The 138644-nt window shown below is 45.8% G+C and overlaps 52 non-coding genes and 4 pseudogenes across 52 annotated transcripts; all 56 read left to right on the plus strand.

Annotated features, from left to right (window-relative positions):
• Positions 1–1664: 1664 nt before the first annotated feature.
• LOC130332419 (U2 spliceosomal RNA) lies at positions 1665–1855 on the plus strand. Its single transcript, XR_008875113.1, has one exon. It is a non-coding gene; the product is annotated as a U2 spliceosomal RNA (small nuclear RNA).
• A 2079-nt stretch (positions 1856–3934) lies between these two features.
• On the plus strand, positions 3935–4152 carry LOC130332406 (U2 spliceosomal RNA; annotated as a pseudogene).
• Positions 4153–9541: 5389 nt separating this feature from the next.
• Positions 9542–9727, plus strand: LOC130332395 (U2 spliceosomal RNA). Its single transcript, XR_008875094.1, has one exon. It is a non-coding gene; the product is annotated as a U2 spliceosomal RNA (small nuclear RNA).
• A 2083-nt stretch (positions 9728–11810) lies between these two features.
• LOC130332420 (U2 spliceosomal RNA) lies at positions 11811–12001 on the plus strand. Its single transcript, XR_008875114.1, has one exon. It is a non-coding gene; the product is annotated as a U2 spliceosomal RNA (small nuclear RNA).
• Positions 12002–14089: 2088 nt separating this feature from the next.
• Positions 14090–14280, plus strand: LOC130332421 (U2 spliceosomal RNA). The gene has a single exon (XR_008875115.1). It is a non-coding gene; the product is annotated as a U2 spliceosomal RNA (small nuclear RNA).
• A 2086-nt stretch (positions 14281–16366) lies between these two features.
• Positions 16367–16557, plus strand: LOC130332423 (U2 spliceosomal RNA). The gene has a single exon (XR_008875117.1). It is a non-coding gene; the product is annotated as a U2 spliceosomal RNA (small nuclear RNA).
• Positions 16558–18652: 2095 nt separating this feature from the next.
• On the plus strand, positions 18653–18843 carry LOC130332424 (U2 spliceosomal RNA). The gene has a single exon (XR_008875118.1). It is a non-coding gene; the product is annotated as a U2 spliceosomal RNA (small nuclear RNA).
• Positions 18844–20931: 2088 nt separating this feature from the next.
• Positions 20932–21122, plus strand: LOC130332426 (U2 spliceosomal RNA). The gene has a single exon (XR_008875119.1). It is a non-coding gene; the product is annotated as a U2 spliceosomal RNA (small nuclear RNA).
• Positions 21123–23212: 2090 nt separating this feature from the next.
• LOC130332402 (U2 spliceosomal RNA) lies at positions 23213–23372 on the plus strand (annotated as a pseudogene).
• Positions 23373–24065: 693 nt separating this feature from the next.
• Positions 24066–24255, plus strand: LOC130332401 (U2 spliceosomal RNA). The gene has a single exon (XR_008875100.1). It is a non-coding gene; the product is annotated as a U2 spliceosomal RNA (small nuclear RNA).
• A 2086-nt stretch (positions 24256–26341) lies between these two features.
• On the plus strand, positions 26342–26532 carry LOC130332427 (U2 spliceosomal RNA). The gene has a single exon (XR_008875120.1). It is a non-coding gene; the product is annotated as a U2 spliceosomal RNA (small nuclear RNA).
• Positions 26533–28616: 2084 nt separating this feature from the next.
• Positions 28617–28807, plus strand: LOC130332428 (U2 spliceosomal RNA). The gene has a single exon (XR_008875121.1). It is a non-coding gene; the product is annotated as a U2 spliceosomal RNA (small nuclear RNA).
• A 2088-nt stretch (positions 28808–30895) lies between these two features.
• LOC130332429 (U2 spliceosomal RNA) lies at positions 30896–31086 on the plus strand. Its single transcript, XR_008875122.1, has one exon. It is a non-coding gene; the product is annotated as a U2 spliceosomal RNA (small nuclear RNA).
• Positions 31087–33167: 2081 nt separating this feature from the next.
• LOC130332430 (U2 spliceosomal RNA) lies at positions 33168–33358 on the plus strand. The gene has a single exon (XR_008875123.1). It is a non-coding gene; the product is annotated as a U2 spliceosomal RNA (small nuclear RNA).
• A 2084-nt stretch (positions 33359–35442) lies between these two features.
• On the plus strand, positions 35443–35633 carry LOC130332431 (U2 spliceosomal RNA). Its single transcript, XR_008875124.1, has one exon. It is a non-coding gene; the product is annotated as a U2 spliceosomal RNA (small nuclear RNA).
• A 2084-nt stretch (positions 35634–37717) lies between these two features.
• LOC130332432 (U2 spliceosomal RNA) lies at positions 37718–37908 on the plus strand. The gene has a single exon (XR_008875125.1). It is a non-coding gene; the product is annotated as a U2 spliceosomal RNA (small nuclear RNA).
• Positions 37909–39996: 2088 nt separating this feature from the next.
• LOC130332433 (U2 spliceosomal RNA) lies at positions 39997–40187 on the plus strand. The gene has a single exon (XR_008875126.1). It is a non-coding gene; the product is annotated as a U2 spliceosomal RNA (small nuclear RNA).
• Positions 40188–42283: 2096 nt separating this feature from the next.
• Positions 42284–42474, plus strand: LOC130332410 (U2 spliceosomal RNA). The gene has a single exon (XR_008875105.1). It is a non-coding gene; the product is annotated as a U2 spliceosomal RNA (small nuclear RNA).
• Positions 42475–44554: 2080 nt separating this feature from the next.
• LOC130332405 (U2 spliceosomal RNA) lies at positions 44555–44772 on the plus strand (annotated as a pseudogene).
• Positions 44773–50163: 5391 nt separating this feature from the next.
• Positions 50164–50349, plus strand: LOC130332399 (U2 spliceosomal RNA). Its single transcript, XR_008875098.1, has one exon. It is a non-coding gene; the product is annotated as a U2 spliceosomal RNA (small nuclear RNA).
• Positions 50350–52439: 2090 nt separating this feature from the next.
• On the plus strand, positions 52440–52630 carry LOC130332435 (U2 spliceosomal RNA). Its single transcript, XR_008875128.1, has one exon. It is a non-coding gene; the product is annotated as a U2 spliceosomal RNA (small nuclear RNA).
• Positions 52631–54727: 2097 nt separating this feature from the next.
• LOC130332437 (U2 spliceosomal RNA) lies at positions 54728–54918 on the plus strand. Its single transcript, XR_008875129.1, has one exon. It is a non-coding gene; the product is annotated as a U2 spliceosomal RNA (small nuclear RNA).
• A 2081-nt stretch (positions 54919–56999) lies between these two features.
• LOC130332438 (U2 spliceosomal RNA) lies at positions 57000–57190 on the plus strand. The gene has a single exon (XR_008875130.1). It is a non-coding gene; the product is annotated as a U2 spliceosomal RNA (small nuclear RNA).
• Positions 57191–65217: 8027 nt separating this feature from the next.
• On the plus strand, positions 65218–65401 carry LOC130332400 (U2 spliceosomal RNA). Its single transcript, XR_008875099.1, has one exon. It is a non-coding gene; the product is annotated as a U2 spliceosomal RNA (small nuclear RNA).
• A 2091-nt stretch (positions 65402–67492) lies between these two features.
• Positions 67493–67683, plus strand: LOC130332439 (U2 spliceosomal RNA). The gene has a single exon (XR_008875131.1). It is a non-coding gene; the product is annotated as a U2 spliceosomal RNA (small nuclear RNA).
• A 2084-nt stretch (positions 67684–69767) lies between these two features.
• LOC130332440 (U2 spliceosomal RNA) lies at positions 69768–69958 on the plus strand. Its single transcript, XR_008875132.1, has one exon. It is a non-coding gene; the product is annotated as a U2 spliceosomal RNA (small nuclear RNA).
• Positions 69959–72045: 2087 nt separating this feature from the next.
• Positions 72046–72236, plus strand: LOC130332441 (U2 spliceosomal RNA). Its single transcript, XR_008875133.1, has one exon. It is a non-coding gene; the product is annotated as a U2 spliceosomal RNA (small nuclear RNA).
• A 2085-nt stretch (positions 72237–74321) lies between these two features.
• LOC130332442 (U2 spliceosomal RNA) lies at positions 74322–74512 on the plus strand. The gene has a single exon (XR_008875134.1). It is a non-coding gene; the product is annotated as a U2 spliceosomal RNA (small nuclear RNA).
• A 2099-nt stretch (positions 74513–76611) lies between these two features.
• On the plus strand, positions 76612–76802 carry LOC130332443 (U2 spliceosomal RNA). Its single transcript, XR_008875135.1, has one exon. It is a non-coding gene; the product is annotated as a U2 spliceosomal RNA (small nuclear RNA).
• Positions 76803–78889: 2087 nt separating this feature from the next.
• Positions 78890–79080, plus strand: LOC130332444 (U2 spliceosomal RNA). The gene has a single exon (XR_008875136.1). It is a non-coding gene; the product is annotated as a U2 spliceosomal RNA (small nuclear RNA).
• A 2104-nt stretch (positions 79081–81184) lies between these two features.
• Positions 81185–81375, plus strand: LOC130332445 (U2 spliceosomal RNA). Its single transcript, XR_008875137.1, has one exon. It is a non-coding gene; the product is annotated as a U2 spliceosomal RNA (small nuclear RNA).
• A 2084-nt stretch (positions 81376–83459) lies between these two features.
• On the plus strand, positions 83460–83650 carry LOC130332448 (U2 spliceosomal RNA). The gene has a single exon (XR_008875139.1). It is a non-coding gene; the product is annotated as a U2 spliceosomal RNA (small nuclear RNA).
• Positions 83651–85743: 2093 nt separating this feature from the next.
• LOC130332449 (U2 spliceosomal RNA) lies at positions 85744–85934 on the plus strand. The gene has a single exon (XR_008875140.1). It is a non-coding gene; the product is annotated as a U2 spliceosomal RNA (small nuclear RNA).
• A 2086-nt stretch (positions 85935–88020) lies between these two features.
• On the plus strand, positions 88021–88211 carry LOC130332450 (U2 spliceosomal RNA). Its single transcript, XR_008875141.1, has one exon. It is a non-coding gene; the product is annotated as a U2 spliceosomal RNA (small nuclear RNA).
• Positions 88212–90301: 2090 nt separating this feature from the next.
• Positions 90302–90492, plus strand: LOC130332451 (U2 spliceosomal RNA). The gene has a single exon (XR_008875142.1). It is a non-coding gene; the product is annotated as a U2 spliceosomal RNA (small nuclear RNA).
• Positions 90493–92578: 2086 nt separating this feature from the next.
• Positions 92579–92769, plus strand: LOC130332452 (U2 spliceosomal RNA). The gene has a single exon (XR_008875143.1). It is a non-coding gene; the product is annotated as a U2 spliceosomal RNA (small nuclear RNA).
• A 2089-nt stretch (positions 92770–94858) lies between these two features.
• On the plus strand, positions 94859–95049 carry LOC130332324 (U2 spliceosomal RNA). Its single transcript, XR_008875032.1, has one exon. It is a non-coding gene; the product is annotated as a U2 spliceosomal RNA (small nuclear RNA).
• Positions 95050–97135: 2086 nt separating this feature from the next.
• LOC130332326 (U2 spliceosomal RNA) lies at positions 97136–97326 on the plus strand. Its single transcript, XR_008875033.1, has one exon. It is a non-coding gene; the product is annotated as a U2 spliceosomal RNA (small nuclear RNA).
• A 2088-nt stretch (positions 97327–99414) lies between these two features.
• LOC130332327 (U2 spliceosomal RNA) lies at positions 99415–99605 on the plus strand. The gene has a single exon (XR_008875034.1). It is a non-coding gene; the product is annotated as a U2 spliceosomal RNA (small nuclear RNA).
• Positions 99606–101694: 2089 nt separating this feature from the next.
• LOC130332328 (U2 spliceosomal RNA) lies at positions 101695–101885 on the plus strand. The gene has a single exon (XR_008875035.1). It is a non-coding gene; the product is annotated as a U2 spliceosomal RNA (small nuclear RNA).
• A 2078-nt stretch (positions 101886–103963) lies between these two features.
• On the plus strand, positions 103964–104154 carry LOC130332329 (U2 spliceosomal RNA). The gene has a single exon (XR_008875036.1). It is a non-coding gene; the product is annotated as a U2 spliceosomal RNA (small nuclear RNA).
• Positions 104155–106233: 2079 nt separating this feature from the next.
• On the plus strand, positions 106234–106403 carry LOC130332393 (U2 spliceosomal RNA; annotated as a pseudogene).
• A 2074-nt stretch (positions 106404–108477) lies between these two features.
• LOC130332331 (U2 spliceosomal RNA) lies at positions 108478–108668 on the plus strand. Its single transcript, XR_008875038.1, has one exon. It is a non-coding gene; the product is annotated as a U2 spliceosomal RNA (small nuclear RNA).
• Positions 108669–110750: 2082 nt separating this feature from the next.
• Positions 110751–110941, plus strand: LOC130332332 (U2 spliceosomal RNA). Its single transcript, XR_008875039.1, has one exon. It is a non-coding gene; the product is annotated as a U2 spliceosomal RNA (small nuclear RNA).
• Positions 110942–113024: 2083 nt separating this feature from the next.
• LOC130332333 (U2 spliceosomal RNA) lies at positions 113025–113215 on the plus strand. The gene has a single exon (XR_008875040.1). It is a non-coding gene; the product is annotated as a U2 spliceosomal RNA (small nuclear RNA).
• Positions 113216–115299: 2084 nt separating this feature from the next.
• Positions 115300–115490, plus strand: LOC130332334 (U2 spliceosomal RNA). The gene has a single exon (XR_008875041.1). It is a non-coding gene; the product is annotated as a U2 spliceosomal RNA (small nuclear RNA).
• A 2109-nt stretch (positions 115491–117599) lies between these two features.
• LOC130332335 (U2 spliceosomal RNA) lies at positions 117600–117790 on the plus strand. Its single transcript, XR_008875042.1, has one exon. It is a non-coding gene; the product is annotated as a U2 spliceosomal RNA (small nuclear RNA).
• A 2084-nt stretch (positions 117791–119874) lies between these two features.
• LOC130332388 (U2 spliceosomal RNA) lies at positions 119875–120065 on the plus strand. The gene has a single exon (XR_008875089.1). It is a non-coding gene; the product is annotated as a U2 spliceosomal RNA (small nuclear RNA).
• A 2088-nt stretch (positions 120066–122153) lies between these two features.
• LOC130332337 (U2 spliceosomal RNA) lies at positions 122154–122344 on the plus strand. The gene has a single exon (XR_008875043.1). It is a non-coding gene; the product is annotated as a U2 spliceosomal RNA (small nuclear RNA).
• A 2078-nt stretch (positions 122345–124422) lies between these two features.
• On the plus strand, positions 124423–124613 carry LOC130332338 (U2 spliceosomal RNA). The gene has a single exon (XR_008875044.1). It is a non-coding gene; the product is annotated as a U2 spliceosomal RNA (small nuclear RNA).
• Positions 124614–126700: 2087 nt separating this feature from the next.
• On the plus strand, positions 126701–126891 carry LOC130332339 (U2 spliceosomal RNA). The gene has a single exon (XR_008875045.1). It is a non-coding gene; the product is annotated as a U2 spliceosomal RNA (small nuclear RNA).
• A 2083-nt stretch (positions 126892–128974) lies between these two features.
• On the plus strand, positions 128975–129165 carry LOC130332340 (U2 spliceosomal RNA). The gene has a single exon (XR_008875046.1). It is a non-coding gene; the product is annotated as a U2 spliceosomal RNA (small nuclear RNA).
• Positions 129166–131247: 2082 nt separating this feature from the next.
• On the plus strand, positions 131248–131438 carry LOC130332341 (U2 spliceosomal RNA). Its single transcript, XR_008875047.1, has one exon. It is a non-coding gene; the product is annotated as a U2 spliceosomal RNA (small nuclear RNA).
• A 2084-nt stretch (positions 131439–133522) lies between these two features.
• On the plus strand, positions 133523–133713 carry LOC130332344 (U2 spliceosomal RNA). The gene has a single exon (XR_008875049.1). It is a non-coding gene; the product is annotated as a U2 spliceosomal RNA (small nuclear RNA).
• A 2081-nt stretch (positions 133714–135794) lies between these two features.
• On the plus strand, positions 135795–135985 carry LOC130332345 (U2 spliceosomal RNA). Its single transcript, XR_008875050.1, has one exon. It is a non-coding gene; the product is annotated as a U2 spliceosomal RNA (small nuclear RNA).
• Positions 135986–138071: 2086 nt separating this feature from the next.
• LOC130332346 (U2 spliceosomal RNA) lies at positions 138072–138262 on the plus strand. The gene has a single exon (XR_008875051.1). It is a non-coding gene; the product is annotated as a U2 spliceosomal RNA (small nuclear RNA).
• Positions 138263–138644: the final 382 nt, after the last annotated feature.

Genomic DNA, 138644 nt, shown 5'->3' on the forward strand with positions numbered 1-138644 from the left:
CATATGTCTTTTTTCGACCGTACTAACTATGTAACTATGTAACATAACATGGGGGGGTCTCCTGGCTGTTCACACAGGTGTGTCATTGCTGTACATTGACCATGCATTGCTTCTGTGGTATTGCAAAGGCAAAGACAAATGCTTCCAGCCATCCATTGCACTAATGGATTGGTCATCAGCTGGCTGTCTATGTCCCGCATCAATATAGACCAAAGTACAGAGGGTTAGGCTATGCTATTGTGCACCTACCTGATGCATCAGAAGGTGCGAGGCCCTTGCTAAATTCTGTGCACAGACTTTGAGATCTATGCTTTAGACTGTATCTAAACCTGCTCCAACATGGACTGACATTCTGGCCTACTTTCAGCCGATGCGACTTGTCTGTCGCTGAACAGTCGCTTTTTATGTATTCAGCACCTATGTATAATGTTGTAAAAATGCTCTAGAAGCTAAAGTCGCAGAAATGTCACACATATTTGGCCTGCAACTTTCTGTGCGACAAATTCAGACAGGAAAAATCAGTATAAATCCTTAGAAAATTATCCCCCAGTGTCTCCATCTGCTGGCGGTATTGAATAAGCATTGCTGCACTGATGGGGTATGCATTAGACGAAAAAAAAGAAGAAAAAGAAGAATAATACGCCCAGAAAAGAGGCGAAAAGGAGAAAAACGTAAAAAAACGTGAAAAAAAAGTAAGAGGAAGAGAAGGGAAAAAAAGGTGGAAATGGGTTTAAAAGTGATTTCGGCGGAGAAATATATATATATATATATATATATATATATATATATATACGCGCACACACACACATATATATAAACGTATTCTCCGTTGAGATATTGCAGCCGCTGCTGTGTCCAGGCCCAGGAGCCTTAGCACTGTGCTGTGATGTCACTCAATACCACTGACATCACTAGGTGTAAACAACATCTCTCCTTTGCTGTGTATGTGACTATGGAGCTGTTTGGTGATGTCGTCTATTATGGCCTTCATAGAAGCAACAGGAGATTGTTGCATCCATCTAGAACCCTCAGAACTACAGTGCTATGATGTCACTCACTTCCACAGGCCTTGCAGAGTGTAAACAACAACAACCCAGCTTTGTTGTGTATGTAACCATAGGGATTGTGATGTCACCTAGAACCTTCACAGCAGCGACAGCTTTATGAGGAGCATCAGCACTGCTCTGCCTGAGCAGAACCATCACCGCCATAGGTTGTCAAATAACCCGGATTTAACCCACACAGGTAAGTCCAATGGGGTGCAGGCATGTCCTCTATGCTTACAGCTTCCCGTGGGTGTTGGTTTGATACCGTTTGGGGACAGCCAAGGAGGCATCTGCAGGCAACAAAGGTAGGTGTGTGCTTGTGTGTGTGTTTCCTATGCAGATCCTAAGCCCAGTGTCACATGCAAGTAGGAGGAGTAAGAAGGGTTCCTGGCAAATCCGGGTTATGGATTGCATTTAAAAAGGCCCCGTGGGAGTGCAATGGGCCCCTGTCTTGCTGCTTAGCAATAATGGTATGGGTTTAGGTTCTGCTGTGTGTACTGGTGGTTGACTGCCCCCCAGCCCAGAGTGTGCATGGAAAATTGTCTGGCAGCCTCCCTGACAGCAAGCAGTGATAGTGCCCATGAAGGGGACCTTGTTGGGCCCGCCCCTTTCACGGTTATCGCTTCTCGGCCTTTTGGCTAAGATCAAGTGTAGTATCTGTTCTTATCAGTTTAATATCTGATACGTCCCCTATCTGGGGACCATATATTAAATGGATTTTTGAGAACGGGGGCCGATTTCGAAGCTTGCTTCCGTCGCCCTATGCATTGACCCGATATGGCAGTATCTTCGGGTACAGTGCACCACCCCCTTACAGGGTTAAAAAGAAAGATTCCTACTTTCATTGCTACCTGCTTGCTGGCTAGCCAGCTAGCCAGCCCTGTGGGCCTTGCTGCTGCTGCTGCTGCAGCCAAAAAACAAAAGGTGGTGCTGCTGCTGCTTCTGCTGCTTCTGCTTGTGTCTGGCCGCTGTTGGAGCGTCCAGGCACAGGACTTCTGCTGCTGCTGACTAAATGGCCTCCTTAATTGGATCATTTGAGTAGCCAGCACACCTGTGCAGGTAGGGCATGACATGATAGGCAGCTGCCTTGATAGCGGGTGGGTGCTGAATGTTCCTAATTGACAAAATAAGATTAATGCTTATGAAGAAATATAAAATCTCATCCCTTCCCCAATATCGCGCCACACCCCTACCCCTTAATTCCCTGGTTGAACTTGATGGACATATGTCTTTTTTCGACCGTACTAACTATGTAACTATGTAACATAACATGGGGGGGTCTCCTGGCTGTTCACACAGGTGTGTCATTGCTGTACATTGACCATGCATTGCTTCTGTGGTATTGCAAAGGCAAAGACAAATGCTTCCAGCCATCCATTGCACTAATGGATTGGTCATCAGCTGGCTGTCTATGTCCCGCATCAATATAGACCAAAGTACAGAGGGTTAGGCTATGCTATAGTGCACCTACCTGATGCATCAGAAGGTGCGAGGCCCTTGCTAAATTCTGTGCACAGACTTTGAGATCTATGCTTTAGACTGTATCTAAACCTGCTCCAACATGGACTGACATTCTGGCCTACTTTCAGCCGATGCGACTTGTCTGTCGCTGAACAGTCGCTTTTTATGTATTCAGCACCTATGTATAATGTTGTAAAAATGCTCTAGAAGCTAAAGTCGCAGAAATGTCACACATATTTGGCCTGCAACTTTCTGTGCGACAAATTCAGACAGGAAAAATCAGTATAAATCCTTAGAAAATTATCCCCCAGTGTCTCCATCTGCTGGCGGTATTGAATAAGCATTGCTGCACTGATGGGGTATGCATTAGACGAAAAAAAAGAAGAAAAAGAAGAATAATACGCCCAGAAAAGAGGCGAAAAGGAGAAAAACGTAAAAAAACGTGGAAAAAAAGTAAGAGGAAGAGAAGGGAAAAAAAGGTGGAAATGGGTTTAAAAGTGATTTCGGCGGAGAAATATATATATATATATATATATATATATATATATATATATACGCGCACACACACACATATATATAAACGTATTCTCCGTTGAGATATTGCAGCCGCTGCTGTGTCCAGGCCCAGGAGCCTTAGCACTGTGCTGTGATGTCACTCAATACCACTGACATCACTAGGTGTAAACAACATCTCTCCTTTGCTGTGTATGTGACTATGGAGCTGTTTGGTGATGTCGTCTATTACGGCCTTCATAGAAGCAACAGGAGATTGTTGCATCCATCTAGAACCCTCAGAACTACAGTGCTATGATGTCACTCACTTCCACAGGCCTTGCAGAGTGTAAACAACAACAACCCAGCTTTGTTGTGTATGTAACCATAGGGATTGTGATGTCACCTAGAACCTTCACAGCAGCGACAGCTTTATGAGGAGCATCAGCACTGCTCTGCCTGAGCAGAACCATCACCGCCATAGGTTGTCAAATAACCCGGATTTAACCCACACAGGTAAGTCCAATGGGGTGCAGGCATGTCCTCTATGCTTACAGCTTCCCGTGGGTGTTGGTTTGATACCGTTTGGGGACAGCCAAGGAGGCATCTGCAGGCAACAAAGGTAGGTGTGTGCTTGTGTGTGTGTTTCCTATGCAGATCCTAAGCCCAGTGTCACATGCAAGTAGGAGGAGTAAGAAGGGTTCCTGGCAAATCTGGGTTATGGATTGCATTTAAAAAGGCCCCGTGGGAGTGCAATGGGCCCCTGTCTTGCTGCTTAGCAATAATGGTATGGGTTTAGGTTCTGCTGTGTGTACTGGTGGTTGACTGCCCCCCAGCCCAGAGTGTGCATGGAAAATTGTCTGGCAGCCTCCCTGACAGCAAGCAGTGATAGTGCCCATGAAGGGGACCTTGTTGGGCCCGCCCCTTTCACGGTTATCGCTTCTCGGCCTTTTGGCTAAGATCAAGTGTAGTATCTGCATTTGGTCTGGTCGGAAGGTGTCTGTGGTACCCCGCTTCTCGGCCTTGGGGGATTGTCTCTCCTTACGGAGGGACTTCACCCCCTTGCTGCTATTGGGGAGCGGGCTTAGTCCACGGACAACGGGTTGCGATCCCCCTGTCTCTGGGACCTTGTGTCTCAGAAGGCATTTTCGGTACGTTGAGCGTTACCTGTAGCTTCGGAAGCACCTAGGGTACCCCCGACCTCTGCCTTGGGTAAGGGTTCCGCTTTTATAGCGGGATTCCGAGCCCCTGCTGCTATTGGGGAAGGGGCTTAGTCCCTGGGTGTGGAAGATGCCGTTCTCCTGGGCTTTCCCCTCTGGGGAAATGTCGATGCGAAATACCATCCGCATAGAGGTGTCGGAGAGCCATCGTCAGTTGAAGAACCTCCGCTTCATTGCGGAGGTGATTCTTCTTGACTACTTCCGCCTCAATAGGGAGGACATCCTGTGTCTAAATGACCAGGAAAGCCGTGGCCTGTATACCGTCACCTTCACGGCCACGGCGTGTTGCGATAACATCTATGCAACCTTGTCTGGTGCGGACCAGAGGGACGATCGACTCGACGGTCTTTCGTTCCAGTTCCTCTATGGTGAGGAACATATACCGTTGGTGGTGGCTATGCACAGCCCTCATGTGACCACGGAGGATATAGCCACTTTTCTTCGGCGATACTGCGAAGAGGTGCGATTCGCAAACAAAATCTTGAACTCTGTGCGGTTCTGGAACGGCAAGAGGAAGTTCTGGGTCAAGCTCCGTAAGGATCCCGGTGGTATTGGGGGTCTTTGCCATCCGCCCCCAAATTTTGCCATCGGGAGAGTTCGGGGCTTCCTGTTCTATCCTCAAATGCCTATGTATTGCCGAAATTGCTTGAGGTTTGGCCACACCCAGGAGACCTGCGGCGCGGAGCGTGTGATTCGCTGCAATAGGTGTGGCCAAGAAGGTCACATAGCCTCAAGATGTAGCCATACGATAAGGTGCAACCTCTGCGGAGAGGAAAATCACGATTTTAATTCCTGTCCCCATAAAGCAAAAACTACGATGGGTGGGTCAAGGCTGGGCCCACCCAAAGAGGGGACAGGACAAAAGACGTCCTTTTTTAAGATGCCCAAACCCCAGATGGCAGGTACTGATGGGTCCAGGCCCAAGACCTCTGGTGCTCCATCGGGGGGCCCACCGGTGGTAGTGCTAGGGGGAGGCCATGGGGATTCCACGAAGCCCGGGCGGGTGATCGAGTTTACTGCCCGGGAAATTGAAAGACGTCGATCGACTTCCTACCTGGCTCAAGAGCCCGCCGAAACTTCTGAAGGGGGCTCACCTGTGGCGGGTGGCAGCCGACGGGCCTCGGTGGGGGCAAAAGTGGACCCAAAATTGCAGCATAAGCCAGGTACTGGCTTGGCCCAGGGTCGCCCTGCTCCGGACGAAGAGGCCCCGGTGAAAGCTCGCCGGAAGGGGAGCCAGGTGGCCAGGTCTGAGCCCGGTCCTGTTACTCCGCCTATACAGGACAGGGCCAAGAAGACAAGTGGCGCCAAACCAGGGTTTGCTGCCCCGCCAGCAGTGGACCCGGTGGGTAAAACTGGCCATCGTCGATCGATGGGGAAGTTGGAGCAACAGTCCTCAGCAACGCTTGCTGGGGAACAAGCGATGAAAACTTCCCAAGGTAGCGGCAAAGGTTCCGGAAAAGAGGCCTCACAGGCCCCTGTGCAGCAGTTCCAGTCGTCAAATGATGAAAGAAGACGCAGATCCATCAGCCGGGGGCCAGAGATTACATCGAGTGAGAGCAACACAGAGGATATGGACAGCAGTGTGACATTTAAAAGACAAAGAGAAGAAGAAGAGGAAGACATTCAAAGGAAAGCGGCGTGCCGTAGTTCGGACGAGAGCGAGCTCAGGGTCGGGGCATCATCGATCTCAAGCTCCGACCCTCAGAACATCAAGGAGCTGATGACCCCGCAGGCGGGGGATGACGGTACGCAGCTTATTATTGACTTTGATTCTCCAAGCACAGACTCTCCATAAACTATGCCTATCCCTGTAAAAATTGCCTCACTCAATGTGAGGTCCTTAAAGAGCCCTGATCGCAGGGCTGCTTTATTTTCTTATCTAGAGACATGTGACTTTGACCTTTGCCTGCTACAAGAATGTGGAATCCCTAGTAAAATGGACTATAAAGACTTAAAAGAAGACTGGAAGCTGGGCCCATCCATATGGTCCGGTGCAAATGACTGTCGTTCTGTGGGTGTTGGGCTGCTCTGCCGAGGCCAGTCCTTTTCTATTCATACAGTAACTGAGATTGTGCCTGGCAGAGCTCTTTTAATTCATCTATATTTTAATGGACTTTTAATTCGTGTTTTAAATGTGTATGCCCCTCCTGATAAACAGGAGCGGGCAGAACTATTTGAAATTTTACCACTGTTTTGTGTTGGGTCTTCCCCCCTGCTGGTGGGAGGTGATTTTAACTGCATACGTGATGGGGAACACCGGCAGGGTGGGGATATTAATCGTAAAGACCGCACTTCTTACCTGCTTAAAAATTTTATTGATGATTTTAATTTGAAAGATTGCTGGAAGGATCTCTTGCCGGAGGACCCAGGCGCCACATGGTCCAATGGAAGAGTGAGCTCCAGAATCGATTTTATTTTTTCCTCTAGAGCTTTTAAACCCCTGAAATGCACGCTCGAGCAGAATATCTTCTCTGATCATAAGCTCCTCTTGGTGGGCCTGGAGCTAGAGGGGGAGCAAAAAGCAAAAAGGGGCCTCTGGAGATTAAACACCACACTCCTAGAGGACCCTGAGATAAAAGAGGAGTTTGTGCGGACCTACCAATGCTGGCAATCACAAAGAAAACCCCACGAGCCTATGCTGCACTGGTGGGAGGGCACCAAATCTAAAATCAGATTTTTTTTTATCAAAGCAGGTAAGAAGAAGGCAAAAATGGAAAAACAGTGGTTTTATGTTCTTAACATGCGTTTAAATGTACTTTTTAAATTGAAAGAAGCTGGTATGGATGTAGAAAATGATATTTTAAACCTTAAAACTGAAATAAAACATGCCATAGAAAAGAAAGGGAAACAAATCATTTTTAACTCACATGTGCAGCACCTGGAGGAGGGCGAGAAATGTTCCCGTTTCTTTTTTAAAAAAGTGATGAATAGGAGGGATATCATCCAAAACCTTGAGGGTGAATCCACTCCAAAAGGCATGTTAGATGCAGTTTTTAACTTCTACCAGCTTCTTTTTAATAAGAAAGATCTTAATCCATCCTTTTTAGAACATGTTCTTAATTCCCTTGATTTTAAGCTAGATGTTTTAGACCAGGAGGTTTTATCCCGTGATCTTAACTTAGATGAACTTTTATTTGTTTTTAAAAGTTTTTCTAGTGGGAAGGCCCCTGGGGAAGATGGTTTACCCATCGAATTTTATTTAGCTTTTTGGGATATTTTAAAGGATGATATGGTTTTATTGTATAAAGAAACTTTTATTGTTAATGAACTTCCCCCTTCCTGGAGGAGGGGGATTGTATCATTACTTTTTAAAAAGGGTGAAAAGGATATGCTAAAAAATTGGCGCCCCATCACACTTTTAAATGTCGATTATAAAGTTTTAGCCAAGTTATTAGCTGTCCGTTTTAAACCTTTTATTCATAAATTAATTCACCCAAATCAGGTTTGTGGGGTACCTGGAAGGTCTATAGCTGAATCCCTAAATATTTTAAGAGATGTTTTATGGTATTTTAAGGATAGAAATCAAACTGTAGCAATTTTATCCTTAGACTTTGAAAAAGCCTTTGATAGGGTCTCCCATGAATACCTGTTTTTAGTTCTTAAAAAGATGGCAGTGCCTGAAACGATTTTAAGCCGAATCATGCTTTTATACCGATCCTGTTTTAGTCAAGTCTCTGTTAATGGCTTTTTAACCAGCGGTGTTCCTCTTTTATCAGGTGTCAAACAGGGCTGCCCCCTGTCCCCACTCCTTTTTATTTGCGCAATCGAACCACTGATGGCCCTCCTCAGAAAAGACCGGGTAGTAAGAGGCGTACCGATACCTGGTGGAGGAGGGACCCATCTAAAGGTGTTGGGGTACATGGATGATGTCACCATACTGTGCCCGGACTCTCCATCCATGAGGGGGGCATTGAGGAACACCAGCTATTTCTGCGAGGTCTCTGGTTTTAAGCTAAACACAGATAAATGTGACTGTTTTTATATTGGCTCCTGGGATTCATCCATCACCCCAGGAGTCACAATGCAACAGGATCAAATTAAAGTTTTAGGTATTGTTTTTAACCAGGTCAATGATGGGAGCCCTAACTGGGATTCAGCTATAGCTAAGATGGAGAAGAAGATTTTAATGTGGAATCTTAGAAACCTTACCATGGAGGGGAAGATTTTAATAATAAAGATGGTTTTACTCCCTATTATGCTATACATTGCCATGGTATTTCCTCCATCTATTTTATACATTAAAAAAGTAACTAGAATTGTTTTTTCTTTTTTATGGGGTTCAAAAATGGAGAAATTAAAGCGTGATTTTATGTACAAAAGTAAAGATAATGGCGGGAAAGATGTTCCTAACCTTTTTACTTTCTTTTACATAAAGTATTTCTGTTTCTGTTTTAAAATTATTAAATCCGATGGCATTTTTAGCTGCTTTTTAAGGTACGCTGCGGGCATGGTTTTTAAAAGATGGTTGCGCATCCCTCTGAACGCTCCGGTGCTTCTGTGTCCCCCAAAACATTATGTGGTGTTGGAAAAGACAGTCAGGCTCCTAGGTCTCCAAGATTTGGAGCCTGACATACTGGGGGACCAGAGAAAGGTATCAAAGGTCCTCAGGCGGAGTGAGGTTACCCTGGCAGTGTCCAATTTCACACAGGCAAGATCCAAAAAGGTATGGCGGAACGTGTACGGGAAGTTTCTGGCGAATGTACACAGGGATCTTGCCTGGGCAATCGTCCACCAGTGCCTCCCTACTCGTGAGTTCCAGCACAGGCGAGGACTGGTGGCGAGAGCCAAGTGCCCGAGAGATGGCTGCGGAGTGGACGAAACGGTGCTGCACATATTTTGGAACTGCCCTTTTGCACGGGAGCTTTGGAGGAAGGTAGGCCCACTTTTGAAGTGGGCCTGCGGCCTAAAAGATTTTAATCACGAATGTGTCTTTTACGGTCTTTTTAACTGCCCCAATTTTAAACAGCAGATGATCTGCTGGATGATTATTAATTGTTTTAAAAATGCCATCTGGAAAGTTAGGAACATCTTACTTTTTAAACATGATTTTATTGATGTTAAAAACTGTATAAAGCTGGCCCTGAGTGAGATGTACATCTATTACCTAAGAGACAAGAAACAGTTGGGGGCCAGCGAGGCAGCATCCATGTGGTGTCTGCCTCTATGGAACGAAATAACAGTATAATCAGTTTTTATGACATTTGTATAATGTTTTATCCTGCCATTTTTATTTTTTCTCCTTTTATTACTGGTTTTATTATTTGTATTTTAAAACTTTTGTGAACCTTTTATTATTTTGCATTTTAAATTTTGTATGGTTTCTTATTTATTCAATAAAATTTTGTTGAAACCTTATCTGTTCTTATCAGTTTAATATCTGATACGTCCCCTATCTGGGGACCATATATTAAATGGATTTTTGAGAACGGGGGCCGATTTCGAAGCTTGCTTCCGTCGCCCTATGCATTGACCCGATATGGCAGTATCTTCGGGTACAGTGCACCACCCCCTTACAGGGTTAAAAAGAAAGATTCCTACTTTCATTGCTACCTGCTTGCTGGCTAGCCAGCTAGCCAGCCCTGTGGGCCTTGCTGCTGCTGCTGCTGCAGCCAAAAAACAAAAGGTGGTGCTGCTGCTGCTTCTGCTGCTTCTGCTTGTGTCTGGCCGCTGTTGGAGCGTCCAGGCACAGGACTTCTGCTGCTGCTGACTAAATGGCCTCCTTAATTGGATCATTTGAGTAGCCAGCACACCTGTGCAGGTAGGGCATGACATGATAGGCAGCTGCCTTGATAGCGGGTGGGTGCTGAATGTTCCTAATTGACAAAATAAGATTAATGCTTATGAAGAAATATAAAATCTCATCCCTTCCCCAATATCGCGCCACACCCCTACCCCTTAATTCCCTGGTTGAACTTGATGGACATATGTCTTTTTTCGACCGTACTAACTATGTAACTATGTAACATAACATGGGGGGGTCTCCTGGCTGTTCACACAGGTGTGTCATTGCTGTACATTGACCATGCATTGCTTCTGTGGTATTGCAAAGGCAAAGACAAATGCTTCCAGCCATCCATTGCACTAATGGATTGGTCATCAGCTGGCTGTCTATGTCCCGCATCAATATAGACCAAAGTACAGAGGGTTAGGCTATGCTATAGTGCACCTACCTGATGCATCAGAAGGTGCGAGGCCCTTGCTAAATTCTGTGCACAGACTTTGAGATCTATGCTTTAGACTGTATCTAAACCTGCTCCAACATGGACTGACATTCTGGCCTACTTTCAGCCGATGCGACTTGTCTGTCGCTGAACAGTCGCTTTTTATGTATTCAGCACCTATGTATAATGTTGTAAAAATGCTCTAGAAGCTAAAGTCGCAGAAATGTCACACATATTTGGCCTGCAACTTTCTGTGCGACAAATTCAGACAGGAAAAATCAGTATAAATCCTTAGAAAATTATCCCCCAGTGTCTCCATCTGCTGGCGGTATTGAATAAGCATTGCTGCACTGATGGGGTATGCATTAGACGAAAAAAAAGAAGAAAAAGAAGAATAATACGCCCAGAAAAGAGGCGAAAAGGAGAAAAACGTAAAAAAACGTGAAAAAAAAGTAAGAGGAAGAGAAGGGAAAAAAAGGTGGAAATGGGTTTAAAAGTGATTTCGGCGGAGAAATATATATATATATATATATATATATATATATATATATATATATACGCGCACACACACACATATATATAAACGTATTCTCCGTTGAGATATTGCAGCCGCTGCTGTGTCCAGGCCCAGGAGCCTTAGCACTGTGCTGTGATGTCACTCAATACCACTGACATCACTAGGTGTAAACAACATCTCTCCTTTGCTGTGTATGTGACTATGGAGCTGTTTGGTGATGTCGTCTATTATGGCCTTCATAGAAGCAACAGGAGATTGTTGCATCCATCTAGAACCCTCAGAACTACAGTGCTATGATGTCACTCACTTCCAAAGGCCTTGCAGAGTGTAAACAACAACAACCCAGCTTTGTTGTGTATGTAACCATAGGGATTGTGATGTCACCTAGAACCTTCACAGCAGCGACAGCTTTATGAGGAGCATCAGCACTGCTCTGCCTGAGCAGAACCATCACCGCCATAGGTTGTCAAATAACCCGGATTTAACCCACACAGGTAAGTCCAATGGGGTGCAGGCATGTCCTCTATGCTTACAGCTTCCCGTGGGTGTTGGTTTGATACCGTTTGGGGACAGCCAAGGAGGCATCTGCAGGCAACAAAGGTAGGTGTGTGCTTGTGTGTGTGTTTCCTATGCAGATCCTAAGCCCAGTGTCACATGCAAGTAGGAGGAGTAAGAAGGGTTCCTGGCAAATCCGGGTTATGGATTGCATTTAAAAAGGCCCCGTGGGAGTGCAATGGGCCCCTGTCTTGCTGCTTAGCAATAATGGTATGGGTTTAGGTTCTGCTGTGTGTACTGGTGGTTGACTGCCCCCCAGCCCAGAGTGTGCATGGAAAATTGTCTGGCAGCCTCCCTGACAGCAAGCAGTGATAGTGCCCATGAAGGGGACCTTGTTGGGCCCGCCCCTTTCACGGTTATCGCTTCTCGGCCTTTTGGCTAAGATCAAGTGTAGTATCTGTTCTTATCAGTTTAATATCTGATACGTCCCCTATCTGGGGACCATATATTAAATGGATTTTTGAGAACGGGGGCCGATTTCGAAGCTTGCTTCCGTCGCCCTATGCATTGACCCGATATGGCAGTATCTTCGGGTACAGTGCACCACCCCCTTACAGGGTTAAAAAGAAAGATTCCTACTTTCATTGCTACCTGCTTGCTGGCTAGCCAGCTAGCCAGCCCTGTGGGCCTTGCTGCTGCTGCTGCTGCTGCAGCCAAAAAACAAAAGGTGGTGCTGCTGCTGCTTCTGCTGCTTCTGCTTGTGTCTGGCCGCTGTTGGAGCGTCCAGGCACAGGACTTCTGCTGCTGCTGACTAAATGGCCTCCTTAATTGGATCATTTGAGTAGCCAGCACACCTGTGCAGGTAGGGCATGACATGATAGGCAGCTGCCTTGATAGCGGGTGGGTGCTGAATGTTCCTAATTGACAAAATAAGATTAATGCTTATGAAGAAATATAAAATCTCATCCCTTCCCCAATATCGCGCCACACCCCTACCCCTTAATTCCCTGGTTGAACTTGATGGACATATGTCTTTTTTCGACCGTACTAACTATGTAACTATGTAACATAACATGGGGGGGTCTCCTGGCTGTTCACACAGGTGTGTCATTGCTGTACATTGACCATGCATTGCTTCTGTGGTATTGCAAAGGCAAAGACAAATGCTTCCAGCCATCCATTGCACTAATGGATTGGTCATCAGCTGGCTGTCTATGTCCCGCATCAATATAGACCAAAGTACAGAGGGTTAGGCTATGCTATAGTGCACCTACCTGATGCATCAGAAGGTGCGAGGCCCTTGCTAAATTCTGTGCACAGACTTTGAGATCTATGCTTTAGACTGTATCTAAACCTGCTCCAACATGGACTGACATTCTGGCCTACTTTCAGCCGATGCGACTTGTCTGTCGCTGAACAGTCGCTTTTTATGTATTCAGCACCTATGTATAATGTTGTAAAAATGCTCTAGAAGCTAAAGTCGCAGAAATGTCACACATATTTGGCCTGCAACTTTCTGTGCGACAAATTCAGACAGGAAAAATCAGTATAAATCCTTAGAAAATTATCCCCCAGTGTCTCCATCTGCTGGCGGTATTGAATAAGCATTGCTGCACTGATGGGGTATGCATTAGACGAAAAAAAAGAAGAAAAAGAAGAATAATACGCCCAGAAAAGAGGCGAAAAGGAGAAAAACGTAAAAAAACGTGAAAAAAAAGTAAGAGGAAGAGAAGGGAAAAAAAGGTGGAAATGGGTTTAAAAGTGATTTCGGCGGAGAAATATATATATATATATATATATATATATATATATATATATATATATACGCGCACACACACACATATATATAAACGTATTCTCCGTTGAGATATTGCAGCCGCTGCTGTGTCCAGGCCCAGGAGCCTTAGCACTGTGCTGTGATGTCACTCAATACCACTGACATCACTAGGTGTAAACAACATCTCTCCTTTGCTGTGTATGTGACTATGGAGCTGTTTGGTGATGTCGTCTATTATGGCCTTCATAGAAGCAACAGGAGATTGTTGCATCCATCTAGAACCCTCAGAACTACAGTGCTATGATGTCACTCACTTCCACAGGCCTTGCAGAGTGTAAACAACAACAACCCAGCTTTGTTGTGTATGTAACCATAGGGATTGTGATGTCACCTAGAACCTTCACAGCAGCGACAGCTTTATGAGGAGCATCAGCACTGCTCTGCCTGAGCAGAACCATCACCGCCATAGGTTGTCAAATAACCCGGATTTAACCCACACAGGTAAGTCCAATGGGGTGCAGGCATGTCCTCTATGCTTACAGCTTCCCGTGGGTGTTGGTTTGATACCGTTTGGGGACAGCCAAGGAGGCATCTGCAGGCAACAAAGGTAGGTGTGTGCTTGTGTGTGTGTTTCCTATGCAGATCCTAAGCCCAGTGTCACATGCAAGTAGGAGGAGTAAGAAGGGTTCCTGGCAAATCCGGGTTATGGATTGCATTTAAAAAGGCCCCGTGGGAGTGCAATGGGCCCCTGTCTTGCTGCTTAGCAATAATGGTATGGGTTTAGGTTCTGCTGTGTGTACTGGTGGTTGACTGCCCCCCAGCCCAGAGTGTGCATGGAAAATTGTCTGGCAGCCTCCCTGACAGCAAGCAGTGATAGTGCCCATGAAGGGGACCTTGTTGGGCCCGCCCCTTTCACGGTTATCGCTTCTCGGCCTTTTGGCTAAGATCAAGTGTAGTATCTGTTCTTATCAGTTTAATATCTGATACGTCCCCTATCTGGGGACCATATATTAAATGGATTTTTGAGAACGGGGGCCGATTTCGAAGCTTGCTTCCGTCGCCCTATGCATTGACCCGATATGGCAGTATCTTCGGGTACAGTGCACCACCCCCTTACAGGGTTAAAAAGAAAGATTCCTACTTTCATTGCTACCTGCTTGCTGGCTAGCCAGCTAGCCAGCCCTGTGGGCCTTGCTGCTGCTGCTGCTGCTGCAGCCAAAAAACAAAAGGTGGTGCTGCTGCTGCTTCTGCTGCTTCTGCTTGTGTCTGGCCGCTGTTGGAGCGTCCAGGCACAGGACTTCTGCTGCTGCTGACTAAATGGCCTCCTTAATTGGATCATTTGAGTAGCCAGCACACCTGTGCAGGTAGGGCATGACATGATAGGCAGCTGCCTTGATAGCGGGTGGGTGCTGAATGTTCCTAATTGACAAAATAAGATTAATGCTTATGAAGAAATATAAAATCTCATCCCTTCCCCAATATCGCGCCACACCCCTACCCCTTAATTCCCTGGTTGAACTTGATGGACATATGTCTTTTTTCGACCGTACTAACTATGTAACTATGTAACATAACATGGGGGGGTCTCCTGGCTGTTCACACAGGTGTGTCATTGCTGTACATTGACCATGCATTGCTTCTGTGGTATTGCAAAGGCAAAGACAAATGCTTCCAGCCATCCATTGCACTAATGGATTGGTCATCAGCTGGCTGTCTATGTCCCGCATCAATATAGACCAAAGTACAGAGGGTTAGGCTATGCTATAGTGCACCTACCTGATGCATCAGAAGGTGCGAGGCCCTTGCTAAATTCTGTGCACAGACTTTGAGATCTATGCTTTAGACTGTATCTAAACCTGCTCCAACATGGACTGACATTCTGGCCTACTTTCAGCCGATGCGACTTGTCTGTCGCTGAACAGTCGCTTTTTATGTATTCAGCACCTATGTATAATGTTGTAAAAATGCTCTAGAAGCTAAAGTCGCAGAAATGTCACACATATTTGGCCTGCAACTTTCTGTGCGACAAATTCAGACAGGAAAAATCAGTATAAATCCTTAGAAAATTATCCCCCAGTGTCTCCATCTGCTGGCGGTATTGAATAAGCATTGCTGCACTGATGGGGTATGCATTAGACGAAAAAAAAGAAGAAAAAGAAGAATAATACGCCCAGAAAAGAGGCGAAAAGGAGAAAAACGTAAAAAAACGTGAAAAAAAAGTAAGAGGAAGAGAAGGGAAAAAAAGGTGGAAATGGGTTTAAAAGTGATTTCGGCGGAGAAATATATATATATATATATATATATATATATATATATATATATATACGCGCACACACACACATATATATAAACGTATTCTCCGTTGAGATATTGCAGCCGCTGCTGTGTCCAGGCCCAGGAGCCTTAGCACTGTGCTGTGATGTCACTCAATACCACTGACATCACTAGGTGTAAACAACATCTCTCCTTTGCTGTGTATGTGACTATGGAGCTGTTTGGTGATGTCGTCTATTATGGCCTTCATAGAAGCAACAGGAGATTGTTGCATCCATCTAGAACCCTCAGAACTACAGTGCTATGATGTCACTCACTTCCACAGGCCTTGCAGAGTGTAAACAACAACAACCCAGCTTTGTTGTGTATGTAACCATAGGGATTGTGATGTCACCTAGAACCTTCACAGCAGCGACAGCTTTATGAGGAGCATCAGCACTGCTCTGCCTGAGCAGAACCATCACCGCCATAGGTTGTCAAATAACCCGGATTTAACCCACACAGGTAAGTCCAATGGGGTGCAGGCATGTCCTCTATGCTTACAGCTTCCCGTGGGTGTTGGTTTGATACCGTTTGGGGACAGCCAAGGAGGCATCTGCAGGCAACAAAGGTAGGTGTGTGCTTGTGTGTGTGTTTCCTATGCAGATCCTAAGCCCAGTGTCACATGCAAGTAGGAGGAGTAAGAAGGGTTCCTGGCAAATCCGGGTTATGGATTGCATTTAAAAAGGCCCCGTGGGAGTGCAATGGGCCCCTGTCTTGCTGCTTAGCAATAATGGTATGGGTTTAGGTTCTGCTGTGTGTACTGGTGGTTGACTGCCCCCCAGCCCAGAGTGTGCATGGAAAATTGTCTGGCAGCCTCCCTGACAGCAAGCAGTGATAGTGCCCATGAAGGGGACCTTGTTGGGCCCGCCCCTTTCACGGTTATCGCTTCTCGGCCTTTTGGCTAAGATCAAGTGTAGTATCTGTTCTTATCAGTTTAATATCTGATACGTCCCCTATCTGGGGACCATATATTAAATGGATTTTTGAGAACGGGGGCCGATTTCGAAGCTTGCTTCCGTCGCCCTATGCATTGACCCGATATGGCAGTATCTTCGGGTACAGTGCACCACCCCCTTACAGGGTTAAAAAGAAAGATTCCTACTTTCATTGCTACCTGCTTGCTGGCTAGCCAGCTAGCCAGCCCTGTGGGCCTTGCTGCTGCTGCTGCTGCTGCAGCCAAAAAACAAAAGGTGGTGCTGCTGCTGCTTCTGCTGCTTCTGCTTGTGTCTGGCCGCTGTTGGAGCGTCCAGGCACAGGACTTCTGCTGCTGCTGACTAAATGGCCTCCTTAATTGGATCATTTGAGTAGCCAGCACACCTGTGCAGGTAGGGCATGACATGATAGGCAGCTGCCTTGATAGCGGGTGGGTGCTGAATGTTCCTAATTGACAAAATAAGATTAATGCTTATGAAGAAATATAAAATCTCATCCCTTCCCCAATATCGCGCCACACCCCTACCCCTTAATTCCCTGGTTGAACTTGATGGACATATGTCTTTTTTCGACCGTACTAACTATGTAACTATGTAACATAACATGGGGGGGTCTCCTGGCTGTTCACACAGGTGTGTCATTGCTGTACATTGACCATGCATTGCTTCTGTGGTATTGCAAAGGCAAAGACAAATGCTTCCAGCCATCCATTGCACTAATGGATTGGTCATCAGCTGGCTGTCTATGTCCCGCATCAATATAGACCAAAGTACAGAGGGTTAGGCTATGCTATAGTGCACCTACCTGATGCATCAGAAGGTGCGAGGCCCTTGCTAAATTCTGTGCACAGACTTTGAGATCTATGCTTTAGACTGTATCTAAACCTGCTCCAACATGGACTGACATTCTGGCCTACTTTCAGCCGATGCGACTTGTCTGTCGCTGAACAGTCGCTTTTTATGTATTCAGCACCTATGTATAATGTTGTAAAAATGCTCTAGAAGCTAAAGTCGCAGAAATGTCACACATATTTGGCCTGCAACTTTCTGTGCGACAAATTCAGACAGGAAAAATCAGTATAAATCCTTAGAAAATTATCCCCCAGTGTCTCCATCTGCTGGCGGTATTGAATAAGCATTGCTGCACTGATGGGGTATGCATTAGACGAAAAAAAAGAAGAAAAAGAAGAATAATACGCCCAGAAAAGAGGCGAAAAGGAGAAAAACGTAAAAAAACGTGAAAAAAAGTAAGAGGAAGAGAAGGGAAAAAAAGGTGGAAATGGGTTTAAAAGTGATTTCGGCGGAGAAATATATATATATATATATATATATATATATATATATATATATATATATATATATACGCGCACACACACACATATATATAAACGTATTCTCCGTTGAGATATTGCAGCCGCTGCTGTGTCCAGGCCCAGGAGCCTTAGCACTGTGCTGTGATGTCACTCAATACCACTGACATCACTAGGTGTAAACAACATCTCTCCTTTGCTGTGTATGTGACTATGGAGCTGTTTGGTGATGTCGTCTATTACGGCCTTCATAGAAGCAACAGGAGATTGTTGCATCCATCTAGAACCCTCAGAACTACAGTGCTATGATGTCACTCACTTCCACAGGCCTTGCAGAGTGTAAACAACAACAACCCAGCTTTGTTGTGTATGTAACCATAGGGATTGTGATGTCACCTAGAACCTTCACAGCAGCGACAGCTTTATGAGGAGCATCAGCACTGCTCTGCCTGAGCAGAACCATCACCGCCATAGGTTGTCAAATAACCCGGATTTAACCCACACAGGTAAGTCCAATGGGGTGCAGGCATGTCCTCTATGCTTACAGCTTCCCGTGGGTGTTGGTTTGATACCGTTTGGGGACAGCCAAGGAGGCATCTGCAGGCAACAAAGGTAGGTGTGTGCTTGTGTGTGTGTTTCCTATGCAGATCCTAAGCCCAGTGTCACATGCAAGTAGGAGGAGTAAGAAGGGTTCCTGGCAAATCCGGGTTATGGATTGCATTTAAAAAGGCCCCGTGGGAGTGCAATGGGCCCCTGTCTTGCTGCTTAGCAATAATGGTATGGGTTTAGGTTCTGCTGTGTGTACTGGTGGTTGACTGCCCCCCAGCCCAGAGTGTGCATGGAAAATTGTCTGGCAGCCTCCCTGACAGCAAGCAGTGATAGTGCCCATGAAGGGGACCTTGTTGGGCCCGCCCCTTTCACGGTTATCGCTTCTCGGCCTTTTGGCTAAGATCAAGTGTAGTATCTGTTCTTATCAGTTTAATATCTGATACGTCCCCTATCTGGGGACCATATATTAAATGGATTTTTGAGAACGGGGGCCGATTTCGAAGCTTGCTTCCGTCGCCCTATGCATTGACCCGATATGGCAGTATCTTCGGGTACAGTGCACCACCCCCTTACAGGGTTAAAAAGAAAGATTCCTACTTTCATTGCTACCTGCTTGCTGGCTAGCCAGCTAGCCAGCCCTGTGGGCCTTGCTGCTGCTGCTGCTGCTGCAGCCAAAGAACAAAAGGTGGTGCTGCTGCTGCTTCTGCTGCTTCTGCTTGTGTCTGGCCGCTGTTGGAGCGTCCAGGCACAGGACTTCTGCTGCTGCTTACTAAATGGCCTCCTTAATTGGATCATTTGAGTAGCCAGCACACCTGTGCAGGTAGGGCATGACATGATAGGCAGCTGCCTTGATAGCGGGTGGGTGCTGAATGTTCCTAATTGACAAAATAAGATTAATGCTTATGAAGAAATATAAAATCTCATCCCTTCCCCAATATCGCGCCACACCCCTACCCCTTAATTCCCTGGTTGAACTTGATGGACATATGTCTTTTTTCGACCGTACTAACTATGTAACTATGTAACATAACATGGGGGGGTCTCCTGGCTGTTCACACAGGTGTGTCATTGCTGTACATTGACCATGCATTGCTTCTGTGGTATTGCAAAGGCAAAGACAAATGCTTCCAGCCATCCATTGCACTAATGGATTGGTCATCAGCTGGCTGTCTATGTCCCGCATCAATATAGACCAAAGTACAGAGGGTTAGGCTATGCTATAGTGCACCTACCTGATGCATCAGAAGGTGCGAGGCCCTTGCTAAATTCTGTGCACAGACTTTGAGATCTATGCTTTAGACTGTATCTAAACCTGCTCCAACATGGACTGACATTCTGGCCTACTTTCAGCCGATGCGACTTGTCTGTCGCTGAACAGTCGCTTTTTATGTATTCAGCACCTATGTATAATGTTGTAAAAATGCTCTAGAAGCTAAAGTCGCAGAAATGTCACACATATTTGGCCTGCAACTTTCTGTGCGACAAATTCAGACAGGAAAAATCAGTATAAATCCTTAGAAAATTATCCCCCAGTGTCTCCATCTGCTGGCGGTATTGAATAAGCATTGCTGCACTGATGGGGTATGCATTAGACGAAAAAAAAGAAGAAAAAGAAGAATAATACGCCCAGAAAAGAGGCGAAAAGGAGAAAAACGTAAAAAAACGTGAAAAAAAAGTAAGAGGAAGAGAAGGGAAAAAAAGGTGGAAATGGGTTTAAAAGTGATTTCGGCGGAGAAATATATATATATATATATATATATATATATATATATATATATATATACGCGCACACACACACATATATATAAACGTATTCTCCGTTGAGATATTGCAGCCGCTGCTGTGTCCAGGCCCAGGAGCCTTAGCACTGTGCTGTGATGTCACTCAATACCACTGACATCACTAGGTGTAAACAACATCTCTCCTTTGCTGTGTATGTGACTATGGAGCTGTTTGGTGATGTCGTCTATTATGGCCTTCATAGAAGCAACAGGAGATTGTTGCATCCATCTAGAACCCTCAGAACTACAGTGCTATGATGTCACTCACTTCCAAAGGCCTTGCAGAGTGTAAACAACAACAACCCAGCTTTGTTGTGTATGTAACCATAGGGATTGTGATGTCACCTAGAACCTTCACAGCAGCGACAGCTTTATGAGGAGCATCAGCACTGCTCTGCCTGAGCAGAACCATCACCGCCATAGGTTGTCAAATAACCCGGATTTAACCCACACAGGTAAGTCCAATGGGGTGCAGGCATGTCCTCTATGCTTACAGCTTCCCGTGGGTGTTGGTTTGATACCGTTTGGGGACAGCCAAGGAGGCATCTGCAGGCAACAAAGGTAGGTGTGTGCTTGTGTGTGTGTTTCCTATGCAGATCCTAAGCCCAGTGTCACATGCAAGTAGGAGGAGTAAGAAGGGTTCCTGGCAAATCCGGGTTATGGATTGCATTTAAAAAGGCCCCGTGGGAGTGCAATGGGCCCCTGTCTTGCTGCTTAGCAATAATGGTATGGGTTTAGGTTCTGCTGTGTGTACTGGTGGTTGACTGCCCCCCAGCCCAGAGTGTGCATGGAAAATTGTCTGGCAGCCTCCCTGACAGCAAGCAGTGATAGTGCCCATGAAGGGGACCTTGTTGGGCCCGCCCCTTTCACGGTTATCGCTTCTCGGCCTTTTGGCTAAGATCAAGTGTAGTATCTGTTCTTATCAGTTTAATATCTGATACGTCCCCTATCTGGGGACCATATATTAAATGGATTTTTGAGAACGGGGGCCGATTTCGAAGCTTGCTTCCGTCGCCCTATGCATTGACCCGATATGGCAGTATCTTCGGGTACAGTGCACCACCCCCTTACAGGGTTAAAAAGAAAGATTCCTACTTTCATTGCTACCTGCTTGCTGGCTAGCCAGCTAGCCAGCCCTGTGGGCCTTGCTGCTGCTGCTGCTGCTGCAGCCAAAAAACAAAAGGTGGTGCTGCTGCTGCTTCTGCTGCTTCTGCTTGTGTCTGGCCGCTGTTGGAGCGTCCAGGCACAGGACTTCTGCTGCTGCTGACTAAATGGCCTCCTTAATTGGATCATTTGAGTAGCCAGCACACCTGTGCAGGTAGGGCATGACATGATAGGCAGCTGCCTTGATAGCGGGTGGGTGCTGAATGTTCCTAATTGACAAAATAAGATTAATGCTTATGAAGAAATATAAAATCTCATCCCTTCCCCAATATCGCGCCACACCCCTACCCCTTAATTCCCTGGTTGAACTTGATGGACATATGTCTTTTTTCGACCGTACTAACTATGTAACTATGTAACATAACATGGGGGGGTCTCCTGGCTGTTCACACAGGTGTGTCATTGCTGTACATTGACCATGCATTGCTTCTGTGGTATTGCAAAGGCAAAGACAAATGCTTCCAGCCATCCATTGCACTAATGGATTGGTCATCAGCTGGCTGTCTATGTCCCGCATCAATATAGACCAAAGTACAGAGGGTTAGGCTATGCTATAGTGCACCTACCTGATGCATCAGAAGGTGCGAGGCCCTTGCTAAATTCTGTGCACAGACTTTGAGATCTATGCTTTAGACTGTATCTAAACCTGCTCCAACATGGACTGACATTCTGGCCTACTTTCAGCCGATGCGACTTGTCTGTCGCTGAACAGTCGCTTTTTATGTATTCAGCACCTATGTATAATGTTGTAAAAATGCTCTAGAAGCTAAAGTCGCAGAAATGTCACACATATTTGGCCTGCAACTTTCTGTGCGACAAATTCAGACAGGAAAAATCAGTATAAATCCTTAGAAAATTATCCCCCAGTGTCTCCATCTGCTGGCGGTATTGAATAAGCATTGCTGCACTGATGGGGTATGCATTAGACGAAAAAAAAGAAGAAAAAGAAGAATAATACGCCCAGAAAAGAGGCGAAAAGGAGAAAAACGTAAAAAAACGTGAAAAAAAAGTAAGAGGAAGAGAAGGGAAAAAAAGGTGGAAATGGGTTTAAAAGTGATTTCGGCGGAGAAATATATATATATATATATATATATATATATATATATATATATATATATACGCGCACACACACACATATATATAAACGTATTCTCCGTTGAGATATTGCAGCCGCTGCTGTGTCCAGGCCCAGGAGCCTTAGCACTGTGCTGTGATGTCACTCAATACCACTGACATCACTAGGTGTAAACAACATCTCTCCTTTGCTGTGTATGTGACTATGGAGCTGTTTGGTGATGTCGTCTATTATGGCCTTCATAGAAGCAACAGGAGATTGTTGCATCCATCTAGAACCCTCAGAACTACAGTGCTATGATGTCACTCACTTCCACAGGCCTTGCAGAGTGTAAACAACAACAACCCAGCTTTGTTGTGTATGTAACCATAGGGATTGTGATGTCACCTAGAACCTTCACAGCAGCGACAGCTTTATGAGGAGCATCAGCACTGCTCTGCCTGAGCAGAACCATCACCGCCATAGGTTGTCAAATAACCCGGATTTAACCCACACAGGTAAGTCCAATGGGGTGCAGGCATGTCCTCTATGCTTACAGCTTCCCGTGGGTGTTGGTTTGATACCGTTTGGGGACAGCCAAGGAGGCATCTGCAGGCAACAAAGGTAGGTGTGTGCTTGTGTGTGTGTTTCCTATGCAGATCCTAAGCCCAGTGTCACATGCAAGTAGGAGGAGTAAGAAGGGTTCCTGGCAAATCCGGGTTATGGATTGCATTTAAAAAGGCCCCGTGGGAGTGCAATGGGCCCCTGTCTTGCTGCTTAGCAATAATGGTATGGGTTTAGGTTCTGCTGTGTGTACTGGTGGTTGACTGCCCCCCAGCCCAGAGTGTGCATGGAAAATTGTCTGGCAGCCTCCCTGACAGCAAGCAGTGATAGTGCCCATGAAGGGGACCTTGTTGGGCCCGCCCCTTTCACGGTTATCGCTTCTCGGCCTTTTGGCTAAGATCAAGTGTAGTATCTGTTCTTATCAGTTTTCATGCTGGTGGGGATGGGTGCTGCATGGAGGATGCAGGTGTACCAGGGCTTTCCGGGGCTGGTTCTGAGGAATCAGCTCGACGGCTGCCCCGATGTGACCTGTTCCCTCCGGGTCTCGCCATGAGGCTGAGAGGGTCTAGAGCCGAGGTACTTTTGTGCCTCGGGGAGTGGTGACCCCGAGGTGCCGAAACTCACTGGGAGAATAGACTCACTGAGTTGAAGCACGGGCACCATAATCTCTTCACCTTGTGGCACTCACCTCTTGATTCCCGGCCTTCTGGCTAGGATCAGAGAAATTTTTATAGATCCGGCCGGATGTCCGGGCAGTATATCTGCACACATTCACTTATTTATTTCTTTTTTGTCTCACTGTGTCACTTTTTGCGTGTTGTGTGTTCACAGGATTGGTCAGGATGCGGTAGCCCTTCTGGGTGTCCCTCCTGGCGGTCTAGGGGAGGTGTGTGTGGCCATTAGGTTCCGCACCTCCCTGCAAACACCCCGGGTACTCCTGCTTTGGCAGGGTACCTACCGTAATCGGCTCTGCGGGCAGATACCTTGGCTAACGCCAAGGGGGATGCCGGGAGCATTTGTGGTCCCCTAGTAGCTTCGGCGAAAAGGGACATCGAACCTGGAACCTCGCAGGTACCTTTTGGTCCGGAGGCGAAGGGTAAGGTTTGTTGGGGGGCCTCTCTCCTATCGGAGAAGGGCTTGCGATAGACCGCATCCTTTGTGCACGTTTTTTTAGTGTAACACGTTTGCACTTTTTCTTGCACTTTGGGTGAATCGAAAGCACGTTCCTCGGCTTTAGATAAAAAAAAAAAAAAAAAAAAAAAATCTGTTCTTATCAGTTTAATATCTGATACGTCCCCTATCTGGGGACCATATATTAAATGGATTTTTGAGAACGGGGGCCGATTTCGAAGCTTGCTTCCGTCGCCCTATGCATTGACCCGATATGGCAGTATCTTCGGGTACAGTGCACCACCCCCTTACAGGGTTAAAAAGAAAGATTCCTACTTTCATTGCTACCTGCTTGCTGGCTAGCCAGCTAGCCAGCTAGCCAGCCCTGTGGGCCTTGCTGCTGCTGCTGCTGCTGCAGCCAAAAAACAAAAGGTGGTGCTGCTGCTGCTTCTGCTGCTTCTGCTTGTGTCTGGCCGCTGTTGGAGCGTCCAGGCACAGGACTTCTGCTGCTGCTGACTAAATGGCCTCCTTAATTGGATCATTTGAGTAGCCAGCACACCTGTGCAGGTAGGGCATGACATGATAGGCAGCTGCCTTGATAGCGGGTGGGTGCTGAATGTTCCTAATTGACAAAATAAGATTAATGCTTATGAAGAAATATAAAATCTCATCCCTTCCCCAATATCGCGCCACACCCCTACCCCTTAATTCCCTGGTTGAACTTGATGGACATATGTCTTTTTTCGACCGTACTAACTATGTAACTATGTAACATAACATGGGGGGGTCTCCTGGCTGTTCACACAGGTGTGTCATTGCTGTACATTGACCATGCATTGCTTCTGTGGTATTGCAAAGGCAAAGACAAATGCTTCCAGCCATCCATTGCACTAATGGATTGGTCATCAGCTGGCTGTCTATGTCCCGCATCAATATAGACCAAAGTACAGAGGGTTAGGCTATGCTATAGTGCACCTACCTGATGCATCAGAAGGTGCGAGGCCCTTGCTAAATTCTGTGCACAGACTTTGAGATCTATGCTTTAGACTGTATCTAAACCTGCTCCAACATGGACTGACATTCTGGCCTACTTTCAGCCGATGCGACTTGTCTGTCGCTGAACAGTCGCTTTTTATGTATTCAGCACCTATGTATAATGTTGTAAAAATGCTCTAGAAGCTAAAGTCGCAGAAATGTCACACATATTTGGCCTGCAACTTTCTGTGCGACAAATTCAGACAGGAAAAATCAGTATAAATCCTTAGAAAATTATCCCCCAGTGTCTCCATCTGCTGGCGGTATTGAATAAGCATTGCTGCACTGATGGGGTATGCATTAGACGAAAAAAAAGAAGAAAAAGAAGAATAATACGCCCAGAAAAGAGGCGAAAAGGAGAAAAACGTAAAAAAACGTGAAAAAAAAGTAAGAGGAAGAGAAGGGAAAAAAAGGTGGAAATGGGTTTAAAAGTGATTTCGGCGGAGAAATATATATATATATATATATATATATATATATATATACGCGCACACACACACATATATATAAACGTATTCTCCGTTGAGATATTGCAGCCGCTGCTGTGTCCAGGCCCAGGAGCCTTAGCACTGTGCTGTGATGTCACTCAATACCACTGACATCACTAGGTGTAAACAACATCTCTCCTTTGCTGTGTATGTGACTATGGAGCTGTTTGGTGATGTCGTCTATTATGGCCTTCATAGAAGCAACAGGAGATTGTTGCATCCATCTAGAACCCTCAGAACTACAGTGCTATGATGTCACTCACTTCCAAAGGCCTTGCAGAGTGTAAACAACAACAACCCAGCTTTGTTGTGTATGTAACCATAGGGATTGTGATGTCACCTAGAACCTTCACAGCAGCGACAGCTTTATGAGGAGCATCAGCACTGCTCTGCCTGAGCAGAACCATCACCGCCATAGGTTGTCAAATAACCCGGATTTAACCCACACAGGTAAGTCCAATGGGGTGCAGGCATGTCCTCTATGCTTACAGCTTCCCGTGGGTGTTGGTTTGATACCGTTTGGGGACAGCCAAGGAGGCATCTGCAGGCAACAAAGGTAGGTGTGTGCTTGTGTGTGTGTTTCCTATGCAGATCCTAAGCCCAGTGTCACATGCAAGTAGGAGGAGTAAGAAGGGTTCCTGGCAAATCCGGGTTATGGATTGCATTTAAAAAGGCCCCGTGGGAGTGCAATGGGCCCCTGTCTTGCTGCTTAGCAATAATGGTATGGGTTTAGGTTCTGCTGTGTGTACTAGTGGTTGACTGCCCCCCAGCCCAGAGTGTGCATGGAAAATTGTCTGGCAGCCTCCCTGACAGCAAGCAGTGATAGTGCCCATGAAGGGGACCTTGTTGGGCCCGCCCCTTTCACGGTTATCGCTTCTCGGCCTTTTGGCTAAGATCAAGTGTAGTATCTGTTCTTATCAGTTTAATATCTGATACGTCCCCTATCTGGGGACCATATATTAAATGGATTTTTGAGAACGGGGGCCGATTTCGAAGCTTGCTTCCGTCGCCCTATGCATTGACCCGATATGGCAGTATCTTCGGGTACAGTGCACCACCCCCTTACAGGGTTAAAAAGAAAGATTCCTACTTTCATTGCTACCTGCTTGCTGGCTAGCCAGCTAGCCAGCCCTGTGGGCCTTGCTGCTGCTGCTGCTGCTGCAGCCAAAAAACAAAAGGTGGTGCTGCTGCTGCTTCTGCTGCTTCTGCTTGTGTCTGGCCGCTGTTGGAGCGTCCAGGCACAGGACTTCTGCTGCTGCTGACTAAATGGCCTCCTTAATTGGATCATTTGAGTAGCCAGCACACCTGTGCAGGTAGGGCATGACATGATAGGCAGCTGCCTTGATAGCGGGTGGGTGCTGAATGTTCCTAATTGACAAAATAAGATTAATGCTTATGAAGAAATATAAAATCTCATCCCTTCCCCAATATCGCGCCACACCCCTACCCCTTAATTCCCTGGTTGAACTTGATGGACATATGTCTTTTTTCGACCGTACTAACTATGTAACTATGTAACATAACATGGGGGGGTCTCCTGGCTGTTCACACAGGTGTGTCATTGCTGTACATTGACCATGCATTGCTTCTGTGGTATTGCAAAGGCAAAGACAAATGCTTCCAGCCATCCATTGCACTAATGGATTGGTCATCAGCTGGCTGTCTATGTCCCGCATCAATATAGACCAAAGTACAGAGGGTTAGGCTATGCTATAGTGCACCTACCTGATGCATCAGAAGGTGCGAGGCCCTTGCTAAATTCTGTGCACAGACTTTGAGATCTATGCTTTAGACTGTATCTAAACCTGCTCCAACATGGACTGACATTCTGGCCTACTTTCAGCCGATGCGACTTGTCTGTCGCTGAACAGTCGCTTTTTATGTATTCAGCACCTATGTATAATGTTGTAAAAATGCTCTAGAAGCTAAAGTCGCAGAAATGTCACACATATTTGGCCTGCAACTTTCTGTGCGACAAATTCAGACAGGAAAAATCAGTATAAATCCTTAGAAAATTATCCCCCAGTGTCTCCATCTGCTGGCGGTATTGAATAAGCATTGCTGCACTGATGGGGTATGCATTAGACGAAAAAAAAGAAGAAAAAGAAGAATAATACGCCCAGAAAAGAGGCGAAAAGGAGAAAAACGTAAAAAAACGTGAAAAAAAAGTAAGAGGAAGAGAAGGGAAAAAAAGGTGGAAATGGGTTTAAAAGTGATTTCGGCGGAGAAATATATATATATATATATATATATATATATATATATATATATACGCGCACACACACACATATATATAAACGTATTCTCCGTTGAGATATTGCAGCCGCTGCTGTGTCCAGGCCCAGGAGCCTTAGCACTGTGCTGTGATGTCACTCAATACCACTGACATCACTAGGTGTAAACAACATCTCTCCTTTGCTGTGTATGTGACTATGGAGCTGTTTGGTGATGTCGTCTATTATGGCCTTCATAGAAGCAACAGGAGATTGTTGCATCCATCTAGAACCCTCAGAACTACAGTGCTATGATGTCACTCACTTCCACAGGCCTTGCAGAGTGTAAACAACAACAACCCAGCTTTGTTGTGTATGTAACCATAGGGATTGTGATGTCACCTAGAACCTTCACAGCAGCGACAGCTTTATGAGGAGCATCAGCACTGCTCTGCCTGAGCAGAACCATCACCGCCATAGGTTGTCAAATAACCCGGATTTAACCCACACAGGTAAGTCCAATGGGGTGCAGGCATGTCCTCTATGCTTACAGCTTCCCGTGGGTGTTGGTTTGATACCGTTTGGGGACAGCCAAGGAGGCATCTGCAGGCAACAAAGGTAGGTGTGTGCTTGTGTGTGTGTTTCCTATGCAGATCCTAAGCCCAGTGTCACATGCAAGTAGGAGGAGTAAGAAGGGTTCCTGGCAAATCCGGGTTATGGATTGCATTTAAAAAGGCCCCGTGGGAGTGCAATGGGCCCCTGTCTTGCTGCTTAGCAATAATGGTATGGGTTTAGGTTCTGCTGTGTGTACTGGTGGTTGACTGCCCCCCAGCCCAGAGTGTGCATGGAAAATTGTCTGGCAGCCTCCCTGACAGCAAGCAGTGATAGTGCCCATGAAGGGGACCTTGTTGGGCCCGCCCCTTTCACGGTTATCGCTTCTCGGCCTTTTGGCTAAGATCAAGTGTAGTATCTGTTCTTATCAGTTTAATATCTGATACGTCCCCTATCTGGGGACCATATATTAAATGGATTTTTGAGAACGGGGGCCGATTTCGAAGCTTGCTTCCGTCGCCCTATGCATTGACCCGATATGGCAGTATCTTCGGGTACAGTGCACCACCCCCTTACAGGGTTAAAAAGAAAGATTCCTACTTTCATTGCTACCTGCTTGCTGGCTAGCCAGCTAGCCAGCCCTGTGGGCCTTGCTGCTGCTGCTGCTGCTGCAGCCAAAAAACAAAAGGTGGTGCTGCTGCTGCTTCTGCTGCTTCTGCTTGTGTCTGGCCGCTGTTGGAGCGTCCAGGCACAGGACTTCTGCTGCTGCTGACTAAATGGCCTCCTTAATTGGATCATTTGAGTAGCCAGCACACCTGTGCAGGTAGGGCATGACATGATAGGCAGCTGCCTTGATAGCGGGTGGGTGCTGAATGTTCCTAATTGACAAAATAAGATTAATGCTTATGAAGAAATATAAAATCTCATCCCTTCCCCAATATCGCGCCACACCCCTACCCCTTAATTCCCTGGTTGAACTTGATGGACATATGTCTTTTTTCGACCGTACTAACTATGTAACTATGTAACATAACATGGGGGGGTCTCCTGGCTGTTCACACAGGTGTGTCATTGCTGTACATTGACCATGCATTGCTTCTGTGGTATTGCAAAGGCAAAGACAAATGCTTCCAGCCATCCATTGCACTAATGGATTGGTCATCAGCTGGCTGTCTATGTCCCGCATCAATATAGACCAAAGTACAGAGGGTTAGGCTATGCTATAGTGCACCTACCTGATGCATCAGAAGGTGCGAGGCCCTTGCTAAATTCTGTGCACAGACTTTGAGATCTATGCTTTAGACTGTATCTAAACCTGCTCCAACATGGACTGACATTCTGGCCTACTTTCAGCCGATGCGACTTGTCTGTCGCTGAACAGTCGCTTTTTATGTATTCAGCACCTATGTATAATGTTGTAAAAATGCTCTAGAAGCTAAAGTCGCAGAAATGTCACACATATTTGGCCTGCAACTTTCTGTGCGACAAATTCAGACAGGAAAAATCAGTATAAATCCTTAGAAAATTATCCCCCAGTGTCTCCATCTGCTGGCGGTATTGAATAAGCATTGCTGCACTGATGGGGTATGCATTAGACGAAAAAAAAGAAGAAAAAGAAGAATAATACGCCCAGAAAAGAGGCGAAAAGGAGAAAAACGTAAAAAAACGTGAAAAAAAAGTAAGAGGAAGAGAAGGGAAAAAAAGGTGGAAATGGGTTTAAAAGTGATTTTGGCGGAGAAATATATATATATATATATATATATATATATATATATATATATATATACGCGCACACACACACATATATATAAACGTATTCTCCGTTGAGATATTGCAGCCGCTGCTGTGTCCAGGCCCAGGAGCCTTAGCACTGTGCTGTGATGTCACTCAATACCACTGACATCACTAGGTGTAAACAACATCTCTCCTTTGCTGTGTATGTGACTATGGAGCTGTTTGGTGATGTCGTCTATTATGGCCTTCATAGAAGCAACAGGAGATTGTTGCATCCATCTAGAACCCTCAGAACTACAGTGCTATGATGTCACTCACTTCCACAGGCCTTGCAGAGTGTAAACAACAACAACCCAGCTTTGTTGTGTATGTAACCATAGGGATTGTGATGTCACCTAGAACCTTCACAGCAGCGACAGCTTTATGAGGAGCATCAGCACTGCTCTGCCTGAGCAGAACCATCACCGCCATAGGTTGTCAAATAACCCGGATTTAACCCACACAGGTAAGTCCAATGGGGTGCAGGCATGTCCTCTATGCTTACAGCTTCCCGTGGGTGTTGGTTTGATACCGTTTGGGGACAGCCAAGGAGGCATCTGCAGGCAACAAAGGTAGGTGTGTGCTTGTGTGTGTGTTTCCTATGCAGATCCTAAGCCCAGTGTCACATGCAAGTAGGAGGAGTAAGAAGGGTTCCTGGCAAATCCGGGTTATGGATTGCATTTAAAAAGGCCCCGTGGGAGTGCAATGGGCCCCTGTCTTGCTGCTTAGCAATAATGGTATGGGTTTAGGTTCTGCTGTGTGTACTGGTGGTTGACTGCCCCCCAGCCCAGAGTGTGCATGGAAAATTGTCTGGCAGCCTCCCTGACAGCAAGCAGTGATAGTGCCCATGAAGGGGACCTTGTTGGGCCCGCCCCTTTCACGGTTATCGCTTCTCGGCCTTTTGGCTAAGATCAAGTGTAGTATCTGTTCTTATCAGTTTAATATCTGATACGTCCCCTATCTGGGGACCATATATTAAATGGATTTTTGAGAACGGGGGCCGATTTCGAAGCTTGCTTCCGTCGCCCTATGCATTGACCCGATATGGCAGTATCTTCGGGTACAGTGCACCACCCCCTTACAGGGTTAAAAAGAAAGATTCCTACTTTCATTGCTACCTGCTTGCTGGCTAGCCAGCTAGCCAGCCCTGTGGGCCTTGCTGCTGCTGCTGCTGCAGCCAAAAAACAAAAGGTGGTGCTGCTGCTGCTTCTGCTGCTTCTGCTTGTGTCTGGCCGCTGTTGGAGCGTCCAGGCACAGGACTTCTGCTGCTGCTGACTAAATGGCCTCCTTAATTGGATCATTTGAGTAGCCAGCACACCTGTGCAGGTAGGGCATGACATGATAGGCAGCTGCCTTGATAGCGGGTGGGTGCTGAATGTTCCTAATTGACAAAATAAGATTAATGCTTATGAAGAAATATAAAATCTCATCCCTTCCCCAATATCGCGCCACACCCCTACCCCTTAATTCCCTGGTTGAACTTGATGGACATATGTCTTTTTTCGACCGTACTAACTATGTAACTATGTAACATAACATGGGGGGGTCTCCTGGCTGTTCACACAGGTGTGTCATTGCTGTACATTGACCATGCATTGCTTCTGTGGTATTGCAAAGGCAAAGACAAATGCTTCCAGCCATCCATTGCACTAATGGATTGGTCATCAGCTGGCTGTCTATGTCCCGCATCAATATAGACCAAAGTACAGAGGGTTAGGCTATGCTATAGTGCACCTACCTGATGCATCAGAAGGTGCGAGGCCCTTGCTAAATTCTGTGCACAGACTTTGAGATCTATGCTTTAGACTGTATCTAAACCTGCTCCAACATGGACTGACATTCTGGCCTACTTTCAGCCGATGCGACTTGTCTGTCGCTGAACAGTCGCTTTTTATGTATTCAGCACCTATGTATAATGTTGTAAAAATGCTCTAGAAGCTAAAGTCGCAGAAATGTCACACATATTTGGCCTGCAACTTTCTGTGCGACAAATTCAGACAGGAAAAATCAGTATAAATCCTTAGAAAATTATCCCCCAGTGTCTCCATCTGCTGGCGGTATTGAATAAGCATTGCTGCACTGATGGGGTATGCATTAGACGAAAAAAAAGAAGAAAAAGAAGAATAATACGCCCAGAAAAGAGGCGAAAAGGAGAAAAACGTAAAAAAACGTGAAAAAAAAGTAAGAGGAAGAGAAGGGAAAAAAAGGTGGAAATGGGTTTAAAAGTGATTTCGGCGGAGAAATATATATATATATATATATATATATATATATATATATATATACGCGCACACACACACATATATATAAACGTATTCTCCGTTGAGATATTGCAGCCGCTGCTGTGTCCAGGCCCAGGAGCCTTAGCACTGTGCTGTGATGTCACTCAATACCACTGACATCACTAGGTGTAAACAACATCTCTCCTTTGCTGTGTATGTGACTATGGAGCTGTTTGGTGATGTCGTCTATTATGGCCTTCATAGAAGCAACAGGAGATTGTTGCATCCATCTAGAACCCTCAGAACTACAGTGCTATGATGTCACTCACTTCCACAGGCCTTGCAGAGTGTAAACAACAACAACCCAGCTTTGTTGTGTATGTAACCATAGGGATTGTGATGTCACCTAGAACCTTCACAGCAGCGACAGCTTTATGAGGAGCATCAGCACTGCTCTGCCTGAGCAGAACCATCACCGCCATAGGTTGTCAAATAACCCGGATTTAACCCACACAGGTAAGTCCAATGGGGTGCAGGCATGTCCTCTATGCTTACAGCTTCCCGTGGGTGTTGGTTTGATACCGTTTGGGGACAGCCAAGGAGGCATCTGCAGGCAACAAAGGTAGGTGTGTGCTTGTGTGTGTGTTTCCTATGCAGATCCTAAGCCCAGTGTCACATGCAAGTAGGAGGAGTAAGAAGGGTTCCTGGCAAATCCGGGTTATGGATTGCATTTAAAAAGGCCCCGTGGGAGTGCAATGGGCCCCTGTCTTGCTGCTTAGCAATAATGGTATGGGTTTAGGTTCTGCTGTGTGTACTGGTGGTTGACTGCCCCCCAGCCCAGAGTGTGCATGGAAAATTGTCTGGCAGCCTCCCTGACAGCAAGCAGTGATAGTGCCCATGAAGGGGACCTTGTTGGGCCCGCCCCTTTCACGGTTATCGCTTCTCGGCCTTTTGGCTAAGATCAAGTGTAGTATCTGTTCTTATCAGTTTAATATCTGATACGTCCCCTATCTGGGGACCATATATTAAATGGATTTTTGAGAACGGGGGCCGATTTCGAAGCTTGCTTCCGTCGCCCTATGCATTGACCCGATATGGCAGTATCTTCGGGTACAGTGCACCACCCCCTTACAGGGTTAAAAAGAAAGATTCCTACTTTCATTGCTACCTGCTTGCTGGCTAGCCAGCTAGCCAGCCCTGTGGGCCTTGCTGCTGCTGCTGCTGCTGCAGCCAAAAAACAAAAGGTGGTGCTGCTGCTGCTTCTGCTGCTTCTGCTTGTGTCTGGCCGCTGTTGGAGCGTCCAGGCACAGGACTTCTGCTGCTGCTGACTAAATGGCCTCCTTAATTGGATCATTTGAGTAGCCAGCACACCTGTGCAGGTAGGGCATGACATGATAGGCAGCTGCCTTGATAGCGGGTGGGTGCTGAATGTTCCTAATTGACAAAATAAGATTAATGCTTATGAAGAAATATAAAATCTCATCCCTTCCCCAATATCGCGCCACACCCCTACCCCTTAATTCCCTGGTTGAACTTGATGGACATATGTCTTTTTTCGACCGTACTAACTATGTAACTATGTAACATAACATGGGGGGGTCTCCTGGCTGTTCACACAGGTGTGTCATTGCTGTACATTGACCATGCATTGCTTCTGTGGTATTGCAAAGGCAAAGACAAATGCTTCCAGCCATCCATTGCACTAATGGATTGGTCATCAGCTGGCTGTCTATGTCCCGCATCAATATAGACCAAAGTACAGAGGGTTAGGCTATGCTATAGTGCACCTACCTGATGCATCAGAAGGTGCGAGGCCCTTGCTAAATTCTGTGCACAGACTTTGAGATCTATGCTTTAGACTGTATCTAAACCTGCTCCAACATGGACTGACATTCTGGCCTACTTTCAGCCGATGCGACTTGTCTGTCGCTGAACAGTCGCTTTTTATGTATTCAGCACCTATGTATAATGTTGTAAAAATGCTCTAGAAGCTAAAGTCGCAGAAATGTCACACATATTTGGCCTGCAACTTTCTGTGCGACAAATTCAGACAGGAAAAATCAGTATAAATCCTTAGAAAATTATCCCCCAGTGTCTCCATCTGCTGGCGGTATTGAATAAGCATTGCTGCACTGATGGGGTATGCATTAGACGAAAAAAAAGAAGAAAAAGAAGAATAATACGCCCAGAAAAGAGGCGAAAAGGAGAAAAACGTAAAAAAACGTGAAAAAAAAGTAAGAGGAAGAGAAGGGAAAAAAAGGTGGAAATGGGTTTAAAAGTGATTTCGGCGGAGAAATATATATATATATATATATATATATATATATATATATATATACGCGCACACACACACATATATATAAACGTATTCTCCGTTGAGATATTGCAGCCGCTGCTGTGTCCAGGCCCAGGAGCCTTAGCACTGTGCTGTGATGTCACTCAATACCACTGACATCACTAGGTGTAAACAACATCTCTCCTTTGCTGTGTATGTGACTATGGAGCTGTTTGGTGATGTCGTCTATTATGGCCTTCATAGAAGCAACAGGAGATTGTTGCATCCATCTAGAACCCTCAGAACTACAGTGCTATGATGTCACTCACTTCCACAGGCCTTGCAGAGTGTAAACAACAACAACCCAGCTTTGTTGTGTATGTAACCATAGGGATTGTGATGTCACCTAGAACCTTCACAGCAGCGACAGCTTTATGAGGAGCATCAGCACTGCTCTGCCTGAGCAGAACCATCACCGCCATAGGTTGTCAAATAACCCGGATTTAACCCACACAGGTAAGTCCAATGGGGTGCAGGCATGTCCTCTATGCTTACAGCTTCCCGTGGGTGTTGGTTTGATACCGTTTGGGGACAGCCAAGGAGGCATCTGCAGGCAACAAAGGTAGGTGTGTGCTTGTGTGTGTGTTTCCTATGCAGATCCTAAGCCCAGTGTCACATGCAAGTAGGAGGAGTAAGAAGGGTTCCTGGCAAATCCGGGTTATGGATTGCATTTAAAAAGGCCCCGTGGGAGTGCAATGGGCCCCTGTCTTGCTGCTTAGCAATAATGGTATGGGTTTAGGTTCTGCTGTGTGTACTGGTGGTTGACTGCCCCCCAGCCCAGAGTGTGCATGGAAAATTGTCTGGCAGCCTCCCTGACAGCAAGCAGTGATAGTGCCCATGAAGGGGACCTTGTTGGGCCCGCCCCTTTCACGGTTATCGCTTCTCGGCCTTTTGGCTAAGATCAAGTGTAGTATCTGTTCTTATCAGTTTAATATCTGATACGTCCCCTATCTGGGGACCATATATTAAATGGATTTTTGAGAACGGGGGCCGATTTCGAAGCTTGCTTCCGTCGCCCTATGCATTGACCCGATATGGCAGTATCTTCGGGTACAGTGCACCACCCCCTTACAGGGTTAAAAAGAAAGATTCCTACTTTCATTGCTACCTGCTTGCTGGCTAGCCAGCTAGCCAGCCCTGTGGGCCTTGCTGCTGCTGCTGCTGCTGCAGCCAAAAAACAAAAGGTGGTGCTGCTGCTGCTTCTGCTGCTTCTGCTTGTGTCTGGCCGCTGTTGGAGCGTCCAGGCACAGGACTTCTGCTGCTGCTGACTAAATGGCCTCCTTAATTGGATCATTTGAGTAGCCAGCACACCTGTGCAGGTAGGGCATGACATGATAGGCAGCTGCCTTGATAGCGGGTGGGTGCTGAATGTTCCTAATTGACAAAATAAGATTAATGCTTATGAAGAAATATAAAATCTCATCCCTTCCCCAATATCGCGCCACACCCCTACCCCTTAATTCCCTGGTTGAACTTGATGGACATATGTCTTTTTTCGACCGTACTAACTATGTAACTATGTAACATAACATGGGGGGGTCTCCTGGCTGTTCACACAGGTGTGTCATTGCTGTACATTGACCATGCATTGCTTCTGTGGTATTGCAAAGGCAAAGACAAATGCTTCCAGCCATCCATTGCACTAATGGATTGGTCATCAGCCGGCTGTCTATGTCCCGCATCAATATAGACCAAAGTACAGAGGGTTAGGCTATGCTATAGTGCACCTACCTGATGCATCAGAAGGTGCGAGGCCCTTGCTAAATTCTGTGCACTGACTTTGAGATCTATGCTTTAGACTGTATCTAAACCTGCTCCAACATGGACTGACATTCTGGCCTACTTTCAGCCGATGCGACTTGTCTGTCGCTGAACAGTCGCTTTTTATGTATTCAGCACCTATGTATAATGTTGTAAAAATGCTCTAGAAGCTAAAGTCGCAGAAATGTCACACATATTTGGCCTGCAACTTTCTGTGCGACAAATTCAGACAGGAAAAATCAGTATAAATCCTTAGAAAATTATCCCCCAGTGTCTCCATCTGCTGGCGGTATTGAATAAGCATTGCTGCACTGATGGGGTATGCATTAGACGAAAAAAAAGAAGAAAAAGAAGAATAATACGCCCAGAAAAGAGGCGAAAAGGAGAAAAACGTAAAAAAACGTGAAAAAAAAGTAAGAGGAAGAGAAGGGAAAAAAAGGTGGAAATGGGTTTAAAAGTGATTTCGGCGGAGAAATATATATATATATATATATATATATATATATATATATATATACGCGCACACACACACATATATATAAACGTATTCTCCGTTGAGATATTGCAGCCGCTGCTGTGTCCAGGCCCAGGAGCCTTAGCACTGTGCTGTGATGTCACTCAATACCACTGACATCACTAGGTGTAAACAACATCTCTCCTTTGCTGTGTATGTGACTATGGAGCTGTTTGGTGATGTCGTCTATTATGGCCTTCATAGAAGCAACAGGAGATTGTTGCATCCATCTAGAACCCTCAGAACTACAGTGCTATGATGTCACTCACTTCCACAGGCCTTGCAGAGTGTAAACAACAACAACCCAGCTTTGTTGTGTATGTAACCATAGGGATTGTGATGTCACCTAGAACCTTCACAGCAGCGACAGCTTTATGAGGAGCATCAGCACTGCTCTGCCTGAGCAGAACCATCACCGCCATAGGTTGTCAAATAACCCGGATTTAACCCACACAGGTAAGTCCAATGGGGTGCAGGCATGTCCTCTATGCTTACAGCTTCCCGTGGGTGTTGGTTTGATACCGTTTGGGGACAGCCAAGGAGGCATCTGCAGGCAACAAAGGTAGGTGTGTGCTTGTGTGTGTGTTTCCTATGCAGATCCTAAGCCCAGTGTCACATGCAAGTAGGAGGAGTAAGAAGGGTTCCTGGCAAATCCGGGTTATGGATTGCATTTAAAAAGGCCCCGTGGGAGTGCAATGGGCCCCTGTCTTGCTGCTTAGCAATAATGGTATGGGTTTAGGTTCTGCTGTGTGTACTGGTGGTTGACTGCCCCCCAGCCCAGAGTGTGCATGGAAAATTGTCTGGCAGCCTCCCTGACAGCAAGCAGTGATAGTGCCCATGAAGGGGACCTTGTTGGGCCCGCCCCTTTCACGGTTATCGCTTCTCGGCCTTTTGGCTAAGATCAAGTGTAGTATCTGTTCTTATCAGTTTAATATCTGATACGTCCCCTATCTGGGGACCATATATTAAATGGATTTTTGAGAACGGGGGCCGATTTCGAAGCTTGCTTCCGTCGCCCTATGCATTGACCCGATATGGCAGTATCTTCGGGTACAGTGCACCACCCCCTTACAGGGTTAAAAAGAAAGATTCCTACTTTCATTGCTACCTGCTTGCTGGCTAGCCAGCTAGCCAGCCCTGTGGGCCTTGCTGCTGCTGCTGCTGCTGCTGCAGCCAAAAAACAAAAGGTGGTGCTGCTGCTGCTTCTGCTGCTTCTGCTTGTGTCTGGCCGCTGTTGGAGCGTCCAGGCACAGGACTTCTGCTGCTGCTGACTAAATGGCCTCCTTAATTGGATCATTTGAGTAGCCAGCACACCTGTGCAGGTAGGGCATGACATGATAGGCAGCTGCCTTGATAGCGGGTGGGTGCTGAATGTTCCTAATTGACAAAATAAGATTAATGCTTATGAAGAAATATAAAATCTCATCCCTTCCCCAATATCGCGCCACACCCCTACCCCTTAATTCCCTGGTTGAACTTGATGGACATATGTCTTTTTTCGACCGTACTAACTATGTAACTATGTAACATAACATGGGGGGGTCTCCTGGCTGTTCACACAGGTGTGTCATTGCTGTACATTGACCATGCATTGCTTCTGTGGTATTGCAAAGGCAAAGACAAATGCTTCCAGCCATCCATTGCACTAATGGATTGGTCATCAGCTGGCTGTCTATGTCCCGCATCAATATAGACCAAAGTACAGAGGGTTAGGCTATGCTATAGTGCACCTACCTGATGCATCAGAAGGTGCGAGGCCCTTGCTAAATTCTGTGCACAGACTTTGAGATCTATGCTTTAGACTGTATCTAAACCTGCTCCAACATGGACTGACATTCTGGCCTACTTTCAGCCGATGCGACTTGTCTGTCGCTGAACAGTCGCTTTTTATGTATTCAGCACCTATGTATAATGTTGTAAAAATGCTCTAGAAGCTAAAGTCGCAGAAATGTCACACATATTTGGCCTGCAACTTTCTGTGCGACAAATTCAGACAGGAAAAATCAGTATAAATCCTTAGAAAATTATCCCCCAGTGTCTCCATCTGCTGGCGGTATTGAATAAGCATTGCTGCACTGATGGGGTATGCATTAGACGAAAAAAAAGAAGAAAAAGAAGAATAATACGCCCAGAAAAGAGGCGAAAAGGAGAAAAACGTAAAAAAACGTGAAAAAAAAGTAAGAGGAAGAGAAGGGAAAAAAAGGTGGAAATGGGTTTAAAAGTGATTTCGGCGGAGAATATATATATATATATATATATATATATATATATATATATATATACGCGCACACACACACATATATATAAACGTATTCTCCGTTGAGATATTGCAGCCGCTGCTGTGTCCAGGCCCAGGAGCCTTAGCACTGTGCTGTGATGTCACTCAATACCACTGACATCACTAGGTGTAAACAACATCTCTCCTTTGCTGTGTATGTGACTATGGAGCTGTTTGGTGATGTCGTCTATTATGGCCTTCATAGAAGCAACAGGAGATTGTTGCATCCATCTAGAACCCTCAGAACTACAGTGCTATGATGTCACTCACTTCCACAGGCCTTGCAGAGTGTAAACAACAACAACCCAGCTTTGTTGTGTATGTAACCATAGGGATTGTGATGTCACCTAGAACCTTCACAGCAGCGACAGCTTTATGAGGAGCATCAGCACTGCTCTGCCTGAGCAGAACCATCACCGCCATAGGTTGTCAAATAACCCGGATTTAACCCACACAGGTAAGTCCAATGGGGTGCAGGCATGTCCTCTATGCTTACAGCTTCCCGTGGGTGTTGGTTTGATACCGTTTGGGGACAGCCAAGGAGGCATCTGCAGGCAACAAAGGTAGGTGTGTGCTTGTGTGTGTGTTTCCTATGCAGATCCTAAGCCCAGTGTCACATGCAAGTAGGAGGAGTAAGAAGGGTTCCTGGCAAATCCGGGTTATGGATTGCATTTAAAAAGGCCCCGTGGGAGTGCAATGGGCCCCTGTCTTGCTGCTTAGCAATAATGGTATGGGTTTAGGTTCTGCTGTGTGTACTGGTGGTTGACTGCCCCCCAGCCCAGAGTGTGCATGGAAAATTGTCTGGCAGCCTCCCTGACAGCAAGCAGTGATAGTGCCCATGAAGGGGACCTTGTTGGGCCCGCCCCTTTCACGGTTATCGCTTCTCGGCCTTTTGGCTAAGATCAAGTGTAGTATCTGTTCTTATCAGTTTAATATCTGATACGTCCCCTATCTGGGGACCATATATTAAATGGATTTTTGAGAACGGGGGCCGATTTCGAAGCTTGCTTCCGTCGCCCTATGCATTGACCCGATATGGCAGTATCTTCGGGTACAGTGCACCACCCCCTTACAGGGTTAAAAAGAAAGATTCCTACTTTCATTGCTACCTGCTTGCTGGCTAGCCAGCTAGCCAGCCCTGTGGGCCTTGCTGCTGCTGCTGCTGCTGCTGCTGCTGCTGCAGCCAAAAAACAAAAGGTGGTGCTGCTGCTGCTTCTGCTGCTTCTGCTTGTGTCTGGCCGCTGTTGGAGCGTCCAGGCACAGGACTTCTGCTGCTGCTGACTAAATGGCCTCCTTAATTGGATCATTTGAGTAGCCAGCACACCTGTGCAGGTAGGGCATGACATGATAGGCAGCTGCCTTGATAGCGGGTGGGTGCTGAATGTTCCTAATTGACAAAATAAGATTAATGCTTATGAAGAAATATAAAATCTCATCCCTTCCCCAATATCGCGCCACACCCCTACCCCTTAATTCCCTGGTTGAACTTGATGGACATATGTCTTTTTTCGACCGTACTAACTATGTAACTATGTAACATAACATGGGGGGGTCTCCTGGCTGTTCACACAGGTGTGTCATTGCTGTACATTGACCATGCATTGCTTCTGTGGTATTGCAAAGGCAAAGACAAATGCTTCCAGCCATCCATTGCACTAATGGATTGGTCATCAGCTGGCTGTCTATGTCCCGCATCAATATAGACCAAAGTACAGAGGGTTAGGCTATGCTATAGTGCACCTACCTGATGCATCAGAAGGTGCGAGGCCCTTGCTAAATTCTGTGCACAGACTTTGAGATCTATGCTTTAGACTGTATCTAAACCTGCTCCAACATGGACTGACATTCTGGCCTACTTTCAGCCGATGCGACTTGTCTGTCGCTGAACAGTCGCTTTTTATGTATTCAGCACCTATGTATAATGTTGTAAAAATGCTCTAGAAGCTAAAGTCGCAGAAATGTCACACATATTTGGCCTGCAACTTTCTGTGCGACAAATTCAGACAGGAAAAATCAGTATAAATCCTTAGAAAATTATCCCCCAGTGTCTCCATCTGCTGGCGGTATTGAATAAGCATTGCTGCACTGATGGGGTATGCATTAGACGAAAAAAAAGAAGAAAAAGAAGAATAATACGCCCAGAAAAGAGGCGAAAAGGAGAAAAACGTAAAAAAACGTGAAAAAAAAGTAAGAGGAAGAGAAGGGAAAAAAAGGTGGAAATGGGTTTAAAAGTGATTTCGGCGGAGAAATATATATATATATATATATATATATATATATATATATATATACGCGCACACACACACATATATATAAACGTATTCTCCGTTGAGATATTGCAGCCGCTGCTGTGTCCAGGCCCAGGAGCCTTAGCACTGTGCTGTGATGTCACTCAATACCACTGACATCACTAGGTGTAAACAACATCTCTCCTTTGCTGTGTATGTGACTATGGAGCTGTTTGGTGATGTCGTCTATTATGGCCTTCATAGAAGCAACAGGAGATTGTTGCATCCATCTAGAACCCTCAGAACTACAGTGCTATGATGTCACTCACTTCCACAGGCCTTGCAGAGTGTAAACAACAACAACCCAGCTTTGTTGTGTATGTAACCATAGGGATTGTGATGTCACCTAGAACCTTCACAGCAGCGACAGCTTTATGAGGAGCATCAGCACTGCTCTGCCTGAGCAGAACCATCACCGCCATAGGTTGTCAAATAACCCGGATTTAACCCACACAGGTAAGTCCAATGGGGTGCAGGCATGTCCTCTATGCTTACAGCTTCCCGTGGGTGTTGGTTTGATACCGTTTGGGGACAGCCAAGGAGGCATCTGCAGGCAACAAAGGTAGGTGTGTGCTTGTGTGTGTGTTTCCTATGCAGATCCTAAGCCCAGTGTCACATGCAAGTAGGAGGAGTAAGAAGGGTTCCTGGCAAATCCGGGTTATGGATTGCATTTAAAAAGGCCCCGTGGGAGTGCAATGGGCCCCTGTCTTGCTGCTTAGCAATAATGGTATGGGTTTAGGTTCTGCTGTGTGTACTGGTGGTTGACTGCCCCCCAGCCCAGAGTGTGCATGGAAAATTGTCTGGCAGCCTCCCTGACAGCAAGCAGTGATAGTGCCCATGAAGGGGACCTTGTTGGGCCCGCCCCTTTCACGGTTATCGCTTCTCGGCCTTTTGGCTAAGATCAAGTGTAGTATCTGTTCTTATCAGTTTAATATCTGATACGTCCCCTATCTGGGGACCATATATTAAATGGATTTTTGAGAACGGGGGCCAATTTCGAAGCTTGCTTCCGTCGCCCTATGCATTGACCCGATATGGCAGTATCTTCGGGTACAGTGCACCACCCCCTTACAGGGTTAAAAAGAAAGATTCCTACTTTCATTGCTACCTGCTTGCTGGCTAGCCAGCTAGCCAGCCCTGTGGGCCTTGCTGCTGCTGCTGCTGCTGCAGCCAAAAAACAAAAGGTGGTGCTGCTGCTGCTTCTGCTGCTTCTGCTTGTGTCTGGCCGCTGTTGGAGCGTCCAGGCACAGGACTTCTGCTGCTGCTGACTAAATGGCCTCCTTAATTGGATCATTTGAGTAGCCAGCACACCTGTGCAGGTAGGGCATGACATGATAGGCAGCTGCCTTGATAGCGGGTGGGTGCTGAATGTTCCTAATTGACAAAATAAGATTAATGCTTATGAAGAAATATAAAATCTCATCCCTTCCCCAATATCGCGCCACACCCCTACCCCTTAATTCCCTGGTTGAACTTGATGGACATATGTCTTTTTTCGACCGTACTAACTATGTAACTATGTAACATAACATGGGGGGGTCTCCTGGCTGTTCACACAGGTGTGTCATTGCTGTACATTGACCATGCATTGCTTCTGTGGTATTGCAAAGGCAAAGACAAATGCTTCCAGCCATCCATTGCACTAATGGATTGGTCATCAGCTGGCTGTCTATGTCCCGCATCAATATAGACCAAAGTACAGAGGGTTAGGCTATGCTATAGTGCACCTACCTGATGCATCAGAAGGTGCGAGGCCCTTGCTAAATTCTGTGCACAGACTTTGAGATCTATGCTTTAGACTGTATCTAAACCTGCTCCAACATGGACTGACATTCTGGCCTACTTTCAGCCGATGCGACTTGTCTGTCGCTGAACAGTCGCTTTTTATGTATTCAGCACCTATGTATAATGTTGTAAAAATGCTCTAGAAGCTAAAGTCGCAGAAATGTCACACATATTTGGCCTGCAACTTTCTGTGCGACAAATTCAGACAGGAAAAATCAGTATAAATCCTTAGAAAATTATCCCCCAGTGTCTCCATCTGCTGGCGGTATTGAATAAGCATTGCTGCACTGATGGGGTATGCATTAGACGAAAAAAAAGAAGAAAAAGAAGAATAATACGCCCAGAAAAGAGGCGAAAAGGAGAAAAACGTAAAAAAACGTGAAAAAAAAGTAAGAGGAAGAGAAGGGAAAAAAAGGTGGAAATGGGTTTAAAAGTGATTTCGGCGGAGAAATATATATATATATATATATATATATATATATATATATACGCGCACACACACACATATATATAAACGTATTCTCCGTTGAGATATTGCAGCCGCTGCTGTGTCCAGGCCCAGGAGCCTTAGCACTGTGCTGTGATGTCACTCAATACCACTGACATCACTAGGTGTAAACAACATCTCTCCTTTGCTGTGTATGTGACTATGGAGCTGTTTGGTGATGTCGTCTATTATGGCCTTCATAGAAGCAACAGGAGATTGTTGCATCCATCTAGAACCCTCAGAACTACAGTGCTATGATGTCACTCACTTCCACAGGCCTTGCAGAGTGTAAACAACAACAACCCAGCTTTGTTGTGTATGTAACCATAGGGATTGTGATGTCACCTAGAACCTTCACAGCAGCGACAGCTTTATGAGGAGCATCAGCACTGCTCTGCCTGAGCAGAACCATCACCGCCATAGGTTGTCAAATAACCCGGATTTAACCCACACAGGTAAGTCCAATGGGGTGCAGGCATGTCCTCTATGCTTACAGCTTCCCGTGGGTGTTGGTTTGATACCGTTTGGGGACAGCCAAGGAGGCATCTGCAGGCAACAAAGGTAGGTGTGTGCTTGTGTGTGTGTTTCCTATGCAGATCCTAAGCCCAGTGTCACATGCAAGTAGGAGGAGTAAGAAGGGTTCCTGGCAAATCCGGGTTATGGATTGCATTTAAAAAGGCCCCGTGGGAGTGCAATGGGCCCCTGTCTTGCTGCTTAGCAATAATGGTATGGGTTTAGGTTCTGCTGTGTGTACTGGTGGTTGACTGCCCCCCAGCCCAGAGTGTGCATGGAAAATTGTCTGGCAGCCTCCCTGACAGCAAGCAGTGATAGTGCCCATGAAGGGGACCTTGTTGGGCCCGCCCCTTTCACGGTTATCGCTTCTCGGCCTTTTGGCTAAGATCAAGTGTAGTATCTGCTCACTTGGTCTGGTCGGAAGGTGTCTGTGGTACCCCGCTTCTCGGCCTTGGGGGATTGTCTCTCCTTACAGAGGGACTTCACCCCCTTGCTGCTATTGGGGAGCGGGCTTAGTCCACGGACAACGGGTTGCGATCCCCCTGTCTCTGGGACCTTGTGTCTCAGAAGGCATTTTTGGTACGTTGAGCGTTACCTGTAGCTTCGGAAGCACCTAGGGTACCCCCGACCTCTGCCTTGGGTAAGGGTTCCGCTTTTATAGCGGGATTCCGAGCCCCTGCTGCTATTGGGGAAGGGGCTTAGTCCCTGGGTGTGGAAGATGCCGTTCTCCTGGGCTTTCCCCTCTGGGGAAATGTCGATGCGAAATACCATCCGCATAGAGGTGTCGGAGAGCCATCGTCAGTTGAAGAACCTCCGCTTCATTGCGGAGGTGATTCTTCTTGACTACTTCCGCCTCAATAGGGAGGACATCCTGTGTCTAAATGACCAGGAAAGCCGTGGCCTGTATACCGTCACCTTCACGGCCACGGCGTGTTGCGATAACATCTATGCAACCTTGTCTGGTGCGGACCAGAGGGACGATCGACTCGACGGTCTTTCGTTCCAGTTCCTCTATGGTGAGGAACATATACCGTTGGTGGTGGCTATGCACAGCCCTCATGTGACCACGGAGGATATAGCCACTTTTCTTCGGCGATACTGCGAAGAGGTGCGATTCGCAAACAAAATCTTGAACTCCGTGCGGTTCTGGAACGGCAAGAGGAAGTTCTGGGTCAAGCTCCGTAAGGATCCCGGTGGTATTGGGGGTCTTTGCCATCCGCCCCCAAATTTTGCCATCGGGAGAGTTCGGGGCTTCCTGTTCTATCCTCAAATGCCTATGTATTGCCGAAATTGCTTGAGGTTTGGCCACACCCAGGAGACCTGCGGCGCGGAGCGTGTGATTCGCTGCAATAGGTGTGGCCAAGAAGGTCACATAGCCTCAAGATGTAGCCATACGATAAGGTGCAACCTCTGCGGAGAGGAAAATCACGATTTTAATTCCTGTCCCCATAAAGCAAAAACTACGATGGGTGGGTCAAGGCTGGGCCCACCCAAAGAGGGGACAGGACAAAAGACGTCCTTTTTTAAGATGCCCAAACCCCAGATGGCAGGTACTGATGGGTCCAGGCCCAAGACCTCTGGTGCTCCATCGGGGGGCCCACCGGTGGTAGTGCTAGGGGGAGGCCATGGGGATTCCACGAAGCCCGGGCGGGTAATCGAGTTTACTGCCCGGGAAATTGAAAGACGTCGATCGACTTCCTACCTGGCTCAAGAGCCCGCCGAAACTTCTGAAGGGGGCTCACCTGTGGCGGGTGGCAGCCGACGGGCCTCGGTGGGGGCAAAGGTGGACCCAAAATTGCAGCATAAGCCAGGTACTGGCTTGGCCCAGGGTCGCCCTGCTCCGGACGAAGAGGCCCCGGTGAAAGCCCGCCGGAAGGGGAGCCAGGTGGCCAGGTCTGAGCCCGGTCCTGTTACTCCGCCTATACAGGACAGGGCCAAGAAGACAAGTGGCGCCAAACCAGGGTTTGCTGCCCCGCCAGCAGTGGACCCGGTGGGTAAAACTGGCCATCGTCGATCGATGGGGAAGTTGGAGCAACAGTCCTCAGCAACGCTTGCTGGGGAACAAGCGATGAAAACTTCCCAAGGTAGCGGCAAAGGTTCCGGAAAAGAGGCCTCACAGGCCCCTGTGCAGCAGTTCCAGTCGTCAAATGATGAAAGAAGACGCAGATCCATCAGCCGGGGGCCAGAGATTACATCGAGTGAGAGCAACACAGAGGATATGGACAGCAGTGTGACATTTAAAAGACAAAGAGAAGAAGAAGAGGAAGACATTCAAAGGAAAGCGGCGTGCCGTAGTTCGGACGAGAGCGAGCTCAGGGTCGGGGCATCATCGATCTCAAGCTCCGACCCTCAGAACATCAAGGAGCTGATGACCCCGCAGGCGGGGGATGACGGTACGCAGCTTATTATTGACTTTGATTCTCCAAGCACTGACTCTCCATAAACTATGCCTATCCCTGTAAAAATTGCCTCACTCAATGTGAGGTCCTTAAAGAGCCCTGATCGCAGGGCTGCTTTATTTTCTTATCTAGAGACATGTGACTTTGACCTTTGCCTGCTACAAGAATGTGGAATCCCTAGTAAAATGGACTATAAAGACTTAAAAGAAGACTGGAAGCTGGGCCCATCCATATGGTCCGGTGCAAATGACTGTCGTTCTGTGGGTGTTGGGCTGCTCTGCCGAGGCCAGTCCTTTTCTATTCATACAGTAACTGAGATTGTGCCTGGCAGAGCTCTTTTAATTCATCTATATTTTAATGGACTTTTAATTCGTGTTTTAAATGTGTATGCCCCTCCTGATAAACAGGATCGGGCAGAACTATTTGAAATTTTACCACTGTTTTGTGTTGGGTCTTCTCCCCTGCTGGTGGGAGGTGATTTTAACTGCATACGTGATGGGGAACACCGGCAGGGTGGGGATATTAATCGTAAAGACCGCACTTCTTACCTGCTTAAAAATTTTATTGATGATTTTAATTTGAAAGATTGCTGGAAGGATCTCTTGCCGGAGGACCCGGGCGCCACATGGTCCAATGGAAGAGTGAGCTCCAGAATCGATTTTATTTTTTCCTCTAGAGCTTTTAAACCCCTGAAATGCACGCTCGAGCAGAATATCTTCTCTGATCATAAGCTCCTCTTGGTGGGCCTGGAGCTAGAGGGGGAGCAAAAAGCAAAAAGGGGCCTCTGGAGATTAAACACCACACTCCTAGAGGACCCTGAGATAAAAGAGGAGTTTGTGCGGACGTACCAGTGCTGGCAATCACAAAGAAAACCCCACGAGCCTATGCTGCACTGGTGGGAGGGCACCAAATCTAAAATCAGATTTTTTTTTATCAAAGCAGGTAAGAAGAAGGCAAAAATGGAAAAACAGTGGTTTTATGTTCTTAACATGCGTTTAAATGTACTTTTTAAATTGAAAGAAGCTGGTATGGATGTAGAAAATGATATTTTAAACCTTAAAACTGAAATAAAACATGCCATAGAAAAGAAAGGGAAACAAATCATTTTTAACTCACATGTGCAGCACCTGGAGGAGGGCGAGAAATGTTCCCGTTTCTTTTTTAAAAAAGTGATGAATAGGAGGGATATCATCCAAAACCTTGAGGGTGAATCCACTCCAAAAGGCATGTTAGATGTAGTTTTTAACTTCTACCAGCTTCTTTTTAATAAGAAAGATCTTAATCCATCCTTTTTAGAACATGTTCTTAATTCCCTTGATTTTAAGCTAGATGTTTTAGACCAGGAGGTTTTATCCCGTGATCTTAACTTAGTTGAACTTTTATTTGTTTTTAAAAGTTTTTCTAGTGGGAAGGCCCCTGGGGAAGATGGTTTACCCATCGAATTTTATTTAGCTTTTTGGGATATTTTAAAGGATGATATGGTTTTATTGTATAAAGAAACTTTTATTGTTAATGAACTTCCCCCTTCCTGGAGGAGGGGGATTGTATCATTACTTTTTAAAAAAGGTGAAAAGGATATGCTAAAAAATTGGCGCCCCATCACACTTTTTAATGTCGATTATAAAGTTTTAGCCAAGTTATTAGCTGTCCGTTTTAAACCTTTTATTCATAAATTAATTCACCCAAATCAGGTTTGTGGGGTACCTGGAAGGTCTATAGCTGAATCCCTAAATATTTTAAGAGATGTTTTATGGTATTTTAAGGATAGAAATCAAACTGTAGCAATTTTATCCTTAGACTTTGAAAAAGCCTTTGATAGGGTCTCCCATGAATACCTGTTGTTAGTTCTTAAAAAGATGGCAGTGCCTGAAACGATTTTAAGCCGAATCATGCTTTTATACCGATCCTGTTTTAGTCAAGTCTCTGTTAATGGCTTTTTAACCAGCGGTGTTCCTCTTTTATCAGGTGTCAAACAGGGCTGCCCCCTGTCCCCACTCCTTTTTATTTGCGCAATCGAACCACTGATGGCCCTCCTCAGAAAAGACTGGGTAGTAAGAGGCGTACCGATACCTGGTGGAGGAGGGACCCATCTAAAGGTGTTGGGGTACATGGATGATGTCACCATACTGTGCCCGGACTCTCCATCCATGAGGGGGGCATTGAGGAACACCAGCTATTTCTGCGAGGTCTCTGGTTTTAAGCTAAACACAGATAAATGTGACTGTTTTTATATTGGCTCCTGGGATTCATCCATCACCCCAGGAGTCACAATGCAACAGGATCAAATTAAAGTTTTAGGTATTGTTTTTAACCAGGTCAATGATGGGAGCCCTAACTGGGATTCAGCTATAGCTAAGATGGAGAAGAAGATTTTAATGTGGAATCTTAGAAACCTTACCATGGAGGGGAAGATTTTAATAATAAAGATGGTTTTACTCCCTATTATGCTATACATTGCCATGGTATTTCCTCCATCTATTTTATACATTAAAAAAGTAACTAGAATTGTTTTTACCTTTTTATGGGGTTCAAAAATGGAGAAATTAAAGCGTGATTTTATGTACAAAAGTAAAGATAATGGCGGGAAAGATGTTCCTAACCTTTTTACTTTCTTTTACATAAAGTATTTCTGTTTCTGTTTTAAAATTATTAAATCCGATGGCATTTTTAGCTGCTTTTTAAGGTACGCTGCGGGCATGGTTTTTAAAAGATGGTTGCGCATCCCTCTGAACGCTCCGGTGCTTCTGTGTCCCCCAAAACATTATGTGGTGTTGGAAAAGACAGTCAGGCTCCTAGGTCTCCAAGATTTGGAGCCTGACATACTGGGGGACCAGAGAAAGGTATCAAAGGTCCTCAGGCGGAGTGAGGTTACCCTGGCAGTGTCCAATTTCACACAGGCAAGATCCAAAAAGGTATGGCGGAACGTGTACGGGAAGTTTCTGGCGAATGTACACAGGGATCTTGCCTGGGCAATCGTCCACCAGTGCCTCCCTACTCGTGAGTTCCAGCACAGGCGAGGACTGGTGGCGAGAGCCAAGTGCCCGAGAGATGGCTGCGGAGTGGACGAAACGGTGCTGCACATATTTTGGAACTGCCCTTTTGCACGGGAGCTTTGGAGGAAGGTAGGCCCACTTTTGAAGTGGGCCTGCGGCCTAAAAGATTTTAATCACGAATGTGTCTTTTACGGTCTTTTTAACTGCCCCAATTTTAAACAGCAGATGATCTGCTGGATGATTATTAATTGTTTTAAAAATGCCATCTGGAAAGTTAGGAACATCTTACTTTTTAAACATGATTTTATTGATGTTAAAAACTGTATAAAGCTGGCCCTGAGTGAGATGTACATCTATTACCTAAGAGACAAGAAACAGTTGGGGGCCAGCGAGGCAGCATCCATGTGGTGTCTGCCTCTATGGAACGAAATAACAGTATAATCAGTTTTTATGATATTTGTATAATGTTTTATCCTGCCATTTTTATTTTTTCTCCTTTTATTACTGGTTTTATTATTTGTATTTTAAAACTTTTGTGAACCTTTTATTATTTTGCATTTTAAATTTTGTATGGTTTCTTAATTATTCAATTAAATTTTGTTGAAACCTTATCTGTTCTTATCAGTTTAATATCTGATACGTCCCCTATCTGGGGACCATATATTAAATGGATTTTTGAGAACGGGGGCCGATTTCGAAGCTTGCTTCCGTCGCCCTATGCATTGACCCGATATGGCAGTATCTTCGGGTACAGTGCACCACCCCCTTACAGGGTTAAAAAGAAAGATTCCTACTTTCATTGCTACCTGCTTGCTGGCTAGCCAGCTAGCCAGCCCTGTGGGCCTTGCTGCTGCTGCTGCTGCTGCAGCCAAAAAACAAAAGGTGGTGCTGCTGCTGCTTCTGCTGCTTCTGCTTGTGTCTGGCCGCTGTTGGAGCGTCCAGGCACAGGACTTCTGCTGCTGCTGACTAAATGGCCTCCTTAATTGGATCATTTGAGTAGCCAGCACACCTGTGCAGGTAGGGCATGACATGATAGGCAGCTGCCTTGATAGCGGGTGGGTGCTGAATGTTCCTAATTGACAAAATAAGATTAATGCTTATGAAGAAATATAAAATCTCATCCCTTCCCCAATATCGCGCCACACCCCTACCCCTTAATTCCCTGGTTGAACTTGATGGACATATGTCTTTTTTCGACCGTACTAACTATGTAACTATGTAACATAACATGGGGGGGTCTCCTGGCTGTTCACACAGGTGTGTCATTGCTGTACATTGACCATGCATTGCTTCTGTGGTATTGCAAAGGCAAAGACAAATGCTTCCAGCCATCCATTGCACTAATGGATTGGTCATCAGCTGGCTGTCTATGTCCCGCATCAATATAGACCAAAGTACAGAGGGTTAGGCTATGCTATAGTGCACCTACCTGATGCATCAGAAGGTGCGAGGCCCTTGCTAAATTCTGTGCACAGACTTTGAGATCTATGCTTTAGACTGTATCTAAACCTGCTCCAACATGGACTGACATTCTGGCCTACTTTCAGCCGATGCGACTTGTCTGTCGCTGAACAGTCGCTTTTTATGTATTCAGCACCTATGTATAATGTTGTAAAAATGCTCTAGAAGCTAAAGTCGCAGAAATGTCACACATATTTGGCCTGCAACTTTCTGTGCGACAAATTCAGACAGGAAAAATCAGTATAAATCCTTAGAAAATTATCCCCCAGTGTCTCCATCTGCTGGCGGTATTGAATAAGCATTGCTGCACTGATGGGGTATGCATTAGACGAAAAAAAAGAAGAAAAAGAAGAATAATACGCCCAGAAAAGAGGCGAAAAGGAGAAAAACGTAAAAAAACGTGGAAAAAAAGTAAGAGGAAGAGAAGGGAAAAAAAGGTGGAAATGGGTTTAAAAGTGATTTCGGCGGAGAAATATATATATATATATATATATATATATATATATATATATATATATATACGCGCACACACACACATATATATAAACGTATTCTCCGTTGAGATATTGCAGCCGCTGCTGTGTCCAGGCCCAGGAGCCTTAGCACTGTGCTGTGATGTCACTCAATACCACTGACATCACTAGGTGTAAACAACATCTCTCCTTTGCTGTGTATGTGACTATGGAGCTGTTTGGTGATGTCGTCTATTATGGCCTTCATAGAAGCAACAGGAGATTGTTGCATCCATCTAGAACCCTCAGAACTACAGTGCTATGATGTCACTCACTTCCACAGGCCTTGCAGAGTGTAAACAACAACAACCCAGCTTTGTTGTGTATGTAACCATAGGGATTGTGATGTCACCTAGAACCTTCACAGCAGCGACAGCTTTATGAGGAGCATCAGCACTGCTCTGCCTGAGCAGAACCATCACCGCCATAGGTTGTCAAATAACCCGGATTTAACCCACACAGGTAAGTCCAATGGGGTGCAGGCATGTCCTCTATGCTTACAGCTTCCCGTGGGTGTTGGTTTGATACCGTTTGGGGACAGCCAAGGAGGCATCTGCAGGCAACAAAGGTAGGTGTGTGCTTGTGTGTGTGTTTCCTATGCAGATCCTAAGCCCAGTGTCACATGCAAGTAGGAGGAGTAAGAAGGGTTCCTGGCAAATCTGGGTTATGGATTGCATTTAAAAAGGCCCCGTGGGAGTGCAATGGGCCCCTGTCTTGCTGCTTAGCAATAATGGTATGGGTTTAGGTTCTGCTGTGTGTACTGGTGGTTGACTGCCCCCCAGCCCAGAGTGTGCATGGAAAATTGTCTGGCAGCCTCCCTGACAGCAAGCAGTGATAGTGCCCATGAAGGGGACCTTGTTGGGCCCGCCCCTTTCACGGTTATCGCTTCTCGGCCTTTTGGCTAAGATCAAGTGTAGTATCTGTTCTTATCAGTTTAATATCTGATACGTCCCCTATCTGGGGACCATATATTAAATGGATTTTTGAGAACGGGGGCCGATTTCGAAGCTTGCTTCCGTCGCCCTATGCATTGACCCGATATGGCAGTATCTTCGGGTACAGTGCACCACCCCCTTACAGGGTTAAAAAGAAAGATTCCTACTTTCATTGCTACCTGCTTGCTGGCTAGCCAGCTAGCCAGCCCTGTGGGCCTTGCTGCTGCTGCTGCTGCTGCAGCCAAAAAACAAAAGGTGGTGCTGCTGCTGCTTCTGCTGCTTCTGCTTGTGTCTGGCCGCTGTTGGAGCGTCCAGGCACAGGACTTCTGCTGCTGCTGACTAAATGGCCTCCTTAATTGGATCATTTGAGTAGCCAGCACACCTGTGCAGGTAGGGCATGACATGATAGGCAGCTGCCTTGATAGCGGGTGGGTGCTGAATGTTCCTAATTGACAAAATAAGATTAATGCTTATGAAGAAATATAAAATCTCATCCCTTCCCCAATATCGCGCCACACCCCTACCCCTTAATTCTCTGGTTGAACTTGATGGACATATGTCTTTTTTCGACCGTACTAACTATGTAACTATGTAACATAACATGGGGGGGGGGGGGGGGGGGGTCTCCTGGCTGTTCACACAGGTGTGTCATTGCTGTACATTGACCATGCATTGCTTCTGTGGTATTGCAAAGGCAAAGACAAATGCTTCCAGCCATCCATTGCACTAATGGATTGGTCATCAGCTGGCTGTCTATGTCCCGCATCAATATAGACCAAAGTACAGAGGGTTAGGCTATGCTATAGTGCACCTACCTGATGCATCAGAAGGTGCGAGGCCCTTGCTAAATTCTGTGCACAGACTTTGAGATCTATGCTTTAGACTGTATCTAAACCTGCTCCAACATGGACTGACATTCTGGCCTACTTTCAGCCGATGCGACTTGTCTGTCGCTGAACAGTCGCTTTTTATGTATTCAGCACCTATGTATAATGTTGTAAAAATGCTCTAGAAGCTAAAGTCGCAGAAATGTCACACATATTTGGCCTGCAACTTTCTGTGCGACAAATTCAGACAGGAAAAATCAGTATAAATCCTTAGAAAATTATCCCCCAGTGTCTCCATCTGCTGGCGGTATTGAATAAGCATTGCTGCACTGATGGGGTATGCATTAGACGAAAAAAAAGAAGAAAAAGAAGAATAATACGCCCAGAAAAGAGGCGAAAAGGAGAAAAACGTAAAAAAACGTGAAAAAAAAGTAAGAGGAAGAGAAGGGAAAAAAAGGTGGAAATGGGTTTAAAAGTGATTTCGGCGGAGAAATATATATATATATATATATATATATATATATATATATATATACGCGCACACACACACATATATATAAACGTATTCTCCGTTGAGATATTGCAGCCGCTGCTGTGTCCAGGCCCAGGAGCCTTAGCACTGTGCTGTGATGTCACTCAATACCACTGACATCACTAGGTGTAAACAACATCTCTCCTTTGCTGTGTATGTGACTATGGAGCTGTTTGGTGATGTCGTCTATTATGGCCTTCATAGAAGCAACAGGAGATTGTTGCATCCATCTAGAACCCTCAGAACTACAGTGCTATGATGTCACTCACTTCCACAGGCCTTGCAGAGTGTAAACAACAACAACCCAGCTTTGTTGTGTATGTAACCATAGGGATTGTGATGTCACCTAGAACCTTCACAGCAGCGACAGCTTTATGAGGAGCATCAGCACTGCTCTGCCTGAGCAGAACCATCACCGCCATAGGTTGTCAAATAACCCGGATTTAACCCACACAGGTAAGTCCAATGGGGTGCAGGCATGTCCTCTATGCTTACAGCTTCCCGTGGGTGTTGGTTTGATACCGTTTGGGGACAGCCAAGGAGGCATCTGCAGGCAACAAAGGTAGGTGTGTGCTTGTGTGTGTGTTTCCTATGCAGATCCTAAGCCCAGTGTCACATGCAAGTAGGAGGAGTAAGAAGGGTTCCTGGCAAATCCGGGTTATGGATTGCATTTAAAAAGGCCCCGTGGGAGTGCAATGGGCCCCTGTCTTGCTGCTTAGCAATAATGGTATGGGTTTAGGTTCTGCTGTGTGTACTGGTGGTTGACTGCCCCCCAGCCCAGAGTGTGCATGGAAAATTGTCTGGCAGCCTCCCTGACAGCAAGCAGTGATAGTGCCCATGAAGGGGACCTTGTTGGGCCCGCCCCTTTCACGGTTATCGCTTCTCGGCCTTTTGGCTAAGATCAAGTGTAGTATCTGTTCTTATCAGTTTAATATCTGATACGTCCCCTATCTGGGGACCATATATTAAATGGATTTTTGAGAACGGGGGCCGATTTCGAAGCTTGCTTCCGTCGCCCTATGCATTGACCCGATATGGCAGTATCTTCGGGTACAGTGCACCACCCCCTTACAGGGTTAAAAAGAAAGATTCCTACTTTCATTGCTACCTGCTTGCTGGCTAGCCAGCTAGCCAGCCCTGTGGGCCTTGCTGCTGCTGCTGCTGCTGCAGCCAAAAAACAAAAGGTGGTGCTGCTGCTGCTTCTGCTGCTTCTGCTTGTGTCTGGCCGCTGTTGGAGCGTCCAGGCACAGGACTTCTGCTGCTGCTGACTAAATGGCCTCCTTAATTGGATCATTTGAGTAGCCAGCACACCTGTGCAGGTAGGGCATGACATGATAGGCAGCTGCCTTGATAGCGGGTGGGTGCTGAATGTTCCTAATTGACAAAATAAGATTAATGCTTATGAAGAAATATAAAATCTCATCCCTTCCCCAATATCGCGCCACACCCCTACCCCTTAATTCCCTGGTTGAACTTGATGGACATATGTCTTTTTTCGACCGTACTAACTATGTAACTATGTAACATAACATGGGGGGGTCTCCTGGCTGTTCACACAGGTGTGTCATTGCTGTACATTGACCATGCATTGCTTCTGTGGTATTGCAAAGGCAAAGACAAATGCTTCCAGCCATCCATTGCACTAATGGATTGGTCATCAGCTGGCTGTCTATGTCCCGCATCAATATAGACCAAAGTACAGAGGGTTAGGCTATGCTATAGTGCACCTACCTGATGCATCAGAAGGTGCGAGGCCCTTGCTAAATTCTGTGCACAGACTTTGAGATCTATGCTTTAGACTGTATCTAAACCTGCTCCAACATGGACTGACATTCTGGCCTACTTTCAGCCGATGCGACTTGTCTGTCGCTGAACAGTCGCTTTTTATGTATTCAGCACCTATGTATAATGTTGTAAAAATGCTCTAGAAGCTAAAGTCGCAGAAATGTCACACATATTTGGCCTGCAACTTTCTGTGCGACAAATTCAGACAGGAAAAATCAGTATAAATCCTTAGAAAATTATCCCCCAGTGTCTCCATCTGCTGGCGGTATTGAATAAGCATTGCTGCACTGATGGGGTATGCATTAGACGAAAAAAAAGAAGAAAAAGAATAATACGCCCAGAAAAGAGGCGAAAAGGAGAAAAACGTAAAAAAACGTGAAAAAAAAGTAAGAGGAAGAGAAGGGAAAAAAAGGTGGAAATGGGTTTAAAAGTGATTTCGGCGGAGAAATATATATATATATATATATATATATATATATATATATATATACGCGCACACACACACATATATATAAACGTATTCTCCGTTGAGATATTGCAGCCGCTGCTGTGTCCAGGCCCAGGAGCCTTAGCACTGTGCTGTGATGTCACTCAATACCACTGACATCACTAGGTGTAAACAACATCTCTCCTTTGCTGTGTATGTGACTATGGAGCTGTTTGGTGATGTCGTCTATTATGGCCTTCATAGAAGCAACAGGAGATTGTTGCATCCATCTAGAACCCTCAGAACTACAGTGCTATGATGTCACTCACTTCCACAGGCCTTGCAGAGTGTAAACAACAACAACCCAGCTTTGTTGTGTATGTAACCATAGGGATTGTGATGTCACCTAGAACCTTCACAGCAGCGACAGCTTTATGAGGAGCATCAGCACTGCTCTGCCTGAGCAGAACCATCACCGCCATAGGTTGTCAAATAACCCGGATTTAACCCACACAGGTAAGTCCAATGGGGTGCAGGCATGTCCTCTATGCTTACAGCTTCCCGTGGGTGTTGGTTTGATACCGTTTGGGGACAGCCAAGGAGGCATCTGCAGGCAACAAAGGTAGGTGTGTGCTTGTGTGTGTGTTTCCTATGCAGATCCTAAGCCCAGTGTCACATGCAAGTAGGAGGAGTAAGAAGGGTTCCTGGCAAATCCGGGTTATGGATTGCATTTAAAAAGGCCCCGTGGGAGTGCAATGGGCCCCTGTCTTGCTGCTTAGCAATAATGGTATGGGTTTAGGTTCTGCTGTGTGTACTGGTGGTTGACTGCCCCCCAGCCCAGAGTGTGCATGGAAAATTGTCTGGCAGCCTCCCTGACAGCAAGCAGTGATAGTGCCCATGAAGGGGACCTTGTTGGGCCCGCCCCTTTCACGGTTATCGCTTCTCGGCCTTTTGGCTAAGATCAAGTGTAGTATCTGTTCTTATCAGTTTAATATCTGATACGTCCCCTATCTGGGGACCATATATTAAATGGATTTTTGAGAACGGGGGCCGATTTCGAAGCTTGCTTCCGTCGCCCTATGCATTGACCCGATATGGCAGTATCTTCGGGTACAGTGCACCACCCCCTTACAGGGTTAAAAAGAAAGATTCCTACTTTCATTGCTACCTGCTTGCTGGCTAGCCAGCTAGCCAGCCCTGTGGGCCTTGCTGCTGCTGCTGCTGCTGCAGCCAAAAAACAAAAGGTGGTGCTGCTGCTGCTTCTGCTGCTTCTGCTTGTGTCTGGCCGCTGTTGGAGCGTCCAGGCACAGGACTTCTGCTGCTGCTGACTAAATGGCCTCCTTAATTGGATCATTTGAGTAGCCAGCACACCTGTGCAGGTAGGGCATGACATGATAGGCAGCTGCCTTGATAGCGGGTGGGTGCTGAATGTTCCTAATTGACAAAATAAGATTAATGCTTATGAAGAAATATAAAATCTCATCCCTTCCCCAATATCGCGCCACACCCCTACCCCTTAATTCCCTGGTTGAACTTGATGGACATATGTCTTTTTTCGACCGTACTAACTATGTAACTATGTAACATAACATGGGGGGGTCTCCTGGCTGTTCACACAGGTGTGTCATTGCTGTACATTGACCATGCATTGCTTCTGTGGTATTGCAAAGGCAAAGACAAATGCTTCCAGCCATCCATTGCACTAATGGATTGGTCATCAGCTGGCTGTCTATGTCCCGCATCAATATAGACCAAAGTACAGAGGGTTAGGCTATGCTATAGTGCACCTACCTGATGCATCAGAAGGTGCGAGGCCCTTGCTAAATTCTGTGCACAGACTTTGAGATCTATGCTTTAGACTGTATCTAAACCTGCTCCAACATGGACTGACATTCTGGCCTACTTTCAGCCGATGCGACTTGTCTGTCGCTGAACAGTCGCTTTTTATGTATTCAGCACCTATGTATAATGTTGTAAAAATGCTCTAGAAGCTAAAGTCGCAGAAATGTCACACATATTTGGCCTGCAACTTTCTGTGCGACAAATTCAGACAGGAAAAATCAGTATAAATCCTTAGAAAATTATCCCCCAGTGTCTCCATCTGCTGGCGGTATTGAATAAGCATTGCTGCACTGATGGGGTATGCATTAGACGAAGAAAAAGAAGAATAATACGCCCAGAAAAGAGGCGAAAAGGAGAAAAACGTAAAAAAACGTGAAAAAAAAGTAAGAGGAAGAGAAGGGAAAAAAAGGTGGAAATGGGTTTAAAAGTGATTTCGGCGGAGAAATATATATATATATATATATATATATATATATATATATATATATACGCGCACACACACACATATATATAAACGTATTCTCCGTTGAGATATTGCAGCCGCTGCTGTGTCCAGGCCCAGGAGCCTTAGCACTGTGCTGTGATGTCACTCAATACCACTGACATCACTAGGTGTAAACAACATCTCTCCTTTGCTGTGTATGTGACTATGGAGCTGTTTGGTGATGTCGTCTATTATGGCCTTCATAGAAGCAACAGGAGATTGTTGCATCCATCTAGAACCCTCAGAACTACAGTGCTATGATGTCACTCACTTCCACAGGCCTTGCAGAGTGTAAACAACAACAACCCAGCTTTGTTGTGTATGTAACCATAGGGATTGTGATGTCACCTAGAACCTTCACAGCAGCGACAGCTTTATGAGGAGCATCAGCACTGCTCTGCCTGAGCAGAACCATCACCGCCATAGGTTGTCAAATAACCCGGATTTAACCCACACAGGTAAGTCCAATGGGGTGCAGGCATGTCCTCTATGCTTACAGCTTCCCGTGGGTGTTGGTTTGATACCGTTTGGGGACAGCCAAGGAGGCATCTGCAGGCAACAAAGGTAGGTGTGTGCTTGTGTGTGTGTGTTTCCTATGCAGATCCTAAGCCCAGTGTCACATGCAAGTAGGAGGAGTAAGAAGGGTTCCTGGCAAATCCGGGTTATGGATTGCATTTAAAAAGGCCCCGTGGGAGTGCAATGGGCCCCTGTCTTGCTGCTTAGCAATAATGGTATGGGTTTAGGTTCTGCTGTGTGTACTGGTGGTTGACTGCCCCCCAGCCCAGAGTGTGCATGGAAAATTGTCTGGCAGCCTCCCTGACAGCAAGCAGTGATAGTGCCCATGAAGGGGACCTTGTTGGGCCCGCCCCTTTCACGGTTATCGCTTCTCGGCCTTTTGGCTAAGATCACGTGTGGATTTCTGTGCGTGGTTTGGGTTGAAAGGAGTGGTGATCGGGGCCCTCTTTACGGGGGGCCCTGGATTGTTGCTGAGCTGCGATCGTGGGTTTTACCTGCAAAAATGAGCGAGAAGGCGCGTGGACTTGAGGACACGGTGCGGATCTACGTTCCTGGCGAGCACCGGGGGACGATCGGACTTGACCAAATCGTTGTGGAGATTCTTCGCAAGCTTGATTACCTACAGGTATGGAATGTATTGGCTATACAGGATTTTCCTAGGCAAGGAATTTATGATATTACTTTTTGTGGTTCTGAGATTTGCCAGAGAGTCTATATGGATCTTGAAGAAATGAAGAGGAAAAGTGAGCCTGCTATAATGAAGAAGATTAAAGTGGAACCGTTATTTATGAATACAACAAAGGTAGTAATTGTCCACATGTATAATCCTAAGGTTTCTGATGAAATGGTTACAAACTTTTTGTTCCGGTATTGCGAGGAAGTGAAATTTATAGGAAGACTTAAGAACAAGTTTGGGTACTTTAATTGTAAGAGAAAGTTTATTGTAAAATTTAAAAAAGATGAAGGAATGCAAGATGGAAGGAAGAGCATACCACAGGTGTTTTCTATCGGAGGAGAGAGAGGTTTCTGCTTTTATGAAGGCCAGTTGCAATATTGTAGAAAGTGCCATGCCTATGGCCATGTGCAGGATTATTGCCCTGAGAAAGGAGAATGTTGCAGAAATTGTGGGAAAACTGGTCATGAAGCAAGTATTTGTACAGAGAAGAAGACATGTGATATCTGTGGAAGTGAGGAACATTTGGCAAGAGGCTGTTATATGTGGTATAAAAAGAAGAGAAGTTATGCTGATGCAGCTGGGAATAGAGGAGAACAAAGAGAAAAAGGGGGAGGGAGGTTTGTTCCTGGAGTTGGTGAGAGTGTGAGTGTGAGTGTTAATGTGGCACAGGTGGCTGAGGAAAGTTCTGTGATAGTGGAGCACATTAGCACTCAGGAGAGGTCAGGGGAGGAGGGTGTTTCCACTGCTGTGACTGGTGAGGAGACAGGTGTGGGAGGTGAATTTACCTTGGTGAAAAAGAAAAAAGCAAAAAAAGTGAAAGTGGTGGAGAAAATTGAGACAGTGTATGGTGATGTTCTTTCTAGTGAAGAGGCTATGGATGATATTGAATGTCCAAACCCAATTGTGGGGGAGGAGGAGGGAATGGAAGTTGTTGGGTCATCTCAGAGATCTCTAACACCTGGTCAGAGAGTTTCTCGCAGTAAGGAAGAAGAGGAGGAGGAAGATGAGGATGTGCAGGTTGTGAATAAAAGGTGTAAGACAGGGAGCTGGTCTGAGGATCAGGAAGCCCTTGTTCTTGGTAGTGATAATGAAATAGACAGGGACTCTAACATAGGGTCGCCTGATTGTTTTGCAAGTTTACATAGGAAAGTTGAAGGCCAAAATGTTAATTTCTAAGTTAAGATGGATTTTAAAGCATTTGGTTTTCTTTTCCTAGTTATTATGACTTTGGTTGTAACAACTATTAATGTAAGAAGTATTGAGTCTGAAATTAGGAGAGCTGCAATTTTTGATATTCTTGAGAATGTTAGAAGTGATGTGATATGTTTACAGGAGTGTGCAATAAAGTCAGCACCTTATGCAAATGAGTGGAAGTGTGGGCAGTCCTTCTGGTCCACATGTGCAGAAAACAAAAATGAAGGTGTTGGGATTTTATTGCGAAACAGGGACATTAAAGTTTTAAATTGCCAAACTTTAGTACCTGGTCGTTGTATGGTTTTAATTTTTGAGGTTTTGGGCCAGAGGATGAGAATTTTTAATGTGTATGCTCCAGCAGAAAAACAAGCACGTTTGTCTTTTTTAGAGTCCCTTAAGTTTTTTATCCCTGGTCGTGAAGATACTATTATTGTTGGCGATTTTAACTGCATTAGATCCGTCAATGATCGTGAGAGCTCTGCTGAGGTTAGAACTGATATTACTTCCAATGTTTTAAATCAAATTATTCAAGACTTGCATTTTACTGATGTTGGACTGATGGTTAGCACTGATGAAAGATATACGTACATATCAGATAGTGGCCGCTGTAAATCCCGGATCGATTACATCCTGGTCTCTGATGGGATTAAGGTGGTCCGGTGCAATCAAATGATGTCAACTTTCTCAGACCACAAGATGGTGTCGGCTGAGATAAGTGTCACAGAGTCCCTTCATTTTGGGAGGGGGCTCTGGAAATTAAATGTAAGTCTATTGGAAGATGAGGAAGTAATGGCTGGTTTTAATCATGTGTTTTTATCCTGTGTTTCTAAACAACCTGATTTTAGTAATGTCTTAGTGTGGTGGGAATGGGCTAAAGGAGAGTTTTCTAATTTCTTTAAGATGTTTTGCATAAAGAGAGCACAAGAGAAGAGGAGGAGTGATGAAAGGCTTGTATCCCGGTTAGAGACTCTCTATAAGTTTAAACGTGTTGGTGTGGAGGTGGAGGATGAGATTGTTAAGGTGAAGGGGGAGATGAAAAAAAGGTTGTTGGAAAAGGGAAGGAATATTGTATATAAGTCTAAAGTGCAGCACCTAGAAGAAAATGAGCAGTGTACACGGTATTTCTTTAAAAAATGTTTTAATGCTAAAGGTGTTTTTAAATCTGTTTTTACCCCTACGGGGGAAGTTTTTGGAGAGGAGATGGTGAAGGAGATTGGCAGATTTTATGAGACACTCTTTGGTAATAAGAGCAGAGCCAGTGAGACGGAGATGAATGATTATTGTAATATTTTGGAGAATAATGTTCCTGTTGAAAAAGTAGATTTTTTGATTGATGATGTTAGTGAAGGGGAGATCAAGCAGGCCCTGGATAAGATGGCCAAAGGGAAGACACCAGGCTGTGATGGTCTCCCCGCTGAGTTTTATTCCGCGTTCTGGAATATTTTAAGTAAAGAGTTTACACGGGTGGTGCAATATGTTTTTAACTCAGGTGTTTTAGCTGAATCTATGAAGAAAGGGGTCATAACATTAATTCATAAAAAAGGTGATGGCAGAGATCTTAAAAATTGGAGACCTATAACTTTATTAAATTGTGACTACAAGATAATTGCTAAGATTGTGGCTAATAGACTGAGTGATGTAGTGGACCACCTTGTGGGAGAATACCAAGTTTGTGCAGTACCGAAAAGAAAAATAACAGATAATTTATTGCTTTTAAGAGACTCTATTTATTACAGTAACTTTAACAAGAATGCACTGTTTGTTGAGTCCATAGATTTCGAAAAGGCTTATGATAAGGTTGCACATGATTTTATGTTCATTGCTTTAAAACACTTAGGTATTCCAGAAAAGTTATTATCTGTTATTATGAGTTTTTATCATGGGGTGACAAGTCAGATTTTAGTAAATGGGCATGTGGGGCCTGCTTTTAATGTCTTGTCTGGAGTCAGACAGGGATGCCCACTCTCCCCAATTCTGTTTATATGCGTTATAGAGGGCCTGTTGAAGAATGTGCAGAAAGATAAATGTGTGAGTGGTGTTTTTATTCCAGGTAGTGATGGTAGTAAGTTAAAGGTTTTAAGTTATATGGACGATGTGGTTTTTACTTGTACATCCCAAGCAGATCTCAACAGAGTAAATTTGCATGTGAGGATTTTTTGTTGTGTGGCTGGGATGAATGTGAACTGGGGGAAGTGCCAATTATGCAGTTTTGGGAACCAAGAGAATATAGTAGTGGATGGTGTTAAGGAAAAAGAAGACATTGAAGTGCTAGGAGTGATATTTGATAAAGACCTCAAAGGAAAGAAAAGTTATGAGACTTTGGACAGTAAAATTGAGAAGAAGCTATCCTTCTGGAGGTTAAGGAACTTGTCACTTAAAGGGAAAGTTCTTATCATTAAGTCTGTAATCCTACCGCTTCTCTTGTATACGGCTATGGTGCTTCCTCCAGGGAAGTTATGGACTAGGAGAGTCACAAGGAAGCTTTTTGTGTTCTTCTGGGGGTCTAAGATGGAGAAAATGAGAAGAGAAGAAGTGATGAAGAGTATGAATTTGGGCGGATATAACTTTCCAAACATTGATCTGTTTTTAAAGGTGCACTATTTTCTTTTAATTTTTAAATTCATACAGTGCAATAATAGGGCGGCAGACATGAGTAAATACCTTGCAGGATGGTTGTTTTCCAAATGGGGCTGGTGTGAGAGGGATTTGAGGAGACCCATAGCACATGTGATACCTACCTTCTATGTGCTCCTCAGGTCTTTCAATGATCAATTTGGTTTGAGCTCTTTAGGTGAACCTGATAAAAAGAAAATAGAACAAGAAATAAGGAAAAATGAGAGATTATATGAAGTACCATTCTGCACTAATGCTCAGTCTGTGAAGCTTTGGAAGTTTTTTAAAGTTATTGGACTATCAAACAGACAAAAAGACGTTAGTTGGATGTCCTTTCATGGCTGCCTCCCAACCCGATCTTTTTTAAATGGAAGAGGTTTGAGAATAAGTGACAGATGCCCAAGAGAGGGTTGTGGAGGTAGAGAAGACTTAGTGCACCTTTATTGGGACTGTTTTTATGCAAAAGAATTTTTTATGTTTTTAAAGAAGTTTTTAATCCAACTCACTGGATATAACAGTTTTTCTTTTGAGAAAGTTTTTATTGGTCAAGATCTTAGTAAAAAGGAAGATACACGTACTAATTGGATTCTTTTTTCTGTTTTTAAAGAGGTTTTATGGGACTCACGCAATTTGCTTGTTTTTAAAAATGTTGTTATTTCTCCGAGGGAATTGAAAAGATTGTTTTTAGGAAGGATTTTTACTATCTTTCTACTGGACAAAAAGAGAATTGGTGAAGAAGAAGCGGAGAAAATCTGGATGCATACACGATGGAAAAATTTATAAGAAGTACGTAAAGGAGAAAGCTGTAAGTTTTTGACCAATTTCTGTGATTGTTTTTAACATGTTTTTTTGTTTTGTTGTTTGGTCACTTTTTCTTGGCACTCGGTTCCCTTAGTTAGTTTTTTCCGCATGATGTTTTTTCAGATATTGTTTTAAGTGACGAGTCTTGGTAGGTGACCTGATGATCGTCCAAACAATAGTCTGTAACTGAGGAAAAAAAAAAAAAAAAAAAAAAAAAAAAAAAATCTGTTCTTATCAGTTTTTCATGCTGGTGGGGATGGGTGCTGCACGGAGGATGCAGGTGTACCAGGGCTTTCCGGCGCTGGTTCTGAGGAATCAGCTCGACGGCTGCCCCGATGTGACCTGTTCCCTCCGGGTCTCGCCATGAGGCTGAGAGGGTCTAGAGCCGAGGTACTTTTGTGCCTCGGGGAGTGGTGACCCCGAGGTGCCGAAACTCACTGGGAGGATAGACTCACTGAGTTGAAGCACGGGCACCATAATCTCTTCACCTTGTGGCACTCACCTCTTGATTCCCGGCCTTCTGGCTAGGATCAGAGAAATTTTTATAGATCCGGCCGGATGTCCGGGCAGTATATCTGCACACATTCACTTATTTATTTCTTTTTTGTCTCACTGTGTCACTTTTTGCGTGTTGTGTGTTCACAGGATTGGTCAGGATGCGGTAGCCCTCCTGGCGGTCTAGGGGAGGTGTGTGTGGCCATTAGGTTCCGCACCTCCCTGCAAACACCCCGGGTACTCCTGCTTTTGCAGGGTACCTACCGTAATCGGCTCTGCGGGCAGATACCTTGGCTAACGCCAAGGGGGATGCCGGGAGCATTTGTGGTCCCCTAGTAGCTTCGGCGAAAAGGGACATCGAACCTGGAACCTCGCAGGTACCTTTTGGTCCGGAGGCGAAGGGTAAGGTTTGTTGGGGGGCCTCTCTCCTATCGGAGAAGGGCTTGCGATAGACCGCATCCTTTGTGCACGTTTTTTTAGTGTAACACGTTTGCACTTTTTCTTGCACTTTGGGTGAATCGAAAGCACGTTCCTCGGCTTTAGATAAAAAAAAAAAAAAAAAATCTGTTCTTATCAGTTTAATATCTGATACGTCCCCTATCTGGGGACCATATATTAAATGGATTTTTGAGAACGGGGGCCGATTTCGAAGCTTGCTTCCGTCGCCCTATGCATTGACCCGATATGGCAGTATCTTCGGGTACAGTGCACCACCCCCTTACAGGGTTAAAAAGAAAGATTCCTACTTTCATTGCTACCTGCTTGCTGGCTAGCCAGCTAGCCAGCCCTGTGGGCCTTGCTGCTGCTGCTGCTGCTGCAGCAGCCAAAAAACAAAAGGTGGTGCTGCTGCTGCTTCTGCTGCTTCTGCTTGTGTCTGGCCGCTGTTGGAGCGTCCAGGCACAGGACTTCTGCTGCTGCTGACTAAATGGCCTCCTTAATTGGATCATTTGAGTAGCCAGCACACCTGTGCAGGTAGGGCATGACATGATAGGCAGCTGCCTTGATAGCGGGTGGGTGCTGAATGTTCCTAATTGACAAAATAAGATTAATGCTTATGAAGAAATATAAAATCTCATCCCTTCCCCAATATCGCGCCACACCCCTACCCCTTAATTCCCTGGTTGAACTTGATGGACATATGTCTTTTTTCGACCGTACTAACTATGTAACTATGTAACATAACATGGGGGGGTCTCCTGGCTGTTCACACAGGTGTGTCATTGCTGTACATTGACCATGCATTGCTTCTGTGGTATTGCAAAGGCAAAGACAAATGCTTCCAGCCATCCATTGCACTAATGGATTGGTCATCAGCTGGCTGTCTATGTCCCGCATCAATATAGACCAAAGTACAGAGGGTTAGGCTATGCTATAGTGCACCTACCTGATGCATCAGAAGGTGCGAGGCCCTTGCTAAATTCTGTGCACAGACTTTGAGATCTATGCTTTAGACTGTATCTAAACCTGCTCCAACATGGACTGACATTCTGGCCTACTTTCAGCCGATGCGACTTGTCTGTCGCTGAACAGTCGCTTTTTATGTATTCAGCACCTATGTATAATGTTGTAAAAATGCTCTAGAAGCTAAAGTCGCAGAAATGTCACACATATTTGGCCTGCAACTTTCTGTGCGACAAATTCAGACAGGAAAAATCAGTATAAATCCTTAGAAAATTATCCCCCAGTGTCTCCATCTGCTGGCGGTATTGAATAAGCATTGCTGCACTGATGGGGTATGCATTAGACGAAAAAAAAGAAGAAAAAGAAGAATAATACGCCCAGAAAAGAGGCGAAAAGGAGAAAAACGTAAAAAAACGTGAAAAAAAAGTAAGAGGAAGAGAAGGGAAAAAAAGGTGGAAATGGGTTTAAAAGTGATTTCGGCGGAGAAATATATATATATATATATATATATATATATATATATATATATATATACGCGCACACACACACATATATATAAACGTATTCTCCGTTGAGATATTGCAGCCGCTGCTGTGTCCAGGCCCAGGAGCCTTAGCACTGTGCTGTGATGTCACTCAATACCACTGACATCACTAGGTGTAAACAACATCTCTCCTTTGCTGTGTATGTGACTATGGAGCTGTTTGGTGATGTCGTCTATTATGGCCTTCATAGAAGCAACAGGAGATTGTTGCATCCATCTAGAACCCTCAGAACTACAGTGCTATGATGTCACTCACTTCCACAGGCCTTGCAGAGTGTAAACAACAACAACCCAGCTTTGTTGTGTATGTAACCATAGGGATTGTGATGTCACCTAGAACCTTCACAGCAGCGACAGCTTTATGAGGAGCATCAGCACTGCTCTGCCTGAGCAGAACCATCACCGCCATAGGTTGTCAAATAACCCGGATTTAACCCACACAGGTAAGTCCAATGGGGTGCAGGCATGTCCTCTATGCTTACAGCTTCCCGTGGGTGTTGGTTTGATACCGTTTGGGGACAGCCAAGGAGGCATCTGCAGGCAACAAAGGTAGGTGTGTGCTTGTGTGTGTGTTTCCTATGCAGATCCTAAGCCCAGTGTCACATGCAAGTAGGAGGAGTAAGAAGGGTTCCTGGCAAATCCGGGTTATGGATTGCATTTAAAAAGGCCCCGTGGGAGTGCAATGGGCCCCTGTCTTGCTGCTTAGCAATAATGGTATGGGTTTAGGTTCTGCTGTGTGTACTGGTGGTTGACTGCCCCCCAGCCCAGAGTGTGCATGGAAAATTGTCTGGCAGCCTCCCTGACAGCAAGCAGTGATAGTGCCCATGAAGGGGACCTTGTTGGGCCCGCCCCTTTCACGGTTATCGCTTCTCGGCCTTTTGGCTAAGATCAAGTGTAGTATCTGTTCTTATCAGTTTAATATCTGATACGTCCCCTATCTGGGGACCATATATTAAATGGATTTTTGAGAACGGGGGCCGATTTCGAAGCTTGCTTCCGTCGCCCTATGCATTGACCCGATATGGCAGTATCTTCGGGTACAGTGCACCACCCCCTTACAGGGTTAAAAAGAAAGATTCCTACTTTCATTGCTACCTGCTTGCTGGCTAGCCAGCTAGCCAGCCCTGTGGGCCTTGCTGCTGCTGCTGCTGCTGCAGCCAAAAAACAAAAGGTGGTGCTGCTGCTGCTTCTGCTGCTTCTGCTTGTGTCTGGCCGCTGTTGGAGCGTCCAGGCACAGGACTTCTGCTGCTGCTGACTAAATGGCCTCCTTAATTGGATCATTTGAGTAGCCAGCACACCTGTGCAGGTAGGGCATGACATGATAGGCAGCTGCCTTGATAGCGGGTGGGTGCTGAATGTTCCTAATTGACAAAATAAGATTAATGCTTATGAAGAAATATAAAATCTCATCCCTTCCCCAATATCGCGCCACACCCCTACCCCTTAATTCCCTGGTTGAACTTGATGGACATATGTCTTTTTTCGACCGTACTAACTATGTAACTATGTAACATAACATGGGGGGGTCTCCTGGCTGTTCACACAGGTGTGTCATTGCTGTACATTGACCATGCATTGCTTCTGTGGTATTGCAAAGGCAAAGACAAATGCTTCCAGCCATCCATTGCACTAATGGATTGGTCATCAGCTGGCTGTCTATGTCCCGCATCAATATAGACCAAAGTACAGAGGGTTAGGCTATGCTATAGTGCACCTACCTGATGCATCAGAAGGTGCGAGGCCCTTGCTAAATTCTGTGCACAGACTTTGAGATCTATGCTTTAGACTGTATCTAAACCTGCTCCAACATGGACTGACATTCTGGCCTACTTTCAGCCGATGCGACTTGTCTGTCGCTGAACAGTCGCTTTTTATGTATTCAGCACCTATGTATAATGTTGTAAAAATGCTCTAGAAGCTAAAGTCGCAGAAATGTCACACATATTTGGCCTGCAACTTTCTGTGCGACAAATTCAGACAGGAAAAATCAGTATAAATCCTTAGAAAATTATCCCCCAGTGTCTCCATCTGCTGGCGGTATTGAATAAGCATTGCTGCACTGATGGGGTATGCATTAGACGAAAAAAAAGAAGAAAAAGAAGAATAATACGCCCAGAAAAGAGGCGAAAAGGAGAAAAACGTATAAAAAAACGTGAAAAAAAAGTAAGAGGAAGAGAAGGGAAAAAAAGGTGGAAATGGGTTTAAAAGTGATTTCGGCGGAGAAATATATATATATATATATATATATATATATATATATATATATACGCGCACACACACACATATATATAAACGTATTCTCCGTTGAGATATTGCAGCCGCTGCTGTGTCCAGGCCCAGGAGCCTTAGCACTGTGCTGTGATGTCACTCAATACCACTGACATCACTAGGTGTAAACAACATCTCTCCTTTGCTGTGTATGTGACTATGGAGCTGTTTGGTGATGTCGTCTATTATGGCCTTCATAGAAGCAACAGGAGATTGTTGCATCCATCTAGAACCCTCAGAACTACAGTGCTATGATGTCACTCACTTCCACAGGCCTTGCAGAGTGTAAACAACAACAACCCAGCTTTGTTGTGTATGTAACCATAGGGATTGTGATGTCACCTAGAACCTTCACAGCAGCGACAGCTTTATGAGAAGCATCAGCACTGCTCTGCCTGAGCAGAACCATCACCGCCATAGGTTGTCAAATAACCCGGATTTAACCCACACAGGTAAGTCCAATGGGGTGCAGGCATGTCCTCTATGCTTACAGCTTCCCGTGGGTGTTGGTTTGATACCGTTTGGGGACAGCCAAGGAGGCATCTGCAGGCAACAAAGGTAGGTGTGTGCTTGTGTGTTTTTCCTATGCAGATCCTAAGCCCAGTGTCACATGCAAGTAGGAGGAGTAAGAAGGGTTCCTGGCAAATCCGGGTTATGGATTGCATTTAAAAAGGCCCCGTGGGAGTGCAATGGGCCCCTGTCTTGCTGCTTAGCAATAATGGTATGGGTTTAGGTTCTGCTGTGTGTACTGGTGGTTGACTGCCCCCCAGCCCAGAGTGTGCATGGAAAATTGTCTGGCAGCCTCCCTGACAGCAAGCAGTGATAGTGCCCATGAAGGGGACCTTGTTGGGCCCGCCCCTTTCACGGTTATCGCTTCTCGGCCTTTTGGCTAAGATCAAGTGTAGTATCTGTTCTTATCAGTTTAATATCTGATACGTCCCCTATCTGGGGACCATATATTAAATGGATTTTTGAGAACGGGGGCCGATTTCGAAGCTTGCTTCCGTCGCCCTATGCATTGACCCGATATGGCAGTATCTTCGGGTACAGTGCACCACCCCCTTACAGGGTTAAAAAGAAAGATTCCTACTTTCATTGCTACCTGCTTGCTGGCTAGCCAGCTAGCCAGCCCTGTGGGCCTTGCTGCTGCTGCTGCTGCTGCTGCAGCCAAAAAACAAAAGGTGGTGCTGCTGCTGCTTCTGCTGCTTCTGCTTGTGTCTGGCCGCTGTTGGAGCGTCCAGGCACAGGACTTCTGCTGCTGCTGACTAAATGGCCTCCTTAATTGGATCATTTGAGTAGCCAGCACACCTGTGCAGGTAGGGCATGACATGATAGGCAGCTGCCTTGATAGCGGGTGGGTGCTGAATGTTCCTAATTGACAAAATAAGATTAATGCTTATGAAGAAATATAAAATCTCATCCCTTCCCCAATATCGCGCCACACCCCTACCCCTTAATTCCCTGGTTGAACTTGATGGACATATGTCTTTTTTCGACCGTACTAACTATGTAACTATGTAACATAACATGGGGGGGTCTCCTGGCTGTTCACACAGGTGTGTCATTGCTGTACATTGACCATGCATTGCTTCTGTGGTATTGCAAAGGCAAAGACAAATGCTTCCAGCCATCCATTGCACTAATGGATTGGTCATCAGCTGGCTGTCTATGTCCCGCATCAATATAGACCAAAGTACAGAGGGTTAGGCTATGCTATAGTGCACCTACCTGATGCATCAGAAGGTGCGAGGCCCTTGCTAAATTCTGTGCACAGACTTTGAGATCTATGCTTTAGACTGTATCTAAACCTGCTCCAACATGGACTGACATTCTGGCCTACTTTCAGCCGATGCGACTTGTCTGTCGCTGAACAGTCGCTTTTTATGTATTCAGCACCTATGTATAATGTTGTAAAAATGCTCTAGAAGCTAAAGTCGCAGAAATGTCACACATATTTGGCCTGCAACTTTCTGTGCGACAAATTCAGACAGGAAAAATCAGTATAAATCCTTAGAAAATTATCCCCCAGTGTCTCCATCTGCTGGCGGTATTGAATAAGCATTGCTGCACTGATGGGGTATGCATTAGACAAAAAAAAAGAAGAAAAAGAAGAATAATACGCCCAGAAAAGAGGCGAAAAGGAGAAAAACGTAAAAAAACGTGAAAAAAAAGTAAGAGGAAGAGAAGGGAAAAAAAGGTGGAAATGGGTTTAAAAGTGATTTCGGCGGAGAAATATATATATATATATATATATATATATATATATATATATATACGCGCACACACACACATATATATAAACGTATTCTCCGTTGAGATATTGCAGCCGCTGCTGTGTCCAGGCCCAGGAGCCTTAGCACTGTGCTGTGATGTCACTCAATACCACTGACATCACTAGGTGTAAACAACATCTCTCCTTTGCTGTGTATGTGACTATGGAGCTGTTTGGTGATGTCGTCTATTATGGCCTTCATAGAAGCAACAGGAGATTGTTGCATCCATCTAGAACCCTCAGAACTACAGTGCTATGATGTCACTCACTTCCACAGGCCTTGCAGAGTGTAAACAACAACAACCCAGCTTTGTTGTGTATGTAACCATAGGGATTGTGATGTCACCTAGAACCTTCACAGCAGCGACAGCTTTATGAGGAGCATCAGCACTGCTCTGCCTGAGCAGAACCATCACCGCCATAGGTTGTCAAATAACCCGGATTTAACCCACACAGGTAAGTCCAATGGGGTGCAGGCATGTCCTCTATGCTTACAGCTTCCCGTGGGTGTTGGTTTGATACCGTTTGGGGACAGCCAAGGAGGCATCTGCAGGCAACAAAGGTAGGTGTGTGCTTGTGTGTGTGTTTCCTATGCAGATCCTAAGCCCAGTGTCACATGCAAGTAGGAGGAGTAAGAAGGGTTCCTGGCAAATCCGGGTTATGGATTGCATTTAAAAAGGCCCCGTGGGAGTGCAATGGGCCCCTGTCTTGCTGCTTAGCAATAATGGTATGGGTTTAGGTTCTGCTGTGTGTACTGGTGGTTGACTGCCCCCCAGCCCAGAGTGTGCATGGAAAATTGTCTGGCAGCCTCCCTGACAGCAAGCAGTGATAGTGCCCATGAAGGGGACCTTGTTGGGCCCGCCCCTTTCACGGTTATCGCTTCTCGGCCTTTTGGCTAAGATCAAGTGTAGTATCTGTTCTTATCAGTTTAATATCTGATACGTCCCCTATCTGGGGACCATATATTAAATGGATTTTTGAGAACGGGGGCCGATTTCGAAGCTTGCTTCCGTCGCCCTATGCATTGACCCGATATGGCAGTATCTTCGGGTACAGTGCACCACCCCCTTACAGGGTTAAAAAGAAAGATTCCTACTTTCATTGCTACCTGCTTGCTGGCTAGCCAGCTAGCCAGCCCTGTGGGCCTTGCTGCTGCTGCTGCTGCTGCTGCAGCCAAAAAACAAAAGGTGGTGCTGCTGCTGCTTCTGCTGCTTCTGCTTGTGTCTGGCCGCTGTTGGAGCGTCCAGGCACAGGACTTCTGCTGCTGCTGACTAAATGGCCTCCTTAATTGGATCATTTGAGTAGCCAGCACACCTGTGCAGGTAGGGCATGACATGATAGGCAGCTGCCTTGATAGCGGGTGGGTGCTGAATGTTCCTAATTGACAAAATAAGATTAATGCTTATGAAGAAATATAAAATCTCATCCCTTCCCCAATATCGCGCCACACCCCTACCCCTTAATTCCCTGGTTGAACTTGATGGACATATGTCTTTTTTCGACCGTACTAACTATGTAACTATGTAACATAACATGGGGGGGTCTCCTGGCTGTTCACACAGGTGTGTCATTGCTGTACATTGACCATGCATTGCTTCTGTGGTATTGCAAAGGCAAAGACAAATGCTTCCAGCCATCCATTGCACTAATGGATTGGTCATCAGCTGGCTGTCTATGTCCCGCATCAATATAGACCAAAGTACAGAGGGTTAGGCTATGCTATAGTGCACCTACCTGATGCATCAGAAGGTGCGAGGCCCTTGCTAAATTCTGTGCACAGACTTTGAGATCTATGCTTTAGACTGTATCTAAACCTGCTCCAACATGGACTGACATTCTGGCCTACTTTCAGCCGATGCGACTTGTCTGTCGCTGAACAGTCGCTTTTTATGTATTCAGCACCTATGTATAATGTTGTAAAAATGCTCTAGAAGCTAAAGTCGCAGAAATGTCACACATATTTGGCCTGCAACTTTCTGTGCGACAAATTCAGACAGGAAAAATCAGTATAAATCCTTAGAAAATTATCCCCCAGTGTCTCCATCTGCTGGCGGTATTGAATAAGCATTGCTGCACTGATGGGGTATGCATTAGACGAAAAAAAAGAAGAAAAAGAAGAATAATACGCCCAGAAAAGAGGCGAAAAGGAGAAAAACGTAAAAAAACGTGAAAAAAAAGTAAGAGGAAGAGAAGGGAAAAAAAGGTGGAAATGGGTTTAAAAGTGATTTCGGCGGAGAAATATATATATATATATATATATATATATATATATATATATACGCGCACACACACACATATATATAAACGTATTCTCCGTTGAGATATTGCAGCCGCTGCTGTGTCCAGGCCCAGGAGCCTTAGCACTGTGCTGTGATGTCACTCAATACCACTGACATCACTAGGTGTAAACAACATCTCTCCTTTGCTGTGTATGTGACTATGGAGCTGTTTGGTGATGTCGTCTATTATGGCCTTCATAGAAGCAACAGGAGATTGTTGCATCCATCTAGAACCCTCAGAACTACAGTGCTATGATGTCACTCACTTCCACAGGCCTTGCAGAGTGTAAACAACAACAACCCAGCTTTGTTGTGTATGTAACCATAGGGATTGTGATGTCACCTAGAACCTTCACAGCAGCGACAGCTTTATGAGGAGCATCAGCACTGCTCTGCCTGAGCAGAACCATCACCGCCATAGGTTGTCAAATAACCCGGATTTAACCCACACAGGTAAGTCCAATGGGGTGCAGGCATGTCCTCTATGCTTACAGCTTCCCGTGGGTGTTGGTTTGATACCGTTTGGGGACAGCCAAGGAGGCATCTGCAGGCAACAAAGGTAGGTGTGTGCTTGTGTGTGTGTTTCCTATGCAGATCCTAAGCCCAGTGTCACATGCAAGTAGGAGGAGTAAGAAGGGTTCCTGGCAAATCCGGGTTATGGATTGCATTTAAAAAGGCCCCGTGGGAGTGCAATGGGCCCCTGTCTTGCTGCTTAGCAATAATGGTATGGGTTTAGGTTCTGCTGTGTGTACTGGTGGTTGACTGCCCCCCAGCCCAGAGTGTGCATGGAAAATTGTCTGGCAGCCTCCCTGACAGCAAGCAGTGATAGTGCCCATGAAGGGGACCTTGTTGGGCCCGCCCCTTTCACGGTTATCGCTTCTCGGCCTTTTGGCTAAGATCAAGTGTAGTATCTGTTCTTATCAGTTTAATATCTGATACGTCCCCTATCTGGGGACCATATATTAAATGGATTTTTGAGAACGGGGGCCGATTTCGAAGCTTGCTTCCGTCGCCCTATGCATTGACCCGATATGGCAGTATCTTCGGGTACAGTGCACCACCCCCTTACAGGGTTAAAAAGAAAGATTCCTACTTTCATTGCTACCTGCTTGCTGGCTAGCCAGCTAGCCAGCCCTGTGGGCCTTGCTGCTGCTGCTGCTGCTGCTGCAGCCAAAAAACAAAAGGTGGTGCTGCTGCTGCTTCTGCTGCTTCTGCTTGTGTCTGGCCGCTGTTGGAGCGTCCAGGCACAGGACTTCTGCTGCTGCTGACTAAATGGCCTCCTTAATTGGATCATTTGAGTAGCCAGCACACCTGTGCAGGTAGGGCATGACATGATAGGCAGCTGCCTTGATAGCGGGTGGGTGCTGAATGTTCCTAATTGACAAAATAAGATTAATGCTTATGAAGAAATATAAAATCTCATCCCTTCCCCAATATCGCGCCACACCCCTACCCCTTAATTCCCTGGTTGAACTTGATGGACATATGTCTTTTTTCGACCGTACTAACTATGTAACTATGTAACATAACATGGGGGGGTCTCCTGGCTGTTCACACAGGTGTGTCATTGCTGTACATTGACCATGCATTGCTTCTGTGGTATTGCAAAGGCAAAGACAAATGCTTCCAGCCATCCATTGCACTAATGGATTGGTCATCAGCTGGCTGTCTATGTCCCGCATCAATATAGACCAAAGTACAGAGGGTTAGGCTATGCTATAGTGCACCTACCTGATGCATCAGAAGGTGCGAGGCCCTTGCTAAATTCTGTGCACAGACTTTGAGATCTATGCTTTAGACTGTATCTAAACCTGCTCCAACATGGACTGACATTCTGGCCTACTTTCAGCCGATGCGACTTGTCTGTCGCTGAACAGTCGCTTTTTATGTATTCAGCACCTATGTATAATGTTGTAAAAATGCTCTAGAAGCTAAAGTCGCAGAAATGTCACACATATTTGGCCTGCAACTTTCTGTGCGACAAATTCAGACAGGAAAAATCAGTATAAATCCTTAGAAAATTATCCCCCAGTGTCTCCATCTGCTGGCGGTATTGAATAAGCATTGCTGCACTGATGGGGTATGCATTAGACAAAAAAAAAGAAGAAAAAGAAGAATAATACGCCCAGAAAAGAGGCGAAAAGGAGAAAAACGTAAAAAAACGTGAAAAAAAAGTAAGAGGAAGAGAAGGGAAAAAAAGGTGGAAATGGGTTTAAAAGTGATTTCGGCGGAGAAATATATATATATATATATATATATATATATATATATATATATATATATATATATACGCGCACACACACACATATATATAAACGTATTCTCCGTTGAGATATTGCAGCCGCTGCTGTGTCCAGGCCCAGGAGCCTTAGCACTGTGCTGTGATGTCACTCAATACCACTGACATCACTAGGTGTAAACAACATCTCTCCTTTGCTGTGTATGTGACTATGGAGCTGTTTGGTGATGTCGTCTATTATGGCCTTCATAGAAGCAACAGGAGATTGTTGCATCCATCTAGAACCCTCAGAACTACAGTGCTATGATGTCACTCACTTCCACAGGCCTTGCAGAGTGTAAACAACAACAACCCAGCTTTGTTGTGTATGTAACCATAGGGATTGTGATGTCACCTAGAACCTTCACAGCAGCGACAGCTTTATGAGGAGCATCAGCACTGCTCTGCCTGAGCAGAACCATCACCGCCATAGGTTGTCAAATAACCCGGATTTAACCCACACAGGTAAGTCCAATGGGGTGCAGGCATGTCCTCTATGCTTACAGCTTCCCGTGGGTGTTGGTTTGATACCGTTTGGGGACAGCCAAGGAGGCATCTGCAGGCAACAAAGGTAGGTGTGTGCTTGTGTGTGTGTTTCCTATGCAGATCCTAAGCCCAGTGTCACATGCAAGTAGGAGGAGTAAGAAGGGTTCCTGGCAAATCCGGGTTATGGATTGCATTTAAAAAGGCCCCGTGGGAGTGCAATGGGCCCCTGTCTTGCTGCTTAGCAATAATGGTATGGGTTTAGGTTCTGCTGTGTGTACTGGTGGTTGACTGCCCCCCAGCCCAGAGTGTGCATGGAAAATTGTCTGGCAGCCTCCCTGACAGCAAGCAGTGATAGTGCCCATGAAGGGGACCTTGTTGGGCCCGCCCCTTTCACGGTTATCGCTTCTCGGCCTTTTGGCTAAGATCAAGTGTAGTATCTGTTCTTATCAGTTTAATATCTGATACGTCCCCTATCTGGGGACCATATATTAAATGGATTTTTGAGAACGGGGGCCGATTTCGAAGCTTGCTTCCGTCGCCCTATGCATTGACCCGATATGGCAGTATCTTCGGGTACAGTGCACCACCCCCTTACAGGGTTAAAAAGAAAGATTCCTACTTTCATTGCTACCTGCTTGCTGGCTAGCCAGCTAGCCAGCCCTGTGGGCCTTGCTGCTGCTGCTGCTGCTGCTGCAGCCAAAAAACAAAAGGTGGTGCTGCTGCTGCTTCTGCTGCTTCTGCTTGTGTCTGGCCGCTGTTGGAGCGTCCAGGCACAGGACTTCTGCTGCTGCTGACTAAATGGCCTCCTTAATTGGATCATTTGAGTAGCCAGCACACCTGTGCAGGTAGGGCATGACATGATAGGCAGCTGCCTTGATAGCGGGTGGGTGCTGAATGTTCCTAATTGACAAAATAAGATTAATGCTTATGAAGAAATATAAAATCTCATCCCTTCCCCAATATCGCGCCACACCCCTACCCCTTAATTCCCTGGTTGAACTTGATGGACATATGTCTTTTTTCGACCGTACTAACTATGTAACTATGTAACATAACATGGGGGGGTCTCCTGGCTGTTCACACAGGTGTGTCATTGCTGTACATTGACCATGCATTGCTTCTGTGGTATTGCAAAGGCAAAGACAAATGCTTCCAGCCATCCATTGCACTAATGGATTGGTCATCAGCTGGCTGTCTATGTCCCGCATCAATATAGACCAAAGTACAGAGGGTTAGGCTATGCTATAGTGCACCTACCTGATGCATCAGAAGGTGCGAGGCCCTTGCTAAATTCTGTGCACAGACTTTGAGATCTATGCTTTAGACTGTATCTAAACCTGCTCCAACATGGACTGACATTCTGGCCTACTTTCAGCCGATGCGACTTGTCTGTCGCTGAACAGTCGCTTTTTATGTATTCAGCACCTATGTATAATGTTGTAAAAATGCTCTAGAAGCTAAAGTCGCAGAAATGTCACACATATTTGGCCTGCAACTTTCTGTGCGACAAATTCAGACAGGAAAAATCAGTATAAATCCTTAGAAAATTATCCCCCAGTGTCTCCATCTGCTGGCGGTATTGAATAAGCATTGCTGCACTGATGGGGTATGCATTAGACGAAAAAAAAGAAGAAAAAGAAGAATAATACGCCCAGAAAAGAGGCGAAAAGGAGAAAAACGTAAAAAAACGTGAAAAAAAAGTAAGAGGAAGAGAAGGGAAAAAAAGGTGGAAATGGGTTTAAAAGTGATTTCGGCGGAGAAATATATATATATATATATATATATATATATATATATATATATACGCGCACACACACACATATATATAAACGTATTCTCCGTTGAGATATTGCAGCCGCTGCTGTGTCCAGGCCCAGGAGCCTTAGCACTGTGCTGTGATGTCACTCAATACCACTGACATCACTAGGTGTAAACAACATCTCTCCTTTGCTGTGTATGTGACTATGGAGCTGTTTGGTGATGTCGTCTATTATGGCCTTCATAGAAGCAACAGGAGATTGTTGCATCCATCTAGAACCCTCAGAACTACAGTGCTATGATGTCACTCACTTCCACAGGCCTTGCAGAGTGTAAACAACAACAACCCAGCTTTGTTGTGTATGTAACCATAGGGATTGTGATGTCACCTAGAACCTTCACAGCAGCGACAGCTTTATGAGGAGCATCAGCACTGCTCTGCCTGAGCAGAACCATCACCGCCATAGGTTGTCAAATAACCCGGATTTAACCCACACAGGTAAGTCCAATGGGGTGCAGGCATGTCCTCTATGCTTACAGCTTCCCGTGGGTGTTGGTTTGATACCGTTTGGGGACAGCCAAGGAGGCATCTGCAGGCAACAAAGGTAGGTGTGTGCTTGTGTGTGTGTTTCCTATGCAGATCCTAAGCCCAGTGTCACATGCAAGTAGGAGGAGTAAGAAGGGTTCCTGGCAAATCCGGGTTATGGATTGCATTTAAAAAGGCCCCGTGGGAGTGCAATGGGCCCCTGTCTTGCTGCTTAGCAATAATGGTATGGGTTTAGGTTCTGCTGTGTGTACTGGTGGTTGACTGCCCCCCAGCCCAGAGTGTGCATGGAAAATTGTCTGGCAGCCTCCCTGACAGCAAGCAGTGATAGTGCCCATGAAGGGGACCTTGTTGGGCCCGCCCCTTTCACGGTTATCGCTTCTCGGCCTTTTGGCTAAGATCAAGTGTAGTATCTGTTCTTATCAGTTTAATATCTGATACGTCCCCTATCTGGGGACCATATATTAAATGGATTTTTGAGAACGGGGGCCGATTTCGAAGCTTGCTTCCGTCGCCCTATGCATTGACCCGATATGGCAGTATCTTCGGGTACAGTGCACCACCCCCTTACAGGGTTAAAAAGAAAGATTCCTACTTTCATTGCTACCTGCTTGCTGGCTAGCCAGCTAGCCAGCCCTGTGGGCCTTGCTGCTGCTGCTGCTGCTGCAGCCAAAAAACAAAAGGTGGTGCTGCTGCTGCTGCTTCTGCTGCTTCTACTTGTGTCTGGCCGCTGTTGGAGCGTCCAGGCACAGGACTTCTGCTGCTGCTGACTAAATGGCCTCCTTAATTGGATCATTTGAGTAGCCAGCACACCTGTGCAGGTAGGGCATGACATGATAGGCAGCTGCCTTGATAGCGGGTGGGTGCTGAATGTTCCTAATTGACAAAATAAGATTAATGCTTATGAAGAAATATAAAATCTCATCCCTTCCCCAATATCGCGCCACACCCCTACCCCTTAATTCCCTGGTTGAACTTGATGGACATATGTCTTTTTTCGACCGTACTAACTATGTAACTATGTAACATAACATGGGGGGGTCTCCTGGCTGTTCACACAGGTGTGTCATTGCTGTACATTGACCATGCATTGCTTCTGTGGTATTGCAAAGGCAAAGACAAATGCTTCCAGCCATCCATTGCACTAATGGATTGGTCATCAGCTGGCTGTCTATGTCCCGCATCAATATAGACCAAAGTACAGAGGGTTAGGCTATGCTATAGTGCACCTACCTGATGCATCAGAAGGTGCGAGGCCCTTGCTAAATTCTGTGCACAGACTTTGAGATCTATGCTTTAGACTGTATCTAAACCTGCTCCAACATGGACTGACATTCTGGCCTACTTTCAGCCGATGCGACTTGTCTGTCGCTGAACAGTCGCTTTTTATGTATTCAGCACCTATGTATAATGTTGTAAAAATGCTCTAGAGGCTAAAGTCGCAGAAATGTCACACATATTTGGCCTGCAACTTTCTGTGCGACAAATTCAGACAGGAAAAATCAGTATAAATCCTTAGAAAATTATCCCCCAGTGTCTCCATCTGCTGGCGGTATTGAATAAGCATTGCTGCACTGATGGGGTATGCATTAGACGAAAAAAAAGAAGAAAAAGAAGAATAATACGCCCAGAAAAGAGGCGAAAAGGAGAAAAACGTAAAAAAACGTGAAAAAAAAGTAAGAGGAAGAGAAGGGAAAAAAAGGTGGAAATGGGTTTAAAAGTGATTTCGGCGGAGAAATATATATATATATATATATATATATATATATATATATATATATATATATATATATATACGCGCACACACACACATATATATAAACGTATTCTCCGTTGAGATATTGCAGCCGCTGCTGTGTCCAGGCCCAGGAGCCTTAGCACTGTGCTGTGATGTCACTCAATACCACTGACATCACTAGGTGTAAACAACATCTCTCCTTTGCTGTGTATGTGACTATGGAGCTGTTTGGTGATGTCGTCTATTATGGCCTTCATAGAAGCAACAGGAGATTGTTGCATCCATCTAGAACCCTCAGAACTACAGTGCTATGATGTCACTCACTTCCACAGGCCTTGCAGAGTGTAAACAACAACAACCCAGCTTTGTTGTGTATGTAACCAAAGGGATTTGTGATGTCACCTAGAACCTTCACAGCAGCGACAGCTTTATGAGGAGCATCAGCACTGCTCTGCCTGAGCAGAACCATCACCGCCATAGGTTGTCAAATAACCCGGATTTAACCCACACAGGTAAGTCCAATGGGGTGCAGGCATGTCCTCTATGCTTACAGCTTCCCGTGGGTGTTGGTTTGATACCGTTTGGGGACAGCCAAGGAGGCATCTGCAGGCAACAAAGGTAGGTGTGTGCTTGTGTGTGTGTTTCCTATGCAGATCCTAAGCCCAGTGTCACATGCAAGTAGGAGGAGTAAGAAGGGTTCCTGGCAAATCCGGGTTATGGATTGCATTTAAAAAGGCCCCGTGGGAGTGCAATGGGCCCCTGTCTTGCTGCTTAGCAATAATGGTATGGGTTTAGGTTCTGCTGTGTGTACTGGTGGTTGACTGCCCCCCAGCCCAGAGTGTGCATGGAAAATTGTCTGGCAGCCTCCCTGACAGCAAGCAGTGATAGTGCCCATGAAGGGGACCTTGTTGGGCCCGCCCCTTTCACGGTTATCGCTTCTCGGCCTTTTGGCTAAGATCAAGTGTAGTATCTGTTCTTATCAGTTTAATATCTGATACGTCCCCTATCTGGGGACCATATATTAAATGGATTTTTGAGAACGGGGGCCGATTTCGAAGCTTGCTTCCGTCGCCCTATGCATTGACCCGATATGGCAGTATCTTCGGGTACAGTGCACCACCCCCTTACAGGGTTAAAAAGAAAGATTCCTACTTTCATTGCTACCTGCTTGCTGGCTAGCCAGCTAGCCAGCCCTGTGGGCCTTGCTGCTGCTGCTGCTGCTGCAGCCAAAAAACAAAAGGTGGTGCTGCTGCTGCTTCTGCTGCTTCTGCTTGTGTCTGGCCGCTGTTGGAGCGTCCAGGCACAGGACTTCTGCTGCTGCTGACTAAATGGCCTCCTTAATTGGATCATTTGAGTAGCCAGCACACCTGTGCAGGTAGGGCATGACATGATAGGCAGCTGCCTTGATAGCGGGTGGGTGCTGAATGTTCCTAATTGACAAAATAAGATTAATGCTTATGAAGAAATATAAAATCTCATCCCTTCCCCAATATCGCGCCACACCCCTACCCCTTAATTCCCTGGTTGAACTTGATGGACATATGTCTTTTTTCGACCGTACTAACTATGTAACTATGTAACATAACATGGGGGGGTCTCCTGGCTGTTCACACAGGTGTGTCATTGCTGTACATTGACCATGCATTGCTTCTGTGGTATTGCAAAGGCAAAGACAAATGCTTCCAGCCATCCATTGCACTAATGGATTGGTCATCAGCTGGCTGTCTATGTCCCGCATCAATATAGACCAAAGTACAGAGGGTTAGGCTATGCTATAGTGCACCTACCTGATGCATCAGAAGGTGCGAGGCCCTTGCTAAATTCTGTGCACAGACTTTGAGATCTATGCTTTAGACTGTTTCTAAACCTGCTCCAACATGGACTGACATTCTGGCCTACTTTCAGCCGATGCGACTTGTCTGTCGCTGAACAGTCGCTTTTTATGTATTCAGCACCTATGTATAATGTTGTAAAAATGCTCTAGAAGCTAAAGTCGCAGAAATGTCACACATATTTGGCCTGCAACTTTCTGTGCGACAAATTCAGACAGGAAAAATCAGTATAAATCCTTAGAAAATTATCCCCCAGTGTCTCCATCTGCTGGCGGTATTGAATAAGCATTGCTGCACTGATGGGGTATGCATTAGACGAAAAAAAAGAAGAAAAAGAAGAATAATACGCCCAGAAAAGAGGCGAAAAGGAGAAAAACGTAAAAAAACGTGAAAAAAAAGTAAGAGGAAGAGAAGGGAAAAAAAGGTGGAAATGGGTTTAAAAGTGATTTCGGCGGAGAAATATATATATATATATATATATATATATATATATATATATATACGCGCACACACACACATATATATAAACGTATTCTCCGTTGAGATATTGCAGCCGCTGCTGTGTCCAGGCCCAGGAGCCTTAGCACTGTGCTGTGATGTCACTCAATACCACTGACATCACTAGGTGTAAACAACATCTCTCCTTTGCTGTGTATGTGACTATGGAGCTGTTTGGTGATGTCGTCTATTATGGCCTTCATAGAAGCAACAGGAGATTGTTGCATCCATCTAGAACCCTCAGAACTACAGTGCTATGATGTCACTCACTTCCACAGGCCTTGCAGAGTGTAAACAACAACAACCCAGCTTTGTTGTGTATGTAACCATAGGGATTGTGATGTCACCTAGAACCTTCACAGCAGCGACAGCTTTATGAGGAGCATCAGCACTGCTCTGCCTGAGCAGAACCATCACCGCCATAGGTTGTCAAATAACCCGGATTTAACCCACACAGGTAAGTCCAATGGGGTGCAGGCATGTCCTCTATGCTTACAGCTTCCCGTGGGTGTTGGTTTGATACCGTTTGGGGACAGCCAAGGAGGCATCTGCAGGCAACAAAGGTAGGTGTGTGCTTGTGTGTGTGTTTCCTATGCAGATCCTAAGCCCAGTGTCACATGCAAGTAGGAGGAGTAAGAAGGGTTCCTGGCAAATCCGGGTTATGGATTGCATTTAAAAAGGCCCCGTGGGAGTGCAATGGGCCCCTGTCTTGCTGCTTAGCAATAATGGTATGGGTTTAGGTTCTGCTGTGTGTACTGGTGGTTGACTGCCCCCCAGCCCAGAGTGTGCATGGAAAATTGTCTGGCAGCCTCCCTGACAGCAAGCAGTGATAGTGCCCATGAAGGGGACCTTGTTGGGCCCGCCCCTTTCACGGTTATCGCTTCTCGGCCTTTTGGCTAAGATCAAGTGTAGTATCTGTTCTTATCAGTTTAATATCTGATACGTCCCCTATCTGGGGACCATATATTAAATGGATTTTTGAGAACGGGGGCCGATTTCGAAGCTTGCTTCCGTCGCCCTATGCATTGACCCGATATGGCAGTATCTTCGGGTACAGTGCACCACCCCCTTACAGGGTTAAAAAGAAAGATTCCTACTTTCATTGCTACCTGCTTGCTGGCTAGCCAGCTAGCCAGCCCTGTGGGCCTTGCTGCTGCTGCTGCTGCTGCTGCAGCCAAAAAACAAAAGGTGGTGCTGCTGCTGCTTCTGCTGCTTCTGCTTGTGTCTGGCCGCTGTTGGAGCGTCCAGGCACAGGACTTCTGCTGCTGCTGACTAAATGGCCTCCTTAATTGGATCATTTGAGTAGCCAGCACACCTGTGCAGGTAGGGCATGACATGATAGGCAGCTGCCTTGATAGCGGGTGGGTGCTGAATGTTCCTAATTGACAAAATAAGATTAATGCTTATGAAGAAATATAAAATCTCATCCCTTCCCCAATATCGCGCCACACCCCTACCCCTTAATTCCCTGGTTGAACTTGATGGACATATGTCTTTTTTCGACCGTACTAACTATGTAACTATGTAACATAACATGGGGGGGTCTCCTGGCTGTTCACACAGGTGTGTCATTGCTGTACATTGACCATGCATTGCTTCTGTGGTATTGCAAAGGCAAAGACAAATGCTTCCAGCCATCCATTGCACTAATGGATTGGTCATCAGCTGGCTGTCTATGTCCCGCATCAATATAGACCAAAGTACAGAGGGTTAGGCTATGCTATAGTGCACCTACCTGATGCATCAGAAGGTGCGAGGCCCTTGCTAAATTCTGTGCACAGACTTTGAGATCTATGCTTTAGACTGTATCTAAACCTGCTCCAACATGGACTGACATTCTGGCCTACTTTCAGCCGATGCGACTTGTCTGTCGCTGAACAGTCGCTTTTTATGTATTCAGCACCTATGTATAATGTTGTAAAAATGCTCTAGAAGCTAAAGTCGCAGAAATGTCACACATATTTGGCCTGCAACTTTCTGTGCGACAAATTCAGACAGGAAAAATCAGTATAAATCCTTAGAAAATTATCCCCCAGTGTCTCCATCTGCTGGCGGTATTGAATAAGCATTGCTGCACTGATGGGGTATGCATTAGACGAAAAAAAAGAAGAAAAAGAAGAATAATACGCCCAGAAAAGAGGCGAAAAGGAGAAAAACGTAAAAAAACGTGAAAAAAAAAGTAAGAGGAAGAGAAGGGAAAAAAAGGTGGAAATGGGTTTAAAAGTGATTTCGGCGGAGAAATATATATATATATATATATATATATATATATATATATATATATATACGCGCACACACACACATATATATAAACGTATTCTCCGTTGAGATATTGCAGCCGCTGCTGTGTCCAGGCCCAGGAGCCTTAGCACTGTGCTGTGATGTCACTCAATACCACTGACATCACTAGGTGTAAACAACATCTCTCCTTTGCTGTGTATGTGACTATGGAGCTGTTTGGTGATGTCGTCTATTATGGCCTTCATAGAAGCAACAGGAGATTGTTGCATCCATCTAGAACCCTCAGAACTACAGTGCTATGATGTCACTCACTTCCACAGGCCTTGCAGAGTGTAAACAACAACAACCCAGCTTTGTTGTGTATGTAACCATAGGGATTTGTGATGTCACCTAGAACCTTCACAGCAGCGACAGCTTTATGAGGAGCATCAGCACTGCTCTGCCTGAGCAGAACCATCACCGCCATAGGTTGTCAAATAACCCGGATTTAACCCACACAGGTAAGTCCAATGGGGTGCAGGCATGTCCTCTATGCTTACAGCTTCCCGTGGGTGTTGGTTTGATACCGTTTGGGGACAGCCAAGGAGGCATCTGCAGGCAACAAAGGTAGGTGTGTGCTTGTGTGTGTGTTTCCTATGCAGATCCTAAGCCCAGTGTCACATGCAAGTAGGAGGAGTAAGAAGGGTTCCTGGCAAATCCGGGTTATGGATTGCATTTAAAAAGGCCCCGTGGGAGTGCAATGGGCCCCTGTCTTGCTGCTTAGCAATAATGGTATGGGTTTAGGTTCTGCTGTGTGTACTGGTGGTTGACTGCCCCCCAGCCCAGAGTGTGCATGGAAAATTGTCTGGCAGCCTCCCTGACAGCAAGCAGTGATAGTGCCCATGAAGGGGACCTTGTTGGGCCCGCCCCTTTCACGGTTATCGCTTCTCGGCCTTTTGGCTAAGATCAAGTGTAGTATCTGTTCTTATCAGTTTAATATCTGATACGTCCCCTATCTGGGGACCATATATTAAATGGATTTTTGAGAACGGGGGCCGATTTCGAAGCTTGCTTCCGTCGCCCTATGCATTGACCCGATATGGCAGTATCTTCGGGTACAGTGCACCACCCCCTTACAGGGTTAAAAAGAAAGATTCCTACTTTCATTGCTACCTGCTTGCTGGCTAGCCAGCTAGCCAGCCCTGTGGGCCTTGCTGCTGCTGCTGCTGCTGCAGCCAAAAAACAAAAGGTGGTGCTGCTGCTGCTTCTGCTGCTTCTGCTTGTGTCTGGCCGCTGTTGGAGCGTCCAGGCACAGGACTTCTGCTGCTGCTGACTAAATGGCCTCCTTAATTGGATCATTTGAGTAGCCAGCACACCTGTGCAGGTAGGGCATGACATGATAGGCAGCTGCCTTGATAGCGGGTGGGTGCTGAATGTTCCTAATTGACAAAATAAGATTAATGCTTATGAAGAAATATAAAATCTCATCCCTTCCCCAATATCGCGCCACACCCCTACCCCTTAATTCCCTGGTTGAACTTGATGGACATATGTCTTTTTTCGACCGTACTAACTATGTAACTATGTAACATAACATGGGGGGGTCTCCTGGCTGTTCACACAGGTGTGTCATTGCTGTACATTGACCATGCATTGCTTCTGTGGTATTGCAAAGGCAAAGACAAATGCTTCCAGCCATCCATTGCACTAATGGATTGGTCATCAGCTGGCTGTCTATGTCCCGCATCAATATAGACCAAAGTACAGAGGGTTAGGCTATGCTATAGTGCACCTACCTGATGCATCAGAAGGTGCGAGGCCCTTGCTAAATTCTGTGCACAGACTTTGAGATCTATGCTTTAGACTGTATCTAAACCTGCTCCAACATGGACTGACATTCTGGCCTACTTTCAGCCGATGCGACTTGTCTGTCGCTGAACAGTCGCTTTTTATGTATTCAGCACCTATGTATAATGTTGTAAAAATGCTCTAGAAGCTAAAGTCGCAGAAATGTCACACATATTTGGCCTGCAACTTTCTGTGCGACAAATTCAGACAGGAAAAATCAGTATAAATCCTTAGAAAATTATCCCCCAGTGTCTCCATCTGCTGGCGGTATTGAATAAGCATTGCTGCACTGATGGGGTATGCATTAGACGAAAAAAAAGAAGAAAAAGAAGAATAATACGCCCAGAAAAGAGGCGAAAAGGAGAAAAACGTAAAAAAACGTGAAAAAAAAGTAAGAGGAAGAGAAGGGAAAAAAAGGTGGAAATGGGTTTAAAAGTGATTTCGGCGGAGAAATATATATATATATATATATATATATATATATATATATATATATACGCGCACACACACACATATATATAAACGTATTCTCCGTTGAGATATTGCAGCCGCTGCTGTGTCCAGGCCCAGGAGCCTTAGCACTGTGCTGTGATGTCACTCAATACCACTGACATCACTAGGTGTAAACAACATCTCTCCTTTGCTGTGTATGTGACTATGGAGCTGTTTGGTGATGTCGTCTATTACGGCCTTCATAGAAGCAACAGGAGATTGTTGCATCCATCTAGAACCCTCAGAACTACAGTGCTATGATGTCACTCACTTCCACAGGCCTTGCAGAGTGTAAACAACAACAACCCAGCTTTGTTGTGTATGTAACCATAGGGATTGTGATGTCACCTAGAACCTTCACAGCAGCGACAGCTTTATGAGGAGCATCAGCACTGCTCTGCCTGAGCAGAACCATCACCGCCATAGGTTGTCAAATAACCCGGATTTAACCCACACAGGTAAGTCCAATGGGGTGCAGGCATGTCCTCTATGCTTACAGCTTCCCGTGGGTGTTGGTTTGATACCGTTTGGGGACAGCCAAGGAGGCATCTGCAGGCAACAAAGGTAGGTGTGTGCTTGTGTGTGTGTTTCCTATGCAGATCCTAAGCCCAGTGTCACATGCAAGTAGGAGGAGTAAGAAGGGTTCCTGGCAAATCCGGGTTATGGATTGCATTTAAAAAGGCCCCGTGGGAGTGCAATGGGCCCCTGTCTTGCTGCTTAGCAATAATGGTATGGGTTTAGGTTCTGCTGTGTGTACTGGTGGTTGACTGCCCCCCAGCCCAGAGTGTGCATGGAAAATTGTCTGGCAGCCTCCCTGACAGCAAGCAGTGATAGTGCCCATGAAGGGGACCTTGTTGGGCCCGCCCCTTTCACGGTTATCGCTTCTCGGCCTTTTGGCTAAGATCAAGTGTAGTATCTGTTCTTATCAGTTTAATATCTGATACGTCCCCTATCTGGGGACCATATATTAAATGGATTTTTGAGAACGGGGGCCGATTTCGAAGCTTGCTTCCGTCGCCCTATGCATTGACCCGATATGGCAGTATCTTCGGGTACAGTGCACCACCCCCTTACAGGGTTAAAAAGAAAGATTCCTACTTTCATTGCTACCTGCTTGCTGGCTAGCCAGCTAGCCAGCCCTGTGGGCCTTGCTGCTGCTGCTGCTGCTGCAGCCAAAAAACAAAAGGTGGTGCTGCTGCTGCTTCTGCTGCTTCTGCTTGTGTCTGGCCGCTGTTGGAGCGTCCAGGCACAGGACTTCTGCTGCTGCTGACTAAATGGCCTCCTTAATTGGATCATTTGAGTAGCCAGCACACCTGTGCAGGTAGGGCATGACATGATAGGCAGCTGCCTTGATAGCGGGTGGGTGCTGAATGTTCCTAATTGACAAAATAAGATTAATGCTTATGAAGAAATATAAAATCTCATCCCTTCCCCAATATCGCGCCACACCCCTACCCCTTAATTCCCTGGTTGAACTTGATGGACATATGTCTTTTTTCGACCGTACTAACTATGTAACTATGTAACATAACATGGGGGGGTCTCCTGGCTGTTCACACAGGTGTGTCATTGCTGTACATTGACCATGCATTGCTTCTGTGGTATTGCAAAGGCAAAGACAAATGCTTCCAGCCATCCATTGCACTAATGGATTGGTCATCAGCTGGCTGTCTATGTCCCGCATCAATATAGACCAAAGTACAGAGGGTTAGGCTATGCTATAGTGCACCTACCTGATGCATCAGAAGGTGCGAGGCCCTTGCTAAATTCTGTGCACAGACTTTGAGATCTATGCTTTAGACTGTATCTAAACCTGCTCCAACATGGACTGACATTCTGGCCTACTTTCAGCCGATGCGACTTGTCTGTCGCTGAACAGTCGCTTTTTATGTATTCAGCACCTATGTATAATGTTGTAAAAATGCTCTAGAAGCTAAAGTCGCAGAAATGTCACACATATTTGGCCTGCAACTTTCTGTGCGACAAATTCAGACAGGAAAAATCAGTATAAATCCTTAGAAAATTATCCCCCAGTGTCTCCATCTGCTGGCGGTATTGAATAAGCATTGCTGCACTGATGGGGTATGCATTAGACGAAAAAAAAGAAGAAAAAGAAGAATAATACGCCCAGAAAAGAGGCGAAAAGGAGAAAAACGTAAAAAAACGTGAAAAAAAAGTAAGAGGAAGAGAAGGGAAAAAAAGGTGGAAATGGGTTTAAAAGTGATTTCGGCGGAGAAATATATATATATATATATATATATATATATATATATATATATATATATACGCGCACACACACACATATATATAAACGTATTCTCCGTTGAGATATTGCAGCCGCTGCTGTGTCCAGGCCCAGGAGCCTTAGCACTGTGCTGTGATGTCACTCAATACCACTGACATCACTAGGTGTAAACAACATCTCTCCTTTGCTGTGTATGTGACTATGGAGCTGTTTGGTGATGTCGTCTATTATGGCCTTCATAGAAGCAACAGGAGATTGTTGCATCCATCTAGAACCCTCAGAACTACAGTGCTATGATGTCACTCACTTCCACAGGCCTTGCAGAGTGTAAACAACAACAACCCAGCTTTGTTGTGTATGTAACCATAGGGATTGTGATGTCACCTAGAACCTTCACAGCAGCGACAGCTTTATGAGGAGCATCAGCACTGCTCTGCCTGAGCAGAACCATCACCGCCATAGGTTGTCAAATAACCCGGATTTAACCCACACAGGTAAGTCCAATGGGGTGCAGGCATGTCCTCTATGCTTACAGCTTCCCGTGGGTGTTGGTTTGATACCGTTTGGGGACAGCCAAGGAGGCATCTGCAGGCAACAAAGGTAGGTGTGTGCTTGTGTGTGTGTTTCCTATGCAGATCCTAAGCCCAGTGTCACATGCAAGTAGGAGGAGTAAGAAGGGTTCCTGGCAAATCCGGGTTATGGATTGCATTTAAAAAGGCCCCGTGGGAGTGCAATGGGCCCCTGTCTTGCTGCTTAGCAATAATGGTATGGGTTTAGGTTCTGCTGTGTGTACTGGTGGTTGACTGCCCCCCAGCCCAGAGTGTGCATGGAAAATTGTCTGGCAGCCTCCCTGACAGCAAGCAGTGATAGTGCCCATGAAGGGGACCTTGTTGGGCCCGCCCCTTTCACGGTTATCGCTTCTCGGCCTTTTGGCTAAGATCAAGTGTAGTATCTGTTCTTATCAGTTTAATATCTGATACGTCCCCTATCTGGGGACCATATATTAAATGGATTTTTGAGAACGGGGGCCGATTTCGAAGCTTGCTTCCGTCGCCCTATGCATTGACCCGATATGGCAGTATCTTCGGGTACAGTGCACCACCCCCTTACAGGGTTAAAAAGAAAGATTCCTACTTTCATTGCTACCTGCTTGCTGGCTAGCCAGCTAGCCAGCCCTGTGGGCCTTGCTGCTGCTGCTGCTGCTGCAGCCAAAAAACAAAAGGTGGTGCTGCTGCTGCTTCTGCTGCTTCTGCTTGTGTCTGGCCGCTGTTGGAGCGTCCAGGCACAGGACTTCTGCTGCTGCTGACTAAATGGCCTCCTTAATTGGATCATTTGAGTAGCCAGCACACCTGTGCAGGTAGGGCATGACATGATAGGCAGCTGCCTTGATAGCGGGTGGGTGCTGAATGTTCCTAATTGACAAAATAAGATTAATGCTTATGAAGAAATATAAAATCTCATCCCTTCCCCAATATCGCGCCACACCCCTACCCCTTAATTCCCTGGTTGAACTTGATGGACATATGTCTTTTTTCGACCGTACTAACTATGTAACTATGTAACATAACATGGGGGGGTCTCCTGGCTGTTCACACAGGTGTGTCATTGCTGTACATTGACCATGCATTGCTTCTGTGGTATTGCAAAGGCAAAGACAAATGCTTCCAGCCATCCATTGCACTAATGGATTGGTCATCAGCTGGCTGTCTATGTCCCGCATCAATATAGACCAAAGTACAGAGGGTTAGGCTATGCTATAGTGCACCTACCTGATGCATCAGAAGGTGCGAGGCCCTTGCTAAATTCTGTGCACAGACTTTGAGATCTATGCTTTAGACTGTATCTAAACCTGCTCCAACATGGACTGACATTCTGGCCTACTTTCAGCCGATGCGACTTGTCTGTCGCTGAACAGTCGCTTTTTATGTATTCAGCACCTATGTATAATGTTGTAAAAATGCTCTAGAAGCTAAAGTCGCAGAAATGTCACACATATTTGGCCTGCAACTTTCTGTGCGACAAATTCAGACAGGAAAAATCAGTATAAATCCTTAGAAAATTATCCCCCAGTGTCTCCATCTGCTGGCGGTATTGAATAAGCATTGCTGCACTGATGGGGTATGCATTAGACGAAAAAAAAGAAGAAAAAGAAGAATAATACGCCCAGAAAAGAGGCGAAAAGGAGAAAAACGTAAAAAAACGTGAAAAAAAAGTAAGAGGAAGAGAAGGGAAAAAAAGGTGGAAATGGGTTTAAAAGTGATTTCGGCGGAGAAATATATATATATATATATATATATATATATATATATATATATATACGCGCACACACACACATATATATAAACGTATTCTCCGTTGAGATATTGCAGCCGCTGCTGTGTCCAGGCCCAGGAGCCTTAGCACTGTGCTGTGATGTCACTCAATACCACTGACATCACTAGGTGTAAACAACATCTCTCCTTTGCTGTGTATGTGACTATGGAGCTGTTTGGTGATGTCGTCTATTATGGCCTTCATAGAAGCAACAGGAGATTGTTGCATCCATCTAGAACCCTCAGAACTACAGTGCTATGATGTCACTCACTTCCACAGGCCTTGCAGAGTGTAAACAACAACAACCCAGCTTTGTTGTGTATGTAACCATAGGGATTGTGATGTCACCTAGAACCTTCACAGCAGCGACAGCTTTATGAGGAGCATCAGCACTGCTCTGCCTGAGCAGAACCATCACCGCCATAGGTTGTCAAATAACCCGGATTTAACCCACACAGGTAAGTCCAATGGGGTGCAGGCATGTCCTCTATGCTTACAGCTTCCCGTGGGTGTTGGTTTGATACCGTTTGGGGACAGCCAAGGAGGCATCTGCAGGCAACAAAGGTAGGTGTGTGCTTGTGTGTGTGTTTCCTATGCAGATCCTAAGCCCAGTGTCACATGCAAGTAGGAGGAGTAAGAAGGGTTCCTGGCAAATCCGGGTTATGGATTGCATTTAAAAAGGCCCCGTGGGAGTGCAATGGGCCCCTGTCTTGCTGCTTAGCAATAATGGTATGGGTTTAGGTTCTGCTGTGTGTACTGGTGGTTGACTGCCCCCCAGCCCAGAGTGTGCATGGAAAATTGTCTGGCAGCCTCCCTGACAGCAAGCAGTGATAGTGCCCATGAAGGGGACCTTGTTGGGCCCGCCCCTTTCACGGTTATCGCTTCTCGGCCTTTTGGCTAAGATCAAGTGTAGTATCTGTTCTTATCAGTTTAATATCTGATACGTCCCCTATCTGGGGACCATATATTAAATGGATTTTTGAGAACGGGGGCCGATTTCGAAGCTTGCTTCCGTCGCCCTATGCATTGACCCGATATGGCAGTATCTTCGGGTACAGTGCACCACCCCCTTACAGGGTTAAAAAGAAAGATTCCTACTTTCATTGCTACCTGCTTGCTGGCTAGCCAGCTAGCCAGCCCTGTGGGCCTTGCTGCTGCTGCTGCTGCTGCAGCCAAAAAACAAAAGGTGGTGCTGCTGCTGCTGCTTCTGCTGCTTCTGCTTGTGTCTGGCCGCTGTTGGAGCGTCCAGGCACAGGACTTCTGCTGCTGCTGACTAAATGGCCTCCTTAATTGGATCATTTGAGTAGCCAGCACACCTGTGCAGGTAGGGCATGACATGATAGGCAGCTGCCTTGATAGCGGGTGGGTGCTGAATGTTCCTAATTGACAAAATAAGATTAATGCTTATGAAGAAATATAAAATCTCATCCCTTCCCCAATATCGCGCCACACCCCTACCCCTTAATTCCCTGGTTGAACTTGATGGACATATGTCTTTTTTCGACCGTACTAACTATGTAACTATGTAACATAACATGGGGGGGTCTCCTGGCTGTTCACACAGGTGTGTCATTGCTGTACATTGACCATGCATTGCTTCTGTGGTATTGCAAAGGCAAAGACAAATGCTTCCAGCCATCCATTGCACTAATGGATTGGTCATCAGCTGACTGTCTATGTCCCGCATCAATATAGACCAAAGTACAGAGGGTTAGGCTATGCTATAGTGCACCTACCTGATGCATCAGAAGGTGCGAGGCCCTTGCTAAATTCTGTGCACAGACTTTGAGATCTATGCTTTAGACTGTATCTAAACCTGCTCCAACATGGACTGACATTCTGGCCTACTTTCAGCCGATGCGACTTGTCTGTCGCTGAACAGTCGCTTTTTATGTATTCAGCACCTATGTATAATGTTGTAAAAATGCTCTAGAAGCTAAAGTCGCAGAAATGTCACACATATTTGGCCTGCAACTTTCTGTGCGACAAATTCAGACAGGAAAAATCAGTATAAATCCTTAGAAAATTATCCCCCAGTGTCTCCATCTGCTGGCGGTATTGAATAAGCATTGCTGCACTGATGGGGTATGCATTAGACGAAAAAAAAGAAGAAAAAGAAGAATAATACGCCCAGAAAAGAGGCGAAAAGGAGAAAAACGTAAAAAAACGTGAAAAAAAAGTAAGAGGAAGAGAAGGGAAAAAAAGGTGGAAATGGGTTTAAAAGTGATTTCGGCGGAGAAATATATATATATATATATATATATATATATATATATATATATATACGCGCACACACACACATATATATAAACGTATTCTCCGTTGAGATATTGCAGCCGCTGCTGTGTCCAGGCCCAGGAGCCTTAGCACTGTGCTGTGATGTCACTCAATACCACTGACATCACTAGGTGTAAACAACATCTCTCCTTTGCTGTGTATGTGACTATGGAGCTGTTTGGTGATGTCGTCTATTATGGCCTTCATAGAAGCAACAGGAGATTGTTGCATCCATCTAGAACCCTCAGAACTACAGTGCTATGATGTCACTCACTTCCACAGGCCTTGCAGAGTGTAAACAACAACAACCCAGCTTTGTTGTGTATGTAACCATAGGGATTGTGATGTCACCTAGAACCTTCACAGCAGCGACAGCTTTATGAGGAGCATCAGCACTGCTCTGCCTGAGCAGAACCATCACCGCCATAGGTTGTCAAATAACCCGGATTTAACCCACACAGGTAAGTCCAATGGGGTGCAGGCATGTCCTCTATGCTTACAGCTTCCCGTGGGTGTTGGTTTGATACCGTTTGGGGACAGCCAAGGAGGCATCTGCAGGCAACAAAGGTAGGTGTGTGCTTGTGTGTGTGTTTCCTATGCAGATCCTAAGCCCAGTGTCACATGCAAGTAGGAGGAGTAAGAAGGGTTCCTGGCAAATCCGGGTTATGGATTGCATTTAAAAAGGCCCCGTGGGAGTGCAATGGGCCCCTGTCTTGCTGCTTAGCAATAATGGTATGGGTTTAGGTTCTGCTGTGTGTACTGGTGGTTGACTGCCCCCCAGCCCAGAGTGTGCATGGAAAATTGTCTGGCAGCCTCCCTGACAGCAAGCAGTGATAGTGCCCATGAAGGGGACCTTGTTGGGCCCGCCCCTTTCACGGTTATCGCTTCTCGGCCTTTTGGCTAAGATCAAGTGTAGTATCTGTTCTTATCAGTTTAATATCTGATACGTCCCCTATCTGGGGACCATATATTAAATGGATTTTTGAGAACGGGGGCCGATTTCGAAGCTTGCTTCCGTCGCCCTATGCATTGACCCGATATGGCAGTATCTTCGGGTACAGTGCACCACCCCCTTACAGGGTTAAAAAGAAAGATTCCTACTTTCATTGCTACCTGCTTGCTGGCTAGCCAGCTAGCCAGCCCTGTGGGCCTTGCTGCTGCTGCTGCTGCTGCAGCCAAAAAACAAAAGGTGGTGCTGCTGCTGCTTCTGCTGCTTCTGCTTGTGTCTGGCCGCTGTTGGAGCGTCCAGGCACAGGACTTCTGCTGCTGCTGACTAAATGGCCTCCTTAATTGGATCATTTGAGTAGCCAGCACACCTGTGCAGGTAGGGCATGACATGATAGGCAGCTGCCTTGATAGCGGGTGGGTGCTGAATGTTCCTAATTGACAAAATAAGATTAATGCTTATGAAGAAATATAAAATCTCATCCCTTCCCCAATATCGCGCCACACCCCTACCCCTTAATTCCCTGGTTGAACTTGATGGACATATGTCTTTTTTCGACCGTACTAACTATGTAACTATGTAACATAACATGGGGGGGTCTCCTGGCTGTTCACACAGGTGTGTCATTGCTGTACATTGACCATGCATTGCTTCTGTGGTATTGCAAAGGCAAAGACAAATGCTTCCAGCCATCCATTGCACTAATGGATTGGTCATCAGCTGGCTGTCTATGTCCCGCATCAATATAGACCAAAGTACAGAGGGTTAGGCTATGCTATAGTGCACCTACCTGATGCATCAGAAGGTGCGAGGCCCTTGCTAAATTCTGTGCACAGACTTTGAGATCTATGCTTTAGACTGTATCTAAACCTGCTCCAACATGGACTGACATTCTGGCCTACTTTCAGCCGATGCGACTTGTCTGTCGCTGAACAGTCGCTTTTTATGTATTCAGCACCTATGTATAATGTTGTAAAAATGCTCTAGAAGCTAAAGTCGCAGAAATGTCACACATATTTGGCCTGCAACTTTCTGTGCGACAAATTCAGACAGGAAAAATCAGTATAAATCCTTAGAAAATTATCCCCCAGTGTCTCCATCTGCTGGCGGTATTGAATAAGCATTGCTGCACTGATGGGGTATGCATTAGACGAAAAAAAAGAAGAAAAAGAAGAATAATACGCCCAGAAAAGAGGCGAAAAGGAGAAAAACGTAAAAAAACGTGAAAAAAAAGTAAGAGGAAGAGAAGGGAAAAAAAGGTGGAAATGGGTTTAAAAGTGATTTCGGCGGAGAAATATATATATATATATATATATATATATATATATATATATATATACGCGCACACACACACATATATATAAACGTATTCTCCGTTGAGATATTGCAGCCGCTGCTGTGTCCAGGCCCAGGAGCCTTAGCACTGTGCTGTTATGTCACTCAATACCACTGACATCACTAGGTGTAAACAACATCTCTCCTTTGCTGTGTATGTGACTATGGAGCTGTTTGGTGATGTCGTCTATTATGGCCTTCATAGAAGCAACAGGAGATTGTTGCATCCATCTAGAACCCTCAGAACTACAGTGCTATGATGTCACTCACTTCCACAGGCCTTGCAGAGTGTAAACAACAACAACCCAGCTTTGTTGTGTATGTAACCATAGGGATTGTGATGTCACCTAGAACCTTCACAGCAGCGACAGCTTTATGAGGAGCATCAGCACTGCTCTGCCTGAGCAGAACCATCACCGCCATAGGTTGTCAAATAACCCGGATTTAACCCACACAGGTAAGTCCAATGGGGTGCAGGCATGTCCTCTATGCTTACAGCTTCCCGTGGGTGTTGGTTTGATACCGTTTGGGGACAGCCAAGGAGGCATCTGCAGGCAACAAAGGTAGGTGTGTGCTTGTGTGTGTGTTTCCTATGCAGATCCTAAGCCCAGTGTCACATGCAAGTAGGAGGAGTAAGAAGGGTTCCTGGCAAATCCGGGTTATGGATTGCATTTAAAAAGGCCCCGTGGGAGTGCAATGGGCCCCTGTCTTGCTGCTTAGCAATAATGGTATGGGTTTAGGTTCTGCTGTGTGTACTGGTGGTTGACTGCCCCCCAGCCCAGAGTGTGCATGGAAAATTGTCTGGCAGCCTCCCTGACAGCAAGCAGTGATAGTGCCCATGAAGGGGACCTTGTTGGGCCCGCCCCTTTCACGGTTATCGCTTCTCGGCCTTTTGGCTAAGATCAAGTGTAGTATCTGTTCTTATCAGTTTAATATCTGATACGTCCCCTATCTGGGGACCATATATTAAATGGATTTTTGAGAACGGGGGCCGATTTCGAAGCTTGCTTCCGTCGCCCTATGCATTGACCCGATATGGCAGTATCTTCGGGTACAGTGCACCACCCCCTTACAGGGTTAAAAAGAAAGATTCCTACTTTCATTGCTACCTGCTTGCTGGCTAGCCAGCTAGCCAGCCCTGTGGGCCTTGCTGCTGCTGCTGCTGCTGCAGCCAAAAAACAAAAGGTGGTGCTGCTGCTGCTTCTGCTGCTTCTGCTTGTGTCTGGCCGCTGTTGGAGCGTCCAGGCACAGGACTTCTGCTGCTGCTGACTAAATGGCCTCCTTAATTGGATCATTTGAGTAGCCAGCACACCTGTGCAGGTAGGGCATGACATGATAGGCAGCTGCCTTGATAGCGGGTGGGTGCTGAATGTTCCTAATTGACAAAATAAGATTAATGCTTATGAAGAAATATAAAATCTCATCCCTTCCCCAATATCGCGCCACACCCCTACCCCTTAATTCCCTGGTTGAACTTGATGGACATATGTCTTTTTTCGACCGTACTAACTATGTAACTATGTAACATAACATGGGGGGGTCTCCTGGCTGTTCACACAGGTGTGTCATTGCTGTACATTGACCATGCATTGCTTCTGTGGTATTGCAAAGGCAAAGACAAATGCTTCCAGCCATCCATTGCACTAATGGATTGGTCATCAGCTGGCTGTCTATGTCCCGCATCAATATAGACCAAAGTACAGAGGGTTAGGCTATGCTATAGTGCACCTACCTGATGCATCAGAAGGTGCGAGGCCCTTGCTAAATTCTGTGCACAGACTTTGAGATCTATGCTTTAGACTGTATCTAAACCTGCTCCAACATGGACTGACATTCTGGCCTACTTTCAGCCGATGCGACTTGTCTGTCGCTGAACAGTCGCTTTTTATGTATTCAGCACCTATGTATAATGTTGTAAAAATGCTCTAGAAGCTAAAGTCGCAGAAATGTCACACATATTTGGCCTGCAACTTTCTGTGCGACAAATTCAGACAGGAAAAATCAGTATAAATCCTTAGAAAATTATCCCCCAGTGTCTCCATCTGCTGGCGGTATTGAATAAGCATTGCTGCACTGATGGGGTATGCATTAGACGAAAAAAAAGAAGAAAAAGAAGAATAATACGCCCAGAAAAGAGGCGAAAAGGAGAAAAACGTAAAAAAACGTGAAAAAAAAGTAAGAGGAAGAGAAGGGAAAAAAAGGTGGAAATGGGTTTAAAAGTGATTTCGGCGGAGAAATATATATATATATATATATATATATATATATATATATATATATATACGCGCACACACACACATATATATAAACGTATTCTCCGTTGAGATATTGCAGCCGCTGCTGTGTCCAGGCCCAGGAGCCTTAGCACTGTGCTGTGATGTCACTCAATACCACTGACATCACTAGGTGTAAACAACATCTCTCCTTTGCTGTGTATGTGACTATGGAGCTGTTTGGTGATGTCGTCTATTATGGCCTTCATAGAAGCAACAGGAGATTGTTGCATCCATCTAGAACCCTCAGAACTACAGTGCTATGATGTCACTCACTTCCACAGGCCTTGCAGAGTGTAAACAACAACAACCCAGCTTTGTTGTGTATGTAACCATAGGGATTGTGATGTCACCTAGAACCTTCACAGCAGCGACAGCTTTATGAGGAGCATCAGCACTGCTCTGCCTGAGCAGAACCATCACCGCCATAGGTTGTCAAATAACCCGGATTTAACCCACACAGGTAAGTCCAATGGGGTGCAGGCATGTCCTCTATGCTTACAGCTTCCCGTGGGTGTTGGTTTGATACCGTTTGGGGACAGCCAAGGAGGCATCTGCAGGCAACAAAGGTAGGTGTGTGCTTGTGTGTGTGTTTCCTATGCAGATCCTAAGCCCAGTGTCACATGCAAGTAGGAGGAGTAAGAAGGGTTCCTGGCAAATCCGGGTTATGGATTGCATTTAAAAAGGCCCCGTGGGAGTGCAATGGGCCCCTGTCTTGCTGCTTAGCAATAATGGTATGGGTTTAGGTTCTGCTGTGTGTACTGGTGGTTGACTGCCCCCCAGCCCAGAGTGTGCATGGAAAATTGTCTGGCAGCCTCCCTGACAGCAAGCAGTGATAGTGCCCATGAAGGGGACCTTGTTGGGCCCGCCCCTTTCACGGTTATCGCTTCTCGGCCTTTTGGCTAAGATCAAGTGTAGTATCTGTTCTTATCAGTTTAATATCTGATACGTCCCCTATCTGGGGACCATATATTAAATGGATTTTTGAGAACGGGGGCCGATTTCGAAGCTTGCTTCCGTCGCCCTATGCATTGACCCGATATGGCAGTATCTTCGGGTACAGTGCACCACCCCCTTACAGGGTTAAAAAGAAAGATTCCTACTTTCATTGCTACCTGCTTGCTGGCTAGCCAGCTAGCCAGCCCTGTGGGCCTTGCTGCTTCTGCTGCTGCTGCTGCAGCCAAAAAAAAAAAGGTGGTGCTGCTGCTGCTTCTGCTGCTTCTGCTTGTGTCTGGCCGCTGTTGGAGCGTCCAGGCACAGGACTTCTGCTGCTGCTGACTAAATGGCCTCCTTAATTGGATCATTTGAGTAGCCAGCACACCTGTGCAGGTAGGGCATGACATGATAGGCAGCTGCCTTGATAGCGGGTGGGTGCTGAATGTTCCTAATTGACAAAATAAGATTAATGCTTATGAAGAAATATAAAATCTCATCCCTTCCCCAATATCGCGCCACACCCCTACCCCTTAATTCCCTGGTTGAACTTGATGGACATATGTCTTTTTTCGACCGTACTAACTATGTAACTATGTAACATAACATGGGGGGGTCTCCTGGCTGTTCACACAGGTGTGTCATTGCTGTACATTGACCATGCATTGCTTCTGTGGTATTGCAAAGGCAAAGACAAATGCTTCCAGCCATCCATTGCACTAATGGATTGGTCATCAGCTGGCTGTCTATGTCCCGCATCAATATAGACCAAAGTACAGAGGGTTAGGCTATGCTATAGTGCACCTACCTGATGCATCAGAAGGTGCGAGGCCCTTGCTAAATTCTGTGCACAGACTTTGAGATCTATGCTTTAGACTGTATCTAAACCTGCTCCAACATGGACTGACATTCTGGCCTACTTTCAGCCGATGCGACTTGTCTGTCGCTGAACAGTCGCTTTTTATGTATTCAGCACCTATGTATAATGTTGTAAAAATGCTCTAGAAGCTAAAGTCGCAGAAATGTCACACATATTTGGCCTGCAACTTTCTGTGCGACAAATTCAGACAGGAAAAATCAGTATAAATCCTTAGAAAATTATCCCCCAGTGTCTCCATCTGCTGGCGGTATTGAATAAGCATTGCTGCACTGATGGGGTATGCATTAGACGAAAAAAAAGAAGAAAAAGAAGAATAATACGCCCAGAAAAGAGGCGAAAAGGAGAAAAACGTAAAAAAACGTGAAAAAAAAGTAAGAGGAAGAGAAGGGAAAAAAAGGTGGAAATGGGTTTAAAAGTGATTTCGGCGGAGAAATATATATATATATATATATATATATATATATATATATATATATACGCGCACACACACACATATATATAAACGTATTCTCCGTTGAGATATTGCAGCCGCTGCTGTGTCCAGGCCCAGGAGCCTTAGCACTGTGCTGTGATGTCACTCAATACCACTGACATCACTAGGTGTAAACAACATCTCTCCTTTGCTGTGTATGTGACTATGGAGCTGTTTGGTGATGTCGTCTATTATGGCCTTCATAGAAGCAACAGGAGATTGTTGCATCCATCTAGAACCCTCAGAACTACAGTGCTATGATGTCACTCACTTCCACAGGCCTTGCAGAGTGTAAACAACAACAACCCAGCTTTGTTGTGTATGTAACCATAGGGATTGTGATGTCACCTAGAACCTTCACAGCAGCGACAGCTTTATGAGGAGCATCAGCACTGCTCTGCCTGAGCAGAACCATCACCGCCATAGGTTGTCAAATAACCCGGATTTAACCCACACAGGTAAGTCCAATGGGGTGCAGGCATGTCCTCTATGCTTACAGCTTCCCGTGGGTGTTGGTTTGATACCGTTTGGGGACAGCCAAGGAGGCATCTGCAGGCAACAAAGGTAGGTGTGTGCTTGTGTGTGTGTTTCCTATGCAGATCCTAAGCCCAGTGTCACATGCAAGTAGGAGGAGTAAGAAGGGTTCCTGGCAAATCCGGGTTATGGATTGCATTTAAAAAGGCCCCGTGGGAGTGCAATGGGCCCCTGTCTTGCTGCTTAGCAATAATGGTATGGGTTTAGGTTCTGCTGTGTGTACTGGTGGTTGACTGCCCCCCAGCCCAGAGTGTGCATGGAAAATTGTCTGGCAGCCTCCCTGACAGCAAGCAGTGATAGTGCCCATGAAGGGGACCTTGTTGGGCCCGCCCCTTTCACGGTTATCGCTTCTCGGCCTTTTGGCTAAGATCAAGTGTAGTATCTGTTCTTATCAGTTTAATATCTGATACGTCCCCTATCTGGGGACCATATATTAAATGGATTTTTGAGAACGGGGGCCGATTTCGAAGCTTGCTTCCGTCGCCCTATGCATTGACCCGATATGGCAGTATCTTCGGGTACAGTGCACCACCCCCTTACAGGGTTAAAAAGAAAGATTCCTACTTTCATTGCTACCTGCTTGCTGGCTAGCCAGCTAGCCAGCCCTGTGGGCCTTGCTGCTGCTGCTGCTGCTGCAGCCAAAAAACAAAAGGTGGTGCTGCTGCTGCTTCTGCTGCTTCTGCTTGTGTCTGGCCGCTGTTGGAGCGTCCAGGCACAGGACTTCTGCTGCTGCTGACTAAATGGCCTCCTTAATTGGATCATTTGAGTAGCCAGCACACCTGTGCAGGTAGGGCATGACATGATAGGCAGCTGCCTTGATAGCGGGTGGGTGCTGAATGTTCCTAATTGACAAAATAAGATTAATGCTTATGAAGAAATATAAAATCTCATCCCTTCCCCAATATCGCGCCACACCCCTACCCCTTAATTCCCTGGTTGAACTTGATGGACATATGTCTTTTTTCGACCGTACTAACTATGTAACTATGTAACATAACATGGGGGGGTCTCCTGGCTGTTCACACAGGTGTGTCATTGCTGTACATTGACCATGCATTGCTTCTGTGGTATTGCAAAGGCAAAGACAAATGCTTCCAGCCATCCATTGCACTAATGGATTGGTCATCAGCTGGCTGTCTATGTCCCGCATCAATATAGACCAAAGTACAGAGGGTTAGGCTATGCTATAGTGCACCTACCTGATGCATCAGAAGGTGCGAGGCCCTTGCTAAATTCTGTGCACAGACTTTGAGATCTATGCTTTAGACTGTATCTAAACCTGCTCCAACATGGACTGACATTCTGGCCTACTTTCAGCCGATGCGACTTGTCTGTCGCTGAACAGTCGCTTTTTATGTATTCAGCACCTATGTATAATGTTGTAAAAATGCTCTAGAAGCTAAAGTCGCAGAAATGTCACACATATTTGGCCTGCAACTTTCTGTGCGACAAATTCAGACAGGAAAAATCAGTATAAATCCTTAGAAAATTATCCCCCAGTGTCTCCATCTGCTGGCGGTATTGAATAAGCATTGCTGCACTGATGGGGTATGCATTAGACGAAAAAAAAGAAGAAAAAGAAGAATAATACGCCCAGAAAAGAGGCGAAAAGGAGAAAAACGTAAAAAAACGTGAAAAAAAAGTAAGAGGAAGAGAAGGGAAAAAAAGGTGGAAATGGGTTTAAAAGTGATTTCGGCGGAGAAATATATATATATATATATATATATATATATATATATACGCGCACACACACACATATATATAAACGTATTCTCCGTTGAGATATTGCAGCCGCTGCTGTGTCCAGGCCCAGGAGCCTTAGCACTGTGCTGTGATGTCACTCAATACCACTGACATCACTAGGTGTAAACAACATCTCTCCTTTGCTGTGTATGTGACTATGGAGCTGTTTGGTGATGTCGTCTATTATGGCCTTCATAGAAGCAACAGGAGATTGTTGCATCCATCTAGAACCCTCAGAACTACAGTGCTATGATGTCACTCACTTCCACAGGCCTTGCAGAGTGTAAACAACAACAACCCAGCTTTGTTGTGTATGTAACCATAGGGATTGTGATGTCACCTAGAACCTTCACAGCAGCGACAGCTTTATGAGGAGCATCAGCACTGCTCTGCCTGAGCAGAACCATCACCGCCATAGGTTGTCAAATAACCCGGATTTAACCCACACAGGTAAGTCCAATGGGGTGCAGGCATGTCCTCTATGCTTACAGCTTCCCGTGGGTGTTGGTTTGATACCGTTTGGGGACAGCCAAGGAGGCATCTGCAGGCAACAAAGGTAGGTGTGTGCTTGTGTGTGTGTTTCCTATGCAGATCCTAAGCCCAGTGTCACATGCAAGTAGGAGGAGTAAGAAGGGTTCCTGGCAAATCCGGGTTATGGATTGCATTTAAAAAGGCCCCGTGGGAGTGCAATGGGCCCCTGTCTTGCTGCTTAGCAATAATGGTATGGGTTTAGGTTCTGCTGTGTGTACTGGTGGTTGACTGCCCCCCAGCCCAGAGTGTGCATGGAAAATTGTCTGGCAGCCTCCCTGACAGCAAGCAGTGATAGTGCCCATGAAGGGGACCTTGTTGGGCCCGCCCCTTTCACGGTTATCGCTTCTCGGCCTTTTGGCTAAGATCAAGTGTAGTATCTGTTCTTATCAGTTTAATATCTGATACGTCCCCTATCTGGGGACCATATATTAAATGGATTTTTGAGAACGGGGGCCGATTTCGAAGCTTGCTTCCGTCGCCCTATGCATTGACCCGATATGGCAGTATCTTCGGGTACAGTGCACCACCCCCTTACAGGGTTAAAAAGAAAGATTCCTACTTTCATTGCTACCTGCTTGCTGGCTAGCCAGCTAGCCAGCCCTGTGGGCCTTGCTGCTGCTGCTGCTGCTGCAGCCAAAAAACAAAAGGTGGTGCTGCTGCTGCTTCTGCTGCTTCTGCTTGTGTCTGGCCGCTGTTGGAGCGTCCAGGCACAGGACTTCTGCTGCTGCTGACTAAATGGCCTCCTTAATTGGATCATTTGAGTAGCCAGCACACCTGTGCAGGTAGGGCATGACATGATAGGCAGCTGCCTTGATAGCGGGTGGGTGCTGAATGTTCCTAATTGACAAAATAAGATTAATGCTTATGAAGAAATATAAAATCTCATCCCTTCCCCAATATCGCGCCACACCCCTACCCCTTAATTCCCTGGTTGAACTTGATGGACATATGTCTTTTTTCGACCGTACTAACTATGTAACATAACATGGGGGGGTCTCCTGGCTGTTCACACAGGTGTGTCATTGCTGTACATTGACCATGCATTGCTTCTGTGGTATTGCAAAGGCAAAGACAAATGCTTCCAGCCATCCATTGCACTAATGGATTGGTCATCAGCTGGCTGTCTATGTCCCGCATCAATATAGACCAAAGTACAGAGGGTTAGGCTATGCTATAGTGCACCTACCTGATGCATCAGAAGGTGCGAGGCCCTTGCTAAATTCTGTGCACAGACTTTGAGATCTATGCTTTAGACTGTATCTAAACCTGCTCCAACATGGACTGACATTCTGGCCTACTTTCAGCCGATGCGACTTGTCTGTCGCTGAACAGTCGCTTTTTATGTATTCAGCACCTATGTATAATGTTGTAAAAATGCTCTAGAAGCTAAAGTCGCAGAAATGTCACACATATTTGGCCTGCAACTTTCTGTGCGACAAATTCAGACAGGAAAAATCAGTATAAATCCTTAGAAAATTATCCCCCAGTGTCTCCATCTGCTGGCGGTATTGAATAAGCATTGCTGCACTGATGGGGTATGCATTAGACGAAAAAAAAGAAGAAAAAGAAGAATAATACGCCCAGAAAAGAGGCGAAAAGGAGAAAAACGTAAAAAAACGTGAAAAAAAAGTAAGAGGAAGAGAAGGGAAAAAAAGGTGGAAATGGGTTTAAAAGTGATTTCGGCGGAGAATATATATATATATATATATATATATATATATATATATATATATATACGCGCACACACACACATATATATAAACGTATTCTCCGTTGAGATATTGCAGCCGCTGCTGTGTCCAGGCCCAGGAGCCTTAGCACTGTGCTGTGATGTCACTCAATACCACTGACATCACTAGGTGTAAACAACATCTCTCCTTTGCTGTGTATGTGACTATGGAGCTGTTTGGTGATGTCGTCTATTATGGCCTTCATAGAAGTAACAGGAGATTGTTGCATCCATCTAGAACCCTCAGAACTACAGTGCTATGATGTCACTCACTTCCACAGGCCTTGCAGAGTGTAAACAACAACAACCCAGCTTTGTTGTGTATGTAACCATAGGGATTGTGATGTCACCTAGAACCTTCACAGCAGCGACAGCTTTATGAGGAGCATCAGCACTGCTCTGCCTGAGCAGAACCATCACCGCCATAGGTTGTCAAATAACCCGGATTTAACCCACACAGGTAAGTCCAATGGGGTGCAGGCATGTCCTCTATGCTTACAGCTTCCCGTGGGTGTTGGTTTGATACCGTTTGGGGACAGCCAAGGAGGCATCTGCAGGCAACAAAGGTAGGTGTGTGCTTGTGTGTGTGTTTCCTATGCAGATCCTAAGCCCAGTGTCACATGCAAGTAGGAGGAGTAAGAAGGGTTCCTGGCAAATCCGGGTTATGGATTGCATTTAAAAAGGCCCCGTGGGAGTGCAATGGGCCCCTGTCTTGCTGCTTAGCAATAATGGTATGGGTTTAGGTTCTGCTGTGTGTACTGGTGGTTGACTGCCCCCCAGCCCAGAGTGTGCATGGAAAATTGTCTGGCAGCCTCCCTGACAGCAAGCAGTGATAGTGCCCATGAAGGGGACCTTGTTGGGCCCGCCCCTTTCACGGTTATCGCTTCTCGGCCTTTTGGCTAAGATCAAGTGTAGTATCTGATACGTCCCCTATCTGGGGACCATATATTAAATGGATTTTTGAGAACGGGGGCCGATTTCGAAGCTTGCTTCCGTCGCCCTATGCATTGACCCGATATGGCAGTATCTTCGGGTACAGTGCACCACCCCCTTACAGGGTTAAAAAGAAAGATTCCTACTTTCATTGCTACCTGCTTGCTGGCTAGCCAGCTAGCCAGCCCTGTGGGCCTTGCTGCTGCTGCTGCTGCTGCAGCCAAAAAACAAAAGGTGGTGCTGCTGCTGCTTCTGCTGCTTCTGCTTGTGTCTGGCCGCTGTTGGAGCGTCCAGGCACAGGACTTCTGCTGCTGCTGACTAAATGGCCTCCTTAATTGGATCATTTGAGTAGCCAGCACACCTGTGCAGGTAGGGCATGACATGATAGGCAGCTGCCTTGATAGCGGGTGGGTGCTGAATGTTCCTAATTGACAAAATAAGATTAATGCTTATGAAGAAATATAAAATCTCATCCCTTCCCCAATATCGCGCCACACCCCTACCCCTTAATTCCCTGGTTGAACTTGATGGACATATGTCTTTTTTCGACCGTACTAACTATGTAACTATGTAACATAACATGGGGGGGTCTCCTGGCTGTTCACACAGGTGTGTCATTGCTGTACATTGACCATGCATTGCTTCTGTGGTATTGCAAAGGCAAAGACAAATGCTTCCAGCCATCCATTGCACTAATGGATTGGTCATCAGCTGGCTGTCTATGTCCCGCATCAATATAGACCAAAGTACAGAGGGTTAGGCTATGCTATAGTGCACCTACCTGATGCATCAGAAGGTGCGAGGCCCTTGCTAAATTCTGTGCACAGACTTTGAGATCTATGCTTTAGACTGTATCTAAACCTGCTCCAACATGGACTGACATTCTGGCCTACTTTCAGCCGATGCGACTTGTCTGTCGCTGAACAGTCGCTTTTTATGTATTCAGCACCTATGTATAATGTTGTAAAAATGCTCTAGAAGCTAAAGTCGCAGAAATGTCACACATATTTGGCCTGCAACTTTCTGTGCGACAAATTCAGACAGGAAAAATCAGTATAAATCCTTAGAAAATTATCCCCCAGTGTCTCCATCTGCTGGCGGTATTGAATAAGCATTGCTGCACTGATGGGGTATGCATTAGACGAAAAAAAAGAAGAAAAAGAAGAATAATACGCCCAGAAAAGAGGCGAAAAGGAGAAAAACGTAAAAAAACGTGAAAAAAAAGTAAGAGGAAGAGAAGGGAAAAAAAGGTGGAAATGGGTTTAAAAGTGATTTCGGCGGAGAAATATATATATATATATATATATATATATATATACGCGCACACACACACATATATATAAACGTATTCTCCGTTGAGATATTGCAGCCGCTGCTGTGTCCAGGCCCAGGAGCCTTAGCACTGTGCTGTGATGTCACTCAATACCACTGACATCACTAGGTGTAAACAACATCTCTCCTTTGCTGTGTATGTGACTATGGAGCTGTTTGGTGATGTCGTCTATTATGGCCTTCATAGAAGCAACAGGAGATTGTTGCATCCATCTAGAACCCTCAGAACTACAGTGCTATGATGTCACTCACTTCCACAGGCCTTGCAGAGTGTAAACAACAACAACCCAGCTTTGTTGTGTATGTAACCATAGGGATTGTGATGTCACCTAGAACCTTCACAGCAGCGACAGCTTTATGAGGAGCATCAGCACTGCTCTGCCTGAGCAGAACCATCACCGCCATAGGTTGTCAAATAACCCGGATTTAACCCACACAGGTAAGTCCAATGGGGTGCAGGCATGTCCTCTATGCTTACAGCTTCCCGTGGGTGTTGGTTTGATACCGTTTGGGGACAGCCAAGGAGGCATCTGCAGGCAACAAAGGTAGGTGTGTGCTTGTGTGTGTGTTTCCTATGCAGATCCTAAGCCCAGTGTCACATGCAAGTAGGAGGAGTAAGAAGGGTTCCTGGCAAATCCGGGTTATGGATTGCATTTAAAAAGGCCCCGTGGGAGTGCAATGGGCCCCTGTCTTGCTGCTTAGCAATAATGGTATGGGTTTAGGTTCTGCTGTGTGTACTGGTGGTTGACTGCCCCCCAGCCCAGAGTGTGCATGGAAAATTGTCTGGCAGCCTCCCTGACAGCAAGCAGTGATAGTGCCCATGAAGGGGACCTTGTTGGGCCCGCCCCTTTCACGGTTATCGCTTCTCGGCCTTTTGGCTAAGATCAAGTGTAGTATCTGTTCTTATCAGTTTAATATCTGATACGTCCCCTATCTGGGGACCATATATTAAATGGATTTTTGAGAACGGGGGCCGATTTCGAAGCTTGCTTCCGTCGCCCTATGCATTGACCCGATATGGCAGTATCTTCGGGTACAGTGCACCACCCCCTTACAGGGTTAAAAAGAAAGATTCCTACTTTCATTGCTACCTGCTTGCTGGCTAGCCAGCTAGCCAGCCCTGTGGGCCTTGCTGCTGCTGCTGCTGCTGCAGCCAAAAAACAAAAGGTGGTGCTGCTGCTGCTTCTGCTGCTTCTGCTTGTGTCTGGCCGCTGTTGGAGCGTCCAGGCACAGGACTTCTGCTGCTGCTGACTAAATGGCCTCCTTAATTGGATCATTTGAGTAGCCAGCACACCTGTGCAGGTAGGGCATGACATGATAGGCAGCTGCCTTGATAGCGGGTGGGTGCTGAATGTTCCTAATTGACAAAATAAGATTAATGCTTATGAAGAAATATAAAATCTCATCCCTTCCCCAATATCGCGCCACACCCCTACCCCTTAATTCCCTGGTTGAACTTGATGGACATATGTCTTTTTTCGACCGTACTAACTATGTAACTATGTAACATAACATGGGGGGGTCTCCTGGCTGTTCACACAGGTGTGTCATTGCTGTACATTGACCATGCATTGCTTCTGTGGTATTGCAAAGGCAAAGACAAATGCTTCCAGCCATCCATTGCACTAATGGATTGGTCATCAGCTGGCTGTCTATGTCCCGCATCAATATAGACCAAAGTACAGAGGGTTAGGCTATGCTATAGTGCACCTACCTGATGCATCAGAAGGTGCGAGGCCCTTGCTAAATTCTGTGCACAGACTTTGAGATCTATGCTTTAGACTGTATCTAAACCTGCTCCAACATGGACTGACATTCTGGCCTACTTTCAGCCGATGCGACTTGTCTGTCGCTGAACAGTCGCTTTTTATGTATTCAGCACCTATGTATAATGTTGTAAAAATGCTCTAGAAGCTAAAGTCGCAGAAATGTCACACATATTTGGCCTGCAACTTTCTGTGCGACAAATTCAGACAGGAAAAATCAGTATAAATCCTTAGAAAATTATCCCCCAGTGTCTCCATCTGCTGGCGGTATTGAATAAGCATTGCTGCACTGATGGGGTATGCATTAGACGAAAAAAAAGAAGAAAAAGAAGAATAATACGCCCAGAAAAGAGGCGAAAAGGAGAAAAACGTAAAAAAACGTGAAAAAAAAGTAAGAGGAAGAGAAGGGAAAAAAAGGTGGAAATGGGTTTAAAAGTGATTTCGGCGGAGAAATATATATATATATATATATATATATATATATATATATATACGCGCACACACACACATATATATAAACGTATTCTCCGTTGAGATATTGCAGCCGCTGCTGTGTCCAGGCCCAGGAGCCTTAGCACTGTGCTGTGATGTCACTCAATACCACTGACATCACTAGGTGTAAACAACATCTCTCCTTTGCTGTGTATGTGACTATGGAGCTGTTTGGTGATGTCGTCTATTATGGCCTTCATAGAAGCAACAGGAGATTGTTGCATCCATCTAGAACCCTCAGAACTACAGTGCTATGATGTCACTCACTTCCACAGGCCTTGCAGAGTGTAAACAACAACAACCCAGCTTTGTTGTGTATGTAACCATAGGGATTGTGATGTCACCTAGAACCTTCACAGCAGCGACAGCTTTATGAGGAGCATCAGCACTGCTCTGCCTGAGCAGAACCATCACCGCCATAGGTTGTCAAATAACCCGGATTTAACCCACACAGGTAAGTCCAATGGGGTGCAGGCATGTCCTCTATGCTTACAGCTTCCCGTGGGTGTTGGTTTGATACCGTTTGGGGACAGCCAAGGAGGCATCTGCAGGCAACAAAGGTAGGTGTGTGCTTGTGTGTGTGTTTCCTATGCAGATCCTAAGCCCAGTGTCACATGCAAGTAGGAGGAGTAAGAAGGGTTCCTGGCAAATCCGGGTTATGGATTGCATTTAAAAAGGCCCCGTGGGAGTGCAATGGGCCCCTGTCTTGCTGCTTAGCAATAATGGTATGGGTTTAGGTTCTGCTGTGTGTACTGGTGGTTGACTGCCCCCCAGCCCAGAGTGTGCATGGAAAATTGTCTGGCAGCCTCCCTGACAGCAAGCAGTGATAGTGCCCATGAAGGGGACCTTGTTGGGCCCGCCCCTTTCACGGTTATCGCTTCTCGGCCTTTTGGCTAAGATCAAGTGTAGTATCTGTTCTTATCAGTTTAATATCTGATACGTCCCCTATCTGGGGACCATATATTAAATGGATTTTTGAGAACGGGGGCCGATTTCGAAGCTTGCTTCCGTCGCCCTATGCATTGACCCGATATGGCAGTATCTTCGGGTACAGTGCACCACCCCCTTACAGGGTTAAAAAGAAAGATTCCTACTTTCATTGCTACCTGCTTGCTGGCTAGCCAGCTAGCCAGCCCTGTGGGCCTTGCTGCTGCTGCTGCTGCTGCTGCAGCCAAAAAACAAAAGGTGGTGCTGCTGCTGCTTCTGCTGCTTCTGCTTGTGTCTGGCCGCTGTTGGAGCGTCCAGGCACAGGACTTCTGCTGCTGCTGACTAAATGGCCTCCTTAATTGGATCATTTGAGTAGCCAGCACACCTGTGCAGGTAGGGCATGACATGATAGGCAGCTGCCTTGATAGCGGGTGGGTGCTGAATGTTCCTAATTGACAAAATAAGATTAATGCTTATGAAGAAATATAAAATCTCATCCCTTCCCCAATATCGCGCCACACCCCTACCCCTTAATTCCCTGGTTGAACTTGATGGACATATGTCTTTTTTCGACCGTACTAACTATGTAACTATGTAACATAACATGGGGGGGTCTCCTGGCTGTTCACACAGGTGTGTCATTGCTGTACATTGACCATGCATTGCTTCTGTGGTATTGCAAAGGCAAAGACAAATGCTTCCAGCCATCCATTGCACTAATGGATTGGTCATCAGCTGGCTGTCTATGTCCCGCATCAATATAGACCAAAGTACAGAGGGTTAGGCTATGCTATAGTGCACCTACCTGATGCATCAGAAGGTGCGAGGCCCTTGCTAAATTCTGTGCACAGACTTTGAGATCTATGCTTTAGACTGTATCTAAACCTGCTCCAACATGGACTGACATTCTGGCCTACTTTCAGCCGATGCGACTTGTCTGTCGCTGAACAGTCGCTTTTTATGTATTCAGCACCTATGTATAATGTTGTAAAAATGCTCTAGAAGCTAAAGTCGCAGAAATGTCACACATATTTGGCCTGCAACTTTCTGTGCGACAAATTCAGACAGGAAAAATCAGTATAAATCCTTAGAAAATTATCCCCCAGTGTCTCCATCTGCTGGCGGTATTGAATAAGCATTGCTGCACTGATGGGGTATGCATTAGACGAAAAAAAAGAAGAAAAAGAAGAATAATACGCCCAGAAAAGAGGCGAAAAGGAGAAAAACGTAAAAAAACGTGAAAAAAAAGTAAGAGGAAGAGAAGGGAAAAAAAGGTGGAAATGGGTTTAAAAGTGATTTCGGCGGAGAAATATATATATATATATATATATATATATATATATATATACGCGCACACACACACATATATATAAACGTATTCTCCGTTGAGATATTGCAGCCGCTGCTGTGTCCAGGCCCAGGAGCCTTAGCACTGTGCTGTGATGTCACTCAATACCACTGACATCACTAGGTGTAAACAACATCTCTCCTTTGCTGTGTATGTGACTATGGAGCTGTTTGGTGATGTCGTCTATTATGGCCTTCATAGAAGCAACAGGAGATTGTTGCATCCATCTAGAACCCTCAGAACTACAGTGCTATGATGTCACTCACTTCCACAGGCCTTGCAGAGTGTAAACAACAACAACCCAGCTTTGTTGTGTATGTAACCATAGGGATTGTGATGTCACCTAGAACCTTCACAGCAGCGACAGCTTTATGAGGAGCATCAGCACTGCTCTGCCTGAGCAGAACCATCACCGCCATAGGTTGTCAAATAACCCGGATTTAACCCACACAGGTAAGTCCAATGGGGTGCAGGCATGTCCTCTATGCTTACAGCTTCCCGTGGGTGTTGGTTTGATACCGTTTGGGGACAGCCAAGGAGGCATCTGCAGGCAACAAAGGTAGGTGTGTGCTTGTGTGTGTGTTTCCTATGCAGATCCTAAGCCCAGTGTCACATGCAAGTAGGAGGAGTAAGAAGGGTTCCTGGCAAATCCGGGTTATGGATTGCATTTAAAAAGGCCCCGTGGGAGTGCAATGGGCCCCTGTCTTGCTGCTTAGCAATAATGGTATGGGTTTAGGTTCTGCTGTGTGTACTGGTGGTTGACTGCCCCCCAGCCCAGAGTGTGCATGGAAAATTGTCTGGCAGCCTCCCTGACAGCAAGCAGTGATAGTGCCCATGAAGGGGACCTTGTTGGGCCCGCCCCTTTCACGGTTATCGCTTCTCGGCCTTTTGGCTAAGATCAAGTGTAGTATCTGTTCTTATCAGTTTAATATCTGATACGTCCCCTATCTGGGGACCATATATTAAATGGATTTTTGAGAACGGGGGCCGATTTCGAAGCTTGCTTCCGTCGCCCTATGCATTGACCCGATATGGCAGTATCTTCGGGTACAGTGCACCACCCCCTTACAGGGTTAAAAAGAAAGATTCCTACTTTCATTGCTACCTGCTTGCTGGCTAGCCAGCTAGCCAGCCCTGTGGGCCTTGCTGCTGCTGCTGCTGCTGCAGCCAAAAAACAAAAGGTGGTGCTGCTGCTGCTTCTGCTGCTTCTGCTTGTGTCTGGCCGCTGTTGGAGCGTCCAGGCACAGGACTTCTGCTGCTGCTGACTAAATGGCCTCCTTAATTGGATCATTTGAGTAGCCAGCACACCTGTGCAGGTAGGGCATGACATGATAGGCAGCTGCCTTGATAGCGGGTGGGTGCTGAATGTTCCTAATTGACAAAATAAGATTAATGCTTATGAAGAAATATAAAATCTCATCCCTTCCCCAATATCGCGCCACACCCCTACCCCTTAATTCCCTGGTTGAACTTGATGGACATATGTCTTTTTTCGACCGTACTAACTATGTAACTATGTAACATAACATGGGGGGGTCTCCTGGCTGTTCACACAGGTGTGTCATTGCTGTACATTGACCATGCATTGCTTCTGTGGTATTGCAAAGGCAAAGACAAATGCTTCCAGCCATCCATTGCACTAATGGATTGGTCATCAGCTGGCTGTCTATGTCCCGCATCAATATAGACCAAAGTACAGAGGGTTAGGCTATGCTATAGTGCACCTACCTGATGCATCAGAAGGTGCGAGGCCCTTGCTAAATTCTGTGCACAGACTTTGAGATCTATGCTTTAGACTGTATCTAAACCTGCTCCAACATGGACTGACATTCTGGCCTACTTTCAGCCGATGCGACTTGTCTGTCGCTGAACAGTCGCTTTTTATGTATTCAGCACCTATGTATAATGTTGTAAAAATGCTCTAGAAGCTAAAGTCGCAGAAATGTCACACATATTTGGCCTGCAACTTTCTGTGCGACAAATTCAGACAGGAAAAATCAGTATAAATCCTTAGAAAATTATCCCCCAGTGTCTCCATCTGCTGGCGGTATTGAATAAGCATTGCTGCACTGATGGGGTATGCATTAGACGAAAAAAAAGAAGAAAAAGAAGAATAATACGCCCAGAAAAGAGGCGAAAAGGAGAAAAACGTAAAAAAACGTGAAAAAAAAGTAAGAGGAAGAGAAGGGAAAAAAAGGTGGAAATGGGTTTAAAAGTGATTTCGGCGGAGAAATATATATATATATATATATATATATATATATATATATATATACGCGCACACACACACATATATATAAACGTATTCTCCGTTGAGATATTGCAGCCGCTGCTGTGTCCAGGCCCAGGAGCCTTAGCACTGTGCTGTGATGTCACTCAATACCACTGACATCACTAGGTGTAAACAACATCTCTCCTTTGCTGTGTATGTGACTATGGAGCTGTTTGGTGATGTCGTCTATTATGGCCTTCATAGAAGCAACAGGAGATTGTTGCATCCATCTAGAACCCTCAGAACTACAGTGCTATGATGTCACTCACTTCCACAGGCCTTGCAGAGTGTAAACAACAACAACCCAGCTTTGTTGTGTATGTAACCATAGGGATTGTGATGTCACCTAGAACCTTCACAGCAGCGACAGCTTTATGAGGAGCATCAGCACTGCTCTGCCTGAGCAGAACCATCACCGCCATAGGTTGTCAAATAACCCGGATTTAACCCACACAGGTAAGTCCAATGGGGTGCAGGCATGTCCTCTATGCTTACAGCTTCCCGTGGGTGTTGGTTTGATACCGTTTGGGGACAGCCAAGGAGGCATCTGCAGGCAACAAAGGTAGGTGTGTGCTTGTGTGTGTGTTTCCTATGCAGATCCTAAGCCCAGTGTCACATGCAAGTAGGAGGAGTAAGAAGGGTTCCTGGCAAATCCGGGTTATGGATTGCATTTAAAAAGGCCCCGTGGGAGTGCAATGGGCCCCTGTCTTGCTGCTTAGCAATAATGGTATGGGTTTAGGTTCTGCTGTGTGTACTGGTGGTTGACTGCCCCCCAGCCCAGAGTGTGCATGGAAAATTGTCTGGCAGCCTCCCTGACAGCAAGCAGTGATAGTGCCCATGAAGGGGACCTTGTTGGGCCCGCCCCTTTCACGGTTATCGCTTCTCGGCCTTTTGGCTAAGATCAAGTGTAGTATCTGTTCTTATCAGTTTAATATCTGATACGTCCCCTATCTGGGGACCATATATTAAATGGATTTTTGAGAACGGGGGCCGATTTCGAAGCTTGCTTCCGTCGCCCTATGCATTGACCCGATATGGCAGTATCTTCGGGTACAGTGCACCACCCCCTTACAGGGTTAAAAAGAAAGATTCCTACTTTCATTGCTACCTGCTTGCTGGCTAGCCAGCTAGCCAGCCCTGTGGGCCTTGCTGCTGCTGCTGCTGCTGCTGCAGCCAAAAAACAAAAGGTGGTGCTGCTGCTGCTTCTGCTGCTTCTGCTTGTGTCTGGCCGCTGTTGGAGCGTCCAGGCACAGGACTTCTGCTGCTGCTGACTAAATGGCCTCCTTAATTGGATCATTTGAGTAGCCAGCACACCTGTGCAGGTAGGGCATGACATGATAGGCAGCTGCCTTGATAGCGGGTGGGTGCTGAATGTTCCTAATTGACAAAATAAGATTAATGCTTATGAAGAAATATAAAATCTCATCCCTTCCCCAATATCGCGCCACACCCCTACCCCTTAATTCCCTGGTTGAACTTGATGGACATATGTCTTTTTTCGACCGTACTAACTATGTAACTATGTAACATAACATGGGGGGGTCTCCTGGCTGTTCACACAGGTGTGTCATTGCTGTACATTGACCATGCATTGCTTCTGTGGTATTGCAAAGGCAAAGACAAATGCTTCCAGCCATCCATTGCACTAATGGATTGGTCATCAGCTGGCTGTCTATGTCCCGCATCAATATAGACCAAAGTACAGAGGGTTAGGCTATGCTATAGTGCACCTACCTGATGCATCAGAAGGTGCGAGGCCCTTGCTAAATTCTGTGCACAGACTTTGAGATCTATGCTTTAGACTGTATCTAAACCTGCTCCAACATGGACTGACATTCTGGCCTACTTTCAGCCGATGCGACTTGTCTGTCGCTGAACAGTCGCTTTTTATGTATTCAGCACCTATGTATAATGTTGTAAAAATGCTCTAGAAGCTAAAGTCGCAGAAATGTCACACATATTTGGCCTGCAACTTTCTGTGCGACAAATTCAGACAGGAAAAATCAGTATAAATCCTTAGAAAATTATCCCCCAGTGTCTCCATCTGCTGGCGGTATTGAATAAGCATTGCTGCACTGATGGGGTATGCATTAGATGAAAAAAAAGAAGAAAAAGAAGAATAATACGCCCAGAAAAGAGGCGAAAAGGAGAAAAACGTAAAAAAACGTGAAAAAAAAGTAAGAGGAAGAGAAGGGAAAAAAAGGTGGAAATGGGTTTAAAAGTGATTTCGGCGGAGAAATATATATATATATACATATATATATATATATATATATATATATATATATATATATATATATATACGCGCACACACACACATATATATAAACGTATTCTCCGTTGAGATATTGCAGCCGCTGCTGTGTCCAGGCCCAGGAGCCTTAGCACTGTGCTGTGATGTCACTCAATACCACTGACATCACTAGGTGTAAACAACATCTCTCCTTTGCTGTGTATGTGACTATGGAGCTGTTTGGTGATGTCGTCTATTATGGCCTTCATAGAAGCAACAGGAGATTGTTGCATCCATCTAGAACCCTCAGAACTACAGTGCTATGATGTCACTCACTTCCACAGGCCTTGCAGAGTGTAAACAACAACAACCCAGCTTTGTTGTGTATGTAACCATAGGGATTGTGATGTCACCTAGAACCTTCACAGCAGCGACAGCTTTATGAGGAGCATCAGCACTGCTCTGCCTGAGCAGAACCATCACCGCCATAGGTTGTCAAATAACCCGGATTTAACCCACACAGGTAAGTCCAATGGGGTGCAGGCATGTCCTCTATGCTTACAGCTTCCCGTGGGTGTTGGTTTGATACCGTTTGGGGACAGCCAAGGAGGCATCTGCAGGCAACAAAGGTAGGTGTGTGCTTGTGTGTGTGTTTCCTATGCAGATCCTAAGCCCAGTGTCACATGCAAGTAGGAGGAGTAAGAAGGGTTCCTGGCAAATCCGGGTTATGGATTGCATTTAAAAAGGCCCCGTGGGAGTGCAATGGGCCCCTGTCTTGCTGCTTAGCAATAATGGTATGGGTTTAGGTTCTGCTGTGTGTACTGGTGGTTGACTGCCCCCCAGCCCAGAGTGTGCATGGAAAATTGTCTGGCAGCCTCCCTGACAGCAAGCAGTGATAGTGCCCATGAAGGGGACCTTGTTGGGCCCGCCCCTTTCACGGTTATCGCTTCTCGGCCTTTTGGCTAAGATCAAGTGTAGTATCTGTTCTTATCAGTTTAATATCTGATACGTCCCCTATCTGGGGACCATATATTAAATGGATTTTTGAGAACGGGGGCCGATTTCGAAGCTTGCTTCCGTCGCCCTATGCATTGACCCGATATGGCAGTATCTTCGGGTACAGTGCACCACCCCCTTACAGGGTTAAAAAGAAAGATTCCTACTTTCATTGCTACCTGCTTGCTGGTTAGCCAGCTAGCCAGCCCTGTGGGCCTTGCTGCTGCTGCTGCTGCTGCAGCCAAAAAACAAAAGGTGGTGCTGCTGCTGCTTCTGCTGCTTCTGCTTGTGTCTGGCCGCTGTTGGAGCGTCCAGGCACAGGACTTCTGCTGCTGCTGACTAAATGGCCTCCTTAATTGGATCATTTGAGTAGCCAGCACACCTGTGCAGGTAGGGCATGACATGATAGGCAGCTGCCTTGATAGCGGGTGGGTGCTGAATGTTCCTAATTGACAAAATAAGATTAATGCTTATGAAGAAATATAAAATCTCATCCCTTCCCCAATATCGCGCCACACCCCTACCCCTTAATTCCCTGGTTGAACTTGATGGACATATGTCTTTTTTCGACCGTACTAACTATGTAACTATGTAACATAACATGGGGGGGTCTCCTGGCTGTTCACACAGGTGTGTCATTGCTGTACATTGACCATGCATTGCTTCTGTGGTATTGCAAAGGCAAAGACAAATGCTTCCAGCCATCCATTGCACTAATGGATTGGTCATCAGCTGGCTGTCTATGTCCCGCATCAATATAGACCAAAGTACAGAGGGTTAGGCTATGCTATAGTGCACCTACCTGATGCATCAGAAGGTGCGAGGCCCTTGCTAAATTCTGTGCACAGACTTTGAGATCTATGCTTTAGACTGTATCTAAACCTGCTCCAACATGGACTGACATTCTGGCCTACTTTCAGCCGATGCGACTTGTCTGTCGCTGAACAGTCGCTTTTTATGTATTCAGCACCTATGTATAATGTTGTAAAAATGCTCTAGAAGCTAAAGTCGCAGAAATGTCACACATATTTGGCCTGCAACTTTCTGTGCGACAAATTCAGACAGGAAAAATCAGTATAAATCCTTAGAAAATTATCCCCCAGTGTCTCCATCTGCTGGCGGTATTGAATAAGCATTGCTGCACTGATGGGGTATGCATTAGACGAAAAAAAAGAAGAAAAAGAAGAATAATACGCCCAGAAAAGAGGCGAAAAGGAGAAAAACGTAAAAAAACGTGAAAAAAAAGTAAGAGGAAGAGAAGGGAAAAAAAGGTGGAAATGGGTTTAAAAGTGATTTCGGCGGAGAAATATATATATATATATATATATATATATATATATATATATATACGCGCACACACACACATATATATAAACGTATTCTCCGTTGAGATATTGCAGCCGCTGCTGTGTCCAGGCCCAGGAGCCTTAGCACTGTGCTGTGATGTCACTCAATACCACTGACATCACTAGGTGTAAACAACATCTCTCCTTTGCTGTGTATGTGACTATGGAGCTGTTTGGTGATGTCGTCTATTATGGCCTTCATAGAAGCAACAGGAGATTGTTGCATCCATCTAGAACCCTCAGAACTACAGTGCTATGATGTCACTCACTTCCACAGGCCTTGCAGAGTGTAAACAACAACAACCCAGCTTTGTTGTGTATGTAACCATAGGGATTGTGATGTCACCTAGAACCTTCACAGCAGCGACAGCTTTATGAGGAGCATCAGCACTGCTCTGCCTGAGCAGAACCATCACCGCCATAGGTTGTCAAATAACCCGGATTTAACCCACACAGGTAAGTCCAATGGGGTGCAGGCATGTCCTCTATGCTTACAGCTTCCCGTGGGTGTTGGTTTGATACCGTTTGGGGACAGCCAAGGAGGCATCTGCAGGCAACAAAGGTAGGTGTGTGCTTGTGTGTGTGTTTCCTATGCAGATCCTAAGCCCAGTGTCACATGCAAGTAGGAGGAGTAAGAAGGGTTCCTGGCAAATCCGGGTTATGGATTGCATTTAAAAAGGCCCCGTGGGAGTGCAATGGGCCCCTGTCTTGCTGCTTAGCAATAATGGTATGGGTTTAGGTTCTGCTGTGTGTACTGGTGGTTGACTGCCCCCCTGCCCAGAGTGTGCATGGAAAATTGTCTGGCAGCCTCCCTGACAGCAAGCAGTGATAGTGCCCATGAAGGGGACCTTGTTGGGCCCGCCCCTTTCACGGTTATCGCTTCTCGGCCTTTTGGCTCAGATCAAGTGTAGTATCTGTTCTTATCAGTTTAATATCTGATACGTCCCCTATCTGGGGACCATATATTAAATGGATTTTTGAGAACGGGGGCCGATTTCGAAGCTTGCTTCCGTCGCCCTATGCATTGACCCGATATGGCAGTATCTTCGGGTACAGTGCACCACCCCCTTACAGGGTTAAAAAGAAAGATTCCTACTTTCATTGCTACCTGCTTGCTGGCTAGCCAGCTAGCCAGCCCTGTGGGCCTTGCTGCTGCTGCTGCTGCTGCAGCCAAAAAACAAAAGGTGGTGCTGCTGCTGCTTCTGCTGCTTCTGCTTGTGTCTGGCCGCTGTTGGAGCGTCCAGGCACAGGACTTCTGCTGCTGCTGACTAAATGGCCTCCTTAATTGGATCATTTGAGTAGCCAGCACACCTGTGCAGGTAGGGCATGACATGATAGGCAGCTGCCTTGATAGCGGGTGGGTGCTGAATGTTCCTAATTGACAAAATAAGATTAATGCTTATGAAGAAATATAAAATCTCATCCCTTCCCCAATATCGCGCCACACCCCTACCCCTTAATTCCCTGGTTGAACTTGATGGACATATGTCTTTTTTCGACCGTACTAACTATGTAACTATGTAACATAACATGGGGGGGTCTCCTGGCTGTTCACACAGGTGTGTCATTGCTGTACATTGACCATGCATTGCTTCTGTGGTATTGCAAAGGCAAAGACAAATGCTTCCAGCCATCCATTGCACTAATGGATTGGTCATCAGCTGGCTGTCTATGTCCCGCATCAATATAGACCAAAGTACAGAGGGTTAGGCTATGCTATAGTGCACCTACCTGATGCATCAGAAGGTGCGAGGCCCTTGCTAAATTCTGTGCACAGACTTTGAGATCTATGCTTTAGACTGTATCTAAACCTGCTCCAACATGGACTGACATTCTGGCCTACTTTCAGCCGATGCGACTTGTCTGTCGCTGAACAGTCGCTTTTTATGTATTCAGCACCTATGTATAATGTTGTAAAAATGCTCTAGAAGCTAAAGTCGCAGAAATGTCACACATATTTGGCCTGCAACTTTCTGTGCGACAAATTCAGACAGGAAAAATCAGTATAAATCCTTAGAAAATTATCCCCCAGTGTCTCCATCTGCTGGCGGTATTGAATAAGCATTGCTGCACTGATGGGGTATGCATTAGACGAAAAAAAAGAAGAAAAAGAAGAATAATACGCCCAGAAAAGAGGCGAAAAGGAGAAAAACGTAAAAAAACGTGAAAAAAAAGTAAGAGGAAGAGAAGGGAAAAAAAGGTGGAAATGGGTTTAAAAGTGATTTCGGCGGAGAAATATATATATATATATATATATATATATATATATATATATATATATACGCGCACACACACACATATATATAAACGTATTCTCCGTTGAGATATTGCAGCCGCTGCTGTGTCCAGGCCCAGGAGCCTTAGCACTGTGCTGTGATGTCACTCAATACCACTGACATCACTAGGTGTAAACAACATCTCTCCTTTGCTGTGTATGTGACTATGGAGCTGTTTGGTGATGTCGTCTATTATGGCCTTCATAGAAGCAACAGGAGATTGTTGCATCCATCTAGAACCCTCAGAACTACAGTGCTATGATGTCACTCACTTCCACAGGCCTTGCAGAGTGTAAACAACAACAACCCAGCTTTGTTGTGTATGTAACCATAGGGATTGTGATGTCACCTAGAACCTTCACAGCAGCGACAGCTTTATGAGGAGCATCAGCACTGCTCTGCCTGAGCAGAACCATCACCGCCATAGGTTGTCAAATAACCCGGATTTAACCCACACAGGTAAGTCCAATGGGGTGCAGGAATGTCCTCTATGCTTACAGCTTCCCGTGGGTGTTGGTTTGATACCGTTTGGGGACAGCCAAGGAGGCATCTGCAGGCAACAAAGGTAGGTGTGTGCTTGTGTGTGTGTTTCCTATGCAGATCCTAAGCCCAGTGTCACATGCAAGTAGGAGGAGTAAGAAGGGTTCCTGGCAAATCCGGGTTATGGATTGCATTTAAAAAGGCCCCGTGGGAGTGCAATGGGCCCCTGTCTTGCTGCTTAGCAATAATGGTATGGGTTTAGGTTCTGCTGTGTGTACTGGTGGTTGACTGCCCCCCAGCCCAGAGTGTGCATGGAAAATTGTCTGGCAGCCTCCCTGACAGCAAGCAGTGATAGTGCCCATGAAGGGGACCTTGTTGGGCCCGCCCCTTTCACGGTTATCGCTTCTCGGCCTTTTGGCTAAGATCAAGTGTAGTATCTGTTCTTATCAGTTTAATATCTGATACGTCCCCTATCTGGGGACCATATATTAAATGGATTTTTGAGAACGGGGGCCGATTTCGAAGCTTGCTTCCGTCGCCCTATGCATTGACCCGATATGGCAGTATCTTCGGGTACAGTGCACCACCCCCTTACAGGGTTAAAAAGAAAGATTCCTACTTTCATTGCTACCTGCTTGCTGGCTAGCCAGCTAGCCAGCCCTGTGGGCCTTGCTGCTGCTGCTGCTGCTGCAGCCAAAAAACAAAAGGTGGTGCTGCTGCTGCTTCTGCTGCTTCTGCTTGTGTCTGGCCGCTGTTGGAGCGTCCAGGCACAGGACTTCTGCTGCTGCTGACTAAATGGCCTCCTTAATTGGATCATTTGAGTAGCCAGCACACCTGTGCAGGTAGGGCATGACATGATAGGCAGCTGCCTTGATAGCGGGTGGGTGCTGAATGTTCCTAATTGACAAAATAAGATTAATGCTTATGAAGAAATATAAAATCTCATCCCTTCCCCAATATCGCGCCACACCCCTACCCCTTAATTCCCTGGTTGAACTTGATGGACATATGTCTTTTTTCGACCGTACTAACTATGTAACTATGTAACATAACATGGGGGGGTCTCCTGGCTGTTCACACAGGTGTGTCATTGCTGTACATTGACCATGCATTGCTTCTGTGGTATTGCAAAGGCAAAGACAAATGCTTCCAGCCATCCATTGCACTAATGGATTGGTCATCAGCTGGCTGTCTATGTCCCGCATCAATATAGACCAAAGTACAGAGGGTTAGGCTATGCTATAGTGCACCTACCTGATGCATCAGAAGGTGCGAGGCCCTTGCTAAATTCTGTGCACAGACTTTGAGATCTATGCTTTAGACTGTATCTAAACCTGCTCCAACATGGACTGACATTCTGGCCTACTTTCAGCCGATGCGACTTGTCTGTCGCTGAACAGTCGCTTTTTATGTATTCAGCACCTATGTATAATGTTGTAAAAATGCTCTAGAAGCTAAAGTCGCAGAAATGTCACACATATTTGGCCTGCAACTTTCTGTGCGACAAATTCAGACAGGAAAAATCAGTATAAATCCTTAGAAAATTATCCCCCAGTGTCTCCATCTGCTGGCGGTATTGAATAAGCATTGCTGCACTGATGGGGTATGCATTAGACGAAAAAAAAGAAGAAAAAGAAGAATAATACGCCCAGAAAAGAGGCGAAAAGGAGAAAAACGTAAAAAAACGTGAAAAAAAAGTAAGAGGAAGAGAAGGGAAAAAAAGGTGGAAATGGGTTTAAAAGTGATTTCGGCGGAGAAATATATATATATATATATATATATATATATATATATACGCGCACACACACACATATATATAAACGTATTCTCCGTTGAGATATTGCAGCCGCTGCTGTGTCCAGGCCCAGGAGCCTTAGCACTGTGCTGTGATGTCACTCAATACCACTGACATCACTAGGTGTAAACAACATCTCTCCTTTGCTGTGTATGTGACTATGGAGCTGTTTGGTGATGTCGTCTATTATAGCCTTCATAGAAGCAACAGGAGATTGTTGCATCCATCTAGAACCCTCAGAACTACAGTGCTATGATGTCACTCACTTCCACAGGCCTTGCAGAGTGTAAACAACAACAACCCAGCTTTGTTGTGTATGTAACCATAGGGATTGTGATGTCACCTAGAACCTTCACAGCAGCGACAGCTTTATGAGGAGCATCAGCACTGCTCTGCCTGAGCAGAACCATCACCGCCATAGGTTGTCAAATAACCCGGATTTAACCCACACAGGTAAGTCCAATGGGGTGCAGGCATGTCCTCTATGCTTACAGCTTCCCGTGGGTGTTGGTTTGATACCGTTTGGGGACAGCCAAGGAGGCATCTGCAGGCAACAAAGGTAGGTGTGTGCTTGTGTGTGTGTTTCCTATGCAGATCCTAAGCCCAGTGTCACATGCAAGTAGGAGGAGTAAGAAGGGTTCCTGGCAAATCCGGGTTATGGATTGCATTTAAAAAGGCCCCGTGGGAGTGCAATGGGCCCCTGTCTTGCTGCTTAGCAATAATGGTATGGGTTTAGGTTCTGCTGTGTGTACTGGTGGTTGACTGCCCCCCAGCCCAGAGTGTGCATGGAAAATTGTCTGGCAGCCTCCCTGACAGCAAGCAGTGATAGTGCCCATGAAGGGGACCTTGTTGGGCCCGCCCCTTTCACGGTTATCGCTTCTCGGCCTTTTGGCTAAGATCAAGTGTAGTATCTGTTCTTATCAGTTTAATATCTGATACGTCCCCTATCTGGGGACCATATATTAAATGGATTTTTGAGAACGGGGGCCGATTTCGAAGCTTGCTTCCGTCGCCCTATGCATTGACCCGATATGGCAGTATCTTCGGGTACAGTGCACCACCCCCTTACAGGGTTAAAAAGAAAGATTCCTACTTTCATTGCTACCTGCTTGCTGGCTAGCCAGCTAGCCAGCCCTGTGGGCCTTGCTGCTGCTGCTGCTGCTGCTGCAGCCAAAAAACAAAAGGTGGTGCTGCTGCTGCTTCTGCTGCTTCTGCTTGTGTCTGGCCGCTGTTGGAGCGTCCAGGCACAGGACTTCTGCTGCTGCTGACTAAATGGCCTCCTTAATTGGATCATTTGAGTAGCCAGCACACCTGTGCAGGTAGGGCATGACATGATAGGCAGCTGCCTTGATAGCGGGTGGGTGCTGAATGTTCCTAATTGACAAAATAAGATTAATGCTTATGAAGAAATATAAAATCTCATCCCTTCCCCAATATCGCGCCACACCCCTACCCCTTAATTCCCTGGTTGAACTTGATGGACATATGTCTTTTTTCGACCGTACTAACTATGTAACTATGTAACATAACATGGGGGGGTCTCCTGGCTGTTCACACAGGTGTGTCATTGCTGTACATTGACCATGCATTGCTTCTGTGGTATTGCAAAGGCAAAGACAAATGCTTCCAGCCATCCATTGCACTAATGGATTGGTCATCAGCTGGCTGTCTATGTCCCGCATCAATATAGACCAAAGTACAGAGGGTTAGGCTATGCTATAGTGCACCTACCTGATGCATCAGAAGGTGCGAGGCCCTTGCTAAATTCTGTGCACAGACTTTGAGATCTATGCTTTAGACTGTATCTAAACCTGCTCCAACATGGACTGACATTCTGGCCTACTTTCAGCCGATGCGACTTGTCTGTCGCTGAACAGTCGCTTTTTATGTATTCAGCACCTATGTATAATGTTGTAAAAATGCTCTAGAAGCTAAAGTCGCAGAAATGTCACACATATTTGGCCTGCAACTTTCTGTGCGACAAATTCAGACAGGAAAAATCAGTATAAATCCTTAGAAAATTATCCCCCAGTGTCTCCATCTGCTGGCGGTATTGAATAAGCATTGCTGCACTGATGGGGTATGCATTAGACGAAAAAAAAGAAGAAAAAGAAGAATAATACGCCCAGAAAAGAGGCGAAAAGGAGAAAAACGTAAAAAAACGTGAAAAAAAAGTAAGAGGAAGAGAAGGGAAAAAAAGGTGGAAATGGGTTTAAAAGTGATTTCGGCGGAGAAATATATATATATATATATATATATATATATATATATATATATACGCGCACACACACACATATATATAAACGTATTCTCCGTTGAGATATTGCAGCCGCTGCTGTGTCCAGGCCCAGGAGCCTTAGCACTGTGCTGTGATGTCACTCAATACCACTGACATCACTAGGTGTAAACAACATCTCTCCTTTGCTGTGTATGTGACTATGGAGCTGTTTGGTGATGTCGTCTATTATGGCCTTCATAGAAGCAACAGGAGATTGTTGCATCCATCTAGAACCCTCAGAACTACAGTGCTATGATGTCACTCACTTCCACAGGCCTTGCAGAGTGTAAACAACAACAACCCAGCTTTGTTGTGTATGTAACCATAGGGATTGTGATGTCACCTAGAACCTTCACAGCAGCGACAGCTTTATGAGGAGCATCAGCACTGCTCTGCCTGAGCAGAACCATCACCGCCATAGGTTGTCAAATAACCCGGATTTAACCCACACAGGTAAGTCCAATGGGGTGCAGGCATGTCCTCTATGCTTACAGCTTCCCGTGGGTGTTGGTTTGATACCGTTTGGGGACAGCCAAGGAGGCATCTGCAGGCAACAAAGGTAGGTGTGTGCTTGTGTGTGTGTTTCCTATGCAGATCCTAAGCCCAGTGTCACATGCAAGTAGGAGGAGTAAGAAGGGTTCCTGGCAAATCCGGGTTATGGATTGCATTTAAAAAGGCCCCGTGGGAGTGCAATGGGCCCCTGTCTTGCTGCTTAGCAATAATGGTATGGGTTTAGGTTCTGCTGTGTGTACTGGTGGTTGACTGCCCCCCAGCCCAGAGTGTGCATGGAAAATTGTCTGGCAGCCTCCCTGACAGCAAGCAGTGATAGTGCCCATGAAGGGGACCTTGTTGGGCCCGCCCCTTTCACGGTTATCGCTTCTCGGCCTTTTGGCTAAGATCAAGTGTAGTATCTGTTCTTATCAGTTTAATATCTGATACGTCCCCTATCTGGGGACCATATATTAAATGGATTTTTGAGAACGGGGGCCGATTTCGAAGCTTGCTTCCGTCGCCCTATGCATTGACCCGATATGGCAGTATCTTCGGGTACAGTGCACCACCCCCTTACAGGGTTAAAAAGAAAGATTCCTACTTTCATTGCTACCTGCTTGCTGGCTAGCCAGCTAGCCAGCCCTGTGGGCCTTGCTGCTGCTGCTGCTGCTGCTGCAGCCAAAAAACAAAAGGTGGTGCTGCTGCTGCTTCTGCTGCTTCTGCTTGTGTCTGGCCGCTGTTGGAGCGTCCAGGCACAGGACTTCTGCTGCTGCTGACTAAATGGCCTCCTTAATTGGATCATTTGAGTAGCCAGCACACCTGTGCAGGTAGGGCATGACATGATAGGCAGCTGCCTTGATAGCGGGTGGGTGCTGAATGTTCCTAATTGACAAAATAAGATTAATGCTTATGAAGAAATATAAAATCTCATCCCTTCCCCAATATCGCGCCACACCCCTACCCCTTAATTCCCTGGTTGAACTTGATGGACATATGTCTTTTTTCGACCGTACTAACTATGTAACTATGTAACATAACATGGGGGGGTCTCCTGGCTGTTCACACAGGTGTGTCATTGCTGTACATTGACCATGCATTGCTTCTGTGGTATTGCAAAGGCAAAGACAAATGCTTCCAGCCATCCATTGCACTAATGGATTGGTCATCAGCTGGCTGTCTATGTCCCGCATCAATATAGACCAAAGTACAGAGGGTTAGGCTATGCTATAGTGCACCTACCTGATGCATCAGAAGGTGCGAGGCCCTTGCTAAATTCTGTGCACAGACTTTGAGATCTATGCTTTAGACTGTATCTAAACCTGCTCCAACATGGACTGACATTCTGGCCTACTTTCAGCCGATGCGACTTGTCTGTCGCTGAACAGTCGCTTTTTATGTATTCAGCACCTATGTATAATGTTGTAAAAATGCTCTAGAAGCTAAAGTCGCAGAAATGTCACACATATTTGGCCTGCAACTTTCTGTGCGACAAATTCAGACAGGAAAAATCAGTATAAATCCTTAGAAAATTATCCCCCAGTGTCTCCATCTGCTGGCGGTATTGAATAAGCATTGCTGCACTGATGGGGTATGCATTAGACGAAAAAAAAGAAGAAAAAGAAGAATAATACGCCCAGAAAAGAGGCGAAAAGGAGAAAAACGTAAAAAAACGTGAAAAAAAAGTAAGAGGAAGAGAAGGGAAAAAAAGGTGGAAATGGGTTTAAAAGTGATTTCGGCGGAGAAATATATATATATATATATATATATATATATATATATATACGCGCACACACACACATATATATAAACGTATTCTCCGTTGAGATATTGCAGCCGCTGCTGTGTCCAGGCCCAGGAGCCTTAGCACTGTGCTGTGATGTCACTCAATACCACTGACATCACTAGGTGTAAACAACATCTCTCCTTTGCTGTGTATGTGACTATGGAGCTGTTTGGTGATGTCGTCTATTATGGCCTTCATAGAAGCAACAGGAGATTGTTGCATCCATCTAGAACCCTCAGAACTACAGTGCTATGATGTCACTCACTTCCACAGGCCTTGCAGAGTGTAAACAACAACAACCCAGCTTTGTTGTGTATGTAACCATAGGGATTGTGATGTCACCTAGAACCTTCAGAGCAGCGACAGCTTTATGAGGAGCATCAGCACTGCTCTGCCTGAGCAGAACCATCACCGCCATAGGTTGTCAAATAACCCGGATTTAACCCACACAGGTAAGTCCAATGGGGTGCAGGCATGTCCTCTATGCTTACAGCTTCCCGTGGGTGTTGGTTTGATACCGTTTGGGGACAGCCAAGGAGGCATCTGCAGGCAACAAAGGTAGGTGTGTGCTTGTGTGTGTGTTTCCTATGCAGATCCTAAGCCCAGTGTCACATGCAAGTAGGAGGAGTAAGAAGGGTTCCTGGCAAATCCGGGTTATGGATTGCATTTAAAAAGGCCCCGTGGGAGTGCAATGGGCCCCTGTCTTGCTGCTTAGCAATAATGGTATGGGTTTAGGTTCTGCTGTGTGTACTGGTGGTTGACTGCCCCCCAGCCCAGAGTGTGCATGGAAAATTGTCTGGCAGCCTCCCTGACAGCAAGCAGTGATAGTGCCCATGAAGGGGACCTTGTTGGGCCCGCCCCTTTCACGGTTATCGCTTCTCGGCCTTTTGGCTAAGATCAAGTGTAGTATCTGTTCTTATCAGTTTAATATCTGATACGTCCCCTATCTGGGGACCATATATTAAATGGATTTTTGAGAACGGGGGCCGATTTCGAAGCTTGCTTCCGTCGCCCTATGCATTGACCCGATATGGCAGTATCTTCGGGTACAGTGCACCACCCCCTTACAGGGTTAAAAAGAAAGATTCCTACTTTCATTGCTACCTGCTTGCTGGCTAGCCAGCTAGCCAGCCCTGTGGGCCTTGCTGCTGCTGCTGCTGCTGCAGCCAAAAAACAAAAGGTGGTGCTGCTGCTGCTTCTGCTGCTTCTGCTTGTGTCTGGCCGCTGTTGGAGCGTCCAGGCACAGGACTTCTGCTGCTGCTGACTAAATGGCCTCCTTAATTGGATCATTTGAGTAGCCAGCACACCTGTGCAGGTAGGGCATGACATGATAGGCAGCTGCCTTGATAGCGGGTGGGTGCTGAATGTTCCTAATTGACAAAATAAGATTAATGCTTATGAAGAAATATAAAATCTCATCCCTTCCCCAATATCGCGCCACACCCCTACCCCTTAATTCCCTGGTTGAACTTGATGGACATATGTCTTTTTTCGACCGTACTAACTATGTAACTATGTAACATAACATGGGGGGGTCTCCTGGCTGTTCACACAGGTGTGTCATTGCTGTACATTGACCATGCATTGCTTCTGTGGTATTGCAAAGGCAAAGACAAATGCTTCCAGCCATCCATTGCACTAATGGATTGGTCATCAGCTGGCTGTCTATGTCCCGCATCAATATAGACCAAAGTACAGAGGGTTAGGCTATGCTATAGTGCACCTACCTGATGCATCAGAAGGTGCGAGGCCCTTGCTAAATTCTGTGCACAGACTTTGAGATCTATGCTTTAGACTGTATCTAAACCTGCTCCAACATGGACTGACATTCTGGCCTACTTTCAGCCGATGCGACTTGTCTGTCGCTGAACAGTCGCTTTTTATGTATTCAGCACCTATGTATAATGTTGTAAAAATGCTCTAGAAGCTAAAGTCGCAGAAATGTCACACATATTTGGCCTGCAACTTTCTGTGCGACAAATTCAGACAGGAAAAATCAGTATAAATCCTTAGAAAATTATCCCCCAGTGTCTCCATCTGCTGGCGGTATTGAATAAGCATTGCTGCACTGATGGGGTATGCATTAGACGAAAAAAAAGAAGAAAAAGAAGAATAATACGCCCAGAAAAGAGGCGAAAAGGAGAAAAACGTAAAAAAACGTGAAAAAAAAGTAAGAGGAAGAGAAGGGAAAAAAAGGTGGAAATGGGTTTAAAAGTGATTTCGGCGGAGAAATATATATATATATATATATATATATATATATATATATATACGCGCACACACACACATATATATAAACGTATTCTCCGTTGAGATATTGCAGCCGCTGCTGTGTCCAGGCCCAGGAGCCTTAGCACTGTGCTGTGATGTCACTCAATACCACTGACATCACTAGGTGTAAACAACATCTCTCCTTTGCTGTGTATGTGACTATGGAGCTGTTTGGTGATGTCGTCTATTATGGCCTTCATAGAAGCAACAGGAGATTGTTGCATCCATCTAGAACCCTCAGAACTACAGTGCTATGATGTCACTCACTTCCACAGGCCTTGCAGAGTGTAAACAACAACAACCCAGCTTTGTTGTGTATGTAACCATAGGGATTGTGATGTCACCTAGAACCTTCACAGCAGCGACAGCTTTATGAGGAGCATCAGCACTGCTCTGCCTGAGCAGAACCATCACCGCCATAGGTTGTCAAATAACCCGGATTTAACCCACACAGGTAAGTCCAATGGGGTGCAGGCATGTCCTCTATGCTTACAGCTTCCCGTGGGTGTTGGTTTGATACCGTTTGGGGACAGCCAAGGAGGCATCTGCAGGCAACAAAGGTAGGTGTGTGCTTGTGTGTGTGTTTCCTATGCAGATCCTAAGCCCAGTGTCACATGCAAGTAGGAGGAGTAAGAAGGGTTCCTGGCAAATCCGGGTTATGGATTGCATTTAAAAAGGCCCCGTGGGAGTGCAATGGGCCCCTGTCTTGCTGCTTAGCAATAATGGTATGGGTTTAGGTTCTGCTGTGTGTACTGGTGGTTGACTGCCCCCCAGCCCAGAGTGTGCATGGAAAATTGTCTGGCAGCCTCCCTGACAGCAAGCAGTGATAGTGCCCATGAAGGGGACCTTGTTGGGCCCGCCCCTTTCACGGTTATCGCTTCTCGGCCTTTTGGCTAAGATCAAGTGTAGTATCTGTTCTTATCAGTTTAATATCTGATACGTCCCCTATCTGGGGACCATATATTAAATGGATTTTTGAGAACGGGGGCCGATTTCGAAGCTTGCTTCCGTCGCCCTATGCATTGACCCGATATGGCAGTATCTTCGGGTACAGTGCACCACCCCCTTACAGGGTTAAAAAGAAAGATTCCTACTTTCATTGCTACCTGCTTGCTGGCTAGCCAGCTAGCCAGCCCTGTGGGCCTTGCTGCTGCTGCTGCTGCTGCAGCCAAAAAACAAAAGGTGGTGCTGCTGCTGCTTCTGCTGCTTCTGCTTGTGTCTGGCCGCTGTTGGAGCGTCCAGGCACAGGACTTCTGCTGCTGCTGACTAAATGGCCTCCTTAATTGGATCATTTGAGTAGCCAGCACACCTGTGCAGGTAGGGCATGACATGATAGGCAGCTGCCTTGATAGCGGGTGGGTGCTGAATGTTCCTAATTGACAAAATAAGATTAATGCTTATGAAGAAATATAAAATCTCATCCCTTCCCCAATATCGCGCCACACCCCTACCCCTTAATTCCCTGGTTGAACTTGATGGACATATGTCTTTTTTCGACCGTACTAACTATGTAACTATGTAACATAACATGGGGGGGTCTACTGGCTGTTCACACAGGTGTGTCATTGCTGTACATTGACCATGCATTGCTTCTGTGGTATTGCAAAGGCAAAGACAAATGCTTCCAGCCATCCATTGCACTAATGGATTGGTCATCAGCTGGCTGTCTATGTCCCGCATCAATATAGACCAAAGTACAGAGGGTTAGGCTATGCTATAGTGCACCTACCTGATGCATCAGAAGGTGCGAGGCCCTTGCTAAATTCTGTGCACAGACTTTGAGATCTATGCTTTAGACTGTATCTAAACCTGCTCCAACATGGACTGACATTCTGGCCTACTTTCAGCCGATGCGACTTGTCTGTCGCTGAACAGTCGCTTTTTATGTATTCAGCACCTATGTATAATGTTGTAAAAATGCTCTAGAAGCTAAAGTCGCAGAAATGTCACACATATTTGGCCTGCAACTTTCTGTGCGACAAATTCAGACAGGAAAAATCAGTATAAATCCTTAGAAAATTATCCCCCAGTGTCTCCATCTGCTGGCGGTATTGAATAAGCATTGCTGCACTGATGGGGTATGCATTAGACGAAAAAAAAGAAGAAAAAGAAGAATAATACGCCCAGAAAAGAGGCGAAAAGGAGAAAAACGTAAAAAAACGTGAAAAAAAAGTAAGAGGAAGAGAAGGGAAAAAAAGGTGGAAATGGGTTTAAAAGTGATTTCGGCGGAGAAATATATATATATATATATATATATATATATATATATATATATACGCGCACACACACACATATATATAAACGTATTCTCCGTTGAGATATTGCAGCCGCTGCTGTGTCCAGGCCCAGGAGCCTTAGCACTGTGCTGTGATGTCACTCAATACCACTGACATCACTAGGTGTAAACAACATCTCTCCTTTGCTGTGTATGTGACTATGGAGCTGTTTGGTGATGTCGTCTATTATGGCCTTCATAGAAGCAACAGGAGATTGTTGCATCCATCTAGAACCCTCAGAACTACAGTGCTATGATGTCACTCACTTCCACAGGCCTTGCAGAGTGTAAACAACAACAACCCAGCTTTGTTGTGTATGTAACCATAGGGATTGTGATGTCACCTAGAACCTTCACAGCAGCGACAGCTTTATGAGGAGCATCAGCACTGCTCTGCCTGAGCAGAACCATCACCGCCATAGGTTGTCAAATAACCCGGATTTAACCCACACAGGTAAGTCCAATGGGGTGCAGGCATGTCCTCTATGCTTACAGCTTCCCGTGGGTGTTGGTTTGATACCGTTTGGGGACAGCCAAGGAGGCATCTGCAGGCAACAAAGGTAGGTGTGTGCTTGTGTGTGTGTTTCCTATGCAGATCCTAAGCCCAGTGTCACATGCAAGTAGGAGGAGTAAGAAGGGTTCCTGGCAAATCCGGGTTATGGATTGCATTTAAAAAGGCCCCGTGGGAGTGCAATGGGCCCCTGTCTTGCTGCTTAGCAATAATGGTATGGGTTTAGGTTCTGCTGTGTGTACTGGTGGTTGACTGCCCCCCAGCCCAGAGTGTGCATGGAAAATTGTCTGGCAGCCTCCCTGACAGCAAGCAGTGATAGTGCCCATGAAGGGGACCTTGTTGGGCCCGCCCCTTTCACGGTTATCGCTTCTCGGCCTTTTGGCTAAGATCAAGTGTAGTATCTGTTCTTATCAGTTTAATATCTGATACGTCCCCTATCTGGGGACCATATATTAAATGGATTTTTGAGAACGGGGGCCGATTTCGAAGCTTGCTTCCGTCGCCCTATGCATTGACCCGATATGGCAGTATCTTCGGGTACAGTGCACCACCCCCTTACAGGGTTAAAAAGAAAGATTCCTACTTTCATTGCTACCTGCTTGCTGGCTAGCCAGCTAGCCAGCCCTGTGGGCCTTGCTGCTGCTGCTGCTGCTGCAGCCAAAAAACAAAAGGTGGTGCTGCTGCTGCTTCTGCTGCTTCTGCTTGTGTCTGGCCGCTGTTGGAGCGTCCAGGCACAGGACTTCTGCTGCTGCTGACTAAATGGCCTCCTTAATTGGATCATTTGAGTAGCCAGCACACCTGTGCAGGTAGGGCATGACATGATAGGCAGCTGCCTTGATAGCGGGTGGGTGCTGAATGTTCCTAATTGACAAAATAAGATTAATGCTTATGAAGAAATATAAAATCTCATCCCTTCCCCAATATCGCGCCACACCCCTACCCCTTAATTCCCTGGTTGAACTTGATGGACATATGTCTTTTTTCGACCGTACTAACTATGTAACTATGTAACATAACATGGGGGGGTCTCCTGGCTGTTCACACAGGTGTGTCATTGCTGTACATTGACCATGCATTGCTTCTGTGGTATTGCAAAGGCAAAGACAAATGCTTCCAGCCATCCATTGCACTAATGGATTGGTCATCAGCTGGCTGTCTATGTCCCGCATCAATATAGACCAAAGTACAGAGGGTTAGGCTATGCTATAGTGCACCTACCTGATGCATCAGAAGGTGCGAGGCCCTTGCTAAATTCTGTGCACAGACTTTGAGATCTATGCTTTAGACTGTATCTAAACCTGCTCCAACATGGACTGACATTCTGGCCTACTTTCAGCCGATGCGACTTGTCTGTCGCTGAACAGTCGCTTTTTATGTATTCAGCACCTATGTATAATGTTGTAAAAATGCTCTAGAAGCTAAAGTCGCAGAAATGTCACACATATTTGGCCTGCAACTTTCTGTGCGACAAATTCAGACAGGAAAAATCAGTATAAATCCTTAGAAAATTATCCCCCAGTGTCTCCATCTGCTGGCGGTATTGAATAAGCATTGCTGCACTGATGGGGTATGCATTAGACGAAAAAAAGAAGAAAAAGAAGAATAATACGCCCAGAAAAGAGGCGAAAAGGAGAAAAACGTAAAAAAACGTGAAAAAAAAGTAAGAGGAAGAGAAGGGAAAAAAAGGTGGAAATGGGTTTAAAAGTGATTTCGGCGGAGAAATATATATATATATATATATATATATATATATATATATATACGCGCACACACACACATATATATAAACGTATTCTCCGTTGAGATATTGCAGCCGCTGCTGTGTCCAGGCCCAGGAGCCTTAGCACTGTGCTGTGATGTCACTCAATACCACTGACATCACTAGGTGTAAACAACATCTCTCCTTTGCTGTGTATGTGACTATGGAGCTGTTTGGTGATGTCGTCTATTATGGCCTTCATAGAAGCAACAGGAGATTGTTGCATCCATCTAGAACCCTCAGAACTACAGTGCTATGATGTCACTCACTTCCACAGGCCTTGCAGAGTGTAAACAACAACAACCCAGCTTTGTTGTGTATGTAACCATAGGGATTGTGATGTCACCTAGAACCTTCACAGCAGCGACAGCTTTATGAGGAGCATCAGCACTGCTCTGCCTGAGCAGAACCATCACCGCCATAGGTTGTCAAATAACCCGGATTTAACCCACACAGGTAAGTCCAATGGGGTGCAGGCATGTCCTCTATGCTTACAGCTTCCCGTGGGTGTTGGTTTGATACCGTTTGGGGACAGCCAAGGAGGCATCTGCAGGCAACAAAGGTAGGTGTGTGCTTGTGTGTGTGTTTCCTATGCAGATCCTAAGCCCAGTGTCACATGCAAGTAGGAGGAGTAAGAAGGGTTCCTGGCAAATCCGGGTTATGGATTGCATTTAAAAAGGCCCCGTGGGAGTGCAATGGGCCCCTGTCTTGCTGCTTAGCAATAATGGTATGGGTTTAGGTTCTGCTGTGTGTACTGGTGGTTGACTGCCCCCCAGCCCAGAGTGTGCATGGAAAATTGTCTGGCAGCCTCCCTGACAGCAAGCAGTGATAGTGCCCATGAAGGGGACCTTGTTGGGCCCGCCCCTTTCACGGTTATCGCTTCTCGGCCTTTTGGCTAAGATCAAGTGTAGTATCTGTTCTTATCAGTTTAATATCTGATACGTCCCCTATCTGGGGACCATATATTAAATGGATTTTTGAGAACGGGGGCCGATTTCGAAGCTTGCTTCCGTCGCCCTATGCATTGACCCGATATGGCAGTATCTTCGGGTACAGTGCACCACCCCCTTACAGGGTTAAAAAGAAAGATTCCTACTTTCATTGCTACCTGCTTGCTGGCTAGCCAGCTAGCCAGCCCTGTGGGCCTTGCTGCTGCTGCTGCTGCTGCAGCCAAAAAACAAAAGGTGGTGCTGCTGCTGCTTCTGCTGCTTCTGCTTGTGTCTGGCCGCTGTTGGAGCGTCCAGGCACAGGACTTCTGCTGCTGCTGACTAAATGGCCTCCTTAATTGGATCATTTGAGTAGCCAGCACACCTGTGCAGGTAGGGCATGACATGATAGGCAGCTGCCTTGATAGCGGGTGGGTGCTGAATGTTCCTAATTGACAAAATAAGATTAATGCTTATGAAGAAATATAAAATCTCATCCCTTCCCCAATATCGCGCCACACCCCTACCCCTTAATTCCCTGGTTGAACTTGATGGACATATGTCTTTTTTCGACCGTACTAACTATGTAACTATGTAACATAACATGGGGGGGTCTCCTGGCTGTTCACACAGGTGTGTCATTGCTGTACATTGACCATGCATTGCTTCTGTGGTATTGCAAAGGCAAAGACAAATGCTTCCAGCCATCCATTGCACTAATGGATTGGTCATCAGCTGGCTGTCTATGTCCCGCATCAATATAGACCAAAGTACAGAGGGTTAGGCTATGCTATAGTGCACCTACCTGATGCATCAGAAGGTGCGAGGCCCTTGCTAAATTCTGTGCACAGACTTTGAGATCTATGCTTTAGACTGTATCTAAACCTGCTCCAACATGGACTGACATTCTGGCCTACTTTCAGCCGATGCGACTTGTCTGTCGCTGAACAGTCGCTTTTTATGTATTCAGCACCTATGTATAATGTTGTAAAAATGCTCTAGAAGCTAAAGTCGCAGAAATGTCACACATATTTGGCCTGCAACTTTCTGTGCGACAAATTCAGACAGGAAAAATCAGTATAAATCCTTAGAAAATTATCCCCCAGTGTCTCCATCTGCTGGCGGTATTGAATAAGCATTGCTGCACTGATGGGGTATGCATTAGACGAAAAAAAAGAAGAAAAAGAAGAATAATACGCCCAGAAAAGAGGCGAAAAGGAGAAAAACGTAAAAAAACGTGAAAAAAAAGTAAGAGGAAGAGAAGGGAAAAAAAGGTGGAAATGGGTTTAAAAGTGATTTCGGCGGAGAAATATATATATATATATATATATATATATATATATATATATATATACGCGCACACACACACATATATATAAACGTATTCTCCGTTGAGATATTGCAGCCGCTGCTGTGTCCAGGCCCAGGAGCCTTAGCACTGTGCTGTGATGTCACTCAATACCACTGACATCACTAGGTGTAAACAACATCTCTCCTTTGCTGTGTATGTGACTATGGAGCTGTTTGGTGATGTCGTCTATTATGGCCTTCATAGAAGCAACAGGAGATTGTTGCATCCATCTAGAACCCTCAGAACTACAGTGCTATGATGTCACTCACTTCCACAGGCCTTGCAGAGTGTAAACAACAACAACCCAGCTTTGTTGTGTATGTAACCATAGGGATTGTGATGTCACCTAGAACCTTCACAGCAGCGACAGCTTTATGAGGAGCATCAGCACTGCTCTGCCTGAGCAGAACCATCACCGCCATAGGTTGTCAAATAACCCGGATTTAACCCACACAGGTAAGTCCAATGGGGTGCAGGCATGTCCTCTATGCTTACAGCTTCCCGTGGGTGTTGGTTTGATACCGTTTGGGGACAGCCAAGGAGGCATCTGCAGGCAACAAAGGTAGGTGTGTGCTTGTGTGTGTGTTTCCTATGCAGATCCTAAGCCCAGTGTCACATGCAAGTAGGAGGAGTAAGAAGGGTTCCTGGCAAATCCGGGTTATGGATTGCATTTAAAAAGGCCCCGTGGGAGTGCAATGGGCCCCTGTCTTGCTGCTTAGCAATAATGGTATGGGTTTAGGTTCTGCTGTGTGTACTGGTGGTTGACTGCCCCCCAGCCCAGAGTGTGCATGGAAAATTGTCTGGCAGCCTCCCTGACAGCAAGCAGTGATAGTGCCCATGAAGGGGACCTTGTTGGGCCCGCCCCTTTCACGGTTATCGCTTCTCGGCCTTTTGGCTAAGATCAAGTGTAGTATCTGTTCTTATCAGTTTAATATCTGATACGTCCCCTATCTGGGGACCATATATTAAATGGATTTTTGAGAACGGGGGCCGATTTCGAAGCTTGCTTCCGTCGCCCTATGCATTGACCCGATATGGCAGTATCTTCGGGTACAGTGCACCACCCCCTTACAGGGTTAAAAAGAAAGATTCCTACTTTCATTGCTACCTGCTTGCTGGCTAGCCAGCTAGCCAGCCCTGTGGGCCTGCTGCTGCTGCTGCTGCTGCTGCAGCCAAAAAACAAAAGGTGGTGCTGCTGCTGCTTCTGCTGCTTCTGCTTGTGTTTGGCCGCTGTTGGAGCGTCCAGGCACAGGACTTCTGCTGCTGCTGACTAAATGGCCTCCTTAATTGGATCATTTGAGTAGCCAGCACACCTGTGCAGGTAGGGCATGACATGATAGGCAGCTGCCTTGATAGCGGGTGGGTGCTGAATGTTCCTAATTGACAAAATAAGATTAATGCTTATGAAGAAATATAAAATCTCATCCCTTCCCCAATATCGCGCCACA

Source organism: Hyla sarda, unplaced genomic scaffold (assembly GCF_029499605.1).
Source record: "Hyla sarda isolate aHylSar1 unplaced genomic scaffold, aHylSar1.hap1 scaffold_376, whole genome shotgun sequence".
NCBI classification, from domain to species: domain Eukaryota; kingdom Metazoa; phylum Chordata; class Amphibia; order Anura; family Hylidae; genus Hyla; species Hyla sarda.